The 142,573-nt window shown below is 44.2% G+C and overlaps 7 protein-coding genes and 1 long non-coding RNA gene across 16 annotated transcripts; 5 read left to right on the top strand and 3 right to left on the bottom strand.

The window, feature by feature from the left end:
• Nucleotides 1-37,900: 37,900 nt before the first annotated feature.
• Nucleotides 37,901-54,022, bottom strand: lrrc71 (leucine rich repeat containing 71). Of its 4 annotated transcripts, none has more exons than XM_018747736.2 (19): nt 53,896-54,022; nt 53,642-53,752; nt 52,981-53,019; nt 52,770-52,868; nt 52,030-52,155; nt 51,112-51,187; nt 50,614-50,688; nt 49,760-49,828; nt 49,508-49,667; nt 49,329-49,412; nt 48,254-48,328; nt 47,436-47,588; nt 45,140-45,227; nt 44,018-44,097; nt 42,932-42,958; nt 41,932-41,958; nt 39,625-39,739; nt 39,391-39,482; nt 37,901-38,274 (listed from the first exon to the last, which is right to left on the bottom strand). In XM_018747736.2, exons 2-19 carry the CDS (start codon nt 53,721-53,723, stop codon nt 38,143-38,145), a joined length of 1,599 nt encoding a protein of 532 aa, XP_018603252.2. In that variant the 5' UTR covers nt 53,724-53,752; nt 53,896-54,022; the 3' UTR covers nt 37,901-38,142. The 4 variants fall into 4 exon arrangements, with proteins under 4 accessions (XP_018603252.2, XP_018603253.2, XP_018603254.2 ...); XM_018747737.2 differs by having other exon boundaries at nt 39,625-39,736; XM_018747738.2 differs by lacking the exon at nt 48,254-48,328.
• Nucleotides 54,023-54,778: 756 nt separating this feature from the next.
• On the bottom strand, nt 54,779-61,175 carry scamp3 (secretory carrier membrane protein 3). Its single transcript, XM_018747729.2, has 9 exons — nt 60,636-61,175; nt 60,050-60,130; nt 59,820-59,933; nt 58,486-58,606; nt 58,160-58,288; nt 56,985-57,144; nt 55,904-56,005; nt 55,684-55,801; nt 54,779-55,582 (listed from the first exon to the last, which is right to left on the bottom strand). The coding sequence occupies exons 1-9, from the start codon at nt 60,687-60,689 to the stop codon at nt 55,433-55,435; spliced, it is 1,029 nt and encodes a 342-aa protein (XP_018603245.1). The 5' UTR covers nt 60,690-61,175; the 3' UTR covers nt 54,779-55,432.
• Nucleotides 61,176-61,228: 53 nt separating this feature from the next.
• Nucleotides 61,229-62,998, top strand: LOC114909379 (uncharacterized). The gene is made up of 3 exons (XR_003797264.1): nt 61,229-61,264; nt 62,486-62,615; nt 62,968-62,998. It is a non-coding gene; the product is annotated as an uncharacterized LOC114909379 (long non-coding RNA).
• A 1,535-nt stretch (nt 62,999-64,533) lies between these two features.
• LOC108931753 (regulation of nuclear pre-mRNA domain-containing protein 2-like) lies at nt 64,534-81,691 on the top strand. 4 transcript variants are annotated; one of them, XR_003797281.1, is made up of 13 exons: nt 64,534-64,929; nt 68,441-68,570; nt 69,962-70,083; nt 71,391-71,443; nt 71,593-71,719; nt 71,865-72,040; nt 72,754-73,072; nt 73,336-73,542; nt 73,746-73,898; nt 74,101-74,865; nt 75,991-76,060; nt 80,275-80,335; nt 80,668-81,691. XR_003797281.1 is itself a non-coding variant. In XM_029248356.1 (12 exons), the coding sequence occupies exons 1-11, from the start codon at nt 64,734-64,736 to the stop codon at nt 76,056-76,058; spliced, it is 2,316 nt and encodes a 771-aa protein (XP_029104189.1). In that variant the 5' UTR covers nt 64,534-64,733; the 3' UTR covers nt 76,059-76,060; nt 80,275-81,691. The 4 variants fall into 4 exon arrangements, 3 of the variants coding, with proteins under 3 accessions (XP_029104189.1, XP_029104190.1, XP_029104188.1); XM_029248356.1 differs by having other exon boundaries at nt 80,275-81,691; XM_029248357.1 differs by lacking the exons at nt 80,275-80,335; nt 80,668-81,691 and having other exon boundaries at nt 75,991-78,089.
• A 3,255-nt stretch (nt 81,692-84,946) lies between these two features.
• LOC108931761 (ceramide synthase 2-like) lies at nt 84,947-99,631 on the top strand. Of its 3 annotated transcripts, XM_018747763.2 has the most exons (11): nt 84,947-85,307; nt 87,997-88,170; nt 89,710-89,827; nt 90,092-90,210; nt 90,973-91,030; nt 92,608-92,658; nt 93,840-93,932; nt 95,132-95,299; nt 97,475-97,581; nt 98,618-98,771; nt 99,095-99,631. In XM_018747763.2, exons 2-11 carry the CDS (start codon nt 87,998-88,000, stop codon nt 99,230-99,232), a joined length of 1,179 nt encoding a protein of 392 aa, XP_018603279.1. In that variant the 5' UTR covers nt 84,947-85,307; nt 87,997; the 3' UTR covers nt 99,233-99,631. The 3 variants fall into 3 exon arrangements, with proteins under 3 accessions (XP_018603279.1, XP_018603278.1, XP_018603280.1); XM_018747762.2 differs by lacking the exon at nt 84,947-85,307 and having other exon boundaries at nt 87,933-88,170; XM_018747764.2 differs by lacking the exon at nt 84,947-85,307 and having other exon boundaries at nt 87,934-88,170; nt 95,171-95,299.
• Nucleotides 99,632-104,737: 5,106 nt separating this feature from the next.
• hcn3 (hyperpolarization activated cyclic nucleotide-gated potassium channel 3) lies at nt 104,738-111,460 on the top strand. Its single transcript, XM_029248514.1, has 7 exons — nt 104,738-105,174; nt 107,578-108,028; nt 108,782-108,943; nt 109,152-109,370; nt 109,554-109,700; nt 110,811-111,051; nt 111,207-111,460. Exons 1-7 carry the CDS (start codon nt 104,738-104,740, stop codon nt 111,458-111,460), a joined length of 1,911 nt encoding a protein of 636 aa, XP_029104347.1.
• A 2,089-nt stretch (nt 111,461-113,549) lies between these two features.
• Nucleotides 113,550-120,606, top strand: ndufv1 (NADH:ubiquinone oxidoreductase core subunit V1). The gene is made up of 11 exons (XM_018747732.2): nt 113,550-113,626; nt 114,749-114,867; nt 115,419-115,501; nt 115,688-115,858; nt 116,501-116,684; nt 116,806-116,995; nt 117,792-118,004; nt 118,379-118,545; nt 118,761-118,842; nt 119,036-119,181; nt 119,514-120,606. Exons 2-11 carry the CDS (start codon nt 114,757-114,759, stop codon nt 119,589-119,591), a joined length of 1,425 nt encoding a protein of 474 aa, XP_018603248.1. The 5' UTR covers nt 113,550-113,626; nt 114,749-114,756; the 3' UTR covers nt 119,592-120,606.
• Nucleotides 120,607-127,945: 7,339 nt separating this feature from the next.
• On the bottom strand, nt 127,946-136,298 carry LOC108931751 (neuronal pentraxin-1-like). The gene is made up of 5 exons (XM_018747744.1): nt 135,849-136,298; nt 132,795-133,206; nt 132,387-132,637; nt 129,413-129,592; nt 127,946-128,553 (listed from the first exon to the last, which is right to left on the bottom strand). Exons 1-5 carry the CDS (start codon nt 136,296-136,298, stop codon nt 128,344-128,346), a joined length of 1,503 nt encoding a protein of 500 aa, XP_018603260.1. The 3' UTR covers nt 127,946-128,343.
• Between the last annotated feature and the right edge of the window lie 6,275 nt (nt 136,299-142,573).

Raw genomic sequence — 142,573 nt, 5'->3', positions numbered from 1 at the left:
CTCAGCTTTCGGGGTAGGATCTGATTCACTGCAACCTTGCAGAGGACAAGCACTTACTGGAAGTGGATGGATGGACTGACATTGTAAACAATTTATGTGCACTTTTATTAACTGTTGTTACCCCATGCGGTAAGTTTTCCTGTTAAGCGCATTGAGAAGTTTCTAGTCTCGTCTTTTCATTTCAACTGCAGACCACTGCACAGCAAAATCATATTCTTAATACTACACCTGTAAAAAGCAGAGGTGAAACCCTGGTGTCCCCAGCACGGACACTCCGAACCCCTACTGTACCTAGACCTTATTCGTGGGGACACTAAACTGATCGCGACAGGGTATTTCTGAGGGAGTTTTCCTGTCTTCATATGAATACCTGATGTACCAAACCAGAAGATGGTTTAAGTTCTTTGCCTCTTGTAACGACTCCTGTCTTTGAGGACGATGAGCGTTGCTGATTGTTGGCTCTTATGAATGACCTGCAGTGTATAGAATGTCTATTTCGGTTCTTGCTTCATTTGACTTTCTTTCTTCTTAGGTTGGTCAAGACCACTTCCAACGGAGTGTTTTTGTCCAGAAAAATGCTTAGAGGACATGACTCTGCCACCCCCTGCCCCAGTGGTTAATTAGCACCTGGGACTTGTTTGTTGCTAACAATGACTCAAATGGCAAACTTGACTCCAAGTGGAAGCTGCATGAGGACGTCCTTCTGCTCGAGGACGACTCTACCGCCGTCCACGGGGCTGCTGAGCAGGGCGACTCACTCGCCCCACTGTAAGAGCTGGAACAGTTCCACCATTGTCTAGCAGTTGATATCCTTAATGAGCGGTACAGTTAACCTTCCTAAAACAGCGGTGGCCATTGCAGATGTAACCATACCCAGGATTTCAATAAACTCTACTGGGAATGGACACCTTTGTCTCATTCCTTCCACCCTATAAGCTAACATCTCCTCGACGCTGGTTCCCAACACGGCATTTCCTCAGAGCTGCTTGTGCCATGGGAAGCTTAACACTATCCTGACATTCGCAACAAATGATGAAAATCTCTCAGGCAGCCTGGTTGCTGAGAGCAGATCACTTCTCCACCTTCAGTGGTACTTACCGGGGTGGGGAAGTATACCTGAAGTTGAGAGGGTTTTCAGAGTTGCTCATGCTCTGATGGGGCATGAGCTTCCTTCTTCCTGCGAAGGAACCCCCATCTCTACTGTTCTATTCCTGTGGTCTTTCCTTTTGGTCAGTTTCATTGTTCCATGTGCTGCGACTTGGGAAAAGGACCATGAGTAATACAAGCTTCTGTGCTTTTTGCATCTCCACCAAAGTAGTGTTGCGCTCCATGCCCTGGGACCAGTTAGAAGCCCTCTGACAGCTGCAAATTCTGGTTATTTTAGCTTTAATGTTCCTGGACTCCAATTCCTTCAGCCTCGCGACCAACTTTGGAATTGCAAGTATTAAATGCGATCGGGCCCATCTTACCACCACTTCCACCATGTTTCTCTTTCACCTTTTGTTAGGGATGTGTAGTCTGATGTTCCTCGGCACTCTGTACTGGGCCCTCTGCTGTTTGATCTATACATGTCCCTACTTACATATGAGCAATCGTTGGGGGGCATGGGGCACAGTGAGTAGCGGTGCTGTCTCACAGCACCCGGGTGGTGCAAGAGGATATGGGTTCAGTCCCTGCTTTGTATGGAGTACAGAGGTAGTTAACGCATTCCTCTTCTGTAGAATCGACTGCTTTAATGCTCCCCTCACTGTGGTGTTGAATCAATCCGCCTTAAACGAGCTCCACTAAGTCAAAAATTCAGATGCTGGAATCTGGAATTCCAATCTAAGTGATCAAATCTCACCTGTGATTGAATCCTGGTTTCCCGTAAGGATCCGAGTTGACTTGAACACCCCCATTCTTACCGATACATTTTCACGTGACTTGACACCTCTGTACTTGTCTTACATACACTCTACCAGTCTATTATACATCCCACTCTGGCCTGTTACTGGTCCCACAGGGTTCACCTGCGCACTATGGCAAGTAGAGCTTTCGACCGCTCTGCCCCCCAAACTGCTGAATTCCCTTTGCAAAAATATCGGGCTCTTCATCTCTAAACACCTTTAAATCCAGACTTAAGACTAGTGTACCGAGTCCGTGTGGAGTTTGCATGTTCTCCCCGTGATTTTCCACCCCACAGTCCAAAGACATGCAGATCAGGTAGACTGGTGAAGCTAAATTGCCCTTTGTGTGTGTGTGTGTGTGTGTGTGTGTGTGTGTGTGTGTGTGTGTGTGTGTGTGTGTGTGTGTGTGTGTGTGGATAGCTCTCATCCTGACCAGGGTTTACCCCCTCCCCCCCCCCAGCCTTGTGCTCAATTCTTCCGGGATCCTGGTTCACCGTGATCCTGCTCCTGACAAGTGGTTACTGAAATTGGATGGAGGAACTAATTTGTCGACGTCTCATTCTTCCGTTCTGTATGTTGTTTTACTATTAAGTGCTTTGAAAAGCTGTTTTTGGTCTCCAATGTCAAATGAAATCTATTATTATGATTGTTGTTCATTTCAACTGAATCACTCAGCTGCAGACCACTGCACAATAAAATCATATTCCTAATATGGAGATAGCTGGTAGTGTAGCTGTTAGAGCTGCTGCCTTGGGACCCACGGGTTTGAATACCACCTCCAGCTGTAGTACCCTGGAACAATCTTCTCGCATTAAATTGCTCCAGTAAAATCACCCACCCGTATGAATGGTTAAATAACTTTGGACAAAAATCATTTGGTGAAAAGAACCTCACACACACACATCGTCTGAAACCGCTTGTCCCATATGGGGTCGCGGGGGGAGACGGAGCCTAACCCAGCAACTCAGGGCGTAAGGCCGGAGGGGGAGGGGACACACCCAGGACGGGACGCCAGTCCGTCGCAAGGCACCCCAAGCGGGACTCGAACCCCAGACCCACCGAAGAGCAGGACCGTGGTCCAACCCGCTGCGCCACTGCACTCCCCAGAAAAGAATCAGTTAAATTAATTAATGGAAACATCCTATCACCGTGTCATCTACAAACAGAAGTGATGAAACCCTGGTGTCCCCAGTCCGGACACCCTCCAAGCCCTCACTGCACTATAGTTTTGGAGAGGCTCTAAAATTATAGTCATGGAACATTAAATAAATATTGATACGTTCATAAAAGTACGAAAGGAAATCCTCAAATTGTTAAATGTTCTGGAAACAACAGAAATCACCCCGAGCTCAGTGTGCGGACAATGTGATTATCATCACCAAAGCTATGAATACCGAGAAAATACTGAGAACAGAACAGAACATTCGCCACCAATCCCGCACCTCGGAAGGATCTTTAGTCAACCAAGCTCATGAGTCAATTCACTAATCAATTCAAGGGTCTTTGCGTCCGTTAAGGTGAGTTTGACGACGCAGATTCCGATTGACGTCACCTGCTGCATCGTGGCCCTTCACGCTGACGCCACATCTCGGGAGTATATATTGGCCTGGAGTTTCCTTCTCTCTAGCGTGTGAGGTTCTGTTTTTGTGGTGGTTCTTGGCGGAACGGGAGCGATGGCAGCCATGCATGTGGTTTTTGGCTTATGTATCTACCTGCTTGTTGTCGGAGGTAAAGGTGACTTGAGTTTGTGCCCTGTTGTACTAATTACTGCTCTTGGGCACTTAGTTTCTGGCTTTAAACTACTGACTTATAAATGACTTTCAGTGTAAGGTGTTAGTTTTAATCATTACTTCATTTGACTCCTTAACCTCTTCTTCTCTCCAAGGTTGGTCAAAACCACTTCCGCTAAAGTGCTTCTGTCCAAGAAAATGTTTGGTGGATGTGGTGCCGCCACCACCACCACCACCACCCCCGGTGCCAGTGGCTAACGATACCTGGGATTTGCTTGCTCTCCGCAACAACTCAAATGGTAAACTCGACTCCAAACTGAAGGTGCTTGAGGAAGTCCTACTGAAGGATGGCCTTCTTCTACTTGATGATGCTACATCCACTGAGAGTCTGAGTGGCCCTGTAGCCCTTCCTGTGCTCCATGATGCTGTTGACGGTAAAGGGGTTCCATGTTCTTGGGCACTGTGGGGTTTTACTGATGGATTGAAACTACTGACAGTGTACAGAATGTCCATGTCAATCTTTGGTTCATCTTAATCATCTTCTTCCTCCTCAGGGTGGCCAAAACCACTTCCGCAGAGATGTTTGTGTCCAAAAATATGTTGGGTGGATGGCCCACTGCCAAATACCTGGGATTTGCTTGCCCTCCGCAACAACTCAAATGGTGACCTTGACCCCAGACTGAAGCTGCTTGAGGATGATGTTGTCCTCAAGGACAACCTTCTACTTGATGATGCTACATCCACTGAGAGTCTGAGTGGCCCTATGGCCCTTGCTGTGCTCAATGACCAGCATGACTCTTCCACCAGTCCTTAGTCTGTAATTGTTGAGACTGGTTCCATCAGTCCCTTGTAGCTGATGTCCTTAATAGCTGGCTTAGCTGAAGCATGAAAGAACTTACTGGAAGGGTCTTCAACTTGAATAAATGGATTTAAATATGAATTGGTTGCGTTTCCCTTCTTGCAGCTTCACAAGTTCCTACTGCCAGTACCACATCGTTATCAGCAGTGATATAGGTCTATACTTGGCAATAGGAAACTCTGGTACATTTTAGCTGCTGGAAGCAATTGATATAAACGGTATGACTCTCCACACCCTCCTTACTGCTGCTTGCACTCCTACAGCCCACCGATTACATCCTGGTCCAATTTTAAGGTTAGGGCCCTGACCTTGGCCCAGGCTCTAAACCTTAATGTAGGTCCTATGCATAAGACAGGTAGTTAGGGACAAACTAGTGTCCCATGATTTAGTACAAAAAAAAAATAAAATGCAGTTAAGATCGTTGCATTGCCCTAATCTCTACAGTCATCGACTTCACTTGAACGGTGATCTTCAGATCCCCCAATCTGCCTTTAAATCCACACAAGTCAAAATTGATTTAATTTTGACACTTGTGAGTGCCTTGCTTTACCCATTCACTGAACTACTCTTTGGGGAGCTATATGCTCGTGCTGCAAGTAGTCACCTGATCTCTTGACTCCTAGATGCGGCAGAAGAGCAGGGGCCTGATCTGTGCTCTGTCCACATGGGTTTCCTCCCACGGTACAAAGATGTGCGGTTCAGGTGGACGGGTGAGGAATTGCCCTTTGTGTGTAGATGCCCTGCAATAGACTGGTATACCGCCCAAGGTGTACCCTCCTCAGCTTTCGGGGTAGGATCTGATTCACTGCAACCTTGCAGAGGACAAGCACTTACTGGAAGTGGATGGATGGACTGACATTGTAAACAATTTATGTGCACTTTTATTAACTGTTGTTACCCCATGCGGTAAGTTTTCCTGTTAAGCGCATTGAGAAGTTTCTAGTCTCGTCTTTTCATTTCAACTGCAGACCACTGCACAGCAAAATCATATTCTTAATACTACACCTGTAAAAAGCAGAGGTGAAACCCTGGTGTCCCCAGCACGGACACTCCGAACCCCTACTGTACCTAGACCTTATTCGTGGGGACACTAAACTGATCGCGACAGGGTATTTCTGAGGGAGTTTTCCTGTCTTCATATGAATACCTGATGTACCAAACCAGAAGATGGTTTAAGTTCTTTGCCTCTTGTAACGACTCCTGTCTTTGAGGACGATGAGCGTTGCTGATTGTTGGCTCTTATGAATGACCTGCAGTGTATAGAATGTCTATTTCGGTTCTTGCTTCATTTGACTTTCTTTCTTCTTAGGTTGGTCAAGACCACTTCCAACGGAGTGTTTTTGTCCAGAAAAATGCTTAGAGGACATGACTCTGCCACCCCCTGCCCCAGTGGTTAATTAGCACCTGGGACTTGTTTGTTGCTAACAATGACTCAAATGGCAAACTTGACTCCAAGTGGAAGCTGCATGAGGACGTCCTTCTGCTCGAGGACGACTCTACCGCCGTCCACGGGGCTGCTGAGCAGGGCGACTCACTCGCCCCACTGTAAGAGCTGGAACAGTTCCACCATTGTCTAGCAGTTGATATCCTTAATGAGCGGTACAGTTAACCTTCCTAAAACAGCGGTGGCCATTGCAGATGTAACCATACCCAGGATTTCAATAAACTCTACTGGGAATGGACACCTTTGTCTCATTCCTTCCACCCTATAAGCTAACATCTCCTCGACGCTGGTTCCCAACACGGCATTTCCTCAGAGCTGCTTGTGCCATGGGAAGCTTAACACTATCCTGACATTCGCAACAAATGATGAAAATCTCTCAGGCAGCCTGGTTGCTGAGAGCAGATCACTTCTCCACCTTCAGTGGTACTTACCGGGGTGGGGAAGTATACCTGAAGTTGAGAGGGTTTTCAGAGTTGCTCATGCTCTGATGGGGCATGAGCTTCCTTCTTCCTGCGAAGGAACCCCCATCTCTACTGTTCTATTCCTGTGGTCTTTCCTTTTGGTCAGTTTCATTGTTCCATGTGCTGCGACTTGGGAAAAGGACCATGAGTAATACAAGCTTCTGTGCTTTTTGCATCTCCACCAAAGTAGTGTTGCGCTCCATGCCCTGGGACCAGTTAGAAGCCCTCTGACAGCTGCAAATTCTGGTTATTTTAGCTTTAATGTTCCTGGACTCCAATTCCTTCAGCCTCGCGACCAACTTTGGAATTGCAAGTATTAAATGCGATCGGGCCCATCTTACCACCACTTCCACCATGTTTCTCTTTCACCTTTTGTTAGGGATGTGTAGTCTGATGTTCCTCGGCACTCTGTACTGGGCCCTCTGCTGTTTGATCTATACATGTCCCTACTTACATATGAGCAATCGTTGGGGGGCATGGGGCACAGTGAGTAGCGGTGCTGTCTCACAGCACCCGGGTGGTGCAAGAGGATATGGGTTCAGTCCCTGCTTTGTATGGAGTACAGAGGTAGTTAACGCATTCCTCTTCTGTAGAATCGACTGCTTTAATGCTCCCCTCACTGTGGTGTTGAATCAATCCGCCTTAAACGAGCTCCACTAAGTCAAAAATTCAGATGCTGGAATCTGGAATTCCAATCTAAGTGATCAAATCTCACCTGTGATTGAATCCTGGTTTCCCGTAAGGATCCGAGTTGACTTGAACACCCCCATTCTTACCGATACATTTTCACGTGACTTGACACCTCTGTACTTGTCTTACATACACTCTACCAGTCTATTATACATCCCACTCTGGCCTGTTACTGGTCCCACAGGGTTCACCTGCGCACTATGGCAAGTAGAGCTTTCGACCGCTCTGCCCCCCAAACTGCTGAATTCCCTTTGCAAAAATATCGGGCTCTTCATCTCTAAACACCTTTAAATCCAGACTTAAGACTAGTGTACCGAGTCCGTGTGGAGTTTGCATGTTCTCCCCGTGATTTTCCACCCCACAGTCCAAAGACATGCAGATCAGGTAGACTGGTGAAGCTAAATTGCCCTTTGTGTGTGTGTGTGGATAGCTCTCATCCTGACCAGGGTTTACCCCCTCCCCCCCCCCCAGCCTTGTGCTCAATTCTTCCGGGATCCTGGTTCACCGTGATCCTGCTCCTGACAAGTGGTTACTGAAATTGGATGGAGGAACTAATTTGTCGACGTCTCATTCTTCCGTTCTGTATGTTGTTTTACTATTAAGTGCTTTGAAAAGCTGTTTTTGGTCTCCAATGTCAAATGAAATCTATTATTATGATTGTTGTTCATTTCAACTGAATCACTCAGCTGCAGACCACTGCACAATAAAATCATATTCCTAATATGGAGATAGCTGGTAGTGTAGCTGTTAGAGCTGCTGCCTTGGGACCCACGGGTTTGAATACCACCTCCAGCTGTAGTACCCTGGAACAATCTTCTCGCATTAAATTGCTCCAGTAAAATCACCCACCCGTATGAATGGTTAAATAACTTTGGACAAAAATCATTTGGTGAAAAGAACCTCACACACACACATCGTCTGAAACCGCTTGTCCCATATGGGGTCGCGGGGGGAGACGGAGCCTAACCCAGCAACTCAGGGCGTAAGGCCGGAGGGGGAGGGGACACACCCAGGACGGGACGCCAGTCCGTCGCAAGGCACCCCAAGCGGGACTCGAACCCCAGACCCACCGAAGAGCAGGACCGTGGTCCAACCCGCTGCGCCACTGCACTCCCCAGAAAAGAATCAGTTAAATTAATTAATGGAAACATCCTATCACCGTGTCATCTACAAACAGAAGTGATGAAACCCTGGTGTCCCCAGTCCGGACACCCTCCAAGCCCTCACTGCACTATAGTTTTGGAGAGGCTCTAAAATTATAGTCATGGAACATTAAATAAATATTGATACGTTCATAAAAGTACGAAAGGAAATCCTCAAATTGTTAAATGTTCTGGAAACAACAGAAATCACCCCGAGCTCAGTGTGCGGACAATGTGATTATCATCACCAAAGCTATGAATACCGAGAAAATACTGAGAACAGAACAGAACATTCGCCACCAATCCCGCACCTCGGAAGGATCTTTAGTCAACCAAGCTCATGAGTCAATTCACTAATCAATTCAAGGGTCTTTGCGTCCGTTAAGGTGAGTTTGACGACGCAGATTCCGATTGACGTCACCTGCTGCATCGTGGCCCTTCACGCTGACGCCACATCTCGGGAGTATATATTGGCCTGGAGTTTCCTTCTCTCTAGCGTGTGAGGTTCTGTTTTTGTGGTGGTTCTTGGCGGAACGGGAGCGATGGCAGCCATGCATGTGGTTTTTGGCTTATGTATCTACCTGCTTGTTGTCGGAGGTAAAGGTGACTTGAGTTTGTGCCCTGTTGTACTAATTACTGCTCTTGGGCACTTAGTTTCTGGCTTTAAACTACTGACTTATAAATGACTTTCAGTGTAAGGTGTTAGTTTTAATCATTACTTCATTTGACTCCTTAACCTCTTCTTCTCTCCAAGGTTGGTCAAAACCACTTCCGCTAAAGTGCTTCTGTCCAAGAAAATGTTTGGTGGATGTGGTGCCGCCGCCACCACCACCACCACCCCCGGTGCCAGTGGCTAACGATACCTGGGATTTGCTTGCTCTCCGCAACAACTCAAATGGTAAACTCGACTCCAAACTGAAGGTGCTTGAGGAAGTCCTACTGAAGGATGGCCTTCTTCTACTTGATGATGCTACATCCACTGAGAGTCTGAGTGGCCCTGTAGCCCTTCCTGTGCTCCATGATGCTGTTGACGGTAAAGGGGTTCCATGTTCTTGGGCACTGTGGGGTTTTACTGATGGATTGAAACTACTGACAGTGTACAGAATGTCCATGTCAATCTTTGGTTCATCTTAATCATCTTCTTCCTCCTCAGGGTGGCCAAAACCACTTCCGCAGAGATGTTTGTGTCCAAAAATATGTTGGGTGGATGGCCCACTGCCAAATACCTGGGATTTGCTTGCCCTCCGCAACAACTCAAATGGTGACCTTGACCCCAGACTGAAGCTGCTTGAGGATGATGTTGTCCTCAAGGACAACCTTCTACTTGATGATGCTACATCCACTGAGAGTCTGAGTGGCCCTATGGCCCTTGCTGTGCTCAATGACCAGCATGACTCTTCCACCAGTCCTTAGTCTGTAATTGTTGAGACTGGTTCCATCAGTCCCTTGTAGCTGATGTCCTTAATAGCTGGCTTAGCTGAAGCATGAAAGAACTTACTGGAAGGGTCTTCAACTTGAATAAATGGATTTAAATATGAATTGGTTGCGTTTCCCTTCTTGCAGCTTCACAAGTTCCTACTGCCAGTACCACATCGTTATCAGCAGTGATATAGGTCTATACTTGGCAATAGGAAACTCTGGTACATTTTAGCTGCTGGAAGCAATTGATATAAACGGTATGACTCTCCACACCCTCCTTACTGCTGCTTGCACTCCTACAGCCCACCGATTACATCCTGGTCCAATTTTAAGGTTAGGGCCCTGACCTTGGCCCAGGCTCTAAACCTTAATGTAGGTCCTATGCATAAGACAGGTAGTTAGGGACAAACTAGTGTCCCATGATTTAGTACAAAAAAAAAATAAAATGCAGTTAAGATCGTTGCATTGCCCTAATCTCTACAGTCATCGACTTCACTTGAACGGTGATCTTCAGATCCCCCAATCTGCCTTTAAATCCACACAAGTCAAAATTGATTTAATTTTGACACTTGTGAGTGCCTTGCTTTACCCATTCACTGAACTACTCTTTGGGGAGCTATATGCTCGTGCTGCAAGTAGTCACCTGATCTCTTGACTCCTAGATGCGGCAGAAGAGCAGGGGCCTGATCTGTGCTCTGTCCACATGGGTTTCCTCCCACGGTACAAAGATGTGCGGTTCAGGTGGACGGGTGAGGAATTGCCCTTTGTGTGTAGATGCCCTGCAATAGACTGGTATACTGCCCAAGGTGTACCCTCCTCAGCTTTCGGGGTAGGATCTGATTCACTGCAACCTTGCAGAGGACAAGCACTTACTGGAAGTGGATGGATGGACTGACATTGTAAACAATTTATGTGCACTTTTATTAACTGTTGTTACCCCATGCGGTAAGTTTTCCTGTTAAGCGCATTGAGAAGTTTCTAGTCTCGTCTTTTCATTTCAACTGCAGACCACTGCACAGCAAAATCATATTCTTAATACTACACCTGTAAAAAGCAGAGGTGAAACCCTGGTGTCCCCAGCACGGACACTCCGAACCCCTACTGTACCTAGACCTTATTCGTGGGGACACTAAACTGATCGCGACAGGGTATTTCTGAGGGAGTTTTCCTGTCTTCATATGAATACCTGATGTACCAAACCAGAAGATGGTTTAAGTTCTTTGCCTCTTGTAACGACTCCTGTCTTTGAGGACGATGAGCGTTGCTGATTGTTGGCTCTTATGAATGACCTGCAGTGTATAGAATGTCTATTTCGGTTCTTGCTTCATTTGACTTTCTTTCTTCTTAGGTTGGTCAAGACCACTTCCAACGGAGTGTTTTTGTCCAGAAAAATGCTTAGAGGACATGACTCTGCCACCCCCTGCCCCAGTGGTTAATTAGCACCTGGGACTTGTTTGTTGCTAACAATGACTCAAATGGCAAACTTGACTCCAAGTGGAAGCTGCATGAGGACGTCCTTCTGCTCGAGGACGACTCTACCGCCGTCCACGGGGCTGCTGAGCAGGGCGACTCACTCGCCCCACTGTAAGAGCTGGAACAGTTCCACCATTGTCTAGCAGTTGATATCCTTAATGAGCGGTACAGTTAACCTTCCTAAAACAGCGGTGGCCATTGCAGATGTAACCATACCCAGGATTTCAATAAACTCTACTGGGAATGGACACCTTTGTCTCATTCCTTCCACCCTATAAGCTAACATCTCCTCGACGCTGGTTCCCAACACGGCATTTCCTCAGAGCTGCTTGTGCCATGGGAAGCTTAACACTATCCTGACATTCGCAACAAATGATGAAAATCTCTCAGGCAGCCTGGTTGCTGAGAGCAGATCACTTCTCCACCTTCAGTGGTACTTACCGGGGTGGGGAAGTATACCTGAAGTTGAGAGGGTTTTCAGAGTTGCTCATGCTCTGATGGGGCATGAGCTTCCTTCTTCCTGCGAAGGAACCCCCATCTCTACTGTTCTATTCCTGTGGTCTTTCCTTTTGGTCAGTTTCATTGTTCCATGTGCTGCGACTTGGGAAAAGGACCATGAGTAATACAAGCTTCTGTGCTTTTTGCATCTCCACCAAAGTAGTGTTGCGCTCCATGCCCTGGGACCAGTTAGAAGCCCTCTGACAGCTGCAAATTCTGGTTATTTTAGCTTTAATGTTCCTGGACTCCAATTCCTTCAGCCTCGCGACCAACTTTGGAATTGCAAGTATTAAATGCGATCGGGCCCATCTTACCACCACTTCCACCATGTTTCTCTTTCACCTTTTGTTAGGGATGTGTAGTCTGATGTTCCTCGGCACTCTGTACTGGGCCCTCTGCTGTTTGATCTATACATGTCCCTACTTACATATGAGCAATCGTTGGGGGGCATGGGGCACAGTGAGTAGCGGTGCTGTCTCACAGCACCCGGGTGGTGCAAGAGGATATGGGTTCAGTCCCTGCTTTGTATGGAGTACAGAGGTAGTTAACGCATTCCTCTTCTGTAGAATCGACTGCTTTAATGCTCCCCTCACTGTGGTGTTGAATCAATCCGCCTTAAACGAGCTCCACTAAGTCAAAAATTCAGATGCTGGAATCTGGAATTCCAATCTAAGTGATCAAATCTCACCTGTGATTGAATCCTGGTTTCCCGTAAGGATCCGAGTTGACTTGAACACCCCCATTCTTACCGATACATTTTCACGTGACTTGACACCTCTGTACTTGTCTTACATACACTCTACCAGTCTATTATACATCCCACTCTGGCCTGTTACTGGTCCCACAGGGTTCACCTGCGCACTATGGCAAGTAGAGCTTTCGACCGCTCTGCCCCCCAAACTGCTGAATTCCCTTTGCAAAAATATCGGGCTCTTCATCTCTAAACACCTTTAAATCCAGACTTAAGACTAGTGTACCGAGTCCGTGTGGAGTTTGCATGTTCTCCCCGTGATTTTCCACCCCACAGTCCAAAGACATGCAGATCAGGTAGACTGGTGAAGCTAAATTGCCCTTTGTGTGTGTGTGTGGATAGCTCTCATCCTGACCAGGGTTTACCCCCTCCCCCCCCCCCAGCCTTGTGCTCAATTCTTCCGGGATCCTGGTTCACCGTGATCCTGCTCCTGACAAGTGGTTACTGAAATTGGATGGAGGAACTAATTTGTCGACGTCTCATTCTTCCGTTCTGTATGTTGTTTTACTATTAAGTGCTTTGAAAAGCTGTTTTTGGTCTCCAATGTCAAATGAAATCTATTATTATGATTGTTGTTCATTTCAACTGAATCACTCAGCTGCAGACCACTGCACAATAAAATCATATTCCTAATATGGAGATAGCTGGTAGTGTAGCTGTTAGAGCTGCTGCCTTGGGACCCACGGGTTTGAATACCACCTCCAGCTGTAGTACCCTGGAACAATCTTCTCGCATTAAATTGCTCCAGTAAAATCACCCACCCGTATGAATGGTTAAATAACTTTGGACAAAAATCATTTGGTGAAAAGAACCTCACACACACACATCGTCTGAAACCGCTTGTCCCATATGGGGTCGCGGGGGGAGACGGAGCCTAACCCAGCAACTCAGGGCGTAAGGCCGGAGGGGGAGGGGACACACCCAGGACGGGACGCCAGTCCGTCGCAAGGCACCCCAAGCGGGACTCGAACCCCAGACCCACCGAAGAGCAGGACCGTGGTCCAACCCGCTGCGCCACTGCACTCCCCAGAAAAGAATCAGTTAAATTAATTAATGGAAACATCCTATCACCGTGTCATCTACAAACAGAAGTGATGAAACCCTGGTGTCCCCAGTCCGGACACCCTCCAAGCCCTCACTGCACTATAGTTTTGGAGAGGCTCTAAAATTATAGTCATGGAACATTAAATAAATATTGATACGTTCATAAAAGTACGAAAGGAAATCCTCAAATTGTTAAATGTTCTGGAAACAACAGAAATCACCCCGAGCTCAGTGTGCGGACAATGTGATTATCATCACCAAAGCTATGAATACCGAGAAAATACTGAGAACAGAACAGAACATTCGCCACCAATCCCGCACCTCGGAAGGATCTTTAGTCAACCAAGCTCATGAGTCAATTCACTAATCAATTCAAGGGTCTTTGCGTCCGTTAAGGTGAGTTTGACGACGCAGATTCCGATTGACGTCACCTGCTGCATCGTGGCCCTTCACGCTGACGCCACATCTCGGGAGTATATATTGGCCTGGAGTTTCCTTCTCTCTAGCGTGTGAGGTTCTGTTTTTGTGGTGGTTCTTGGCGGAACGGGAGCGATGGCAGCCATGCATGTGGTTTTTGGCTTATGTATCTACCTGCTTGTTGTCGGAGGTAAAGGTGACTTGAGTTTGTGCCCTGTTGTACTAATTACTGCTCTTGGGCACTTAGTTTCTGGCTTTAAACTACTGACTTATAAATGACTTTCAGTGTAAGGTGTTAGTTTTAATCATTACTTCATTTGACTCCTTAACCTCTTCTTCTCTCCAAGGTTGGTCAAAACCACTTCCGCTAAAGTGCTTCTGTCCAAGAAAATGTTTGGTGGATGTGGTGCCGCCGCCACCACCACCACCCCCGGTGCCAGTGGCTAACGATACCTGGGATTTGCTTGCTCTCCGCAACAACTCAAATGGTAAACTCGACTCCAAACTGAAGGTGCTTGAGGAAGTCCTACTGAAGGATGGCCTTCTTCTACTTGATGATGCTACATCCACTGAGAGTCTGAGTGGCCCTGTAGCCCTTCCTGTGCTCCATGATGCTGTTGACGGTAAAGGGGTTCCATGTTCTTGGGCACTGTGGGGTTTTACTGATGGATTGAAACTACTGACAGTGTACAGAATGTCCATGTCAATCTTTGGTTCATCTTAATCATCTTCTTCCTCCTCAGGGTGGCCAAAACCACTTCCGCAGAGATGTTTGTGTCCAAAAATATGTTGGGTGGATGGCCCACTGCCAAATACCTGGGATTTGCTTGCCCTCCGCAACAACTCAAATGGTGACCTTGACCCCAGACTGAAGCTGCTTGAGGATGATGTTGTCCTCAAGGACAACCTTCTACTTGATGATGCTACATCCACTGAGAGTCTGAGTGGCCCTATGGCCCTTGCTGTGCTCAATGACCAGCATGACTCTTCCACCAGTCCTTAGTCTGTAATTGTTGAGACTGGTTCCATCAGTCCCTTGTAGCTGATGTCCTTAATAGCTGGCTTAGCTGAAGCATGAAAGAACTTACTGGAAGGGTCTTCAACTTGAATAAATGGATTTAAATATGAATTGGTTGCGTTTCCCTTCTTGCAGCTTCACAAGTTCCTACTGCCAGTACCACATCGTTATCAGCAGTGATATAGGTCTATACTTGGCAATAGGAAACTCTGGTACATTTTAGCTGCTGGAAGCAATTGATATAAACGGTATGACTCTCCACACCCTCCTTACTGCTGCTTGCACTCCTACAGCCCACCGATTACATCCTGGTCCAATTTTAAGGTTAGGGCCCTGACCTTGGCCCAGGCTCTAAACCTTAATGTAGGTCCTATGCATAAGACAGGTAGTTAGGGACAAACTAGTGTCCCATGATTTAGTACAAAAAAAAAATAAAATGCAGTTAAGATCGTTGCATTGCCCTAATCTCTACAGTCATCGACTTCACTTGAACGGTGATCTTCAGATCCCCCAATCTGCCTTTAAATCCACACAAGTCAAAATTGATTTAATTTTGACACTTGTGAGTGCCTTGCTTTACCCATTCACTGAACTACTCTTTGGGGAGCTATATGCTCGTGCTGCAAGTAGTCACCTGATCTCTTGACTCCTAGATGCGGCAGAAGACCAGGGGCCTGATCTGTGCTCTGTCCACATGGGTTTCCTCCCACGGTACAAAGATGTGCGGTTCAGGTGGACGGGTGAGGAATTGCCCTTTGTGTGTAGATGCCCTGCAATAGACTGGTATACTGCCCAAGGTGTACCCTCCTCAGCTTTCGGGGTAGGATCTGATTCACTGCAACCTTGCAGAGGACAAGCACTTACTGGAAGTGGATGGATGGACTGACATTGTAAACAATTTATGTGCACTTTTATTAACTGTTGTTACCCCATGCGGTAAGTTTTCCTGTTAAGCGCATTGAGAAGTTTCTAGTCTCGTCTTTTCATTTCAACTGCAGACCACTGCACAGCAAAATCATATTCTTAATACTACACCTGTAAAAAGCAGAGGTGAAACCCTGGTGTCCCCAGCACGGACACTCCGAACCCCTACTGTACCTAGACCTTATTCGTGGGGACACTAAACTGATCGCGACAGGGTATTTCTGAGGGAGTTTTCCTGTCTTCATATGAATACCTGATGTACCAAACCAGAAGATGGTTTAAGTTCTTTGCCTCTTGTAACGACTCCTGTCTTTGAGGACGATGAGCGTTGCTGATTGTTGGCTCTTATTAATGACCTGCAGTGTATAGAATGTCTATTTCGGTTCTTGCTTCATTTGACTTTCTTTCTTCTTAGGTTGGTCAAGACCACTTCCAACGGAGTGTTTTTGTCCAGAAAAATGCTTAGAGGACATGACTCTGCCACCCCCTGCCCCAGTGGTTAATTAGCACCTGGGACTTGTTTGTTGCTAACAATGACTCAAATGGCAAACTTGACTCCAAGTGGAAGCTGCATGAGGACGTCCTTCTGCTCGAGGACGACTCTACCGCCGTCCACGGGGCTGCTGAGCAGGGCGACTCACTCGCCCCACTGTAAGAGCTGGAACAGTTCCACCATTGTCTAGCAGTTGATATCCTTAATGAGCGGTACAGTTAACCTTCCTAAAACAGCGGTGGCCATTGCAGATGTAACCATACCCAGGATTTCAATAAACTCTACTGGGAATGGACACCTTTGTCTCATTCCTTCCACCCTATAAGCTAACATCTCCTCGACGCTGGTTCCCAACACGGCATTTCCTCAGAGCTGCTTGTGCCATGGGAAGCTTAACACTATCCTGACATTCGCAACAAATGATGAAAATCTCTCAGGCAGCCTGGTTGCTGAGAGCAGATCACTTCTCCACCTTCAGTGGTACTTACCGGGGTGGGGAAGTATACCTGAAGTTGAGAGGGTTTTCAGAGTTGCTCATGCTCTGATGGGGCATGAGCTTCCTTCTTCCTGCGAAGGAACCCCCATCTCTACTGTTCTATTCCTGTGGTCTTTCCTTTTGGTCAGTTTCATTGTTCCATGTGCTGCGACTTGGGAAAAGGACCATGAGTAATACAAGCTTCTGTGCTTTTTGCATCTCCACCAAAGTAGTGTTGCGCTCCATGCCCTGGGACCAGTTAGAAGCCCTCTGACAGCTGCAAATTCTGGTTATTTTAGCTTTAATGTTCCTGGACTCCAATTCCTTCAGCCTCGCGACCAACTTTGGAATTGCAAGTATTAAATGCGATCGGGCCCATCTTACCACCACTTCCACCATGTTTCTCTTTCACCTTTTGTTAGGGATGTGTAGTCTGATGTTCCTCGGCACTCTGTACTGGGCCCTCTGCTGTTTGATCTATACATGTCCCTACTTACATATGAGCAATCGTTGGGGGGCATGGGGCACAGTGAGTAGCGGTGCTGTCTCACAGCACCCGGGTGGTGCAAGAGGATATGGGTTCAGTCCCTGCTTTGTATGGAGTACAGAGGTAGTTAACGCATTCCTCTTCTGTGGAATCGACTGCTTTAATGCTCCCCTCACTGTGGTGTTGAATCAATCCGCCTTAAACGAGCTCCACTAAGTCAAAAATTCAGATGCTGGAATCTGGAATTCCAATCTAAGTGATCAAATCTCACCTGTGATTGAATCCTGGTTTCCCGTAAGGATCCGAGTTGACTTGAACACCCCCATTCTTACCGATACATTTTCACGTGACTTGACACCTCTGTACTTGTCTTACATACACTCTACCAGTCTATTATACATCCCACTCTGGCCTGTTACTGGTCCCACAGGGTTCACCTGCGCACTATGGCAAGTAGAGCTTTCGACCGCTCTGCCCCCCAAACTGCTGAATTCCCTTTGCAAAAATATCGGGCTCTTCATCTCTAAACACCTTTAAATCCAGACTTAAGACTAGTGTACCGAGTCCGTGTGGAGTTTGCATGTTCTCCCCGTGATTTTCCACCCCACAGTCCAAAGACATGCAGATCAGGTAGACTGGTGAAGCTAAATTGCCCTTTGTGTGTGTGTGTGGATAGCTCTCATCCTGACCAGGGTTTACCCCCTCCCCCCCCCCCAGCCTTGTGCTCAATTCTTCCGGGATCCTGGTTCACCGTGATCCTGCTCCTGACAAGTGGTTACTGAAATTGGATGGAGGAACTAATTTGTCGACGTCTCATTCTTCCGTTCTGTATGTTGTTTTACTATTAAGTGCTTTGAAAAGCTGTTTTTGGTCTCCAATGTCAAATGAAATCTATTATTATGATTGTTGTTCATTTCAACTGAATCACTCAGCTGCAGACCACTGCACAATAAAATCATATTCCTAATATGGAGATAGCTGGTAGTGTAGCTGTTAGAGCTGCTGCCTTGGGACCCACGGGTTTGAATACCACCTCCAGCTGTAGTACCCTGGAACAATCTTCTCGCATTAAATTGCTCCAGTAAAATCACCCACCCGTATGAATGGTTAAATAACTTTGGACAAAAATCATTTGGTGAAAAGAACCTCACACACACACATCGTCTGAAACCGCTTGTCCCATATGGGGTCGCGGGGGGAGACGGAGCCTAACCCAGCAACTCAGGGCGTAAGGCCGGAGGGGGAGGGGACACACCCAGGACGGGACGCCAGTCCGTCGCAAGGCACCCCAAGCGGGACTCGAACCCCAGACCCACCGAAGAGCAGGACCGTGGTCCAACCCGCTGCGCCACTGCACTCCCCAGAAAAGAATCAGTTAAATTAATTAATGGAAACATCCTATCACCGTGTCATCTACAAACAGAAGTGATGAAACCCTGGTGTCCCCAGTCCGGACACCCTCCAAGCCCTCACTGCACTATAGTTTTGGAGAGGCTCTAAAATTATAGTCATGGAACATTAAATAAATATTGATACGTTCATAAAAGTACGAAAGGAAATCCTCAAATTGTTAAATGTTCTGGAAACAACAGAAATCACCCCGAGCTCAGTGTGCGGACAATGTGATTATCATCACCAAAGCTATGAATACCGAGAAAATACTGAGAACAGAACAGAACATTCGCCACCAATCCCGCACCTCGGAAGGATCTTTAGTCAACCAAGCTCATGAGTCAATTCACTAATCAATTCAAGGGTCTTTGCGTCCGTTAAGGTGAGTTTGACGACGCAGATTCCGATTGACGTCACCTGCTGCATCGTGGCCCTTCACGCTGACGCCACATCTCGGGAGTATATATTGGCCTGGAGTTTCCTTCTCTCTAGCGTGTGAGGTTCTGTTTTTGTGGTGGTTCTTGGCGGAACGGGAGCGATGGCAGCCATGCATGTGGTTTTTGGCTTATGTATCTACCTGCTTGTTGTCGGAGGTAAAGGTGACTTGAGTTTGTGCCCTGTTGTACTAATTACTGCTCTTGGGCACTTAGTTTCTGGCTTTAAACTACTGACTTATAAATGACTTTCAGTGTAAGGTGTTAGTTTTAATCATTACTTCATTTGACTCCTTAACCTCTTCTTCTCTCCAAGGTTGGTCAAAACCACTTCCGCTAAAGTGCTTCTGTCCAAGAAAATGTTTGGTGGATGTGGTGCCGCCACCACCACCACCACCCCCGGTGCCAGTGGCTAACGATACCTGGGATTTGCTTGCTCTCCGCAACAACTCAAATGGTAAACTCGACTCCAAACTGAAGGTGCTTGAGGAAGTCCTACTGAAGGATGGCCTTCTTCTACTTGATGATGCTACATCCACTGAGAGTCTGAGTGGCCCTGTAGCCCTTCCTGTGCTCCATGATGCTGTTGACGGTAAAGGGGTTCCATGTTCTTGGGCACTGTGGGGTTTTACTGATGGATTGAAACTACTGACAGTGTACAGAATGTCCATGTCAATCTTTGGTTCATCTTAATCATCTTCTTCCTCCTCAGGGTGGCCAAAACCACTTCCGCAGAGATGTTTGTGTCCAAAAATATGTTGGGTGGATGGCCCACTGCCAAATACCTGGGATTTGCTTGCCCTCCGCAACAACTCAAATGGTGACCTTGACCCCAGACTGAAGCTGCTTGAGGATGATGTTGTCCTCAAGGACAACCTTCTACTTGATGATGCTACATCCACTGAGAGTCTGAGTGGCCCTATGGCCCTTGCTGTGCTCAATGACCAGCATGACTCTTCCACCAGTCCTTAGTCTGTAATTGTTGAGACTGGTTCCATCAGTCCCTTGTAGCTGATGTCCTTAATAGCTGGCTTAGCTGAAGCATGAAAGAACTTACTGGAAGGGTCTTCAACTTGAATAAATGGATTTAAATATGAATTGGTTGCGTTTCCCTTCTTGCAGCTTCACAAGTTCCTACTGCCAGTACCACATCGTTATCAGCAGTGATATAGGTCTATACTTGGCAATAGGAAACTCTGGTACATTTTAGCTGCTGGAAGCAATTGATATAAACGGTATGACTCTCCACACCCTCCTTACTGCTGCTTGCACTCCTACAGCCCACCGATTACATCCTGGTCCAATTTTAAGGTTAGGGCCCTGACCTTGGCCCAGGCTCTAAACCTTAATGTAGGTCCTATGCATAAGACAGGTAGTTAGGGACAAACTAGTGTCCCATGATTTAGTACAAAAAAAAATAAAATGCAGTTAAGATCGTTGCATTGCCCTAATCTCTACAGTCATCGACTTCACTTGAACGGTGATCTTCAGATCCCCCAATCTGCCTTTAAATCCACACAAGTCAAAATTGATTTAATTTTGACACTTGTGAGTGCCTTGCTTTACCCATTCACTGAACTACTCTTTGGGGAGCTATATGCTCGTGCTGCAAGTAGTCACCTGATCTCTTGACTCCTAGATGCGGCAGAAGAGCAGGGGCCTGATCTGTGCTCTGTCCACATGGGTTTCCTCCCACGGTACAAAGATGTGCGGTTCAGGTGGACGGGTGAGGAATTGCCCTTTGTGTGTAGATGCCCTGCAATAGACTGGTATACCTGCCCAAGGTGTACCCTCCTCAGCTTTCGGGGTAGGATCTGATTCACTGCAACCTTGCAGAGGACAAGCACTTACTGGAAGTGGATGGATGGACTGACATTGTAAACAATTTATGTGCACTTTTATTAACTGTTGTTACCCCATGCGGTAAGTTTTCCTGTTAAGCGCATTGAGAAGTTTCTAGTCTCGTCTTTTCATTTCAACTGCAGACCACTGCACAGCAAAATCATATTCTTAATACTACACCTGTAAAAAGCAGAGGTGAAACCCTGGTGTCCCCAGCACGGACACTCCGAACCCCTACTGTACCTAGACCTTATTCGTGGGGACACTAAACTGATCGCGACAGGGTATTTCTGAGGGAGTTTTCCTGTCTTCATATGAATACCTGATGTACCAAACCAGAAGATGGTTTAAGTTCTTTGCCTCTTGTAACGACTCCTGTCTTTGAGGACGATGAGCGTTGCTGATTGTTGGCTCTTATGAATGACCTGCAGTGTATAGAATGTCTATTTCGGTTCTTGCTTCATTTGACTTTCTTTCTTCTTAGGTTGGTCAAGACCACTTCCAACGGAGTGTTTTTGTCCAGAAAAATGCTTAGAGGACATGACTCTGCCACCCCCTGCCCCAGTGGTTAATTAGCACCTGGGACTTGTTTGTTGCTAACAATGACTCAAATGGCAAACTTGACTCCAAGTGGAAGCTGCATGAGGACGTCCTTCTGCTCGAGGACGACTCTACCGCCGTCCACGGGGCTGCTGAGCAGGGCGACTCACTCGCCCCACTGTAAGAGCTGGAACAGTTCCACCATTGTCTAGCAGTTGATATCCTTAATGAGCGGTACAGTTAACCTTCCTAAAACAGCGGTGGCCATTGCAGATGTAACCATACCCAGGATTTCAATAAACTCTACTGGGAATGGACACCTTTGTCTCATTCCTTCCACCCTATAAGCTAACATCTCCTCGACGCTGGTTCCCAACACGGCATTTCCTCAGAGCTGCTTGTGCCATGGGAAGCTTAACACTATCCTGACATTCGCAACAAATGATGAAAATCTCTCAGGCAGCCTGGTTGCTGAGAGCAGATCACTTCTCCACCTTCAGTGGTACTTACCGGGGTGGGGAAGTATACCTGAAGTTGAGAGGGTTTTCAGAGTTGCTCATGCTCTGATGGGGCATGAGCTTCCTTCTTCCTGCGAAGGAACCCCCATCTCTACTGTTCTATTCCTGTGGTCTTTCCTTTTGGTCAGTTTCATTGTTCCATGTGCTGCGACTTGGGAAAAGGACCATGAGTAATACAAGCTTCTGTGCTTTTTGCATCTCCACCAAAGTAGTGTTGCGCTCCATGCCCTGGGACCAGTTAGAAGCCCTCTGACAGCTGCAAATTCTGGTTATTTTAGCTTTAATGTTCCTGGACTCCAATTCCTTCAGCCTCGCGACCAACTTTGGAATTGCAAGTATTAAATGCGATCGGGCCCATCTTACCACCACTTCCACCATGTTTCTCTTTCACCTTTTGTTAGGGATGTGTAGTCTGATGTTCCTCGGCACTCTGTACTGGGCCCTCTGCTGTTTGATCTATACATGTCCCTACTTACATATGAGCAATCGTTGGGGGGCATGGGGCACAGTGAGTAGCGGTGCTGTCTCACAGCACCCGGGTGGTGCAAGAGGATATGGGTTCAGTCCCTGCTTTGTATGGAGTACAGAGGTAGTTAACGCATTCCTCTTCTGTGGAATCGACTGCTTTAATGCTCCCCTCACTGTGGTGTTGAATCAATCCGCCTTAAACGAGCTCCACTAAGTCAAAAATTCAGATGCTGGAATCTGGAATTCCAATCTAAGTGATCAAATCTCACCTGTGATTGAATCCTGGTTTCCCGTAAGGATCCGAGTTGACTTGAACACCCCCATTCTTACCGATACATTTTCACGTGACTTGACACCTCTGTACTTGTCTTACATACACTCTACCAGTCTATTATACATCCCACTCTGGCCTGTTACTGGTCCCACAGGGTTCACCTGCGCACTATGGCAAGTAGAGCTTTCGACCGCTCTGCCCCCCAAACTGCTGAATTCCCTTTGCAAAAATATCGGGCTCTTCATCTCTAAACACCTTTAAATCCAGACTTAAGACTAGTGTACCGAGTCCGTGTGGAGTTTGCATGTTCTCCCCGTGATTTTCCACCCCACAGTCCAAAGACATGCAGATCAGGTAGACTGGTGAAGCTAAATTGCCCTTTGTGTGTGTGTGTGGATAGCTCTCATCCTGACCAGGGTTTACCCCCTCCCCCCCCCCCAGCCTTGTGCTCAATTCTTCCGGGATCCTGGTTCACCGTGATCCTGCTCCTGACAAGTGGTTACTGAAATTGGATGGAGGAACTAATTTGTCGACGTCTCATTCTTCCGTTCTGTATGTTGTTTTACTATTAAGTGCTTTGAAAAGCTGTTTTTGGTCTCCAATGTCAAATGAAATCTATTATTATGATTGTTGTTCATTTCAACTGAATCACTCAGCTGCAGACCACTGCACAATAAAATCATATTCCTAATATGGAGATAGCTGGTAGTGTAGCTGTTAGAGCTGCTGCCTTGGGACCCACGGGTTTGAATACCACCTCCAGCTGTAGTACCCTGGAACAATCTTCTCGCATTAAATTGCTCCAGTAAAATCACCCACCCGTATGAATGGTTAAATAACTTTGGACAAAAATCATTTGGTGAAAAGAACCTCACACACACACATCGTCTGAAACCGCTTGTCCCATATGGGGTCGCGGGGGGAGACGGAGCCTAACCCAGCAACTCAGGGCGTAAGGCCGGAGGGGGAGGGGACACACCCAGGACGGGACGCCAGTCCGTCGCAAGGCACCCCAAGCGGGACTCGAACCCCAGACCCACCGAAGAGCAGGACCGTGGTCCAACCCGCTGCGCCACTGCACTCCCCAGAAAAGAATCAGTTAAATTAATTAATGGAAACATCCTATCACCGTGTCATCTACAAACAGAAGTGATGAAACCCTGGTGTCCCCAGTCCGGACACCCTCCAAGCCCTCACTGCACTATAGTTTTGGAGAGGCTCTAAAATTATAGTCATGGAACATTAAATAAATATTGATACGTTCATAAAAGTACGAAAGGAAATCCTCAAATTGTTAAATGTTCTGGAAACAACAGAAATCACCCCGAGCTCAGTGTGCGGACAATGTGATTATCATCACCAAAGCTATGAATACCGAGAAAATACTGAGAACAGAACAGAACATTCGCCACCAATCCCGCACCTCGGAAGGATCTTTAGTCAACCAAGCTCATGAGTCAATTCACTAATCAATTCAAGGGTCTTTGCGTCCGTTAAGGTGAGTTTGACGACGCAGATTCCGATTGACGTCACCTGCTGCATCGTGGCCCTTCACGCTGACGCCACATCTCGGGAGTATATATTGGCCTGGAGTTTCCTTCTCTCTAGCGTGTGAGGTTCTGTTTTTGTGGTGGTTCTTGGCGGAACGGGAGCGATGGCAGCCATGCATGTGGTTTTTGGCTTATGTATCTACCTGCTTGTTGTCGGAGGTAAAGGTGACTTGAGTTTGTGCCCTGTTGTACTAATTACTGCTCTTGGGCACTTAGTTTCTGGCTTTAAACTACTGACTTATAAATGACTTTCAGTGTAAGGTGTTAGTTTTAATCATTACTTCATTTGACTCCTTAACCTCTTCTTCTCTCCAAGGTTGGTCAAAACCACTTCCGCTAAAGTGCTTCTGTCCAAGAAAATGTTTGGTGGATGTGGTGCCGCCACCACCACCACCACCCCGGTGCCAGTGGCTAACGATACCTGGGATTTGCTTGCTCTCCGCAACAACTCAAATGGTAAACTCGACTCCAAACTGAAGGTGCTTGAGGAAGTCCTACTGAAGGATGGCCTTCTTCTACTTGATGATGCTACATCCACTGAGAGTCTGAGTGGCCCTGTAGCCCTTCCTGTGCTCCATGATGCTGTTGACGGTAAAGGGGTTCCATGTTCTTGGGCACTGTGGGGTTTTACTGATGGATTGAAACTACTGACAGTGTACAGAATGTCCATGTCAATCTTTGGTTCATCTTAATCATCTTCTTCCTCCTCAGGGTGGCCAAAACCACTTCCGCAGAGATGTTTGTGTCCAAAAATATGTTGGGTGGATGGCCCACTGCCAAATACCTGGGATTTGCTTGCCCTCCGCAACAACTCAAATGGTGACCTTGACCCCAGACTGAAGCTGCTTGAGGATGATGTTGTCCTCAAGGACAACCTTCTACTTGATGATGCTACATCCACTGAGAGTCTGAGTGGCCCTATGGCCCTTGCTGTGCTCAATGACCAGCATGACTCTTCCACCAGTCCTTAGTCTGTAATTGTTGAGACTGGTTCCATCAGTCCCTTGTAGCTGATGTCCTTAATAGCTGGCTTAGCTGAAGCATGAAAGAACTTACTGGAAGGGTCTTCAACTTGAATAAATGGATTTAAATATGAATTGGTTGCGTTTCCCTTCTTGCAGCTTCACAAGTTCCTACTGCCAGTACCACATCGTTATCAGCAGTGATATAGGTCTATACTTGGCAATAGGAAACTCTGGTACATTTTAGCTGCTGGAAGCAATTGATATAAACGGTATGACTCTCCACACCCTCCTTACTGCTGCTTGCACTCCTACAGCCCACCGATTACATCCTGGTCCAATTTTAAGGTTAGGGCCCTGACCTTGGCCCAGGCTCTAAACCTTAATGTAGGTCCTATGCATAAGACAGGTAGTTAGGGACAAACTAGTGTCCCATGATTTAGTACAAAAAAAAATAAAATGCAGTTAAGATCGTTGCATTGCCCTAATCTCTACAGTCATCGACTTCACTTGAACGGTGATCTTCAGATCCCCCAATCTGCCTTTAAATCCACACAAGTCAAAATTGATTTAATTTTGACACTTGTGAGTGCCTTGCTTTACCCATTCACTGAACTACTCTTTGGGGAGCTATATGCTCGTGCTGCAAGTAGTCACCTGATCTCTTGACTCCTAGATGCGGCAGAAGAGCAGGGGCCTGATCTGTGCTCTGTCCACATGGGTTTCCTCCCACGGTACAAAGATGTGCGGTTCAGGTGGACGGGTGAGGAATTGCCCTTTGTGTGTAGATGCCCTGCAATAGACTGGTATACTGCCCAAGGTGTACCCTCCTCAGCTTTCGGGGTAGGATCTGATTCACTGCAACCTTGCAGAGGACAAGCACTTACTGGAAGTGGATGGATGGACTGACATTGTAAACAATTTATGTGCACTTTTATTAACTGTTGTTACCCCATGCGGTAAGTTTTCCTGTTAAGCGCATTGAGAAGTTTCTAGTCTCGTCTTTTCATTTCAACTGCAGACCACTGCACAGCAAAATCATATTCTTAATACTACACCTGTAAAAAGCAGAGGTGAAACCCTGGTGTCCCCAGCACGGACACTCCGAACCCCTACTGTACCTAGACCTTATTCGTGGGGACACTAAACTGATCGCGACAGGGTATTTCTGAGGGAGTTTTCCTGTCTTCATATGAATACCTGATGTACCAAACCAGAAGATGGTTTAAGTTCTTTGCCTCTTGTAACGACTCCTGTCTTTGAGGACGATGAGCGTTGCTGATTGTTGGCTCTTATGAATGACCTGCAGTGTATAGAATGTCTATTTCGGTTCTTGCTTCATTTGACTTTCTTTCTTCTTAGGTTGGTCAAGACCACTTCCAACGGAGTGTTTTTGTCCAGAAAAATGCTTAGAGGACATGACTCTGCCACCCCCTGCCCCAGTGGTTAATTAGCACCTGGGACTTGTTTGTTGCTAACAATGACTCAAATGGCAAACTTGACTCCAAGTGGAAGCTGCATGAGGACGTCCTTCTGCTCGAGGACGACTCTACCGCCGTCCACGGGGCTGCTGAGCAGGGCGACTCACTCGCCCCACTGTAAGAGCTGGAACAGTTCCACCATTGTCTAGCAGTTGATATCCTTAATGAGCGGTACAGTTAACCTTCCTAAAACAGCGGTGGCCATTGCAGATGTAACCATACCCAGGATTTCAATAAACTCTACTGGGAATGGACACCTTTGTCTCATTCCTTCCACCCTATAAGCTAACATCTCCTCGACGCTGGTTCCCAACACGGCATTTCCTCAGAGCTGCTTGTGCCATGGGAAGCTTAACACTATCCTGACATTCGCAACAAATGATGAAAATCTCTCAGGCAGCCTGGTTGCTGAGAGCAGATCACTTCTCCACCTTCAGTGGTACTTACCGGGGTGGGGAAGTATACCTGAAGTTGAGAGGGTTTTCAGAGTTGCTCATGCTCTGATGGGGCATGAGCTTCCTTCTTCCTGCGAAGGAACCCCCATCTCTACTGTTCTATTCCTGTGGTCTTTCCTTTTGGTCAGTTTCATTGTTCCATGTGCTGCGACTTGGGAAAAGGACCATGAGTAATACAAGCTTCTGTGCTTTTTGCATCTCCACCAAAGTAGTGTTGCGCTCCATGCCCTGGGACCAGTTAGAAGCCCTCTGACAGCTGCAAATTCTGGTTATTTTAGCTTTAATGTTCCTGGACTCCAATTCCTTCAGCCTCGCGACCAACTTTGGAATTGCAAGTATTAAATGCGATCGGGCCCATCTTACCACCACTTCCACCATGTTTCTCTTTCACCTTTTGTTAGGGATGTGTAGTCTGATGTTCCTCGGCACTCTGTACTGGGCCCTCTGCTGTTTGATCTATACATGTCCCTACTTACATATGAGCAATCGTTGGGGGGCATGGGGCACAGTGAGTAGCGGTGCTGTCTCACAGCACCCGGGTGGTGCAAGAGGATATGGGTTCAGTCCCTGCTTTGTATGGAGTACAGAGGTAGTTAACGCATTCCTCTTCTGTAGAATCGACTGCTTTAATGCTCCCCTCACTGTGGTGTTGAATCAATCCGCCTTAAACGAGCTCCACTAAGTCAAAAATTCAGATGCTGGAATCTGGAATTCCAATCTAAGTGATCAAATCTCACCTGTGATTGAATCCTGGTTTCCCGTAAGGATCCGAGTTGACTTGAACACCCCCATTCTTACCGATACATTTTCACGTGACTTGACACCTCTGTACTTGTCTTACATACACTCTACCAGTCTATTATACATCCCACTCTGGCCTGTTACTGGTCCCACAGGGTTCACCTGCGCACTATGGCAAGTAGAGCTTTCGACCGCTCTGCCCCCCAAACTGCTGAATTCCCTTTGCAAAAATATCGGGCTCTTCATCTCTAAACACCTTTAAATCCAGACTTAAGACTAGTGTACCGAGTCCGTGTGGAGTTTGCATGTTCTCCCCGTGATTTTCCACCCCACAGTCCAAAGACATGCAGATCAGGTAGACTGGTGAAGCTAAATTGCCCTTTGTGTGTGTGTGTGTGTGTGTGTGTGTGTGTGTGTGTGTGTGTGTGTGTGTGTGTGTGTGTGTGTGTGTGTGTGGATAGCTCTCATCCTGACCAGGGTTTACCCCCTCCCCCCCCCCCAGCCTTGTGCTCAATTCTTCCGGGATCCTGGTTCACCGTGATCCTGCTCCTGACAAGTGGTTACTGAAATTGGATGGAGGAACTAATTTGTCGACGTCTCATTCTTCCGTTCTGTATGTTGTTTTACTATTAAGTGCTTTGAAAAGCTGTTTTTGGTCTCCAATGTCAAATGAAATCTATTATTATGATTGTTGTTCATTTCAACTGAATCACTCAGCTGCAGACCACTGCACAATAAAATCATATTCCTAATATGGAGATAGCTGGTAGTGTAGCTGTTAGAGCTGCTGCCTTGGGACCCACGGGTTTGAATACCACCTCCAGCTGTAGTACCCTGGAACAATCTTCTCGCATTAAATTGCTCCAGTAAAATCACCCACCCGTATGAATGGTTAAATAACTTTGGACAAAAATCATTTGGTGAAAAGAACCTCACACACACACATCGTCTGAAACCGCTTGTCCCTTATGGGGTCGCGGGAGCCTAACCCAGCAACTCAGGGCGTAAGGCCGGAGGGGACACACCCAGGACGGGACGCCAGTCCGTCGCAAGGCACCCCAAGCGGGACTCGAACCCCAGACCCACCGAAGAGCAGGACCGTGGTCCAACCCACTGCGCCACTGCACTCCCCAGAAAAGAATCAGTTAAATTAATTAATGGAAACATACTATCACCGTGTCATCTACAAACAGAAGTGATGAAACCCTGGTGTCCCCAGTCCGGACACCCTCCAAGCCCTCACTGCACTATAGTTTTGGAGAGGCTCTAAAATTATAGTCATGGAACATTAAATAAATATTGATACGTTCATAAAAGTACGAAAGGAAATCCTCAAATTGTTAAATGTTCTGGAAACAACAGAAATCACCCCGAGCTCAGTGTGCGGACAATGTGATTATCATCACCAAAGCTATGAATACCGAGAAAATACTGAGAACAGAACAGAACATTCGCCACCAATCCCGCACCTCGGAAGGATCTTTAGTCAACCAAGCTCATGAGTCAATTCACTAATCAATTCAAGGGTCTTTGCGTCCGTTAAGGTGAGTTTGACGACGCAGATTCCGATTGACGTCACCTGCTGCATCGTGGCCCTTCACGCTGACGCCACATCTCGGGAGTATATATTGGCCTGGAGTTTCCTTCTCTCTAGCGTGTGAGGTTCTGTTTTTGTGGTGGTTCTTGGCGGAACGGGAGCGATGGCAGCCATGCATGTGGTTTTTGGCTTATGTATCTACCTGCTTGTTGTCGGAGGTAAAGGTGACTTGAGTTTGTGCCCTGTTGTACTAATTACTGCTCTTGGGCACTTAGTTTCTGGCTTTAAACTACTGACTTATAAATGACTTTCAGTGTAAGGTGTTAGTTTTAATCATTACTTCATTTGACTCCTTAACCTCTTCTTCTCTCCAAGGTTGGTCAAAACCACTTCCGCTAAAGTGCTTCTGTCCAAGAAAATGTTTGGTGGATGTGGTGCCGCCGCCACCACCACCACCCCCGGTGCCAGTGGCTAACGATACCTGGGATTTGCTTGCTCTCCGCAACAACTCAAATGGTAAACTCGACTCCAAACTGAAGGTGCTTGAGGAAGTCCTACTGAAGGATGGCCTTCTTCTACTTGATGATGCTACATCCACTGAGAGTCTGAGTGGCCCTGTAGCCCTTCCTGTGCTCCATGATGCTGTTGACGGTAAAGGGGTTCCATGTTCTTGGGCACTGTGGGGTTTTACTGATGGATTGAAACTACTGACAGTGTACAGAATGTCCATGTCAATCTTTGGTTCATCTTAATCATCTTCTTCCTCCTCAGGGTGGCCAAAACCACTTCCGCAGAGATGTTTGTGTCCAAAAATATGTTGGGTGGATGGCCCACTGCCAAATACCTGGGATTTGCTTGCCCTCCGCAACAACTCAAATGGTGACCTTGACCCCAGACTGAAGCTGCTTGAGGATGATGTTGTCCTCAAGGACAACCTTCTACTTGATGATGCTACATCCACTGAGAGTCTGAGTGGCCCTATGGCCCTTGCTGTGCTCAATGACCAGCATGACTCTTCCACCAGTCCTTAGTCTGTAATTGTTGAGACTGGTTCCATCAGTCCCTTGTAGCTGATGTCCTTAATAGCTGGCTTAGCTGAAGCATGAAAGAACTTACTGGAAGGGTCTTCAACTTGAATAAATGGATTTAAATATGAATTGGTTGCGTTTCCCTTCTTGCAGCTTCACAAGTTCCTACTGCCAGTACCACATCGTTATCAGCAGTGATATAGGTCTATACTTGGCAATAGGAAACTCTGGTACATTTTAGCTGCTGGAAGCAATTGATATAAACGGTATGACTCTCCACACCCTCCTTACTGCTGCTTGCACTCCTACAGCCCACCGATTACATCCTGGTCCAATTTTAAGGTTAGGGCCCTGACCTTGGCCCAGGCTCTAAACCTTAATGTAGGTCCTATGCATAAGACAGGTAGTTAGGGACAAACTAGTGTCCCATGATTTAGTACAAAAAAAAATAAAATGCAGTTAAGATCGTTGCATTGCCCTAATCTCTACAGTCATCGACTTCACTTGAACGGTGATCTTCAGATCCCCCAATCTGCCTTTAAATCCACACAAGTCAAAATTGATTTAATTTTGACACTTGTGAGTGCCTTGCTTTACCCATTCACTGAACTACTCTTTGGGGAGCTATATGCTCGTGCTGCAAGTAGTCACCTGATCTCTTGACTCCTAGATGCGGCAGAAGAGCAGGGGCCTGATCTGTGCTCTGTCCACATGGGTTTCCTCCCACGGTACAAAGATGTGCGGTTCAGGTGGACGGGTGAGGAATTGCCCTTTGTGTGTAGATGCCCTGCAATAGACTGGTATACCTGCCCAAGGTGTACCCTCCTCAGCTTTCGGGGTAGGATCTGATTCACTGCAACCTTGCAGAGGACAAGCACTTACTGGAAGTGGATGGATGGACTGACATTGTAAACAATTTATGTGCACTTTTATTAACTGTTGTTACCCCATGCGGTAAGTTTTCCTGTTAAGCGCATTGAGAAGTTTCTAGTCTCGTCTTTTCATTTCAACTGCAGACCACTGCACAGCAAAATCATATTCTTAATACTACACCTGTAAAAAGCAGAGGTGAAACCCTGGTGTCCCCAGCACGGACACTCCGAACCCCTACTGTACCTAGACCTTATTCGTGGGGACACTAAACTGATCGCGACAGGGTATTTCTGAGGGAGTTTTCCTGTCTTCATATGAATACCTGATGTACCAAACCAGAAGATGGTTTAAGTTCTTTGCCTCTTGTAACGACTCCTGTCTTTGAGGACGATGAGCGTTGCTGATTGTTGGCTCTTATGAATGACCTGCAGTGTATAGAATGTCTATTTCGGTTCTTGCTTCATTTGACTTTCTTTCTTCTTAGGTTGGTCAAGACCACTTCCAACGGAGTGTTTTTGTCCAGAAAAATGCTTAGAGGACATGACTCTGCCACCCCCTGCCCCAGTGGTTAATTAGCACCTGGGACTTGTTTGTTGCTAACAATGACTCAAATGGCAAACTTGACTCCAAGTGGAAGCTGCATGAGGACGTCCTTCTGCTCGAGGACGACTCTACCGCCGTCCACGGGGCTGCTGAGCAGGGCGACTCACTCGCCCCACTGTAAGAGCTGGAACAGTTCCACCATTGTCTAGCAGTTGATATCCTTAATGAGCGGTACAGTTAACCTTCCTAAAACAGCGGTGGCCATTGCAGATGTAACCATACCCAGGATTTCAATAAACTCTACTGGGAATGGACACCTTTGTCTCATTCCTTCCACCCTATAAGCTAACATCTCCTCGACGCTGGTTCCCAACACGGCATTTCCTCAGAGCTGCTTGTGCCATGGGAAGCTTAACACTATCCTGACATTCGCAACAAATGATGAAAATCTCTCAGGCAGCCTGGTTGCTGAGAGCAGATCACTTCTCCACCTTCAGTGGTACTTACCGGGGTGGGGAAGTATACCTGAAGTTGAGAGGGTTTTCAGCGTTGCTCATGCTCTGATGGGGCATGAGCTTCCTTCTTCCTGCGAAGGAACCCCCATCTCTACTGTTCTATTCCTGTGGTCTTTCCTTTTGGTCAGTTTCATTGTTCCATGTGCTGCGACTTGGGAAAAGGACCATGAGTAATACAAGCTTCTGTGCTTTTTGCATCTCCACCAAAGTAGTGTTGCGCTCCATGCCCTGGGACCAGTTAGAAGCCCTCTGACAGCTGCAAATTCTGGTTATTTTAGCTTTAATGTTCCTGGACTCCAATTCCTTCAGCCTCGCGACCAACTTTGGAATTGCAAGTATTAAATGCGATCGGGCCCATCTTACCACCACTTCCACCATGTTTCTCTTTCACCTTTTGTTAGGGATGTGTAGTCTGATGTTCCTCGGCACTCTGTACTGGGCCCTCTGCTGTTTGATCTATACATGTCCCTACTTACATATGAGCAATCGTTGGGGGGCATGGGGCACAGTGAGTAGCGGTGCTGTCTCACAGCACCCGGGTGGTGCAAGAGGATATGGGTTCAGTCCCTGCTTTGTATGGAGTACAGAGGTAGTTAACGCATTCCTCTTCTGTGGAATCGACTGCTTTAATGCTCCCCTCACTGTGGTGTTGAATCAATCCGCCTTAAACGAGCTCCACTAAGTCAAAAATTCAGATGCTGGAATCTGGAATTCCAATCTAAGTGATCAAATCTCACCTGTGATTGAATCCTGGTTTCCCGTAAGGATCCGAGTTGACTTGAACACCCCCATTCTTACCGATACATTTTCACGTGACTTGACACCTCTGTACTTGTCTTACATACACTCTACCAGTCTATTATACATCCCACTCTGGCCTGTTACTGGTCCCACAGGGTTCACCTGCGCACTATGGCAAGTAGAGCTTTCGACCGCTCTGCCCCCCAAACTGCTGAATTCCCTTTGCAAAAATATCGGGCTCTTCATCTCTAAACACCTTTAAATCCAGACTTAAGACTAGTGTACCGAGTCCGTGTGGAGTTTGCATGTTCTCCCCGTGATTTTCCACCCCACAGTCCAAAGACATGCAGATCAGGTAGACTGGTGAAGCTAAATTGCCCTTTGTGTGTGTGTGTGTGTGTGTGTGTGTGTGTGTGTGTGTGTGTGTGTGTGTGTGTGTGTGTGTGGATAGCTCTCATCCTGACCAGGGTTTACCCCCTCCCCCCCCCCCAGCCTTGTGCTCAATTCTTCCGGGATCCTGGTTCACCGTGATCCTGCTCCTGACAAGTGGTTACTGAAATTGGATGGAGGAACTAATTTGTCGACGTCTCATTCTTCCGTTCTGTATGTTGTTTTACTATTAAGTGCTTTGAAAAGCTGTTTTTGGTCTCCAATGTCAAATGAAATCTATTATTATGATTGTTGTTCATTTCAACTGAATCACTCAGCTGCAGACCACTGCACAATAAAATCATATTCCTAATATGGAGATAGCTGGTAGTGTAGCTGTTAGAGCTGCTGCCTTGGGACCCACGGGTTTGAATACCACCTCCAGCTGTAGTACCCTGGAACAATCTTCTCGCATTAAATTGCTCCAGTAAAATCACCCACCCGTATGAATGGTTAAATAACTTTGGACAAAAATCATTTGGTGAAAAGAACCTCACACACACATCGTCTGAAACCGCTTGTCCCATATGGGGTCGCGGGGGGAGACGGAGCCTAACCCAGCAACTCAGGGCGTAAGGCCGGAGGGGACACACCCAGGACGGGACGCCAGTCCGTCGCAAGGCACCCCAAGCGGGACTCGAACCCCAGACCCACCGAAGAGCAGGACCGTGGTCCAACCCGCTGCGCCACTGCACTCCCCAGAAAAGAATCAGTTAAATTAATTAATGGAAACATCCTATCACCGTGTCATCTACAAACAGAAGTGATGAAACCCTGGTGTCCCCAGTCCGGACACCCTCCAAGCCCTCACTGCACTATAGTTTTGGAGAGGCTCTAAAATTATAGTCATGGAACATTAAATAAATATTGATACGTTCATAAAAGTACGAAAGGAAATCCTCAAATTGTTAAATGTTCTGGAAACAACAGAAATCACCCCGAGCTCAGTGTGCGGACAATGTGATTATCATCACCAAAGCTATGAATACCGAGAAAATACTGAGAACAGAACAGAACATTCGCCACCAATCCCGCACCTCGGAAGGATCTTTAGTCAACCAAGCTCATGAGTCAATTCACTAATCAATTCAAGGGTCTTTGCGTCCGTTAAGGTGAGTTTGACGACGCAGATTCCGATTGACGTCACCTGCTGCATCGTGGCCCTTCACGCTGACGCCACATCTCGGGAGTATATATTGGCCTGGAGTTTCCTTCTCTCTAGCGTGTGAGGTTCTGTTTTTGTGGTGGTTCTTGGCGGAACGGGAGCGATGGCAGCCATGCATGTGGTTTTTGGCTTATGTATCTACCTGCTTGTTGTCGGAGGTAAAGGTGACTTGAGTTTGTGCCCTGTTGTACTAATTACTGCTCTTGGGCACTTAGTTTCTGGCTTTAAACTACTGACTTATAAATGACTTTCAGTGTAAGGTGTTAGTTTTAATCATTACTTCATTTGACTCCTTAACCTCTTCTTCTCTCCAAGGTTGGTCAAAACCACTTCCGCTAAAGTGCTTCTGTCCAAGAAAATGTTTGGTGGATGTGGTGCCGCCACCACCACCACCCCCGGTGCCAGTGGCTAACGATACCTGGGATTTGCTTGCTCTCCGCAACAACTCAAATGGTAAACTCGACTCCAAACTGAAGGTGCTTGAGGAAGTCCTACTGAAGGATGGCCTTCTTCTACTTGATGATGCTACATCCACTGAGAGTCTGAGTGGCCCTGTAGCCCTTCCTGTGCTCCATGATGCTGTTGATGGTAAAGGGGTTCCATGTTCTTGGGCACTGTGGGGTTTTACTGATGGATTGAAACTACTGACAGTGTACAGAATGTCCATGTCAATCTTTGGTTCATCTTAATCATCTTCTTCCTCCTCAGGGTGGCCAAAACCACTTCCGCAGAGATGTTTGTGTCCAAAAATATGTTGGGTGGATGGCCCACTGCCAAATACCTGGGATTTGCTTGCCCTCCGCAACAACTCAAATGGTGACCTTGACCCCAGACTGAAGCTGCTTGAGGATGATGTTGTCCTCAAGGACAACCTTCTACTTGATGATGCTACATCCACTGAGAGTCTGAGTGGCCCTATGGCCCTTGCTGTGCTCAATGACCAGCATGACTCTTCCACCAGTCCTTAGTCTGTAATTGTTGAGACTGGTTCCATCAGTCCCTTGTAGCTGATGTCCTTAATAGCTGGCTTAGCTGAAGCATGAAAGAACTTACTGGAAGGGTCTTCAACTTGAATAAATGGATTTAAATATGAATTGGTTGCGTTTCCCTTCTTGCAGCTTCACAAGTTCCTACTGCCAGTACCACATCGTTATCAGCAGTGATATAGGTCTATACTTGGCAATAGGAAACTCTGGTACATTTTAGCTGCTGGAAGCAATTGATATAAACGGTATGACTCTCCACACCCTCCTTACTGCTGCTTGCACTCCTACAGCCCACCGATTACATCCTGGTCCAATTTTAAGGTTAGGGCCCTGACCTTGGCCCAGGCTCTAAACCTTAATGTAGGTCCTATGCATAAGACAGGTAGTTAGGGACAAACTAGTGTCCCATGATTTAGTACAAAAAAAAAAAATAAAATGCAGTTAAATTTGGCTCCACAGACATGTGTTTCAGGTTGACTGGTGACTCAGAATTGCCCATAGTGAGTGTGTGGCTATCTTGAAATGGACTTGCCTCCCCTCCAGGGTATGGCCTGCTTGACCTTGCACCTGGTGTTTCCTGGAAGGACTCTGGATCACACTGCTAGATGTATGCATTCCATTACATTTCTTACATTAATTGCCTCACAGTTTTACTGAATGTCTTTACAAAATTTTTATTGTACTTGAAACTGAGTTGTTTTCCTGTTGTATGGGGGAGCATTCTCTACCAAGTTTATTGCAACCTCTTGTGGGCTCATGGAGGAGGGAACAGGTAGGACAACAAGCTCCTGTAACTGCTAATAAGTCAAAAATATTCCTTTTCATCTCAGTGCAACATGAATTTTTCTGCTTTTACCCTGTCCAAGAACTCGTTCACCCACTCATTACCCACAATGCAAATTACACAATTTTAACCGTTTTGAAAATTCGTTATATCAGTATTTGACATTCTGGAACAGAATTAAAGGATGGAAAGCATTGTGGGTGGGTGGAAGTGTACAGATGCAGACCCATTATAATTAGAAGGAAATAGATGTTTTTCCAGAGGTGAGGTGGTGCAGTGGGTTTGGCAGGGTCCTCCTCTCTTGTGGGTCTAGGGTTCAAGTCCTGCCTGGGGTGCCCTACCACGGACCGGTGACCTGTCCAGGGTGTTTTCCCTCCCCCCCAGCCTTGCACCCTGTGTTACCAGGCCGCGCTCCAGCTTGCCGTGACCCCAGTTGGGACAAGTGGCTTCAGACTGCATGTGCATAGATGTTTTTCTTTTCTGTTGTGGCCACAGTAACTTCCATGCAAAAAGTTGTGATTCGCTTTGGAAAAAGGTCTTGGCTAAATTTCGACAGAGTTATATACCTGTCCAGGTTTAAAAGACTCGAGTTGAGGTTTTGGATTTTCACCCTGAACTGAGCAGCTTCCCAGCTCCTCCGTGGCCCTCAATGTGGGTTCAAGCCACGACCAACAGCAATCAACGTCCAATGTCCATTGAAACCCAGCTGACTGCAAGGAGCTGTTCAGAATGGTTCACGGCAAAAGTGACTTCAACGGTTTCAACCAACCAACCAACCAACATCAACAACCACTTCTTGCAAGCAGGAGTTTACCCTCAATACAGGGCGCAAGGGGGAGGTGGAAAAACACAGGACAGGACGTCAGTTTACCGCAAGGCACCCCAACCAGGGCTCAAACCCCAGACCCACCACACAGCAAGCACCGGTCAAACCTGCTGCACCTCACTGGATTCAGAAAATACTAAAACATTAAACGTGAGATACTGAAAAATGACAAGAGGGTGACAAAAAGGTAATACTTACAGGTATAAAGAAGGTGCTGTAACATTACAAAGGATCTTTGGCAAAAACTGCCCTCAGAAGTGTAGTGTCTCCAGAAATCTACACAATAAACATTTAAATGCCAAAGTAACCTGTTATTACATACATCTAACATCAAAAACTCATGGACACTAGATATGAGCTGTAAACACTACGGAAGAGAGTTAAATGAAGGCACTCCCACATGTACACTTTGACATCGGATAGCTGGGCCTGGAAACACTGGTCAAGTTTGTTCCACAACAGAGCATTTCGACAATACATAAAGAAAACGCAGTTTAAACATTAACTGAAAAATATGTAGGGGTGTAGGGTGGGAGAGGGGGAGGGGCGGGTTTGGCCAGGTCCTCCTCTCTGGTGGGTCTGGGGTTCGAGTCCTGCTTGGGGTGCCTTGCGATGGACTGGTGTCCCGTCCTGGGTGTGTCCCCTCCCCCTCCAGCCTTGCGCCCTGGGTTGTCGGGTCAGGCTTTGATTCGCCATGACCCTGCTCAGGACAAGCGGCTTCAGTGTGTGTGTCTATGGAAAATGTGTAATTGGACAAATCATAACACTGCAGTAACTGCAGTTTTCTTTCTGTAACCGCTTTAGCAAGACTGTGTGTGGGAGCACACGCATGTTTTTGGGTGTAAATCTATGGGGACGATGCTATCTGCCCAGGCTCCTCTTCCGCTGGTCCAGGTACGCTTCTGTTGAGTGGATCTCTGAGAGCCATTAATTCCTGCAGCTTCAGAAATGCCTCACAGTGGAGAGGAAAACAATTTCTCTGGAAGGGGGGAAAAAAAAAAGTTTTGCAGTGAGAATGAACAATAAGAAACACACAACAGTAGTTATTAGTTGAGTATACTGTAGTGCTCCCAGTAATGATAATGCATAGGGTAATTACATATACTGCATTATTGATAATCACACACACATTGTCTGAAACCACTTGTCCCGAGCAGAGTTGCGGAGAACCAGAGCCTAACCCGGCAACACAGGGCGCAAGGCTGGAGGGGGATGGGACACACCCAGGACGGGACGCCACTCCATCACAAGGCACCCCAAGCAGGACTCGGACCCCAGACCCACCAGAGAGCAGGACCCAGTCAAGCCCGCTACACCACCATGTCCCCTCTTTATTGATAATCTACACCACTAAATCAGACACTTATGGAGAACCTTGGTTTACATGCAGCGTACACTTGATGTGTCTAGATTTCATTGTATTCAGACATCTGTGTTTGATCTTTATGAACATGGCAATCTGTTGAGTGGAAAAAAAAATTACATATAAGTGCCCCACATGAAGCCCAAACTCTTTTTAACAGAAATGAAATTGCAGTCTGGTCATATACAGCACTAGTGCTCAATCCTGGACTCTGCATAACCCTGGGTATACTGCTCTTGTACGCAGACACTGTCTTATGATTTATAGAATTATTCTCAGAATGCACACTATACAGTTAAAAAACACAAACCAAGCAAGCAAACATGTCAGTTGAGCACTTTCTATTGCGTTAAATTCGCATTACTTAATCTCAATTTTCTCCCTTACAATGTGATTATTTAAAACTGAAAACAGTTCATACCCACCCAACGATTAAAGGATGTTTGGATCAGTAAACATTTGATTGACCCAGTTTTAACCATTTTCTTAGGCCAAACCTAATTTTCTCTCATCCACATGTAAAAATATACACAGATCCAAGCCTGCGTGTGACACTGCCAGATATAACAAAAAAACAGCATTCGACTGGGTGCAAAAGAACTGTGGTTAAGACCCACTGCCATACCCTGGTACAGTAAAATCCAGACGCAGCAGCAGGTCTAGTAGGACAGAAACTGGGTTAAAACAGGAGGTGGAGCAGAGAAAACAGGAGATATGAAAAGAGAGACTCACAGAGAGGTTGAGTCGCAGCAGGCCTCTCCCCTCTGCTTGCCGTTCCAGCGCCGCGAGGAACGGGCACAGTGAGCGCTCCGTCAGCGCGTTACCTGCAGTGTGAACAGTGTCATTCTGGGGTATATGAAAGACAGGCGAATGGTGGCTTCTCTACGTGAGAGCTGCTTATGAGCACTCTGAGGACTCGAGTTTCAAACCGAAGGTTCTGCTGGACTCTTCCAGTAGCGCAATGACCTGATAGGTTAAGGGAAGCGAGGACGTTGTTCCCGGGGAGTAAGACTTTGCCTCCGACATGCTGCACCCCTGGCTCCAGCAGAGGGCTCGCTGCCTCTGGGGTCTCAGCCGACTGCTAATGACACATGCAGTTTTTACTGGGTCACGGCAATATCAAATCTCAAGTGGCAACAATGAATACACACACATACATACAGAACACAACCTGCACCATCCAAACAGGGGTCCAGCATATATATGGGTGTGTGTATGTATATATACACACATACATTTTCTGAACCGCTTGTCCCATACGGGGTCGCGGGGAACCGGAGCCTAACCCAGCAACACAGGGCCTAAGGCTAGAGAGAGACACACCCCGGACTGGACGCCAGTCCATCACATGGCACCCCAAGTAGGATTCAAACTCCAGACCCACCAGAGAGCAGGACCCGGTCCAACCCAGTGCGTCGCATGCACGCACGCACGCACGCTGGATAGCATAGTGGTAAGAGTGCCACCTTTTGTGTGTGTGCGCTTGTAGTGTAGTGGTTAAAGCTGCTGCCTTTGGATCCAACAGGTTTGATCCCCATCTCTGGCTATCATACCCTTGAGCAAGGTACTTACCCTGAATTGCTCCAGTAAAAATGACCCAGCTGTACAAATGGGTAAATAACTGTAACCTTAACACTGTAAGTCGCTTTGGAGAAAATTGTCCAATAAATGTTTTTTTTTTTTTTTAAAAACATCAAAAAATATAACAAAAAACAACAGAAACAAGACTACCTTTAGTGTTCCACAAGCATATCAAAAAGTAAAATAACAAAACCAGGGGTACATATTACACAAATACACATTATAAAGAAATGGAACGGTGTAAACAACGATAAAGTACGTTTCACTTTCATATTTCTACAGCTCGGAAATGACTTGGAAACAGGGCTTTACATGTAATTTAAACCATATTTCCAAGTAAGGTGGGACTCTTCCATGACCATTTAACTTTCTGTATATAGTAACATACCAATATGATAAGACAATTACAAAAAATATTATTTCCACTGGGTTTAAAGTTCATCATGGCATCAGTTATTTTAAAATAATATTAATGTTTTTCTCTTTTCAATATAAGATAGCATGTCAAGACAAAAAACTGCATGGTTTCAGAGCTATGTTCACAAAAAGCAAGTTATCTATATTAACCTTAAATTGTCGCACAAGGGCATTTCAATATATATTTCTATTATTTCAGTATGGGGCAGCTGATACCGTAGTTGTTGGAACTGCTGCTGTTAAAACTGAGGGTCACCGGTTTGAACCTCACCTGCAGAATCCCTGAGCAAGGTATTTACCCTAAATTGCTCCAGTAAAAAATTGTCCGGCTGTAGAAATGGGTAAATAACGGTAGGCACCCTAACATACTACAGTGCCTTCGGAAAGTATCCAGACCCCCCCACATTTTTCAACACTTTGTAGTGCTGTGCACTTATTTCAAAACGTATCGAACTGATTTTTCACCATCAGGTGGCATGCAGGACCCCTCAATGCCAAAAAAACTAATTTTTAGAATCCCTTGCAAACTTACTAAAAATAAAAAACTAAAATCCCTGCAGTAAGGATGAGTTTCAGATACGTTGAGGACTCTTCTTCACTTTAAGAGCATTTCAGCATGTTGAAATCCTCATACTTATAATTAGCTTAACAGTCTACCTAATTGGCAAGGGGCGCGGTGGGTTGGCCTGGGTCTTGCTCTCCGGTGGGTCTGGGGTTCGAGTCCCCCTTGGGGTGCCTTGCGACGGACTGGCGTCCCGTCCTGGGTGTGTCCCCCTCCCCCTCCAGCCTTACGCCCTGAGTTGCCGGGTTAGGCTTCGGTTCCCCGCGACCCCGTATGGGACAAGCGGTTCAGAAAGTGAGTGAGTCTACCTAATCTTAAAAGGAAATGCAAATAATTTTACTACAAAATGGTAAAACAAGCATGTAACCCCAGTGAGGTAATCTTGTCATATTATCAAAAAAAAAGAGAGAACATGTGACCAGTGAAGCAGAAAGCAAAGACAGAAGGAAGACAGATACGGTTCCTTAATACAGGGGTAATAGAGCATATGATTCTCATACAAACATATAATGGAATAACTGGTGTAGTAGATTATGCTTCAAAAACGTGCTTTACTTTCTAGATAGACGAATGAGCGAAGAACGAGAGATGCTTCGTGAGGTGAAGGTTCAAGGAACATGGGAAAGAGAGACAAACAGAGCAGCCTTTCACACATATAGCATCCCGGAAGCATAAATGTGGCAGTATGAAGATGAAGCGAAGCAGTACTGTACCTTACTCACTGTAATACCGGCCTTCTCCTGCAAAAGAGACAGTCTTACAGTGTGTGTGAACAGCGTTTGTTTCGCTGCAATAAATTCAAACACTGAGATGATTTCAATATAAAACTCAAATACAGACACCCCTCGACTTGCGCAAATAGACCGTTCTTTAACCCGTTACGTAAGTCGAAAGTTACGTATATCAGATTCCCCCTTCTCCCCCACCATTTATCATAATAACATTAAGAATTTTTCCACCTCACTTATTGCACCCTGACGTTTCTTCGTTATTATTGCTGTTTCCATGCTAGCTGTTCCTTTCACGTGCTCCTTTATACTTGCAGCATCTTTCACTATCGTATTTATAGTCGATACGGCTAAACTTGGTTCCCGTGCTATAGACCATAATCTTTGTCCACCTTCATACTTCCTCATTATTTTCGATTTCATCTCCAAATCGATTGCCGTACACTTGCGAGACGCTTCTCGTTTTCCTTCAAGAGCACATTTACCACCAGTCATTGTGAACAATGAGAAGGGGGGAAAATATGGGGGGAAAAAAAGCTCTACACAAACGAGAGTAGATGTGTTAAGGGCTCAAAACTCATGGGAACTGGGAAGATGCAGCTTCCTGCCTCGTCTGGCTACGCCGACTTTCGCTTAACGTATTTCAGATGTTTTGCATGAAATGAAAGCGCGATCCGTAAATAATGCGCGTGCCGGGAATTTTTTACGGAAATCCGGATTTACGCAAGTCGAATTTACGTAAGTAGAGGTTTGTCTGTACACCATTTCGTCTTGCAGGTGATTCCAAACGAATGTTCAGGTTTACAGTAAATACTATGGACATACTGTCTCCCCCCAACTTACAAAGGTCATTTGTTTCTGAAAATCTTAAACCCTTAGAAATAGCTTTGCTGTTATATTTACGATGGTGATTAAACTTCGACATTCGTGTTCCAGTAGAATCACAGCCTTTCTGTGGCAGTATGTAGACAAAGCAGTACCGTACCTTACTCACTGTGATACCGGCCTTCTCCTGCAAAAGAGACACAGCCATGCAGTGTGTGCACAGCACAGGGTTCGTTTCACTGCCATAAGCCAGTCAAGTGTTTTCTACAATAAGTTTGTTCAAACACTGAGATGATTTCAATGTAAACCTTACAAACATCATGTAGCAGATTCAGAATTATGTTCAAGATTACAACAAAATTGCTCTCCAATGTACGTATGCAGTCGTCCCCCCGCCTTACAAAGGTTATTTGCTCCTGAAAGATCCTTCCTAAGTTCAAGTCTTGTAAATCAAGCACATCATTGCCATGCTGATTATTAGGATTTTGATGCGTTCCTGAGTGCAAAATTTACACCCATTTATGCTGAAATAGCAACATATCCCATTAAAATGGACAGAGGTGATTGAATAGTTAAGTTAATAGAGGGGGTGCAGTGGGTTGGACCGGGCCCTGCTCTCCTGTGGGTCTGGGGTTCGAGTCCCGCTTGGGGTGCCTTGTGATGGACTGGCGTCCCATCCTGGGTGTGTCCCCTCCAGCCTTACGCCCTGTGTTGCCGGGTTAGACTCTGGTTCCCCGCGACCCCGTATGGGACAAGCGGTTTAGACAGTGTGTGTGAATTACTTTGCAATGCTGTACACTTAAAGCTCACGTACATATGGTACTGCGCTTGTGCTTTATTTCAAGCTTTTAATACAAAGAACAAAACAAAAAGAACAGAACCTGAAGACAAGTGAAATCACTGAAAACAAAGTGCATGAATTCACATTCCGTGAACTAATCGGCATGATTTGGACAGTCCAAACCGGGGCCATGAGTACTGGTTGAGGACCATAATTAATGCGATTATAACAGGTGATGGTAACAAATAAGGGTTAACGGAGGTTGAGTATGAGTCAAGCTATAAACGTAAAGAAGGCTGGGAGCCTCACAAATAAAAATGTCTGGCAGATTGAAGTAGGGGAATTAAATGAAGCCATTTGTAACCCCAAGTTCTCGCAAACAGAATGTATCTCAGGGGACGACTGTATTCCAATATCACACATACTGTTTTTTTTTTAATTTTTAAATATCATGAGTAATCTTACCTCTTGTTCCGATACAAGGGGTAGCCTCTCCTTGCTTTCTGGTTTCATCCCTTTGCCCCTGGCTGCTTTGGTGTCAGGAACTGAGAAAGAGTAGTGTGAAGACAGTGCAGAAATCATTTTCCGAAGTGAGAACTTCACATTGACATTTAAATTTAAATTTATTCATTTAGCAGACACTTTTGTCCAAAGTGGCATACATCTCAGCAAAGTTTAATGGTAGCGATAGTGAACTTCTTTGTTCAGAGTTTCCCTAAAATTAATGTTCAGCAAATCCTGAAAATTAATCCTGGGGTACATTCCCACGCCTTCGCCATGTCAAGGCCTTCATCGTTATCACTCAACCAAAACAGCACGAATAAAAGCAGAATCTCTGCACGTCCCTTGACTCTGTCCACACTTCTGCTCCTCGGAAGAACCCGATGTGTTACAATGATTCACCTTACTGAGTTCATGCTTCATAAGTTATTTTTGTGAGGACTCAAAGGATGCAGGTTTGCGTCCCACATCATACTTTGGTACCACTAATCAAGGTATTTGCCCTGAATTGATGCAGTAAAAAAATCACCCAGCTGTATAAATGAGTAAATAATTGCAAGTAGTATAACACTATAAGTCTTTTTTGGAGTGTTGGCTGAATGAATTAATAAGACGCACATGCACATGCAGTTGGAAACCGCTTGTCCCAAGCGGGGTCGTGGCGAACCGGAGCCTATCCAGTAACACAGGATGCAGGGCCAGAGGGGGAGGGGACACACCCAGGATGGGACGCCAATCCATTGCAAGGCACCCCAAGCAGGACTCAAACACCAGACCTGCCAGAGGGCAGGACCCGGCCAAACCCGCTACGCCACGGCACCCCCCCATAATACATATGGTGCTGTGAAAAAGTGCTCGCCCCCCTTTCTAACTGTATTCTGTTTTTGCTGCTTTTTATATTCAATTTGATCTTTTTGTCTAGCAGAAAATGAATGGAGTCTGAGAGAAAAAAAAATAATAATCCACTGTTTTTATGTCAAGTAAGATATTAAATTGAACAAACACAGGCACACGTACAGTGTTGACAGCATACTAATGCTGTTACTGGTTATTCTGTTACTTAGATCCATTTAAAAGGTGAATTACCTTTTTTAGTAAGTTTAGTCTCTTCTTTCTTTCCCACAGCCGCTACTCCTTGACTGGCTGCCTGTTTTTCATCTTTTTTCGGTATATCCTGCAAAGAGACAGTACTATCAAGTGTACCGGGATGAGTGAGCCCCTGAGATTTTTACCTTCAGGTATACGCCATCCTCTGGACTGCACTACTGAAAACAGCACACACTGGGTTTTCAACATAAAAAGAAATTGGGACCAGAAGTCTGACTGTAACTCAATTTGTTTCTACAGCCACCCACTGCATCAATTTATTCACTCCATTTGTTCAGGTTTGGTCCTATAAAAAATTTCAAAGCTAAAATTAATTTTTTTTTTTTAAAAAAACATTTTTCTCAATTCCATTTTCATCAACCACTCATGCAAACCAGGGTTGCTGTGTTTCTGGGCCTTTGCTGGAAACACAGGGTGGGAGACAGGGATACATAAGTCCATCACATGAATTATTTTGTTACCTTTTAGTAAATTCAAGCAGAATTCAAGTAAACTGTAAAATGACATAAGATAAGATAAGATAAGATAAGATACTTTGTCACTGTGTATAATACATTGAAATTCTGTGTGGCAACCCTCACAAGAGCAGCAGCATAAAGAACACTTGATACAAACAACCAAGTAAATAAATAAAAAAATATGAATTAGAATGGAATAAATAAGAATTGAACTGAAAAAAAGCTTTAGAGTCTTCAGTCCTTAGCAGCCTTGGCAAATAAAAATGTTATTGCCGAAAATTCCTTTTCATTGCGCTGTGTTCCTCCTGCATATGAAGTGGAAAATGAGAATGAAAAGATGGAGTAGAAAAGGGAAGTAAGGTGGGGTGTAAGAGGATAGAGGAGAACATATTAAAAAGTGTCCGACCTTAAATACTGACTATGTGTCTCTTTTGCTGTAACATTTTTCTTAACTTTAAGCTACCTTAAAATAAAAACCAAATTAAAATTTCTGAAGAAAAATATTATGCCTCTACAAACTCCTGTTCAGTGCCAATTATTGCTTGTAAACTGAAAACTGCATCATTTGCTACTGACAACCAGGGTGTGGTGATCTGCAGTGAAAGCCAGTGGAACTGAACCCCTCCAAAATTCGCACAGTTAGGAAGGGGTTTGCTGGGTGGTATGGTAGCACAGCAAGTGGTGCTGCTGATGTGGGTTCGATCCCTGCTCAGTCTGTGTGGAGTTTGCATGTTCTCCCCATGTCTGTGTGGGTTTCCTTGGGGTGCTCTGGTTTCCTCCCACAGTCCCAAGACATGTTGTTCAGGTTCACCTGTAGTGTGTGAGTGAGAGAGTGTGTGTGTGTGTGTGTGTTCCACTGATGTATGGATGAGTGACCCAGTGTAAGTAGTGTATCTAGCAGTGGAAGTCTTTGGGTGCTCTGGTTTCCTTCCACAGTCCAAAGACATGCTGTCCAAGTTCACCCATAGTGTGTGAGACACACAGAGAGTGTGTGTGTGTTCCACTGATGTATGGATGAGTGGCCCATTGTAAGTAGTGTATCTAGCAGTGTAAGTCACCTTGGTGAATAAGGTGTGTGGGCTGATAACACTACACAGAGTTCATTGGAAGTCATTTTGGAGAAAAGCATCTGCTAAATAAATAAATGCACGGTGTTTTGCTGCCCACTAATGCCTATATCTGCAACAAACAAATTTTTAAAATAGATAGGAACAACCATCCATTTTCAATAACTGCTGGTCCCACGCAGGGCCGTGGTAATCGGGAACCAATAGGCTGAGGGGGATTCACCCTTATGAGACACCAGTCACGCACAATCACTCGCCCATCCACACACTGAGGGCAATTAGGGTCACCAGTTCACCTGAACTCTATTTCTTCGGACAGTGGGAGGAAACCCGAGTATCCAGAGGAAGCCCGCAAAGACAAGCACGAGAACATGCAAACTCCACACAGGCTGAGTGGGGATTGAACCCACGCCCTCTTGCACTGCCCAGGTGCTGTAAGGCAGCAGCGCCATTCGATGCACCACTGCGTTACCCTAGATAAGAAAAGAAAATCACATACAAACGAATGAACAATGTTTGCATCCTAAAAAATTTGTAACTTGAACATGCGCAACATGACGACCCAGTGTAACTGATTTGCACGTTCTTACTACTTCACAGCTCATGTGAGCTGATCAGCATTTCATCATGCATATTTTCAACCTGTCAGTGAGACATAAACTCGCTATTAGAAAGAGGATTTCTGTGAGGTGACCAGATTAATTTTACAGTACCATTGGTGGAGAGAGGCCAGGTGCGTTAGTGACTTACCTTCTTCTTCGCGGTGCTCTTTGAGGCCTTGTTCAAACTGTGATCCAGGGAGGAGCTGCTCGGGACAGACAGCGGGTGATGGTTCTTGGAGTCTGCGGTCTGCGCCTGTGTGGGCTGCTGTCGGGGATGGGGTTCGCAGGACAGAACTCGGCCCTTGAGGAAAAACTCAGGTAATGAGAACTGCCGCCTCTCTTACCATGCTCACCTTACCTCATTCTGTCATTGTAGCGTCTCTTCATGCTCTCTATGCACTCATCCAACTGAGGCTCTTCATACTACGGTGCTCCTTAAAAGCCCTTGTGTCCCTTAGTTTTACCACGAAATGGTGATTTAATAAGCAGCAGTCTCTCATTTGATATAATAGGTGTGTAATGACCAATTTCACGTTACTGTAGAGGAAATCGTGTGTAGTAGGAACACGGAAGTGCAGCAGGTCCAAAAATAAGTGAAGCCCAGGTTGTATTGGTTAAACCAAGTAGGTAAGTAGAATTCAGGGGTATAAATCGCAGTCATTTGTTCATTTTATACGTTTATTTTTAGATTTGACATTTAGGTTTTATGGGCTTATTTTAATATTTTACACAAGAATAGTGAGCATCCTCACAAGGTTCATATACTATCAAGCAGCACTGTACGTCTGTGTTAAAAATTTAGTCTATCTATATGGAATGAGGTATATCTGATTTAAAAAAAATAATAATAATAATTTGTGTATGTACTCTGATGTCTAAGTTTCCAAAAGTCACAAAAAGATAATGTGCTTCCCAAGTTACGCTGGCAACAGTTTGTCCGTAAGTAGCAGCATATTGGCTTCTCACCAACAACTCTCTCTTGCTCAGCTGCTTCCTCCTCTCTACAACTTCCTCATGAGTCAGTGCGAAGGGCCCAAGCACCTTTGGAGGACACATAGAGAGCATAAAGTGGAATACACAGCAATAGTTGTTGTTGTTATTATTATTATAATTATCATCATTATTATCATTATCATTGTTATCATCATTATTAGTATTATTATAACAGTAGTAGTCATGGTGCATTGTGTAATGTTACACTGCAAATGTAAATAATGAACACTGTACTGGTTCCCTCCCAAAGTTCAAAGACATGCGTTTAAAGTTAATTTTGTGACTAATTTGCCCGTAGTGTGAGAGAGAGTGTGTGTGTGTGTGTGTTCCAGTCGTGTTTAGATGAGTGATGTACTGTAGTATCTCTACTACTGCAAGTCATAAATAAATAAATAAATAAATAAATAAATAAATATGAATATAGATACAGATAATAAAAAAGGGAAAATTAAATTTGAATTTAAAAATAATTTTTAATGCAATTAAAACTTTATAGTTTTATAACTGAAAACTAAACTCATTTTTAAGACTGAAGTTGTTTCATGGAAAATATCACCTACAAAGTTCAAAGACACGGGGTGGCGAAGCCTCGTATCACCTGTACATAATATATAAGGCAATAGATCTTTAATAAAACCACTTCTTCATTATTAAGGAAGGTTTATTGACTTAGTTCCAAGATTGCAGTTCTTCATTTAGTTGATGCTTTTCGCCATGGCAACTTACAATGTTCAGGTACTTACAGTTATTTACCCATTTGTACAGCTGGGTAATTTTAACTAGACCAGCTTAGGGCGAGTACCTTACTCAAGGGTATCACACCTCGAGGGGGGATCGACCCCACAACCTTCGGATCACGAGACAGCAGCTCTAACCACTACGGTACCAGGACTAGGAGGAGGCGGAGGGAACTTTCAGCAGATCCAGACCGTACAGGAACGACTGGTGACGTCCAAAACGGGGACGGACAACGAAATTTCCGTCGATTTTGGAGCAAAGGGCGTACAGGGAAAACGCATCCAGACAGACCAGGAGTGCGAATGCGTACCTGTGCCAGATCCGCTGCCCCGGCATCTCCGATTCCGTTGTACGCCAGGGAAAGGCACAACAAGGTGCGATTCAATCGGAGTCCCTGTGAAAGGAAGGAACACGTGGGATGAAGAGCACCCTGCTGAGTTCCATTGCTGTGTACAGCCTGTCTCAGGTAAACGTACCGTATGTGTGTACCTGCGCAATGTGTTTGGCCCCCGCATCCCCGATGTGGTTGAAGGACAGGTTGAGGGAGAGCAGGCTCCTGTTGGCTGTGCGTGGTGTGGACAGGGCAGCGCCGATGAGGCGAGCCCCCAACTCCCCAATGTGGTTGTTCCGCAGGGACAGCTCAGTGAGCCTGTCGGGTGAGGAGGCACAGCGTTCACCGACATGAAGTTCGGTGTCGCTTCCATCACGTGTTCGGTGTGTGTGGGTGTGAAAGAGACGCACGCGCTGTTCTCGCCGATGAGGATGTGGAAGTCCTGATCTGGAAGGGGAGTTCCTTCTAAGACCACCGTCCTGTCACAGAGATGTAGGGAAGGGGGCACAGTGATGAGTACATATAATTAATATGACTAAACACACACACACACACACACACACACACACAGTCTGAACCACTTGTCCCATATGGCGTCGTGGAGAGTCGGAGCCCAACCCGGCAACACAGGGCATAAGGTTGGAGGGGGAGGGGACACACCCAGGATGGGATGCCAGTCCATTGCAAGGCACCCCAAGTGGGACTCGAACCCCAGACCCACCGGAGAGCAGGACCCACTTCAACCCACTGCACCGTCACACCCCCTGACTAACTACTGAAAGATATATTTAATTTGCACATAGATATCACCTCCGTAAGAAAAAGGGACTTCACTTAAAGGTGATTTACTGTTTTATTTCCTGATTAGCGAGAATTAGCTATAATTACACTTTGCTGAAACTCTGTTCGCATCTAATTTCATTCATTCAGCAAATCCTTCTCTCCAAAGCAACGTACAACTCAGCTCACCTGACTTTAAAGTCTGAAATTACATTTTAACTTTGACTCCTATTTGATCACTCAGTTTGCTTTACAGTGAGTTCTACTTACGGCTCAAAACGTTACCATGGTGATGATGATGGGGAAAAAAAATAACAACACTAGGGGATCAAGGTAATTTATCGTTGAAAAAGTCACTGCAATAAAGGGCAGGGGTGTTTGTGGTTTTGAGACAGTCAGACATCAATCTGTACACCAGTGTTCAGAGTAACTTCAGAAACGTGAGCAGGATTGATGGGACCTTCTGCTTCCCTCTGCCATCTACCTGAGGTTGAGGCACAGAGAGGCGGTGATCTTCAGAGACCTCAGCATTTGCTCCGTTAAACCAGCTCTCCACAGACTGCACAAACAAGACAAACATTGAAAAGATTATTCAAAGTGACTTCTGTAATAGGAGCCTTAGACAGACTCAACATCTGCTACCACACTGTCAGTCCATCTCATTATCTCTTTATTGCCCATTCCCTCATCTCCTTTATTACCCCCTATATTCCCTCTAGTCACACACACACTGAAACCACTTGTCCCAAGCAGGATCAGGGCAAACCAGAGCCTAACCCAGCAGCACAGGGCGCAAGGCTGGAGTGGAAGGAGACACACCCAGGATGGGACGCCAGTCCATCACAAGGCACCCCAGGTGGGACTCAAACCCCAGACCTGCCAGAGAGCAGGACCTGGCCAAGCCCTCTGCGCCAGTACGGCACTGCACCCCCTTTCCCTCTAGTCATTCACCTCATATTCCACCCCCCACCTCAGTACTCACTGCAACTTCTGTAGGCTGCCCAACGATGGCAGGGTCTTCCGTAGAGCTTGCATGATTAACTTGTTCAGTTTCCACCCTGTCAATGTACATTTTGTTCAATTTAACAGTGAACAGGCCTTTTTGTTCTTGAACACACATTGTTTCTGAATGACAATGTAAATAGAAAATATGGACAATTTTAGTACAAAACTTTATTATTATTATTATTATTATTATTATTATTATATAAATCATATTATATATACAGTACAATAGTACTGTGTAAAAGCAAATAGCAAAGTTTAAAAGCGTCAGGCTGAATTTTAATGCAAGTTTAGGTTTGTTGTAAGGTTGTTCCAGATATAGGCTGGGTACTTGCACTACGAACAGGGGAATTATGAATTTAAAGATATAACCATTTTTTGCCTTTGTTTCTTTTTTATTGTATTTGCTTAAATTGTGCATTTGATGCCGAGCGAGCATAACTTGCGTTTCTGTGTTCAGCTGTCAGATGGCTGGAAAACGTAGCCAAGCAGCAGAGGAGTGTTGGATCACATTAAGTCAACTCATTCCCACAGTGTTTACAGCTCTTTCAGTGTTTATAGGTATTGGTGACTAATAAAATGACAAATCAGAGGGGGGTGCGGTGGCACAGCAGGCTTGGCTGGGTCCTGCTCACTGGTAGGTCTGGGGTTCGAGTCCCGCTTGGGGTGCCTTGTGATGGACTGGCGTCCCGTCCTGGGTGTGTCCCCTCCCCCTCAAGCCTTACGCCCTGTGTTGCTGGGCTAGGCTCCCGCTCACCACGACCCTGCTTGGGATAAGCGGCTTCGGCCAGTCTGTGTGTCAAACGACAAATCTTGCACCCAATGTTCCTTTGAGGAATCATGCCGGAACAGGGTGCTGTACTCGATTTAAATCGACTGAACGTTTTGTTCTCACCAAACACCCGGACCTCCCTCACACTGCGGGGATCTTCCGTCTCCAAGTCCACCTCAAGACAAGGCTCCGGACAGCAGCTTGTCCTGACTGCACCACGTACAGTCTTCGACTGGCGCCCCTCTGAGGCTGAAAGGTCAAGGTTCAAGTCACAGTTTTATACAGGGTATTAAAAGGTGAAGCACCGCAAGCCGCGCTGCCTAACAACAGAGGCGAATCTATGTAACGTGCGAAATTTTGATTTTACGGTAAAGGCACACTGCTTTTATCCGAGATACAAGAAACCAGGTGTTGCACAAGTTGGTGGTAACATTGTGTGGAACAAAATAGGAATTCAGGTAATGCGAGGATATTGGCAGTTTAAGAGAGAGCACAAAAAGGGGCTCTTATACACTGAAAAACTTACAGAATGCAAACTTGTTTCTCAAATCAGTATATTTATATTTATTCGACACTTTTCTTCAAAGTAACTCACATTGTTGAGTTACGATTATTTTCCACTTTATACAGCTGGATAGTTTTACTGGAGCAATTTAGGATAAGTACCTTGCTTTAGGGTACTACAGCTGGCAGCAGGATTCAAACCTGCAACCTTGAGGTTTAAAGGCAGCAGCTCTAACCACTACAACAACTGCTGAAATCTGTAGTTTTCATCAACAAATAAAAAAATATATTCTGAAATGCAAATTATTATGATGAAAGTTGTGTATCTTTTCATGCTCTGATGGCGCATCGCATTTTACCTCGGTGTCGGGGGGTCACTGCTGGAATCCTTAACATTCCCAGCAGAGCACAGGCCTCTGGGAAGTCCACCTCCAGGCTGCCACAGCACTGGTACTCATCTGGATGCAACGGGTTCGAGCTCTTTGCAATCACACCATGAACGCGATTTCCAGAGGAATCCAGAGCGACGCCTGTGATTTTGCGTCTTTCGGACTGATGAAGGTGTCTTACCGATAGTTAGCACAGCAGCTATGTCTTCAGGAATTAGTCCTCATGGCCCCGCCAGCGAGAGAGAGAAGACACGCTGAGTTCCGAGTGAGCAAACAGGACTCTGGAATAATAATGAAGACTCCCCCCCCCCCTCCAAAGATTACACACACACACACACACTGGCCAAAGCCGCTTATCCCAAGCAGGGTCGTGGCAAACCAGAGCCTAACCCAGCAACATGGGCACAAGGCTGGAGGGGACACACCCAGGACAGGATGCCAGTCCATCACAAGGCACCCCAAAGCGGGACTCGAACCCCAGACCCACCAGAGAGCAGGACCCGGCCAAACCCGCTGCGCCATCGTGCTCCCCTATCCCCAAAGATTAATCAAACTTTAATAAAAGTTAAAAAAAGAAAGTATTACGACTCATCCTGTCACTTGTGGGAGAGAGAGAGTCGCAAGGAAGCAGAGATTACCCTGCAGGCCCGTCGATACAGTACAGTCCCTTCAAGGGCTGCATTACACTCACAGTTCAGTACCGGCCCCGACCCCCAGGGGCGCCCTCGAGCACACAACGAGAATACATGATCAGGCGAGATTATTGCGGTCTGGAACCACCCCCCGCCCCACCACCACACACACACACACAATTTTAAAGCAGTTATAAAAGAGACTGATACCCGTCGCCACAAGCTCCTCTTCCACCCCAAACGCTCCTCTATCTGCCTTCTCTTTCGGGCTCCTTTCTGCTCTCTTCTTCATTCTCACCTCGGTTCGAAGCGAAGGGTCTCCTGTGGTAACATTTATTTACACGTTCGCAGCCAACGCACAACCGAGCGGCGATGTTCGGAATCATTTTTATTCTAGGGCGCGTGCCCAGCGATGGAAAGACCGAGAACGCGTCGAGCACCGACTTTCCACCGAGACACCTCACCTGCGGCTTCCTCCTTTTCGCTGTACCAGAACAACTCCTACTCTTTCACACCAAAAGCATTTTCAAAAACCACGTTCTTAACCTCCACTGTTAAACTCACTCGTCGGCGTCGTTACGCTGCCATGACAACGCGGGTGCTGGTCACGTGAGCCCGAAGCGGCTCCCCGGGCCGAAGAGCGCTCGAGCCGCTTTCTTCTCTATTTAATTTGTACAATTTATTATTGCTGTCGTTATGTATCATTACCATAATTTGATCCTATATTATTATAATAAAATTAAATATTACTGGATTCACTTTTTTGTTTGACCATTTATTAGTTTACTAACTGATTGTTCAATGCAGGGTCACTGGGTCTAGAACCCAGCCTGGAAGTAACTTAGGTTATGGGGGAGGGGACACCTTGGATGGGATGCCAAAGCAACACATGGCAATCTCACACCCACCCACAGAGTTTCTCTCTCATTGTCACATTCACTACACTAGAAAGCTTTTCTACAGGTGACCCTACTAACCAAGCAAATTTTCAGTGAATTTTAAGATTAATATTGAAACAGCCTTCATTTTTCTCCATACTACTCTCACATCTCACACACACACCGTCTGAACCGCTTGTCCCATACAGGGTCGCAGGGAGCCGGAGCCTAGAACTCAGCAACACAGGGCATAAGGCCAGAGGGGGAGGGGATACACCCAGGAAGGGACATCAGTCCATCACAAGGCATCCCCAGCGGGACTCGAACCCCAGACCCACCGGAGAGCAGGACCTGGTCCAACCCACTGCGCCCCCCTAAGTTCTGTTCATAAAGCTGAAAATAAGTATAACTTAAAAAAAAAAAAAAGTTTAAAGAAAGAAAAACAGACTAGAGGTAAGTGGTAGTGCAAGGCATATGAATTTATTAAGATAAAAATGACACTGACCATGCTTCAAATGAAAATATCAAAAACACAAGTGCTTAATATTGGTCTAGTAATAATTTTGGCACCAGAAAGTCTTGTAAATAAGCATTTCATTTACAGTTACAAAATGTGTTAGTTCACTAGCAACATGACAGCATAGGCCACAGATAAATGAACCACTCAGACTTAAGTTAATCGTTACATTCCGTCAACTCCTCATGGATAATCTCAGCAATTTCTGAAATCTGCCTAAAATGTGCAATTAAGGTCTTCCTTATAAAAATTTCCTACATTCCCAGCAACAAAACCGCTACCTCCAGGTTAAATAAACCACTCTTTTCCACAGTGATACTGTTGGTCGTCATCCGGGTACGTTGTGCTGCCTCAATCTGTGCCTACTTTTAACTTTTCAACATACAAAACCAACAGTCATGCAAAAGTATAAATAAAAGCTTTGACAGCTTTCTCCAGGACATTTATTCCAAAATTCAAATATTACCAACCTATATAATTAAACCCATCCCTTCTAACTGGACCATCCAGTCCTTAGAACCGACTTTGGATGCAACTCTTTTAGAATCGTCACCTCTACCAGCAGTCCTCTCTCCTGCTGCCCCTGTCTGGCCCTGTCAGGACCTCCTATTGCCTCCCTGCGAAAGCCCCCTGGGCAGCAGAAGCAGTGGCATTGGCTGCGGCTTGACGCACTGCCGAGTTGGACATCACCCCCGTGGCGAACTCTGCCTGAGCCTTCTGGAAACTGGCACCCGTCTGCCTGTACAGGGAGTGAACCTGTAGGGTGGGGGATAAGGAGAATTCAACACGGTGGACACTTCCAGGTAGAAGCCACTTGAATAGTGATGTGAAATAAGCCCCGTGATCTTAAAAGTTACCTTCTTCAACATGATGACGCCCATGACAGCTTGGGCGGTGAAAAGGATGGCGCACAGCAGCATCATCACCCCCACTGCCTTATTACTTTTCAGGGCAGTCAGGCCACATATCCATCCACTAGGGTGAAGGACATGTGATGAGAGGCAGGGAGAGAGCGTGTGAGACCAAACGGGGAGGGTGAAAGCTGCTGCGACCACTGCATCTGCTCCGATACCGTACCTGAAACCCCAGCCCGGAATACCAACGGTCATCAGGACATACAGCACCACTTGTGCGAAGAAGATGAAGAAGAACGCAAAGAAGTTGAAAGAACTGTCACTCCTAGAAGAGATAAATCAAGGGAGAACAAAGTGACTTTCTACATTTATAACTAAAGAAAGGGCAATTTTAATGAGTGTGTATCTCTTCAGTCAATATATGCGCAAATACAGTTGATCCCTGACTTTGAAGAAGAAGAAAGAAAAAAAAAAAAAAAAAAAAAAATCACTGGGCGAAAGAGCTGATTTATTACTTGAAATTTTCATAAGTGGACTGTGATACAGCTACTTGTTTGACATGCTCTGGAGACCAACTGAACTTTGTGACCTGCATGTTGGCATCGGTATCTCTCAGTTGTCGATACACTTTTGTTTACTCCGAGTTGTACTGCACTTCGGAGAAAAGGGTTTGCTAAATTAATAAATGTAAAAGCAACAGTCAGAAAGCAACTCGGAAAGCTCTGTTGGGTGGGGGCAGCAGCAGTTTTTTCTAAATGCTTCTCTTCCATCGTGAACATCACGGATGACGAGAGGGAAGACAATCCCTCCCTCTGCTGAGCCGGAATACCTCCTGCATACACCTGCATGTTATGAGTGCCCTGGCAGGAGTATTTACAACATGGTGTAAACACGGAAGCTCAGTAAACAGCTAGACCAAGGTGTTGGTGCTCACCTGCAGCTTCTCGATCCTTCCTTTTATCCCACACATCTCACAAAAGTCAGTAATATTCCATGCAAGCTTAATAATAATAAATCACGATAACAATTACAAAAAAAAACCCATCTAAATTATATCCTATTTGCCTTCAAGCACAAACAGAAGCCGTATGAAAAAAAAAAAAAAATATTAAATCATTGGCAGTTTGGGTTCATTATTCAAAAGTTTGTAAGCTGGACCCCAACTGGACCACAAAAATGACAGCAATTATAGTCTTTGCCTCCGTTTCTCCAGCCCTCTGGTGTATTTTTTAGTGTGAGATATATGTAGCTTTGGAGAAAAGCGTCTGTGAAATGAATAAATGTAAACGTTTGACAACGCACACCTGAAAGCCTTGTACACGGGCCTGAACCAACAGACGAAGGAGCAGGGTGTGAAGAGGATCACCCAGAGGATGGCCAAGCCCAGCCCCACTCCGGTCGTCGTGTCCACGCAGAAGTGAGCCAGGCAACAAATCAAGTTGTAGAACAGGGCAGCAGCCGAGGCTGGGGTGGAAATCACGAGGGAGAAGGATGTGTAACGGGAACAGAGAAACGAGGGAGAAAGACAGAAAGAGATGCATTGGGAAGTGTTTAAAAACTGTAACCTAGACAGGCAGTCATGTGCCGCTTAATAATTGACCGCATGTACGACAGTGGTCCCATAAGATAATGGAACTGAAAAATTCTTATCGACTAGCGACATCGTAGCCTTCGTAACGTCGTAGCACAACGTTACGCACGTGTTCGTGGTGATGCTGCTGTAAACAAACCGCTGCCAGCCGTATACAAGTATAGCACATACGGTTATGTACAGTACCGAATATTTGATAATGATACCTCTGTTATCGCTTTATGCATTTACTATACTGTACTTTTGTTATTTTACAGTGTACTCTTTCTACTTATAAAAAGCTTACTGTAAAACAGTATGCTGTGTTACACCAGCAGCAGTGTCAAATCTCATGTTTACCGCTTCTCGACTGCATCGAGGCTACACCAGCTAGGTGTGTATAAGTACACTCTATGATCGAGGCTACACCATCTACATTTACATTTATTCATTTAGCTGACGCTTTTCTCCACAGCGACTTACAATGTTAAGGTTATAATTATTTACCTATTTACACAGCTGGGTAATTTTACTGGAGTAAATAAGTAAGTACCTTGCTCAAGGGTACTACAGCCAGAGGTGAGGCTGGAACCTGCAACCTTTGGGTCCAAAGGCAGCAGCTCTAACCACTACACTACGAGCTGTATAAGTACATGCTACGATCGAGGCTACACCATCTAGGTGCGTATAAGTACACTCTACGATGTTCGCACAGTGATGAAATCGCCTAACGACGCCTTTCTCAGAACGTATCCCCATCGTTGAGCAACATGTCTGTGGTACGACATATTGAAGCTACACACTGCCTATTGTTTTAAAGACAGACAGTACCTCTGACATTGAACTAACTGTCACTCTGGGTTTTGTTAGTATGGACATGTTGTCCCATGTGCCTTGACAGACACTCACCGATCCAGAAGTAATACATGATGGTGACTGTGTGTTGGAACTGCTGACTGATCTCCACTGCAATGTCCTGGTAGAAGCAGGGCCCCACGGGGCAGAAAGACGGCAGTGGGGGCCAGTTCTTCTGCCGTGCTGCGGGTAAAAAGGACAAAATAATTGAAATACATGGAGCAGATTGCCGAACTTTGGCACTGAATCCAGGAAAGACAACCGCGTTCATCTGACATATCAGCGAGCTTCACGAGGCCACTTTTACACATGCCGTACTCCGCGTTTCCCTTCCGCTGGACATACCACACCAGCAGCATGTTCAAATGTGTTCCACTCACATGCTCCAGGGCCAAGGGCATGGGAATTCAGCTCCCTCTCTCTCTTCTCCAGCTCCTGCGCTTTCCTTTCCAGCTCCTCCTGCTTCTTCAGCAGGTCTGCTGTAGCGGCGTTCACCGAGGACTGGAAACCAGAGACAAACGGGAGGTGGAAATAAAAGGAAGTCTCCTTGTACCTGACGTTATAAAGAGCCGAAAAACTAATTTTTGGAGATACAAACATTTCCAAAGTTTCTTTTCGCTTAATTACATGTGTTACCATTCAGTCTTGTAAAAGACAGACCCTCACCCTGGTTATGGCCACAAATGCATAAATAGAACAGCTCCTAGATATCTACAAGACTTGATCATTTGCAACGTGCCAACCAGACTGCTATGCCCTTCCACATCTGCCTGCTTCGGTGGTCCCACGCACGAAAGGTAAAGCACGGAGGTTCTTGGTTCTGCCTCCGTTGTGGTGGAACGACCTCCCCCCTCTCACTCAGAACTGCTGAATCTCTGGCCACATTTATAAAGGGTCTTAAAACTCACCTCTTCGAGACTCACTTCACCCATGATCTAAGTTCACGTAACATGTAAATGTTCATGCACTACAACTTTAAGATGATGCCCGGATAAACCTTTACACAGCTACTCCTGTACATCTCAAAATTACTGCTAGAAGGTGATTAGAAATCGTCGATATTCAGATAAACGGTCCATCATATGAACCGATGATGGAAAGAAACAAACTAACTGCACTTACAAATCACATGTCTGCATCTAAGTCTCTCTTTCTCCTAATTTAATGAACAAAACGTATTTTCTATGAGATGTATGTCGCTTTGGAGAAAAGCATCTGCTAAATGAATAAATGTACATGTAAATGCATGTAAAATTTCTCCGTCGCACAGCAAAAATGGCACACATTTCTACTTTCAGTGAACCAGTTACCCAAAAAACACCCTCGGAGGGAACAAGAAGGGAAGGGTTAGTCAGGTATTTCATAGCTATATCCTGGATTTTCTTTCTGCATCTAAAACATCTACAGAAACCTTTTATAATATACTTTCCTACATTCCCCTTGGCGCCTGAAGCACAGAGATTACATGCAAAGTAACACAGCACCTCCTGGTACGTATAAAGCAGGACAACAAAGTGAAAGGAGACGGTGAAAAGGGCACATTTTTATATGCATTATTTTAAAACAGACTTTATTACTGCTTGACGTCAATAAAAAAAAACTTCCATCCACTCCAGTTTTCCACACTTAATTCTTAATTACAAATCTAACAGGATCTATAATCACAATAATGCTTACAGAAACCGATGAAGAATCAAAGCAATGCTCGACTCACCTGCGTGTTGTAGGAGCCATAGTTGCGGGGCTCGGTGGGTGTGGTTCGAGTAGGCGGAGCCTGAGTCAGAACGGGAGGAGCAGAAGTGGTGGTGGCAGAGTATGGGGGTGGGGGCTGCCGACACAAGCAACAGCAGTGGGTTAGTAAGGAGTGCGTAGACCTCCGTGTGCCATATTACCGCAGATTTGGGGGTGGAGAACTTTGGTACAAGTTTCCCAGAATAATCTTACCCCAGGCTTATCATCAAATGGGTTGTACAGGTCCAGTGTTGCATACTCAGTGTTGCTTCTGTGCTGGGTCACCGCTGGGTCCTGAAACAACAGCATGCGCGCACACACATCACCGTCACCAGTGCAGCAAAACAAAGATCACAACACCACCACGATCCACAGGGCAGACCTCAGAATTAAACACAAACCAGCCAACTGAGGGAATTTCATCAAATGCGGAAGCACCAATGGAAGCCTAGGAGACGGAAGGGCACATCTGCACTGTGTTCAACACCAGGTAGTACAATATTTAATATCCACATATGGCAACAGGAACCCCCACTGAGTCCAACACAAAGGATTGTGCCCAAATGGATGGTGTGTGTCTTTACGCACAATAATCATAAGCATATGGCATGATGATATGCAGCTTCCCACAATGAATGACAATCAATGTTAACAATACCGCACATTTATGTATTGAGTACATTAATTTTCATCTCCCTCTGCACAACTGTCCATCATCATCATGTGACCTGTTACACCACAATTCCACACACGCAGCTTTCAAGCACACACCAAAAAAAAATAAAATAAAAATAATCACCTTGAACGGGTTGTTGTCGTCGGTCGGCTCCGGAAAACTGGTGTAGGCCGACATCGCAATAATAAAAAATATTACTGACTATGTAATAACACAGTAACTTGTGTACGACGAGGCTCGTACAGCTGTTTCCACAGTAACCTGTTCGGCTCGACGACGCGTGTGACGCAGAGAGAGAGAGAGAGAGCAGAGTCGGTGCGACAAAAAAGGCAACCAAGTGACAAGAGGAGCGGATGGATGTGAGGGATGAAGAGGGAGGTAATAAGGCCTGGCAGCGGTGACTAACTACTACTGTCCGACAAGATCGAAAGCGGAACTGATCCCTCACGTCGTCCGTCCGTCCGTCCGTCCGTAAGTCCGTCCGTCCGTTCGTTCGCACTGTTACTGTACCGAAAGCGCCAATTACTGCGAAGGGCTGCGTCCCTTTCGCTCGTCTCCTCTTCCCTTTCCGAGCAAATCTATGAACACTTTATTACAAATTCCCCATGTCGTTCCCTCGGCGAACGCCCAGCTGTTTTGGTCCAGACGCGGAATCCCGGAAAGAAGATCATGTGACTCCACCGGCACGTGGACTCCGCTGGAGAGAGGGGCGTGTCTGCGTGTCACGAGGCGGGTCGCTGCGCAGCGCCGAGGTGCGGAGGACGGGGGGGAGGGGGTACGTGAAACGGAGGGGGAAGAGAGGGAAAGAGGGGGGTGAGGGGGATGAAGGGGGATGAGAGGGGAAGGGGGGGTGAGGGGAGAAGGGGGGGGAAGAGAGGGAAGGGGGGGATGAGGGGGGAAGAGAAGGGAAGGGGGGGATGAGGGGGGATGAGGGGGGAAGAGGAGAAGGGGGGGGAAGAGGGGGGTAAAAGGGGGAAGGGGGGGAGGGGGTACGTGAAACGGAGGGGGAAGAGAGGGAAAGAGGGGGGTGAGGGAGATGAAGGGGGATGAGAGGGGAAGGGGGATGAGAGGGGAAGGGGGGGTGAGGGGAGAAGGGGGGGGGAAGAGGGGGGTAAAAGGGGGAAGGGGGGGTGAGGGGGGAAGAGAAGGGTGAGGGGTGAAGAGGGGGAAGAGAGGGGGGAAAGAGGGGGAAGAGGGGGGTTGAGGGAGGGGGTGAGGGGGGTAAAGGGGGAAAGGGGGGAAGGGGAAAGGAGGGGAGGAGGGGGTTACCGAGGGCCCATTTTGCGATCGGGGGAACATAAGCAATCGCCCAGAGGCACGAAATTTTGTTAATAACACCGAAAATAAATATTACAAAAAATCACAAACCATTGCTTGGTAATAAAGAAACAGTTTTACTATAAAACTGAAAAAGATGAGCCGCCCTACTATGATCTAAACGTGAAATATTTATTATATCTTTGAAAATGATGATTTTGTGACATTTGTTCGAAACAGAAAATATTAATAGCGTATTATAACTTTTCCCTTAACCAGCATCAGTTTTGAAAATGTTTCATTTTCAATCATTAATGTGCTTTCTGTGCAAATGTTCACATATTGTATGTGTTATCATAAAAAATTTTATGAAAATAATTATAGACTACATTTTTGTTTTCACTTCATATTGAGCTGTATGCATAAATTAAATAATATGTAAGTTTTTTATCATGTGTATATTTACTCATCTGACTGATGCTTTTCTCCAAAGCACCTTATAATGTTAAGGTCATGATTATTATCTGCTTACAATTATTTACCCCTTTATACAGCTGGGTAATTTTACTAAAGCAATTGAGGGTAAGTACCTTGCTCAAGTGAACTACAGCCAGAGGTGGGGATCAAACCTGCAACCTTTGGGTCTAAAGGCAGTAGCTCTAACCCCTACACTACCAACTGTCCTCATAGATGCATTTATTTTTTTGTTTATTTAGAGACAGAAGTGTAAAGATGCAGTACTGATTCTTGCCCAGGGACACCAAAACCCCCAGCACCAGCTCTGAGAAAAGTGCTCAACTGAATTTCATGATAGACATTGAACTAAAGCACTGGATAGGAGACCAGGTGACCGCGACTGCACACCATTCACTTCACATCAAATGTGCTCTATGATGCATTAGGGCCAAAAGGACTGTCTGCTCACTGCTGGAACAGCTTCACAGCTATGTGTAGAGCCTTCTCTTTCCACGCATATATAAATTTATTCACTTAGCAGACACTTTTCTCCAAAGCAACTTACAATCATGAATACTATGTAATGTTACTAGCCCACAAACCTTATACACCAAGGTGATTTACACTGCTAGATACACTACTTACAATGGGTCACTCATCCATACATCAGTGGAACACACTCTCTCTGTGTCACTCACACACACTAGGGGGGGAACCTGAACAGCCTGTCTTTGGACTGCAGGAGGAAACCAGAGCACCAAGAGGAAACCCACACAGACAGACAGACAGACAGACAGACAGACAGACAGACAGAACATGCAAACTCCACATAGACTGAGTGGGAATAGAACCCATGTCTTCTCTCACCAGGCAGGTGCTGTGAGACAGCAGAGCTACTTGCTGTGCCACCATGTCACCCTAGACTAGTACAGTGCATACCATAGTAACTCGGGCCGATTTATACTCTTTTATCTGGACTGAGACAGGGGGCACAGTGGTGCAGTGGGTTGGACCAGGTCCTGCTCCCTGGTGGGTCTGGGGGTCAACTCCTGCTTGGGGTGCCTTGTGGTGGACTGGCATCCCATCCTGGGTGTGTCCCCTCCGCTTCCAGCCTTATACCCTGTGTCACTGGGTTAGGCTCTGGCTCTCCACAACCCTGTATGGGACAAGTGGTTCAGACTGTGTGTGTGTGTGTATTTTAGGAGTATGATCTTATTTCAAATACACACACACACACACACACACACACACACACACACACACACACACACACACACACACACATTTTCGGAACCGCTGTCCCATACAGGGTCGCGGGGAACGGGAGCCTACCCGGTAACACAGGGCGTAAGGCCGGAGGGGGAGGGGACACACCCAGGACGGGACGCCAGTCCATCACAAGGCACCCCAAGCGGGACTCGAACCCCAGACCCACCGGAGAGCAGGACCTGGTCCAACCCACTGCGCCCCCCTTCAAATATATATATAAAATGCTAAAGTCAGTTATCTTATTTCAAATATATATATATGGTCAAGTACCTTGAAAATCAGTATTTACTACTTAGCAACTTAAACTAGATACATAATCACCCCTAGAGAGTAAACCAGTGCAATACACAATGCTATTTATGTTTATATTTATAACTATTTATCACATCATATTTCTTACTCACACTCCCTTGCATTTGTATATAACATACCTGTACATACATATAATGTCTAGTGACTATTTTTTGTATATTGTGTACTTTATATTTTTTTAATCCTTTATTCACATATTCTATCTTCTCATCTGTGTCTTGTCACTGTCATTCTGTCTGTGCTGTGGAAGTTTCTGTCACCAAGACAAATTCCTTGTATGTGTGAACATATTTGGCAATAAAGCTCGTTCTGATTCTGATTCTAATGTAGTTTGTTTTTTTTTCCACTGCAGCAGTTAATGTATAGGCCCTGTATATGTATAAATATAGTTTATAAAGTTTAAATAAATCTATACCGTTTTACTGTGCCCATTATCCGGCAGCACTGTGTAAATAATGAACGCCTAGTGATGAGAGCTATAACTCAACAGAAGTGTATTAGAACGAATAAGGGAAGACATTTTCATGTTAGTATCTTCACCTCGTCTGTCTTTAACTTCCAAACACCAAAACACAGCGTACGTGCCATTTTTATTCCCTGAGTGAGACACACTTAGACCATACATGTGGCATAGTCGGAATTACAGGTAAAACTATTGTTGTCCACTATTTAGCAAACCAAGGGTGCTTATAGTGCTTTTCTGTACATTAATTACGGAGTTTTACTCATGTACAAACTCTAGGGTACTCGGGAAAGTTAAGGGATTTGCTCGGGAGACGAACGACAAGCGAGTTTAACGTCCCGCCATCCTGTGGCGGCGCGTTCACGCTTTCCGCACGTAGAGCGACGCGGCCGTTGCCGTGTCACGAGCCGTCGGCCACGCGCACGGCGCGCCAGACGACGCGAGGCGGCCGGAGAAGCGCGAACATGGCGGCGGGACCCGGAGCAGCGAGCGGCCAGAGCGGCCCCGGTTCGTCCGTCGCCCTCAAAAGTTCCTTGGAGTGCCGTTTCCAGGGGGTGTCGAACACGATGGAGTCCGTGCAGGGGTTGTCGGCCTGGTGCATCGAGAACAAGAAGCACCACGGCCTCATCGTGCGCTACTGGATGAAGTGCCTCAGGAAGTGTGAGTAGCTAACCGGCTAACTTGGCTGGCTGGCAGCGCCGCTGAGACTCACTCAGGCCGCGAGAGACTCGCTCGTCAGTAAACTTCACTTGTGCTCCTCCGAAGTTGGACCGCTCCGCTCCCGCTAGGCTAGCCGCGCTGGTCGTTTCGTTATTTCCACGTGATGATCCCAGTTCGGGGAGTTGTGCGTGATGATGGACCGGGTTCCGCTCGGTTGCGTGCGTGTTGTTGGCACCGGCCGAACTGCGAGCGAGACGCGGAGGTGTCCATGGCATGCCATGCGGGGCTCCGTCCGTGTGTGTATTTCCAGTCAGTGTTAGTAAACTTTAGTAAGTATCTTCTAAATGACGCAAATACACTTCCAAAACACGTAGTTAATTGCAATGAAAATGGACAGACCGCATCCACCCATACTAAAATTTACTTAAGTTGAACAATCAATGAATGGAACGCACGACGCGGAACAACTAGCGCCGCATAACAGTTCTTTCTGCGTTAGGCTAAGGGCTGATGATGATGATGATGATCACACACTAAATTAGTAGAATTAATAGAAAGAACTCGCGTGAATACAGTAAACCTGCATGGGGTGTAGGTTCGTTCGCAGAGAACCGAACCGATCGGTGTGGGACACGGAGCCCCGAGGCTCTTCAACAACGAACCAGGTCGGTTCGGTTTCTGTCAAATCCGTCATCGCGATCATCAGTAAAAAGTAAAAACACGAAATTAATATCGATGCACTGAAACATGCTGAAGAAGTGAAAGGTGGCGGAAACGCGACAGGAAAAGTCGAGCGCAATCCGGGGGGTCGGGGTTCGGTTCGGATCTTTGGTTCCTTCAGCGCTCAGCACGAGCCCCCCACCCCCCAGAAGGTGTGTTTGGTCGCAGCTCCACACGCGAGTGCAGCTGCTCACTGTGGTTAAGGGCTTTTCGAAAATATGACGCCAATATGGACCGAAAAATGAGAGTTAGTGAAAGGACGTTTTCGGAACTCTACACTTTTTCCCTCCTCCTCCTACATAAGAATGGACATTTCTCTTGATTGTTATTGCAGCACCCGGTGTTGGCGGGATTACATTTAATTTATCTGATTTAGGATGTGAAAATAAGCACAGTGATTTCTCATTTATACAGCAGGCTCATGTATTTGACTCCCATATGCCAGACTCAAGTTCTAAACCCTGGAAGGGATTGAATTCATGTGATTCCTCATTCCTTCTACTGGTGGCTGCTCCTTGCTGCCAGCTTGACATTGGCATGAAGGAACTAACATTAAAGGTCAAGAAACGAACAAAGAAATGTTTTGATGTTCAGAAATGTTACTCAAATGTTAACAGGAGCGCTTAGACTATATTAATGTGCCCGTCCTCTCTCTGCCTATGGTTTACCCCCATGTGTTGAGCCTTGCACAAAATATTATTTATAGCTTGAAGGGTACGCTGGTAGTGTGTCATACTTTACCTTTAGCAAGCTTTGCAATGAGTTTGTGAATAATTTATCTTAAGAATGGTAAGCAGAATTTGGAGGTCCAGTTAAAGTTCTTGGTTTTAGGGATAATTTTTTGTCATTTTGTGGTGCAATTAATGTACCAAAGAGTTCAGTAATACAACTACCTAGTCTTAACCCGATGTTAAACCGCTACATTTCAGAGGTTTGCTTCTTAAAGGTGTTTGAAGTGCCTTTAAATTCCTTTAAAGAAATGATTTCTTCCTAGAAATTGTTGTGGGGCTAATCAGGTACTCCTTTAACCTTTGTTCTTCATAGGGCAGAGAGCAATATATCAATAAAATTTTGTGTAAGGGGACAGGGAAACCTTATATAAAAATAAACAGATTTTCTTTTTTTTTTTAAAAAAAAGTCAGTTTTTACTTCTTAGACTTTGCTTGGGTTGGGTCTCATTCAAGCCGTTTCTCTAAAGCAAGTCACAGTAAGCTACTTGGCAGTGATTTACCCAATTATACAGGTATGAATGTTCCTATCACATCAAATCTATTTAGCTGTGTTTTTGAAGTTAAATCTGTGGCACAGGACTGCGGAGACAGTTTGGAAAGGCTGCAAATTTACAGTGTTTAATAAGGTGCAGTGGTTTCAAATATCGTGGCTCCAAAATGTGATTGACAACAACACAAGGCAGAGTTTAGCAGACTAGAACATATTATATTATGTTATAACATAATATGGGGAAAAGGTGTTCATTCACGTATTGGGTGGCTGAATGAAATTGATTTGTTGACCTTTATGGCACTTGTGAAATTATTTTCCTGCAGAACAACAATTTAATTCAGTTCATAACTCTTTGCTGATGTTCACCTTTAAGGCTGAAATGTTTTTAGATATGTGACAGTATTTTTATAGAGATGTGACAATCCATTCACATTTAATATAAAATCTGAGCACTCGTGAACGACACCAGATTTCGCAGCATTCAGTTTATGGACTTTACATGGTAACAGCGATTTGCAAGCAGTTCTGCCTTTCTTAAAAGACTTGGTTATGAAACTTACCCTATGTAATTATCATGTTATAGTGTACTTAACTGGTTGTACCATGTTTAGCTGCAGTGACTGCAACCAGACACACCATACAATCAATGCTGGTGCTTTACAGTTTGTGATGTAACGTGACAATGAATTCTGTCATTCACATGTTCATCTTATATCCTGATTACTGAATTTACCTGTTTGTTTAGGCAAAAAAAGTCCTGCTAGAAGAGAAACTTCTTCCCCACTTAGTTTTGTTGGGAGAGGTTAGAACCCGATTACCTGGATTTCTCCATAATGGACACCATTCATTTTTTGGACGAGACTGCTGGTCCCTGCTGCTAAAAAGCATCCCCATAATGGGATGATCCTAATTCCTCACTTCATGGATGGCACTGTGTTAGCTGTTCGTGGGCAGTGTTTGACTTGCTGAACACATGCTGATTTACATTTGGGTTCGAATGTTGGAGTTGGAACGGTCCCAGCAGAGCACAACCCGTATTACCGTGTCTCAGTATGCAGTGTCTTCTGGGTGGTGTTCTGCAAAGCATTAACTTTCAACGGTATTGGCTGATACATTTGTGTGTGTGTGTGTGTGTGTGTTTTTAATTATCAACAGCATCAACACGGTATAAGAAACACACCTTTCTGCCCCATTAGTATTGAAAACAGCTGACTTAGCTTTATGGTTTCCTGAGACTTACCAGTAGAGTTGAGGAGCTCAGAGTAGTACTGTTTATTAAGATACAAATGCATTTTAATTAACGCATCATTTCAACTCATTTTCCTTTGTGTTTTAGTCATCCCTTACTTTTAAGATTTTGTTCCACGTATACTAGCAGGAGAAGAAAAATCCTTTGTCACCCTTACTGTGTTTTCACCGTATTAACCAGCAAATGTATTGAACTGTTTCATGATGAATGCATCTGGTGTAACTTTTACACATAACCAGTTTGACACATGTGCAGCTGAAGGACTTGCGGATGAGTGCGTGCTGTTGCTATAACGGTATCCATGGTCTCTCCATGCAGCTGAAGCCGCCCACAGGCTGAACCTGTTTTACCTCGCCAATGATGTTATCCAGAACTGTCGGAGGAAGAACGCTATTGTGTACCGGACGTCCTTCGCAGAGGTGTTGCCGGCGGCTGTGCTGCTGGTCCGGTGAGTGAGCAGCAAGTCAAGGGTTCCAGCTTTAACATATGAGCTTTATCATTTGTTATGTATTATCTTAGACAGGAGTGTGCATTTCATGCTGGTTTTCGTTAGCCTCTGGATCTTCAGTTTTGTTTTGCCAAAAAGAATTATTTTTTATTAATAGTAGTAGTTCTAGTAGAAGCCCTGATACTCACCCCCCCCACACACACACACACACACACACACACACACACTGTTTGAAACAGTTTGTCCCAAGCGGGGTCGCGGGGAGCCGGAGCCTAACCCGGCAACACAGGGTATAAGGCTTGAAGGGAAGGGGACACACCCAGGATGGGATGCCAGTCCGTCGTAAGGCACCCCAAGCAGGACTCGAACCCCAGATCTGCCAAGAGCAGGACCCAATCAAACCAATTGCGCCAACCCCCCCCCCCCCCCCCCAGTAGCCCTGATACCAATTAACATTATTTTTTATATACTAATCATATTGACTCACATATACATTAATATTTTATTTATTTATGAATCAATTTTTACTTGACAAAATATTTTGAGCAAATAATGTTTCCCTTAATATCATCAGATATCACTTTGCATTGCTGCTTCAAATTGTATGCACTAAGTTATGAATTAATGTTACTCAAATTAATTAGTAATACTCAAATGGTGTTTAATATTCATTGTTCCAGTTTAAGATGCTGAGAAAATATTTACAGGTTGAAGCACCTTATAAAGTCCCCAGTTTCACATTTAAATTTGTAAAGATGCACAAATTTGTAACTGGTAGTGTAGTGGTTAGAGCTGCTGCCTTTGGATCCAAGGTTGCAGGTTCGATCCATACCTGCTGCTGTAGTGCCCTTGAGCAAGGTTCCTACCCTAAATTGTTCCAGTAAAAAAAATGACCCAGCTGTATAAATGGGTAAATAATTGTATGCTTGTCCCTGTAATAATTGTAACCTTAACATTGTAAGTTGCTTTGGAGAAAAGTGGCAGCTAAATGAGTAAATGTATCCTTATTAATCCTTTAATCTGTGAATCTTTTAACATGTATATTCATACTTCATTGTCAAATTTCAGTCAATCTAGGGGGGAAAACGGGAGTAAAACAGATTTGCCATGGCCAAATAAGATGAATGCAAAGTGCCACTGTCTTCAGTCTTGACAAGCCCTGTCTTGTGTTTCCATTTCAAATATAAATGCACACACATTGGGAGAAAGCAGACACAGAGACAAAAGGGTGATGGTGCACTGGGGTCATATTGAAAAAAGGTTATCTTTTGATCTTTATTGGCTGGTCTTATTTTGACTCAGTTGCATTAACAATAACTGTTAATGGAGAGAATTTTTTTCTGCTTTGCTGTCGCACTGAGTCAGACTTCTATTGTTGATGTACTTTGCAGAGACCCCAAGGTGCGCAAGTCTGTGGAGAGAATCCTGGCCATCTGGATAGAGAGGAACATCTACCCTGAGGAGTTCATCTCAGAGCTGGAGGCTGGCCTGGCCAGTAAGGCAGCCCCTGCGGGTCAGTCTCTGGAGAGTCCCTTTGTGTGACAGCCTCGCTTTATTTGCTCGTGCCATGGTACTTCTGTGTGTCATGGTGTTTGCTTTTTTGACTATGTGCATGTTTTTGTTTCTTTATTCCTGCGGTGGTAAGCTGCAAGGATTGAGTGTTCATAAAAAGTCATTATTTCGTATGCTTTTTTTGACACATTACTCTTGTCACACCAATTTTCTTTGTCCAGCTATCTGCGAGGAGGTGGTTTTGGCTTCTTGTGTGATGAATGTGGCTCATGTCCATATGGCTCACTATGGTCATCGTGGTGTCAGTGTTGAATACGGAAGTTTTGAGGTTCTGTATTAGGGCTGAAGAAATTCCTCTAGTTACTCGCCTGAAATCCTTGGTTAAAATTTTCTGAATCAAGGACCTTTTTCCATACACGTGCATGTATTTTTGGTAATTTATTGAGAAGGAAAATTAAAAGACTTTTTTTGAGAGCTCAGGACAAATATTAAACGGCTGACATCAAAATAATTGGATAATATACTTCACATGTAGTCAAGCATCTGCTTTTGCTAACATCTATAATAATAGTAGTAGTAGTAGTATCCAGGTAAAGGAATCATAGTATACAGGTAAAGGAAACGTGCTCCCTTTAAAACTCACAGTAATTAATATGGCCCTTAATGTCTGAACAGGTTTAGTTTGCACTTTAGACAGAATTTTCGTTTCTTTTAAATATGCCACTTAAAATTGTTCATGTTTATAAAATGAAACAAAGTAAATTAATTTTAAGAGATGCTATACCTTTTCCTCTCCTGTATATTTTCTGTTGCTGTTTAATAAAAAAAGATCACTTGATTAATCAACAGGATAGATTAAAAACAAAAAATATACAAATAATCATAGCCGCAGCCCCAACATATGTAATGTTGCTGCTTGCGTAGCAAGAACCTTGAAAGTGAAGTAAGATGCAGGTGTAAAAATCCTGGTGTGACATCCTTGGTGTGTTTAAAATGATAATGTAATGGTTGGTGTGTTCCTTTAAATATAAAGACAGGACCACAGTAGTAGCAGGTTGAGCTGGGAGATGCGGTACGTAAGAGGATAGACGCCAGGGTAATTTCTTTTTTGCAGAAACAAATACCCTGCATTAGTTAGCACCTTGTTTTAGTGCAGAGTTGTAAATCTTGGTTTTTGTTCATTTGGTGTTTATTACAGTTACATGTTAAGCTGCTATGTGTGAATTTCTTCACTGGGATTAGTAAACTACTGTCCTGTCTTATCCTGTAGCACTTGAGGAAAGAATCATCTGTTCCTTGTCTTTTCAGCATCAGTCAACTCCAAAGCCTCCCTGAAGGCCAAGATTGTGGCTGAATTTGTTGTGAGTGTTCGTCTTTACTTTTTACTTCCAAAGAAATATGCTCTGTAACTACTTGGTTGCCCCCTCAGATCAATAATTATGTGTCATACAGCCCTCCGTTGTATCGTATTTGCTGTCAAAATATGTGACAACTCTATCCTGTGTCATAGCCCCACGCCTTCCGACAACAGCTGTCTGCGTACAAGCGCTCACTGGAGGAGGTAGAGCTGAAGGAGAAGCAGCTTGCTGCGCTGGGGGTGGACATCTGCAGCACAGAGGCCTTCAAGAAGCTGAAGGGTGAGCCCTGCCTTTCCTTTATGATCAAAATGAAATATGGATTATTTTGGCCAGCAGCTAGCAAGTTATTTTGGTTTAAAAAAAAATTCTTTTAGATATAAATATTTTATCTCACTTTTGTTATCTCTTTTTTACGATCGATCAGACAAGGCAGGTGGTAAGAAGTTCTCGAAAGATTTTGAGGACAACAGTAAGAAATTCCAGGATTTTGTGGGCTTCCTGGAAGAGCAGGTGAAAGGAGGGCGTCCTCTGCTGGAGGCCCTGAGCAACGCAGACATTTTCTACGAGATGCAGTACAAGGAAGTCAAGATAATTGCCAAAGTAAGTGAAAGTGTTTGTGTTTTTACCATGAGTTTTATTTATGTACAATAAGTATAAGCCAGAATACATCCATTCCTCATATAGCAGTGTCCCTTACACCAAAAAATCATTGCTTGATCAAAACATATACCCTTTTTCATACAACAGGCTTTTGTGTGACATTTCGGTAATTCACAGCAGGTATTTCATTCTCTACAGTTTCCTCACATGTTTTGGAGATTCCCATTTGGTCTCTCAAACCCAAAGGGATTTTATCAGTCACTGGTGTCCTTCTGAACATTTTCTGGCCATATATACTGCGTTGACCTAAATTTCCCTGAATACAATAACTGCGACTGAATGTTTAATTTTGTGATGAAATCATCTAGCATAAAACAGTTTGAAATGTGACACAGCACCTCTAGCAGTAGCGTCTGTGTCCTTCGCAGAATGAAAGACTCATTTTGTGAACTTAATATCATAAACATCGGCGAGCCAAATGACCTACGTGCTTCCTAAAAAGGTTTAGAAGAAAGTGAGTGGAGAAAAGGCTGCAAAGGCCAAGAAAGGTTTTTCCTCCATAAGAAATCATTTTAATTCAACCTCCTCATGCCAGGAATTCATCTTGCACCATTTTCATGGAACAAATTAACGTTGTTATGTAAGGAATACATGTAAATAGTTTCTCATGCCAAAATGCTGGTGGCCCACCTGGTTTTCTTGTTGCACCCCAGGCGTACATGTCCTTCGCCAGCCGTGTTTCAAACCTCAAGCAGAAGCTGGACAACTTGAAATCTACCCTCCCAAGTCTGGACGATTCACCGGTGCCGTCACCTTGTGAGGACGCGCCCTCTCCAGCGGGCTCAGAGTCACCATTTTACAGTATTCATTCTGAGGGGCTGGAAAGCGTGGACAGGGGCGCTGGACTCGGACCGACTCTACTGGCAGCTGCCGGTCATGGAGACACACCAAGACATGGAGAATGGGACAATCGAGATGTAGAGGACATGGAAGTGTCTGAGGGCGAGGAGGCCGAGAGCACTAGCATAATAGGTGAGGGGGGAAGTTGTTTCGGGAGAAAGAACCCTAACTGCAGGTGGTTCTTGAGTTGGGATGTATGTGACTTAAGACAACTGTCCCATTAACCTTATCATATTATTGGCGATTTCATTTGGTCGTAACTCTGCTGTATGGTGCCATCAGCTGGGCGTATTGCCTGGGTCTCCAGCTGCACTTGCATTTTGTGATTGTATTAGGTATCCACACAGGTGTACCCATCTGCATCTAAGTACATCTGCTTTAATGTGCTCCTGCAGTGGAGGAGCGAGCGGAGCACACTGTTCCCGTGGCCATGGCTGAACCGGACCGTGTGCGTAGCCACATCCAGGGGGCGCCAGAGACGGCTGACGACCAGCAACCTGCCAAGAACCCTGAGCTCTCGCTCCCTCTGAACCTGGCCAACGTGGACCTGGTCAAGATCAACTCAATACTTAGTAATCTCACTTCTGTCATGAAGGGCACAGGTAAGTCCTTCCACTTCTTTAGGCACAGTGACATCACAATCATATTCCTTCTTGTGATTTCACAGTTACATTATTACTACGGTTGCACAGTTGTAGAAGTGTATGTTGTGGTGGTCAACTTTTCCCCTTTCCTATATGTGTTTATCATTCACTGACACCTGAAATTTTTCTTCATGGTTGGTCTCTGTGTCTGGCCACTACAGGAGCATCCACCCCTCCTGACAGCAGGCCTGTTCTCAAGCCTCAAAATCCTGGAGGGCCCTCTTTGGCCAGCCTGATGCCCCAGGTGGACACCAATCCCCAGGCTCTGCTGAGTGCCGTCTCCAAAGTCCAGGGTCAGGGTGGTGAGCTCCACGGTGAGATATAGCATGGTTAGGAGGGTTTGCTGTATACACCTTTTATATATTTTAGACTTCTGGGCTGAAATTGCTTTCATAGCATAGGTGGCATCCGATTGTACAAACGTCTTGCCACTCAGTTTGATCTCCTCAGTGATGGCTGTCATGGTTTTGTTAGCTGTGAATGAAGTCAGAGCCTCTTGCTTTCTCGCTCTCTTAGGAACATTGTCCCACCAGCAAGGAGTGACTGAAGGCACATGCTCTGTGGCTAGTGGCTGCACTTCAGATTCTGCATCCATCCTGAGCCCTGTTGGCAGAGACCACCCTCGGGCATTTGGCACAAGGGGAGGAAGCTCCCCCAGGCACACACAATCAGAAATCATAATGGGAAACAACCCTGGGCAAAACCTGGATGGGCTGGGAAGGCAGGAAGCCACTTCCTCTGAGCTGTCATCCTCTGCAAGCTTGGAAGATAAAATACACAAGTTCCTGCAGGGGAACCCCTTGTTTGGAGGGCTCAATGGCTCTGCTCTGAATGCCAATCTATTTTTGGGCAGCAGCAGCCCCCACGTAACCACAGAAAACGTGGACGGGACACCACTGCGAGACGAGGCAGGAGGAACACCCACTCAGGATGAGGCAGTAGTCGAGTCTGTTGTGGGACAGGGGGCTGGTTCTGTGAGTGCCAGACCTCCAGGCACCGTGAGCAGCTGGCATCTGCCAGGCAGAAGAGCGGGAGGGGAGACCCCTGCAGCCCTGCCTCCTCAGCCAGCGCCATACCAAAGTATTGAACCGTGGGTGTCCTCAGCGTCGTGCAGGAAAGCACCTCCCGCAGGTAGCTTGGGAGGCAGCCGTCAGACAGCAGGCGGACGTGTGCAGGGTGCAGGGAGCTCCGCCACAGTCATGTGGGTCCCAACAGAGGGGTCTGGCAGCAAGGCACACCTGGGTAAAGAAGAAGTGTGGAACGGCGATTGGCCCTCTGAAGGTCTGTCCTCACGCCCTGATAGCTGCCTCCTTTCTCCTCCTGGAAGCTCCAGCTCCGTGAATTTAGGGGCCTCTTCTTCAGTGCAGGGCCATCTGCCCTCTGGGGGGAGGCCCGCGCTGTACCCAGGTGAAGCAGCGCCGCACCATCCGCCTCCATCCAACTTCCTAAGCACCCCTCTGCCCCCAATCCCACAACTCCCTCCACCCCCCAAAAATTTCCTGACCACTTCCCCGCAGGTTGGTGGCACAGCGGTGTCAGATCGTGCCACTCCTGGACCTCCCTCTGGAGCTGAGGAGAGGAAACCAGCGGGGAGCAGTGATAGTGGCCTTTCCCAGTCACTTCCTCCCTGGATAGGCAGAGGAGTGGGCCCAAATTCCAAACCTCCTCCCACTGTAGTCCCAGCCTGGTCTGGTGGACCACCTACCTGTCCACCTGAGCACATACAACCCCACCACCCCCGGGCACCCCAGCACTCCCCTGCTGGCTATCGAACCCAGCTCTGCCCCCCACACCAGCAACCCCGCCCCATCCTACATCACCCACTGCCATTCAATGACTGTGAGGTGCCCCGCCCCATACCCCCTCATTTTAGTGGGGGCCCAAGAAGGGGACCACCTGGCCCCCCTTTCTGTCCCCCTAAACGACATTTCCTACCCCCATACCACTGACATACTCAATAGGAGTGTAAACACATTATAGATATGTGAATTGTATACATAGAATGTGCAAAGGATCTGCTTTCCTTATAAATCTCACATTTTACTGTGTCTGCAGACTCTGCACTGGAGATCAGTCAATTTCTTTTATTAATAATGAATACTACATTACATGTCAATCTAGGTCTAATCTACCATGTGAAGGGTGTGTGGCAGAATACTGTGTGGTGTACATTATTCAAAGGTAAAGAACAACTATTATGAAGCAGTAAAGCTGGCTTATAACGGTATTAAATTTCTTTGGAGTCACACCCCAGACTGCGATTTTAACATTGTCAGAATACGTTTTAAGGCGAAAGCATCTGTCGGGAACACACACCGGGGTCAGTGTGAAAGGACTGGCTTGTGCGTATTTGTCAAGATTTTTGCACACTTGTCAGCATAAATTCACCCATTGATATGCTGTCAGACTTTCCTTTAGGTGCTTTAGGAAGAGTGAGAAGATTGATGATCCATAAGGAAACTACATCCATATAAAGGTACTATGTGACATTTAATACTATTAGCCATGTGCAGCACATATGTTGTGGTAAATGCAGTGTATCCACCGTGACATTTGCTAGGACGATCAGTCTGTGGGCACAACATACACAACGTGGTATAGTGCTGTATGGCCTGAACCCGAAAACCCGAAACGGTCCAACACTGACGGCAGTAACGCTTTACTTGTGCGTACCTGGCCAGGTGTGCCTGCTCTCAGCTAACGTTATCAGAAATGTCTTTCAAGAAGAAGGGAAACCGTGGCAACTGTGCTGACACAGAATGCATGTCTGTTTGCGTGTGCCTTGCAGTTTTTCAGTATTTTACAACCTTATTTCATTTTCTCCATATGTTCATTTTGACAGAAAGAATTGACTTTTAATTTGTGTATTGACAGTTTAGAGTCCAAACTAACATTATTATTCCTCATTTTCAACCATACTTTTTATCCTGACCATATAAAATGTTTTCATTTGTTTTAGTTTATTTTTAACACCAGACCTGATATTCAAAATGCAGGAGTAATGCTCTTATGAAGAATCAATTTAAAAATGAGTACGGATTTTTTTTGTTGTTGTTTTGCTTTTTTAAATACACACTATTATGCAGAATGACCTTTTAAAGAACTATAATTTCACATGATTCTAGAAATGAATGTTTAGCAAGAAGTAGGTTAGGTTAACATACTCTGTTCAGTGGTAAAACGGTACCCCCCCCCTTCTAGAGCATGAACCTTAAACCACAGTTATATGGACAGCTTATTGTTGTCATTCTGTGTATTTTCAATATACTCCTGAAGTGGGATAATATCCGTGAGAAATGAAAGGAACCAGACAAAAGTTCAGATGTCTTTTGGCACACAACCCATGTCCCCTGGTTCTGAAGACTTTTACATGTACTTTAATAAAACGCTTGAAAACAGCCATGGGTACTTTCTTTTACAGCCATGGTTAATGGAAAAAATAGCATGAATTCCTTTTCTAAAAGGTCAATATGATTTGGTTTAACCCTGTCACGTGTGATTGCCTGTGTTTAAATTCTTACGTTCTATTTTTATAAACTCTGACAGCTGTGTGTGTGAGAGGCAAGTATCAACTGTGAGAAGGTGTGATGTGTGAGATGAAAATATCACCTGGGAGTGTGTGCTGTGAGGATCAGGTGCTACCTGTGAGTGTTTGAGGACTGACTGCTCCTTGAGTTTTTCACATTTCCTGACTTTTTTTTTTATTATTATTCAAATGGTAGGGAACCAACTTTTTTCCTTGCGATAATTTGAAAAGAAATATATATCAAATATATACAGAACCCCTGTACTTAATTTTTATTTCTGTTTATAAATGCTTCATTACATCTACATAATACCTAAATTACAAAGGCATGCTCTACATATTCACATTTTTTTGCATTAGATGTACAATTTCATGCATCATGTAATATTGTGGCATAGATGACATACCCAGTAAATGAAAACGAGAAGTGCTGAACAATATTTTTGTAATGCAGTGCATAACCACTGATAAACATTGCTACAAAGACACTCATGTAGTAATTGAAACATTTTTGAGAAATATAATTCAAGTCAGCGAAACTGAGTTGGCCCTCTCCTGCGTTGCTTTTTTTTTCCCCATCTTGCTTGGTTCTGTCTTATGCAAAACATTTTCATTGTGTTCATCTCACACAAAGGGGCCCCTCACTCCTTGTACATGGATGCACTTGGCAGACGCTGTTCACCTTGGTGTAAACTTAAAGTACATTTCATTTGCAGACTTGAGGCCTTGGGTACATGGACTCACTGAAGTACAGCTTCTTTGAAACCTTTTAAATATTGTTTCACAGGCAAACAGTTTGTGCTTGATGATGCAGTAAAACAAGGAACATATTGAAAGACGTTTAAACCAAAGGACTTGTTAATTTTTATATGAGTACATCATGTAGGGTTGAGAGCTGCCACTGGGGAACTGAAGTCTGAACTTTTGAAAAAATGCAATGTTTATAACACCAAGCTCAGTTAAAAAAAAAAAAAAAAAAGGCACATAATTCATATACATAACACTGCACCATTTGCAAGTCCTGTCATGTTTACTTGTTAATCACATTCTTTCTAAAGAACTTTTGTCATTTAAAGTTCCAATAAGTGCCATCATTACAGCCAGTCAGAATACAACTGTTGCATATTTATTGCATGAAGGTGATTAAATTGCCCTTTGAAAGTTCTGTCTTTGAATATTTAATTGAATTCACATTAGACTGACTGACCTGAGCACAACTGTGTTCCTTGTTTGCTGAGCTTATGAATGTGAATTTGAATTTATTATCCGGTGCTTTTCGGACTTCCCTCACTAGCACACTTCTAAAGGGCTTTTCTGTTCTCTACTTAGTGTATTATAAAGGAAAAGGTTTTACAAGAGTACATTAAAAGCCCAGCTTTTCATACCGAGAATGAATCTGCAACCTTTTTGTAAAGGGTGGACTGGCAGGTTTTATTAATGATCACTTCTATTAGTTTTCTGGTGTTATAAAATCACTGTGGCTACAAAGTTTGCTCTCCGTTTTCCAGCTTCTTACTACCGTTATCGTTATTATATTTTAATATTTTAAGTGAAACTTTGTGGATAGTCCTGGTTATGAGGTTTATATGCGTTTAGAGGCGTCTAAACGACCCACGGTCACGGAAGGCACTTCACACTGCATTTAAAAGATGAACAATACACAAGATTTTCACTTTCGATATACGGTTTGCGCATTTCAATTAAAATACATTTGACTGTCCCATTTATTAAGGCTATTTAGTATTAATTCGTTGTACAGGGCTCAATCTGAATATCCACAGCTGATCTGTGGTTTTTATACACGGCGTATATATAAATAGAAGAGCAAATCCAGAAGGGGTCAGTTGTACCACTCAGTCTCTGTCCGTAACCGCAGGGTCCCGGTGGTCTGGAGCCTGTCCCCGTGTGCCCAGGACGCGGGCAGGGCACACTCCAGACGGGACGCCACTCCATCGCAAGATTGGGTCATTGAGTCCTTACCTGTTGGGCGCTTCTTCTCTTTTACGCTACTTTCATACGAACCTAAAAACGATTCAGTTCTGCCGGTCGTTTTCCTGGATTTCCCGAATGACAAATTTTAGCGGAATAAGTGGTTTCACCATTATTTCTAACATTTCCTTTTATTTAGTTTCATTTATTTTCCTGTTCGTTCCGTGTGCTACCTCTCTCTCTCTATGTACAGGACCATAGTTAACATATTGGCACATTTAATACGTGTTTAATGTCAGTGGTGTAATGAAAATCCATCGGGAGTTTGTGGACACCGTGACGGTGCTCGTATCGCAGTGGCGCGCGAGACCCCCCCCCCCACCACAAAGGAATGTGCAACATTGTAACAACATCAAAGGAAAAACGTCACTCACCGGTTCTACACTTTATAAGACCTTGCGCAATCATCCCATACCATTTTCTCCCGTTCCACGACATCTATCGATATTTATCTACTTATATCAATATTCGGTAATTCGATATTCATTTATTGTGATGATGTTGGACATTTAAATTCCTTCTTGAATCATTCAAAATGTCTTCTGCCCATTTTTCTGGAATATTTACAGCTTCCACTCTCACTTTGTCCTCCTAATCTGTTGTGTCATTTTCCTTTCTCCTCACTGTGGACAGATTGTGGCTCTTAACCTTGCATAATTATGCAAATACTGTTTCTGATATTTCAGTGAGCTATATAGGCAGGAATCCAAACTAATTATTAAAGGAAGGCTACAATTTAACACTGACATGCTTGAAATTTCATAGGAATGGCAGCTAATTAGGGAAATGAGTTGGGATCAAAGACCACCAGTTTAAATTTGAGATCCCTGCTTGTCTTATTTCCATTAAAGGCAATATTCACATTTTAATCAGCACAACAGAAAGTTTCAGAGCACAAGGTTCCATGTTATAATCTATGATAATGACAAAGTTTTATTTAATTCTCTTAACATACAGATAGACACTGTGGTCACTACAAGGTAGTACGTGTTCGTAGAGATTGCGGTCGTATATATATCTCAGTGATGATAACTGATCACTTTGAACTGAATATCAGGACAGGAATGAAATATGTGAAGAACTGTGTACAACTGATAGCAAGTGTTACACTCTTTCCATGCAGATCAGTTGCTTAATAACTTTGGTCTCACTTCGTGTTTGTGTGTTGTGCCCAGGTAACATTGGAAGCTGGAGCGCACCCTAGGTTTGAATTTTCCACTGCATCTCCTGTGACAGGTTTGAATGAACTACTGTATATGACATATTAATTGTTATTGTGTGACTGGAGGGACTGTCTAGTGTCCCTTCTGTTCAGTGGAACTGGCTCGTAGCAGTTTAATGTTTTCTCTGGAGGCACTTATGTATCTCTGTAGCTTATCCTCTATTGTATATTGTATGAATTGCGTATTTAATAACAACTAATGCTAAAAGACATGCTCTGGGGTTAAACGGCAGTTTGCCTATAATATGAAAATGCAAAAATTGGTGAAAACCTGTCAATTCTTAGTTAACCAGTACAGTGAGATACACCAGATGTCCATTTTCTGTGTCCCTTTTTCATCTGGAAGACGTGTGGGAAACAATGTGTTACTGGGAACAGCTTTGAGGGTGAATCCCACTGTGGCCAACAAGAGAACAGGTTGGTGTATGCAATCTAAAATCCATCTAATGTCCCAGCTAGTAAAATCCAGTGTACACCCTTAATACCCGTTAGATTTGACGAATGGTTGCTTTAAGATAATTTCATTTTGGTTTCGCTATCACACACAAGACAATCCTATTTACTATGCATTACTTTGAACTGAAATGCAGCACGAAATCAGGCAGTTTTGTTAAGTACCATGATATAAAAGTGCATTAATCATTCTAAAATCAAAATGTTTCCAATGCCTTTCCTTTACCTTGCTTATGCAATTCAGTGCTTCAGATTGCAAAAGTTTATTTAAGAAGAGGACTGAGACACAGCTGAAGCTTGAGGCTGCCAGTTTGAGGATGTATATCGAGAATTTTATTTCCAAATATGGTAGCGTAGTGGTTACAGCTGCTGCCTTTGTACCCAGCCTTGAGCAAGGTACTTACCTTAATTGCTCCAGTAAAAATTACTCCGCTCTTTAAATAGGTAAATATTTGTAGGCAGCTTAACATTATAAGTCACTTTGGAGAAAAGCATCAGCTAAATGAATAAACGTAACAATGTGATTAACACCCAACCAGGCAATTTGTACTTACTGTAATACATTCATAATGCTTTTGACACCTCTGTGCTGAGCTACTTGTGATAAAGTCTAACAGTAAATCATATCATTCAAAGAAATGTGTACTGATCCTGCCTTTCGAAAGAATTCTGTGCATTTTTTAACTTATGTAAGGCTTTCCCTTGCCTTTTCAACTTTTGCACGTTCTTTTAGAACATTTTTGGTTTACGGTTCATTAATATAGATGTTGAAGAGTCATGAGACTTTTGGGAGATGCTCAACAGCAGCCAAACTGCTGACATGCACAGAAGCTGCTCACCTTGTGTGATGCACTTTAATTGTATTAAAGTTGTTGCAGTTTGCAGTAAAATGCATTATTAAATAAAATTCCACTCACTAGTCGGTAATGTATTTATTTTTGCAATAAAGAATTGAATTTTGAAAAGGATGTGTTGTGTTCTTTTAGACATCAACTTTGCTTGGTTATGCCAGTTCATACCACATACTTCCCAGCAAGCCCAGCATAAGTGTGTGTCCTTTTTTCTTAGCTGTAAAAAACCAGTAGACGGTACACCTTACACTACTCATGGTCAAAGCAGAACACACACGATTATGATACATTAAATTATTCTACTTTTGCTCTTACCTGGAATATGTAAGACAGCAGGAAGGTTACGAAATCTTTCTAGGCAACTAATGCAAAGTCCACTTTTGGATGAGGTGCTGAAGGTGGCCTCTCCGTAGGATGTTTCCTATGCAACTATAGTATTACTCTTCTAAACACTGAAGAAACATGCTGTTTCCTTTAGTAATGTCAAACACAAGAACACCACATGTTCACAACCATGTGAATTGCTCAAAAGAGATTTCACTTCTTGCAATGGTACTTATCTCACTTGTGAAGATGGAGCTCAGTCTCTAATCCCATGTAATTGCCTAGATCTTGCAATTTAATTCATGCTTTCCCACCAGTGAAATACACAACTGCTTTACCCGTCTACATAGTCCAGGTAAGTGTGGCATGTCAGAAGACAATTGTTGAGCATTATGTTCAGTGTATGTTGTTGCACAATGTGTTAAAGAAATTGTGCTTCAACCACAACCTTAGAGGACATTAGCACTGACACTTCTGATGGCTTAAAGATTACAGCTGAAATGGTTTTGATGTGTAATACAGTCTTACAAAATTATATGGCATTTGATTTTCTTATCATTTGAGCAGAGAAGATTTATAGAATGCTGTACCTAAACACCCGATGGATCTGAAAACATTTAAATCAACGTGATTTCTAATTTATGGAACCACACTGTCAAATTAGTGAAAATAACATCATTTAGATGGATGGAATTTCCTTCACTGCATTAAATTACCTTTATTGGGATTGAGCTGCTCAGTCCTCCTGTTAGGGGGTGTAGTGGTGCAGTGGGTTGGCTTGGGTCCTGCCCTCTAGTAGGTCTGGGGTTCAAGTCCCGCTTGGGGTACCTTGCAACAGACTGGCATCCTGTCCTGGGTGTGTCCCCTTTGCCCTGTGTTGCCAGGTTAGGCTCTGATTCACTATGACCTCATATAGGACAAGTGGTTTCAGATGGTGTGTGTGAGTCCTACTGTTATGCTTGTTCTTACATAATTCACATTTCATTGTCTTTATTATTTAAGAAACATCCACACATGTTAGGACCATCTCCTTGAATGCAAGTATATTTAATCATGCAATTTTTGTTTCATTTTCATGATTTCATTTTTTTATTCCCATTTAGTGGCTTTTGTTATTAATGGTTATTTTATTGTGGGGTGTGGTGGCGCAGTGGGTTGGTCTGGGTCCTGCTCTCCGGCGGGTCTGGGGTTCGAATCCCGCTTGGGGTGCCTTGCGATGGACTGGTGTCCTGTCCTGGGTGTGTCCCCTCCCCCTCTGGCTTTATGCCCTGTGTTGCCAGGTTAGGCTCTGGCTCCCTGCAACCCTGAATGGGACATGTGGTTCTGTGTGTGTGTGTGGGTGTGGTTATTTTATTTCTTTCTGAGCTTGCTGTACCTGCAAGCGGGTCATGCTTGTGAATGAGGTAGGTCATTCATAAGTGTAATTTTACTTTATGTTGTATAGGGTGTAACCATGCTTATCATTCTCACTCCCTTATATTATAAGGATTCCAAGTTATGGTTTATTTAGAATCAAAGGGGGAAACTGACTGATTGTATTAACTTTATTATTTATCCAATAATGTACTTCTTTCCCTAATTACCATTCATTGTTGTGGTTATAAGGTGTGTTCTTGTTGTGTGACTGAGTGCTGCAGTGTAGAAGGCCCTAGAAAGTACCAATATATCTTTGTTGTATGTAATTTTCCACCAGCGACTTTGTGATACAGGATAACCTTGACTAAGCTCGACTGAGATTTTTTGGGAATGTGACTGATAAGAACGGAGGCTCTGTGTCTGCCTGTGCTAGGAGCTCATTTGGTGCAGAACTGAAGGAGAACTGGACTGAAACTGGAAACGGAGACAAGTGTGCAGCTGCTCGAAGGGTAACGTCCAAAGGGAAACTTTGCCCAAATAAAATGTCTTAAAGCTTTATTGTGCCTCAACATATGAAGTTAAAAGCCACAAGAAAGTCACTTATGAAGATGTACGTACATGTAACGCACTAGTGTGTGCCTGGTCTCACACTATATGAAAGAAATGTTCTTATTTAAATGGCTCAATAATTGTAAGTTGCGTCGGAGAAAAGGGTAGATAGATGTATAGATACGAACTACGTGTTGGAAAGTTAAGCACTAGAATCGGGATGTCAAAGTTCGATGGGCTCCAATTTCCGCTCTTGCTGTAGCACTTCAATCCATCTTCTCCTTGGAGATCTTTGAGTCTCTGGACACTTTTTAAAAAGTGAATGTGATATGCACAGGGTTACTTAATTGTGTTTGTGTGTGGGGGTGGGCACGGTGGTGCAGCGGGTTCGGCCGGGTCCTGCTCTCTGGTGGGTCTGGGGTTCAAGTCCTGCTTGGGGTGCCTTGCTATGGACTGGCGTCCCGGCCTGAGTGTGTCCCATACTAGGTTAGGCCCCGGCTCACCGCGACCCTGCTCGGGACAAGCGGCTTCGGTAAACGTGTGTGTCTTTGTGCGTATTAAACGTTTCCTCAACTACACCAGAAATACTGAAACCACTCATACATTATTATTCTAGTCATTTCAGTTGGTAGGGTAATGGTTGGAGCTGAAGGTTGGAGGTTTGAGCCTCACCTCTGGCTGTAGTACCCTTGAGCAAGCAAGGTACTTACCCTAAATTGCTCTGGTAAAATTACCCAGCTGTATAAATGGGTAAATATTTACCTCAACACTGTGTAAGTCGCTTTGCGTCAGCTAAATGAATAAATGTAAATTTCAGCCACTCACTGACAGCCCTATCTATCGAACAATTCCTTCTGTGGGTCTATCAGTGAGAGCAGTTTCAAGAAATATTTTAGCCACTGGTGCACAAAATTGCTGCACCACAAATCTTACGCTTGCAAAGTTAAAAACACCCACTATTCAACTCGGAAGACGAACCGCGCTCGAGCAAAGTGCATTACAATGCAACGCGCGCGAACGCAAGACCCCGCCCCTTTTCCACTGGCTCGCGGAGCTCAGTGACGTCATTGCGAGCTGTCCGAGTTCCGCCCTCGTGCGCGCGACTCTGTCGCCTCGCCTCACGGCAGCAGGACGCGGCTGAGTGTTGTGCGGAGCTACGCTTGGGGAACTGCGTCGGGAAAGGAAGAAACTCACTGAGCAGTAGAAAACATTTAAAAAAAAAAAAATCTAATTTATGTAACTCGGTATTGCATTGCTACTGTTTTTTTTCAGCATTTTGTAATCGATGGATATGGATTAGCGGAGCGGTTAGTAAAGCGGGAACGACTCGGAGCGAGTCCATCGGTGACGCCCCCACCCGCAGCGGCTCCCGGTGACAACACACACACACTACCTGTTTATTCTTCTTCACTTGCTCGTGTCACAGGCAGAGGATCGCTGCCGGCCGACTGAAGTAAGTAGCAAGTTTAACACTCCAGTGTATTTTGGTGGAACGATGTAGTATGTACTTTATTATATAATATATAAATTGGTTGTATAGGTGTTCAGATCACGTGTGGTGACTGCGTGCGTGTGTTCAGCTTGTTGAATGCGAGCGTCCCTGCAGGTCCACACAAGTCGGAGAGAAAAGCGCGAACAAAGAAGCGGCGCAGACTGACAAACACCTCGAATTAACCCTCCGCTTGGGTTCCGATCATCGTGTTTTGCGGTTTTAATACGTCAGAAATGTCGTTTCTTCCATCTGAGTACAGTAAAGTTCCACGAGCTCCTCCGCACACCTGGTGTCTGAACACATAACATTAATGATCAGCACTTTCACTGAATTTTAACCCTTTTTTTCCCATATGTTGTACATCTGTGGTGTGTGTGTGTTCACATGGGTGTAGGAAATGAATAAGTGGGACTATAATAGAGGAAAGTGTCCACACACTCACACACACACACAGGTGGTACCATTTCAGGTAAATGAGGTCTGTGGACCATAAACCCCAAGAAGAGTAGAACTTGAGACAATGAATGACTAGTACTTAACTCGGGTAAAAGGTGTAACTCAACATTCAGTGATCATGTATGTTTTATAATTACTCTGTAAACAATCATGATGAGCTGCCCAATTTTGGACAGGGACGCCAACATCAGAAAGCTGTCTCTACACAAATCGGGGGTTAAGTTTGTTTGCGGTGCTTTGAACTGCTCAAGGATAGTGTGCCGCTGCCGTTGATGGTTCGGTTCACGTGGCCGGTGTGGTCGGTTTGTTCTGTAAGTCCACAGCGTTATCAGTCTGTGCGCTTTGGGTAACCATGTGGAAATAAACACCTTCCTACGACGGACCGCACGCTAACCGAACACTTACCCCTTGTGTTGGCATGTGGGCTCTGCACGAAACTCACGTTGAGCGTTCTACGTAAGACTGAGTGTATTGTGAGGAAAGGACTACCATACAGCAGTGCTGAGCTGCTCTTCCTGGAATATAGTTGCTCCTAGATTTAATTCAGGCTGATGGTTAGTTTCTCAAAGTTTGTTAGTTGAATGTGATGTGGAGTGGTAGGACCGGTAAAATGCACCTTTGTTTACCGAGTTATACACTGCTTTGCAGAAAAACAGCTGCTGAATATGAACGTCAAGAATCTGGACATCTCTGCACGGTGGAAGTCGACCGTGGGGCTCGGACCCGGGGGCAGATAGCGCATCCTTTTGGGGAGCTGGGATCCCTTGTGCACCTGGGCATTCTAAGTCCGTTGGCGGAAGTATTTACGAAACGTAAATAAGAAAGCTTGATAAAGAAGCCCGGTTCGTACCAAGAGCTCATGTTGCTGCTCACTTTCCTGTCCTGGATCTCTTCTTTCACCCCACACATCACATAAAATTCACTAATAGCCAGCGTAAGCCTAATAAAAACAATTATTGTAAGATATTTAAAAAAAAAAATTGCCTTAAAACACATCCAACCACGTACCAGCGTGGAGCAGGAGGTATTAGGTGGACGTTTAGGATGACGGAGAGGCAGCACTTAACTGATTACTCAAAACAGGTAAATTTGGAAGGCAGGTGATCATCCCTCTGTTTATTCTTGAGACGCCTGCATCGAGCTGAGCGCTTCACACACCGCGGGGGAAATGTCATTTACACAAGAGGGCAACCGAAGAAGGTCGAGTGCTTGTTAAACATGACCTTTGTGGTCCGTAAAGTCTTAAACTGGCTGAGTGCCACGTCCACCTGATAGCAAACAGCTGACTGAGAATTGAGGCTTGAATCTGGAGGAGATTTTTATTTTTTTCTTTTTTTAATCATGAGTTATTGGACGTTTCTTTCACTTTTCAAATGACACCTTGTCAGCCTAAAGAAAAACCTCTTTCCTAAACATGTATTAAAACATTTGACTTCATACAGTACCGTGCAAAAGTCTTAGGCACGATGATGTTTCACAGAAATATTTTAGACGGTTATTTAATGTCTTTTGTATTCTTGTCAATGGGAAAGAGCATATTTTAGATTTCCAAGCATTCCTTTAGCAAAAAGTTACAGTATTACAGTAAGGGTTTTGTATGTTGTTAAAGTACACGCACGTCTGAGACTTTTTGTCCTGAGTGAGGTTGTGGCGAACTGGAGCCTAGTTTATTGCACACATTCCTGTTCTGTCCTATCTTTATAGAAATAGTATTCTCATCAAAAATTTGTTTATACTGTATGCAGTTTTTTTTTCTTATTTTAGTGCTGAATATTACAGAACACAGCAGGTTGGTTGACTGAGCTACAGTACTTCACATTAAGCTGTTTTACTAGTGTGAGAAAAATGCCATATGTGTATTGCCTTTTACGTTTCAGTTTGTGTCAAAATATTTATTCAGGTAATATGTGCAGACAGGCAACACACACACAGAGTCTGAAACCGCCTCTCCCGAGCAGGATCTCGGCAAACGGAGCTTAACCCGGACAACACAGGACACACCCAGGACGGGACGCCAGTCCATCACAAGGCAGTCTAAGCAGGACTCGAACCCCGGACCCACCAGAGAGTGGGACCCAGCCAAGCCCACCGCGCCACTGCGCCCCCCTGACACTGAAAAGCTTTATTTATTAAAAAAAAAAAAGGATGAAGACATTCATTGGCTGTCAGTGATGATTCCCTCTGTCCTCTGCAGTATGTTGGCATGGCTCAGCGACTGCTTCTGGCAGGAACGCCTCTGGTTCCCTGAGGGTCTGGGCTGGGCCGACCTGCAGGACCGCGATGGCCGAGTCTACGCCAAAGCCGCAGACCTCTGGGTTACCATTCCTCTGGCGCTCTGCTTCCTGGTCGTGCGGCAGGTTTTCGAGAGGTCGGCCGCACTCGTCTTCCTCAGCACGGCGGCTCCGCCTCCCTGTTCTTTGACACCTTAACTTCTGCTGAATCCTCTCTTTCAGCTTTGTTTCTCACTTCTTTGGAAGTCTTCAGACTAATCACAAATGTTCTTGTCTTCCCCTTCTACATAATGAGTTTTGAAGTATTTGGGTTGTGTTTTAGCTGCGAGCGTTAATGCAGAAACTCATTCCTCTTACATTGGGGTTTAATTTGTTCCATGAAATCACCCCATTAGGCAAATTCCTTTTGTGATGAGACGAATTACAATTTCTTAATAAGGGTAATGCTTCTCAGACAAAAACATCTAAAATTAAAATGCCAAAATAGTTTTTATGTATGACAATAACATATTTTCTAATACACACACACACACACTTTCAGAACCGCTTGTCCCATACGGGGTCACAGAGCCTACCCGGTAACACAGGGCGTAAGGCCGGAGGGGGAGGCGACACACCCAGGACGGGATGCCAGTCCGCCACAAGGCACCCCAAGCGGGACTCGAACCCCAGACCCACTGAAGAGCAGGACCCGGGTCCAACCCACTGCGCCACTGCACCCCTATTTGCTAATATTTATAGCAAAAATATTTCCAGCTTGCCTTTTGCTTTTTCATTCATTAATTAATTCAAAAACTCCTTAGGAGGTGCAGGTTTACGATGGTCCAGAGTCTTGTTTTAAAGAATGTCCTAAAAGTTGAAATTGGGGGGGGAGGGACCTTGCAAAACAAGTAATACGAAAAGAATTCTTTTGAAGGGCGGTATCATTACTAATTACTTTTTTAAGTAAAAAAGCACTAATGACTACAAGCAAGTAATACGAGTGATTACACACACACACACACACACACACTTTCAGAACCACTTGTCCGATACAGGGTCGCGGGGAACCGGAGCCTAACCCGGCAACACAGGGCGTAAGGCCGGAGGGGGAGGGGACACACCCAGGACGGGACGCCAGTCCGTCGCAAGGCACCCCAAGCGGGACTCGAACCCCAGACCCACTGGAGAGCAGGACCTGGTCCGACCCACTGCGCCACCGCACCCCCCACGAGTGCTTATACTTAGTACAAAAATTGTCTGGATAGGTGTTAATAACTGAGTCGAGAAATTATTATGCAGGCAATTTTACTTTTCTGCTCATAGTATGTCTATCTTTTTTATTTTTATTTCACTTCTCCAGTCTGTCTTTTCCTCATTTTTTCCACTGTCTTCATCTGGTTCTAAAATCTGCTATGTTCATACAGTCAACTTGTTCACTTCTTAACATTTAGTTTACCCTCTATATCTGGCTGTTTATAAATAAATGCTGACTTATGAGCACATGGGGGGGGGGAAATGGATCGAAACATGCACATCGACAATATCAAGTAATTTATGTTTGTTAATTAAAAGAGAAATTCTCAGTGCTTGTTTTTGTCTTTGCCATTCTTTTAACTGGTTGGTCCTAAGGCTGCAAGCCTCTGCTGAGCCCTCTTTCCATTCTCTCCTTTCTCTCCCTGCCTTTGTGCCTTTAGGACAGTGGCCGTTCCACTTGCCTCGCTGCTCGGAGTGCGGGAGAAGGTGCGCGTGACAGCGACGCACAACCCCACGCTGGAGTCTTACTTCTGTGAAGTAACCAAGCACCCCACGCAGGTAACTGTCAGTATCAGAACTTGTCAAGATTTTACCTGGATGTTCTGCAGCCAAGTGGTATAGGGCATGTGGGATCTTAGTGATTATACAGTTATATGAACATTTAAATTGGTTTATTTATGGGATGCTTTCTCCGAAGCGACTTAGGCGGTAATTTTATTGGAGCAATTAAGTATCTTGATCCAGGTGCTGCAGTAGGATGCGAGATTCAGGCCCGCAAGCGTTAATGTCCAGTCTTCGTACTTTTTCTGGATTCTCACCCAGAGCGCAGTGGAGAGCTTAAGCAAAAAGGCAGGCGTTTCAGTGAACCAGGCCCGACGGTGGTTCCGGCGCCGAAGGAACCAGGACAGACCGAGCCTGCTGAAGAAATTCCGAGAGGCCAGGTATCCCTCAATGTTGTGTCAGTGCACGCATTCACCTTTATTTATTTAGCAGACACTTTTCTCCATAGCGACTTCCCATGAACTCTACGTAGTGTCATCAGCCCACACATCTTATTCACCGGGGTGACTTACACTGCTAGATACACTACTTACACTGGGTCACTCATCCATACATCAGTGGAACACACTCTCTGTGTCACACACACACTATGGGGAAACCGGAACAGCATGTGTTTGGAGTGTGGGAGGAAACCAGAGCTCCCAGAGGAAACCCACGTAGCTACGGGGGGAACATGCAAACTCCACACAGACTGAGCGAGGATCGAACCCACATACTCTCGCACCACCCGGGCACTGTGAGACAGCAGCGCTTCTTGCTGTGCCCCCATACCACCCACAGCTCCTCATGTCCTTAGAGATACGTGAAGAGAAATGAACGTGTCGGAATGACGAAAGCCTGTTTATTTGGTGCCTTTTTTAAGTTCCTCTCCTTTGTGTGGCATCATTACGTAATACTGGTGTGTCACACCAAAAAAGGCCCTAAGGCAGTTTCCCAGGGAACAGTGTTAACCCTTGTTTTTGTCGTGTACTGTGTAGACCGTGTCTTTAGTGGCTGACTGCGTAGGGCGTGCCCAGCATGCGGCTCATTCTGTCTGTTGTGGGTGGACTTGACGCCTCTTTCAACAAGAGCTGTGTTTTGCGTAACGTTGTCTGCGTTACGTAGATGTTAACATTTGCTGAGACTCTTATCTTCCCTTGCAGTTGGAGATTCACCTTTTACCTTCTTGCTTTCATTGCTGGCCTGGCTGCACTCGTTGACGTGAGTTCCCTATCGTCTTTGCTCCTGCCATCGTCACGCTCGCTGCTTTCCGCACTTTTGTTCCAAATACCAGGGCTGCTAGTAACCGCGCGGATGAAGTACAGTCTCCCCTCGCTTTACAAAGGGAACGTGTTCCGGAGAAGCCCTTTGTAAGGTGAATTCTCATAAGTCCAAGATGTAATTACCAGTAGTTTCAGTGGGAAACATTTGTATGGGTTTGTGAGCCCCAAAAATAACAGGCCATTTATATCACAAAATCTAGTTAGATAAATACTTCAGTAGTTAACATTAGTTATCAATACACAGCATGATGGTACAGTTTCCCTTCATTAGTTACTCTATAATACTGTTTACCTGATCTTCTTCAGCTCTTTATATTTTACACTGTACTCTTAGACAACTAGTAGTGTAGTGGTTAGAGCTTCTGCCTTTATGCCTCAAAGTCGCAGGTTTGATTGCCTGCTCTGGCTGTTGTACCCTTGAGTAAGGTACTTACCCTAAATTGCTCCAGTAAATTACCCTGCTATACAAATAGGTAAAGGATTGTAAATACCGTACCTTAACATTGTAAGGCGCTTTGGAGAAAAGCATCAGCTAAATGAATAAATGTAATAAAGTGTGGGTTTCTTCCAGGCACCCTGATTTCCCCCAATGTCCAAAGATGTGTTTCATGACCCTGTCACCACATAAACCTTGTGGTGTATGCTATAATAAACTGGAGATTACGCAAATGTTGTTAAAACACATAATATTATACATTTTGTAAACATGTTTGATATTGTAAAAAGGAAACCAAGAACACAGATATACAGAAAATCGATAGGATAATTCTTTCTGAATATAAAGGCCACCCCGCATTTTCATGTTTTCCTCCCGTAGTCCAGAGATGTGTGTTTCAGGCAAATTGGTGACTCTAAATAGTCTTTTGTGTGAATCTCTGTGCTTGCGAGACATTATTCTACTATGTAAATGGGCGGATGATCGCATGGGGTTCAGTGCAGTGCATTGAAGAGACTATAAATCTCCGTGGATAAAGGTGTCATCTGCATATGACGCAGTATATTTACATGTATTAATTTAGTAGACGCTTTTCTCCAAAGCGATGTGCATCTCATAGAAAATACAAGGTGTTCATTACATTAGCAGAAAGAGACACTTAGATGCAGGCGTGTGATTAAGTACATTTTGTTTCTCTTTCCACCATACAAACCAAGGTTCATCGCACGAATAGCTGCATAAAACTTTATCCGAATATCGATGACTTCTGATCACATTCCTAATAATATCTATAATAAACATTTGAATTACATCACACAAGTAGCTGCGTGAAGGTTTATCCATTGTTCAACAGTTATGATGTCAAAGTAGCTTGTTTCGGTATACGTGGGGGATGACTATATTCCATTTCCTTCCAATAATTTGTATGCAAGTCTTTCTGGAGTTTCATAGGCAAAAAAGTAATGTTGCCTTTTCCTTTATATTTGCATATGTGACTCCAACACATATTGCTCATCCTCTAATAGAGACATTGTCTTCCTTATGAAACCAAAATCCACAGCAGCATCATCTTTTTCCAGAAACCCTGGTTTTATGACTTGACGGAAGTGTGGAAAGGATTTCCAACGCTGGTATGTATGCAGGCACTTTCATCGGCCGCTGCTGTCGCGTCGCCTGTTTTTCTGCTCATAATTAAAAGCCCGGTGTGTGTCCCTCTCTGTCCTTGTGTGACCTGTGAATGGACCTGTCGATACTTGCGTTAAGATTGGTGTTTTGATGTTTTGTGTCGTGAGGCTCCCAGAATGCCTGATGCCAGTGAAAGGTGGTTTATTGTAAGCTTTTCCTGAACGCAAGAAATCCTATATGGTCTGGAATCCGTATTGCATCTCTTACGTTATCCGGGTATGGCTGGTAGCTTAGTGGATAGAGTTGCTACCTTTGGGTCCGAGGGTTGTGGGTTTGAGCCTCCCCTCTGGCTGTAGTGTCCCTGAGCAAGATACTTACCCTCTATTGATCCAGTGAAATAGCCTAGTTGTCTAAATGGGTAAATAATTGTAACCTTAGCACTGTAAGTTGCTTTGGAGAAAAGCATTAGATACATGAGTAAATGTGTTATATAGTATACTGTCTAATTATTTGTATTTTTCTCGGCGATGTACGTCGCTTTGGACATAAGCGTCTGCTAAATGAATAAATGTAAATATTGGAAGTCAGTTTTGAAATTTTCTACAAATGTAAGATGTCTAGGAGGCCCCACCCAAATGTCATTCATGATGAAAAGTACACACACTCACGAGTTCCAAGCGGGGTCGCGGCAAACCGGAGCCTAACCCGCCAACACTGGACACAAGGTTGGAGGGGGGAGGGGACACACCCAGTATAGGGCACCAGTCCATCACAAGGCACCCCAAGTGGGACTTGAACCCCAGACCTACCAGAGAGAGCAGGACCTGGTCAAACCCACTGCGCCACTGTGCCACCACACCCCCCTGATGAAAAGTATTTATTTCAAAACTGGCAGTTTCTGTTGATTTCAGTATTTTATTCTGCTAGTTTTCCCCAAATTATGAACTACAGGTGGTCCTCGACGGTCGACCGTGGATGATGGACCCTTAGGAGTCACTTATGGGTCATATAATTCAGTATAAGAGGATTTTCAACTGACAGCAAACTGGACTTACCGCGAAATTGGAATGGACCCTTGTCAAGTCGAAGGCCACCTGTGGACTGTAGGCCAAATTTATTGCCTGTTTCGGTAATTTCCTACCATCAGTCCCTTCTCAGTCTCTGTGTCTTTCCGCATTCCCCCCAGACGCTGCTGCCCTCCCAGTACTGGTACTACATGCTAGAGCTGAGCTTCTACGTCTCCCTGCTGTTCAGCGTGGCCACTGACGTCAAGCGCAAAGTGAGTATCCTGGCAGGACTGCGTCTGTGGCACACGCTTTTGTTTCAGTAGAAATTAATATGTTGTACGGGCCCACTGATGAGCTCACTGTGGTCCGACGGAGAGTCATCACTGGCTGGCCCTGTCCTTGTAGTACCGGCGCTAGACTGGATCCACTATGGATTGCATAATCTGCCTGTCTCATTGATCTGAACAAAACTTTATGCTGTCTGAAAACTGTATGGACTTGTAGTATAACACTGACTTTTACCATGGTACCGTAGCCAAAGTGCTACACTCTTCCTCTGGTCACTTGGTGGTCACATGCACAAGAGATCCAAAATTAAAGCACAAAGGTTCTTGGTTTTGGTGCCAATGTGATTGAATGACCTCCCTCTGTGCTTCAGAACTGTTGAATCCCTCTCAACAGAATAGTCTCAAAACATCTTTCAAACTCACTTCTCTCCTGATCCCGTCTGCTCCATAAACCTTCACTAGATATCTCTTAAAATTAAAAGTGATCAATTCCGCATGCAGCGACTCGTGGAATGTACTTTGGTTAAATGGCGATATTGGACTGACTGACTGCACTTAGAGAATTGCGTATCTGTATCTGTGTACATAAGATTTGTCATATTGAGTGGTGGGATCTTAAAACAAAAATGCATTTTGATCCATCCACATACCTGTAAAATGTTTTTATAAAGGTGTTTGGTAAAAAGCATTTGAACCATCAGGCTTATTGATGATTAATTTGTCATTTTATTTCACAGTTAAGTTGTGGGGAGTAGAACACACACACACACACACACACACACACACACACACACACACACACACACACCATCTGAAACCCCTTGTCCCATACGGGGAGTCAGAGCCCAACCCAGCAACACAGGGCGTAAGGCTGGAGGGGGAGGGGACACACCCAGGACAGAACACTAGTCCCTCACAAGGCACCCCAACTAGGACTTGAACCCCAGACCCACCAGAGAGCAGGACCCGGTCAAACCCACTGCGCCACAGCACCCTCCCCAGAGTAGAACACCACAATCATATTACTAAAGCCTGTCTATGCAGTCTGCTTGGCAGATAGACTGCGACATAGTTCTTGAGTGGAAACATTTAAACTGGGATGAAATTCTCCATTACTGTGGTTATAAGATTCTTGGATGTTCATAACACAGATGCTTGTTCTGCAAAATTAGTTTCTGTGATAGTTTTCTCTCTTTTGTTTCACCTTTCCCTGTTGGATTCAGGATTTCAAGGAACAGATTGTGCACCATGTCGCCACAATTGTGCTGATCAGCTTTTCCTGGTGCGTTAACTACATCCGAGCTGGGACCCTGATCATGCTGGTGCACGATGCCTCGGACTACCTGCTGGAGGTATGGGTGCAAGCGACTTCTGCCCACAGCACAGCTTCCACATTGGTGCTCTTTCATTCTTTAAACACTGTAATGAATAGCAGACTTTTTTTTACATATATGAATCTAGAAATCATTTTGAAGATACACTGTATATACTTTGTATTATATAGACTAAATTATATATAATATACAGTATACATAATCTATATAATTATGTTAATTTACTATAGTTACTCCAGTACAGGTGGTCTGTGATGTACAAGGGGTTCCATTCCGACAACCTCGTTGTAAGTCGACTTTGTCATAAATGCCCTTATACTGCATTATAAGGCATAAGGATTCGTTTATAAATAGTCAACATGCACAAATGCTACGCTGCTAATAAAATTCAGTGGCTGATAAGCACACTGCCTCGGTCAGTAACACATCCAGCTGATGTTATTGTACCACAAAAGACTGTATAAAAATTTTAATGGGACTACCGTTGTAAGTTGGGATGTTTGTAAGTCGGGGTGTTTAAGTCAAGGATAACCTGTACCGGCTCATTTACTGCATTATATTTACTTATTTAGCTGATGCGTTTCCCTGCACTGTTCAGCTATTTACAGTTATTTACCCATTTATTCAGTTGGGTAAGTTTACTGGAGCAATTTAGGGTAAGTACCTTGCTCGAGGGTAGTGCAGCTGGAGGTGGGATTTGTACCTGTGATCTTTTGGGTCCAACTACAACTACCAGGTGCACACTTACTTATATGCAGTGAGTTAGTGTTCCTGCCTCCATAAGGATATTTGTAGGCTGCAGGAATTTATTTGGTGAGTTCAGTGTAACAGTGGTCTTGCAGAATGCACGAAAAAATTAGTCAACATGAATCTAGAGGGAAAAATGGAACAAATTGTTAAATTATAGAGGGAAAGCACGAGTTGCCATTCACAACAAAAAGAAACTTGAACTAGAAATGCAAAAAAAAAAAAAGAAAAACAAACTACAAATACTGAATGTAACAGTGCTGATAGAAAGGGAGCCTGTAGCTGGAGGGGTTCGAGACCTTGTCATTATATGGGCTACTGGTCTGAAACTCTTTCAAACTCTTTCTGGGTTACTGGGAAACTGGTGTCCAACAATGGCGATCCCTGCAGCTCACTGTACCACATCCATGGACCCCAGGTTTAAAAACCACAAGACCTTCTGCTTTGACTGCAGATTTTTCCACTATAAAAATATGTATTTGTCCTCCTGGTATCAGGGCTTTAACTGTAATGTCTCTTGAAAGTTAGTACCTTTCTTAACTGTCCTCCTGAACACTCCCGCTATAACGTCTTTTTGTCAGAGTGTCTCTCAAAAAAGAAAAAATTATCCCCTAAGAGCACATTTTCTTATTTTCTTACTGAAAATGGCAAAAAAATGCTACAAAATATGGGAGCGGTAGCTCTCCCATAATGCAGCGCTGCCGCTATGGATGTAAATAGTTGTTGGGCAACCGTTATGAGGAATTACGGGGGATTAATGACTCCCTTGTCGTTCTGTTGTTCAAGAGCTTTTGTCCTGGTGTGTGTGGGGCTCAATAAAGCTCCTGTTTGCCAAGATGTCCTTCTGTAACGACTCTGACAGCACAGTCCAGCCAGGCTGATATATTATTTCTAGGCAACTTATATATCGTATAGTGTACTGTTGTATTATTATGATTAAATTTATTATCATTTCAAGTGCTTTATGTAATTTTTAGAGACATTTGTGAAAGTTAGTTGGGGTTTTTGGATGGACTTGGAAATGACTATGATTTCCCCCTAAGGAATAAGGGCACATGGGCTCCTGGCCTCCACAGACCTCTTTGACAAACAGAAAAACAAGCGCATTAACGCCTTTTCGTTATCCACCCCATATTGGGAACCCTTTTTTTGGGTGGATAGCGACGTACACCCTCATACTTTATAATACTGGACATACGGCAGCAGGTAGCCTATTATGCTACTGAGCTGCTGCCCTGCACATGAACCCAGGTTTGAATCCCACCTTCTGCTGTAGTACCCTTGAACAAGGTACTTACCTTGTGATCCAGTAAAAATAAATGAATAAATGGGTAAATCAGTTTAAACGGCACCGTCAGTTGCGTTGGTGACCCGGTGCTGTGATGGTCCTGAGCTCCACTGGAATGTTGTAGCAGTGTCACTGTAAATGCCCTTTTCCCTCCTTAGTCGGCCAAAATGTTCAACTATGCAGGATGGAGGACAACTTGCAACTGTATGTTCATCCTTTTCGCCGCCGTCTTCTTCGTCACTCGGCTCATCATCTTCCCCCTCCGGTACGTCTTTACCCTGTTGGCCCACATGTCGGTGCCATGTACTGAGACAGGTCGAAATTCACTGGATTTCCTTTCTGTATTCCACCCCAAACCATTGTGTGTGAACGTGCTGTCAACTTCCACAGCTATACAGATGAGACACAGTTGTATAGTTCCTTTGCTCCTGGTGAGGCCAACACACTAGATACCTTAACCAGTTGTGCAGTGGATGACAAGTACATCTTTGAAGCTAATTTACATTTATTCACTTAGCAGACACTTTTCTCCAAAGCAACTTCCAAGGAGCTCTATGTAGTGTTATCAGCCCACACACCTTATTCACCAAGGTGACTTACCCTAGTAGATACCCTACTTACGCTGGGTCACTCACCCGTACACCAGTGGAACACACTCTCTCTGTCACTTACGCATTATGGGGAAACCTGAAGCCTGTCTTTGGAGTGTGGGAGGAAACCAGAGCACCCAAAGACTTACATTGCTAGATAGACTACTTACACTGGGTCACTCATCCATACATCAGTGGAACACATACACACACACACACACACACACACACACACACACACACAATGGGTGAACCTGAACAGCATGTCTCTGGACTGTGAGAGGAAACCAGAGCACCTGGAGAAAACCCATGCAGACACGGGGAGAACATGCAAACTCCACACCCACTGAACAGGGATCAAACCCCCATCCTCTCGCACCACCCAGGCACCGTGAGACAGCAGCACTACTCACTGTGCCACTGTGCCGCCCCTAATTGAGGATAAAGCTCAAATTCTAGCTCAAATACTCATAATAGGAATAACAGCTCATGTTAGAGAGGCAAGTTCGGTGGATCTCTTTAAAAATCTGCTCAAAACATATGTTTTTAAGACCGGATTTAAAATTTTAATCTTATTTTAATGATCACAGTTAATTTTCTCTCCTTATAAAGCACTCAGCTGCAAAATTAGTATGGAAGGTGCTATATAAATAATTGTTATTATGAGTATACAGTGTAACACCACACCCCTGTCCTGTCCTGCACCCCCAGGATCCTGTACTGCACGTGGGTTTACCCTGTGACCATGTACCCCCCCTTCTTTGGTTACTACTTCTTCAACGGGCTCCTGCTCCTCCTGCAGTGTCTCCATATCTTCTGGGCTCTTCTCATCCTGCGCATGGTCATCAAGTTCCTTCCAGGCAATGTGCGCAGCTCCACCTGGGTCTCATTGTACTGCATTGTGCTGCAGAGATACCTTTTTGTTTGTTTATTTATTTTTTTAAATTAAATTTTTTAAAATATTTACATATATTCATTTAGCTGACACATCGACTTGCAGTGTTAAACTACCTACAATTATTTACTCATTTATACAGTTGGGTAATTTCACGTAAATTGAATTGATGACACATTTTTACGAAATGTCCATTTATGGGTGCTGGACGCTGGGGTCGGCGCAAGTATGCCTGCACAACCGATGAGGTGCAAATAGCAGCTGAGCTGTCAGGTTCTGCTTTTCTTCTCCAGGATGTTGTGGCGGATGAGAGAAGCGATAAGGAGGAGACGGATGAGTCCGAGGAGGAGGAGGAAGGAGCGAAACTGGAAAACGGGTCGGTGCAGAATGGCCACCCCGCTCTCTACAGCGGTCACTGCAAAACAGAGTGATGCCCAGGTTGGAGGAGAGAACCCAGCTGGGGTTGGGGCGATGTGCGCTCACACGCACACATATAGAAGACAGATATGGGGCGGTGAGAACAGACACGTTACACTAAATGACACTGATATGTCAGGTATGAGGATGTGTGGGTGGAGGAGACCAGCACACTGGTCCTCTTTGAATGTTCGGTTCCCTGAGAACCGGTGTGTTTGTACCATGGTGTCGCCTCTCTATAGAACAGGCACTTGTGTCGTGTCAGCCTTGAAAAAATCAGCTCCAGTTACAGCAGGAAGTGGCAGTTTCCACAGAGATCTTTGTGACTAATACAGGCTTACAGGTATGACAAATATATATTTACACACACACTGTCCGAAACCACTCGTCCCGAGGGGGGTTATGGCAAACCGGAGCCTAACCCAGCAACACAGGGCGTAAGGCTGGAGGCGGAGGGGATGCACTCAGGATGGGACGCCAGTCCGTCGCAAGGCACCCCAAGCGGGACTCGAACCCCAGACCCACCAGAGAGCGGGACCCGGTCAAACCCGCTGCACCAACGCGCCCCCAAATATGTTTATTTAGGGATTAAAAAAAAAAAATGTCATAGTTTTCTGATCCAGTACTCCTATCTTACTGAAGACATAGATTTTTTTGAAGCGAAGCAGACAAAGAATAGACGATCTTCATGACTGTTCAAAGCTTGCTTATATAAATATATAAAATTGTTTAAATGTCACAACCCTTGGCTCATGTAGTTCTGTTTAACTGAACACAAACATTTCTCCATTTCTAAGTGAAACAGACAAAAAAAACTTTGTTATATTTCTTATATATATTTATTCATAGTGTAATTATATAAAAATGTCATAAGTCTCGAGTCCAGTAGTCCTGATCTGCCAGGGACAGACAAAATGTAGACAGATGATGTTCGGCATCAGTCCAGGCTTAGGAATATTGCGACTCGGACCAGACGGTCCAGTTTCACCGAGTCGGTGGGCCGAGCGCGGGCCTTTTTCCAGGTGCGCTGAACCGCTGAATCACATCGCTGCCCGGAAGCGCACAGGAAGGGATGTTGAATGGTTCGTCCAGATGAAGGGGAACAGAGCAGCAGATGTGGGATTTGGTTCAGCACTATGGAAACTTCAGCCTGGACTGCTCTACTTCTGCAGACAAACAGCGCTTCCACATCCACGTGATCGTTTTTCCATTATGGTTTGTTTTTGGTATTCTAGTGCGGACAAGCTGAAATCATATTTTTGGATTGTCGTGATCTTGGATGAATGCCATGTTTGTGTTGGTGCAGAATCATCACTGTTTCAAGCTTTGATTCAACAATGGACCAGAGAGTGCAGTTTCAACTGTCAAATAGTGACAGCAACTGTTTTTTGTTCCCCCTCCCCCATCCACATGAAAAATTATCCAGTGATATTTTAAGTATGCGTATGGAAAGTGAAATGAAGTTACGATTCTGTTTTGATTCTATGAGGACTGTTTTAATTTATTTCATCAGGGTGCCAGAACTGAACCCAGATACATTTGATTGTTTTTTTTTTTTTTTTTTGTAGTTCATGTCATTAAAAACTATTATGTGTATAAATGTTTTGTGTATGAGTCGTGTCGTTTTTCCCTCCTTTGCCCACTTTTTTTCTTTTCATTCGTCTCCTCATGTTGCTCATTTCAGCATTTCGGGGATCCAGCTGAGACGCATTGGTCACTGTTTGGAGCTCCGTGCGCTCTCCCATCTTTGCTTTAGTTGGCACTTCAAAGGAACATTTACACGTATGCATTTATGACGGTGTGATTATTGTGTTGTGCACCTTGCAAAGTGCAGGTCAATAGTGGAGCGTGTTTAAATATGAAATGGGAGACTGCTGAATGTCTGTCCACATTTAAAAAGGGTCTTAAAACTCACCTCTTCCGGACTCACTTCGCCCTCTTAAGTTCATGCAAGATGTATGTTCATGCTCTGCAACTTTGATATCATGCTTATTGAACAACGGATAAACCTTCACGCAGCTACTCGTGTAATGTAATGTAAATGTTTATATACAGGTGGTCCCCGATTTACAGTGGTTCGACTTAGGATTTTTTCGACTTTACGATGGTGGATATTCTCGCAATGCTGGGCAGCAGCGGCGATCCACATCCCTCAGTCTGTCATGCAGAGGTGTGTATTAAATGCATTTTTGATTTACGACATTTTCGACTTACGATGGAACGTAACCCCATTGCAAATCCTAGACCACCTGTACTATATATTGTAATGACCCGCATTACCGAGGGTTTGGGCGGGAAACGGATCTATTGTAAATAGTTGGATTCTGGGTGAATTGTAAATAAAGTGTTCAACCATTGGGTGAATTCCGGGGAGTGTAAAGGGGTGACTGTGTTTGTGACTGTGGAGAAAAAGCCTGGAGGCGCTAAGCAGGCCGGGAAGGCTGGTTTGAAGCGTAAGTGCTTCAGGAAAAGGGGTCCTGTGACCGAGAGCGTTATTTCCCTGTGTGCCGGTGTTCTAATAAACATTCGTAATGAATGCTGTCTGTGCGTCCTTCTTCGCCCCATCCAAACCCCTACACGGTATGTACCACCGGCAGATTGAAGAAGTGGCTGATATCGAAAAATCATACCAGTGGCTGGACAAAGCTGGACTGAAAGACAGCACAGAGGCACTAATCATAGCAGCACAGGAACAGGCTCTAAGTACAAGATCAATAGAGGCTGGGGTGGGTCTACCGCACCAGGCAGGACCCCAGGTGCGGGCTGTGCAAAGATGCCCCTGAGACAATCCAGCACATAACAGCAGGGTGTAAGATGCTAGCGGGCAAGGCATACATGGAACGCCATAACCAAGTGGCTGGCATAGTGTACAGGAGCATCTGAGCCGAGTATGGGCTGGAAGTCCCAGGATCAAAGTGGGATACACCCCCAAGGGTGGTCGAGAATGACCACGCTAAGATCCTGTGGTACTTCCAGATCCAGACTGACAAACTGGTAATGGCTAACCAACCGGACATGGTAGTGGTGGACAAACGGAGGAAGAAAGCCGTAGTGATAGATGTCGCCATCCCAAGCGATGGCAACATCAGAAAGAAAGAACATGAGAAGCTTGAGAAATACCAAGGACTGAGAGAGGAGCTAGAAAAGATGTGGAAGGTGAAGGCGACAGTGGTCCCTGTGGTAATCGGAACACTTGGGGCCGTGACCCCTAAGCTGGGAGAGTGGCTCTGGCAGATCCCGGGAGCAACATCCGAGATCTCTTTCCAGAAGAGCGCGGTCCTAGGAACAGTTAAGATACTGCGCAGAACCCTCAAGCTCCCAGGCCTCTGGTAGAGGACCCGAGCTTGAAGGAGTAAGACCGCCCGCAAAAAGGGGGGCGAGTGGAGAAATTTTTTTTATGTATATACAGTATATACAAAAAAAATTCTTAGGAAGGCGTTGTCGATATTTGGATAGTTTTATGCAGCTACTTGTGTGATGAACATTGGTTCATATGGTGGTATTGTGGTATTGGTTCATATATTAGCATCCTAAGTCGCTTTGGAGAAAAGGGTCAGCTAAATGAATAAAAATGTAATGTAAAATAAATGTAAAAAAATGGAAAAAAACGAACTGCACTTAAGAATTACATGTCTGCATCTAAGTGTCTCTTTCCGCTAATGTAATGAACATGTATTTTCTATGAGACGTATGTCACCTTGGAGAAAAGCATCTGCTAAATAAATACATGTAAATGGGAGCATAAAATTCAAAAATTTTAACGTGACCATAACCGTGCTCATATATTACAATTTTTCACAGATGTTAAAATGACAGGTGGTGTAAACTTGTCATACATCGGGGTGGTAAGGACCGTATTGTCGTGTGGAATTAGGCTTGTGGCGACTACTCGGATGGGGGTTTTACGGTAAGTGAGGATGTGAAAGTAGTTCAGCGCCATCGCCCTCATCTGTAGATTTTTAGATTGCGGAACGTGGGAACTTCACAGCCCAGATTCGAAGCTACTCCTGAACGCGCAGCTCAGGCAGGCCCTCCGAGAGCTCCGATGTGGCCTTTCATTGTTTGAGAAGAGAGATAAAAATATATTAATGTAAAGAATGAGGTGTAATTTTCATAGAATGCACAACAGTATAATTTTATTTTAAGCACCCTGGCTCCGCTCATTTGTGTATTGTACCATCACGCACGTGTGGCCCCCGCATCACTAAGAGGTGCTCTGGACTACCCAACATGGAAGGAGTACAAACTTACAATTACAACATGTATTCCTTTAGCAGATACTTTTCTCCAAAGTGACTTATTACATTAGCAGAAAGAATTATTTTATTATTTCTTATTTATTTATAAGAAATAGTAGAAATAAGAAATAATGAGAAATAATGCTTTGCACATTTTTTTTTCAGTTAAATTTTATTGATTCTCATATTATCAGTCACCTCTATGGCCTGTTCACGCAGCCCATCTGCGTAGATGTCCGAGACACGCGGGACCCGTGACCCCCCTTTATAGGTGTACAGCTGACTGAAGGAACGAGGCTCAGTGAATGCACGCAACTGCCACGGCAACAAGCCGATTAGGCGTATGACTTCATCTATTTATTAGATTTACACATCTGCATGTCTCAGCACACACGCTCGGCTCTTTGGAATACTGGCTGCTTACCTGCAATTACAAGATAATTATTACTTTGGTGCTTAAATATAAATGCTGAAATTGTTTTGTTGCACTTATGATTAACTTAAAGACTGTGCATTCCATTTAAAAGAAAAATGTTACTCTTGGCAGAACCTGAGGAGGTGAAACATGGACTCTGCAGCTCCTGTGGTCAGCAGGTGCGATGGAAATGACCACAAAATTCATTCAGATGAAGAGCGTGGACCTTCACTGAAAACGACGACCTGACCAGGTATTGCGTGGGGGAGGTATTCTGAACAGAAGTGTGTAATCCAGCTTTTTATTCAGCGTTAAACAGTTGCGTATCGTCTGCACTCTCCTCTTTGGCTAAATGAGGTGGTTCTTCTCCGAGTTCTCTGTGCTATGAAACACAGTATTTTACAGTGGAGCTGGGTGATTTTGCAAATGGATCGGCATTTGTTTGGACAGTTTGCAGGAGTTGCTTCAGTCTCTGAATCATAGCATGTGTGAAGTAGTTAGTTTCTGCTCTGCAGTTACGTAGAAGTGATACATACATCCATCAGTTACATGCATACGTGTTGTATATGTGTCTTCATATGCATGGATTAGACATTGCTGATTTCTGGATAAAACAAAACAAGATGCACAGATGGAGTTTCCATTAGGAAAAAAAAAAACTGGCCAAAGAGTTGGAATATAATATTAAATGCTTCTTTAATGAAATTGACAAGATGATTCAGATTTCTCTGAATATTTTATTTGTTCTTTGGCAGCTCCATGAAGCTTATAACACAGTATTCATGAAAAATTGATGAGAAATCATTTGCTTCCTGTGTCACTTCTCCAGGACTAAAACCAGGCTTCGAAGCTGGTCTTGGGATGACATGGATGGTGTGGATAGTGGTGTGAGACCATCTGACAATATGACTAAGTCCTCTCAAAAGGAGGTCTGCCAGAACACCGGTGACCACCCTTTCAATGCACATGTGGACCATTTGTTTCATATGACCCCGAAGGAGTATCCGCTGCCATTTCTGGGCACCCAAGGTACTTCTGCTCCTGTGGCCCTTGGACAGGACCTTGCTGCCACTGGTGCTGCTGCTGAGCCCATAGTAAGTAACATGGAGGTCCCCAGGGAAGAAGAGGACTGTGGCTACTTTGACCGTTCCACCTACCTTCAGAAGCAATTTGGAGCTATGCTGCAGCCAGGGGTCAACAAGTTCTCCCTACGCATGTTCGGCAGCCACAAGGGAGTTGCGATGGAGCAAGAAAGGGTCAAGTCCATTGGCGTCTGGATCATTCATCCCTACAGTGACTTCAGGTACCTGGAAAGAGAAACGGGTTGAGGTGGAAAACTCATGACCAGCACTTCCCCAAGTTCTCGATAGTTCACCAAAGTGCTTTGAAACAAATTACCCTCAGGAGTGTATAATTTAGCTACATTTCCCATGCTTGCATACAAACTGTTTACACTGATAGCTGGTGAACACAAACTGTGTGAAGGAGACTACCAGTTCTTCTGTTACCTCTTGTCATTAATGAAAAAGAGTAAACACAGTGAAAGGCTCCCTCTCCACTGTTTGTTCTACATCCCCAGTCTAATCTTGCCTGGGATTACAGTCAACCATCATGCTGATTATGGCTTTCTAACTACAGCAGATGACAGGGAGATTATATTCTCCTTCTTAAGGTCCCATGCTGGTACTCTCAAGGTGAGATCAAGCACAAATACTTCCACAACACCTCTCACTTTCAGTTGCTGTTTGCATATGTTTTGGAAATCATTTTTTTGAGTAGCATGATGCTGGAAATGAGTCCTGTTTTTGGACCTGTCATTTTATTGGAGGGATAAATACTTCAATGTCTGAGGCAAAGTAGGCATGGCCCTTTACCAGACTACATGTGAAGAACCATGTGCTTGTACGTCGAATATTTGTAACCAAAGAACTTGAACTGGGGTGTGGTGGTGCAGTAGGTTTGGCTGGTGCCCACTGTGTGGTGCTTCTGGGGTTCGCTTGCTTGGGGTGCATTGCAATGGACAGGGATCCCATCCAGGGTGTATCAACTCCGCTTGAGACAAACAGTTGTTGACGTTCGTTGGCTGGAACTTGAACTAAGACTTTGCGCCAAAGCTCTTAAAACTCATCTCTTCTGGACTCACTTTGTCCATGATCTTTTAAGTTTATGTAAGGTATACATGTTCATGATCATGCTCCGATCAATGCTTTACAGAGCCTCTCCTGCAAAGTAACGTAAATGTTTATATGTATCTCAAAAAAAAAAAACTACTAGGAAGGTGATTAGGAATCGGCGATATTCTGGTAAAGTTTTATGCAGCTACTTGTGTTTTGAACGTCGGTGCATATGACAAAGGAAACAAACTACTTAAGAATCACACATCTGCAGCTATGTCTATTTCTCCTAAGGTAATGCACAAACTGTGTTTTCTATGAGATGTACGTCACTTTGGAGAAAAGCATCTGCTAAATGAATAAATGTAAATGTAAATGTAGATGTTTTAGTTGCTGCATGCAGGGCATAGTAAAGTCAAGAGCTTAGTTAATGATGTGTAGGATGAATGAGGTCTGTTTCCTCTGCATGTGGTATGATTTATACCATTGGTATAAATAATGGCACAATACGCCCATAATACTTTGATCAACCAACGGTGTCAAATGCTGAAGAGAGAGATAATGAGGACCAAGGAAAGGGAGACAGTTGTAGCTCTAGTCTTGGCTAATGGCTCATCTTGAGCCCAAAGAGATTGCATTGAGGAGATCATTTCGGTCAAGGAATACAGATAACTCACCATAGGCTAAATTTTCTTAGAGTTTTTGAGAGAAAAGGGAGGAGAGTGGCCTGTAATTCTGGACTGAGTTTTCATCCAGAGAGGGTTTCTTTTACAGCAGTGACATTTGGGCAGTTTTAAAAGCAGGTGGGGAAGGAACCAAAGCTGAGGGAGGAGTTAAATATAGAGAGAATAAAACAGATAAGTTGTAGGCAAATGTCCTGTAAGAGAGGAGAAGCGCTGGGATCGATGGAACGTTCATAACGGAATGGATGGGTTAGGCCAGGATGCTTTCATCGGTGTGCTGTAGGAGTGAATGAATGTTCCATTACAAAAATGTGACTATTTCAGTAAGCTGTGGCTTTAATTACAGTTTAGAGTCTTTAATTCACCTGCATGTTTTTGGGCTATGGGAAACCTATAGTAACACAGGGAGACTCTACAGGGCAACACTACGTAGACTGAGTTAGAAGAGCACTGGAGAGGCACAGTAAGGCACCAGTGCCATCCACTGCACTGCTGTGCTGCCCAATCAAAACAGTCCTTAATTTTAATATTTGCTGTTACAGGTGGTCTCTGATTTACGAGGGGTAACGTTCCGTGGAACCCATCATAAGTCGAAAATATCGTACGTCGAAAATGCATTTAATACACCCAATAAACACCTCTGAGTGACAGAATGGGAGATGTGGATCGCTGCCGCTGCCCAACATAGCAAGAGAGTATCTCACCGCATATCGCTTCCCTGGGAAAAAAAAAGAGGCAAAATTCGAAGTACGGTTTCTACTCAATGTCTGTCGCCAGCTCACTATTGTAAAGTCAAAAAAATCGGAACTCGAACCACTGTAAATCGGGGACCACCTGTATGGGTAATATGTTACTGTACATTGCTGCACATCTGCATGCGTTCATCCTACCTCCTCCCTTCTTTGATAGGTTTTACTGGGACCTAGTGATGCTCCTCCTAATGATGATTAATCTGGTCATCCTACCAGTGGGAATCACATTCTTCGAGAACCAGAACACACCTCCATGGATCACTTTCAACGTAATTACAGACACACTTTTCCTGCTAGACCTGGCCTTCAACTTCCGCACCGGTTTCCTAAAAGAAGACAGCGCCGAGATTGTGTTGGATCTGCGGGCCATTCGCCGGAAGTACTTACGGAGCTGGTTCTTGGTGGACTTTATTTCTTCCATCCCTGTGGACTATATTTTCCTGGTGGCGGATCTGGAGGCCCGTCTAGACCCTGAGGTGTTTCGCACGGCACGTGCACTGCGCATCATTCGCTTCGCTAAAATCCTCAGCCTCTTACGGCTGCTCCGGCTCTCCAGGCTCATTCGCTACCTCCACCAGTGGGAGGAGGTGAGGAGTCGGACAGGACCAGTTCAGGCTGATTTATAAGCCGAAAATGCAACCTTAACACCTCTAGCACTTCTTAACTCAGATAATCTCCCAGCCAAAGAATTAATACTTTCAATAAAATACAGGCATCCCTCAAATGATTAAATTAATCTGTTCCTGAAAACCGTGCGGAAATCAAAATTTTGGATACCAAAAGCCTATTTCCGAAATACCTGTAAAACACTGTAAAACACCTACGTAATGATTTCAGCACAATATAAAAAGGATTTACACTCTTACTACTGTGGGGAATTTCACACTTGTCTTTTTAATTGATCGGTTGTCAGTTCTCAACACACCAAGAGACAGAGACGAAGACACTCCAGCTACAGTACATTATAGTATTTGGATAAATTTGGTTACACTGATTTTTGGTTTGGTAAATCAAAAATTGGGCATTAAAAGGCAAGAGCTGTTCTACCGAAATTTCAAAGAGTTTATAAATCGAGGGATGCTTGTATTCAGAAATTATCTCAGGATTTTTAATACCCAGAACTCTCAGAGAACACTGTAATGGTTAAAATTAAGATTAATTAGAAATGGTAGAGAAGACTGATGGTGTTCGTATCTCGGGTTCTCGATCCAGATGCCCAGGTGTTCGCCGAGCTTGGCATTTGAACACCTGGACACCTGGACTAAGATTAATTTGTACATATTATTTATTTAATACTAAAATTGTACTTATCACACACCCATACACACAAGGCTGATATGAATTCTCTTACTGGGTGTCAGATCTTCCATATGACCTATGACCTGGCAAGTGCAGTGCTGCGCATTATGAACCTGATCGGCATGATGTTGCTTCTGTGCCACTGGGATGGCTGCCTGCAGTTCCTGGTTCCCAGCCTGCAGGACTTTCCTCCATACTGCTGGGTGGCCAAGAGTCACTTAGTGGTGAGGTTGTTATTTGTGTAGAGCCTTAATTACGCATATGCATTTGATATTTGCATTACAGCTCTCCACGGTTGTTCTTTAACTAAACCCCATCAGTGAAGACTTTCAGTACCATCAGTGTTTATGTATTGCAATAACTCAGATATGACACTCAGATTGATATGCCTTCACCCTCACTTCTGGCACTCTATGATGCTCTCCTACTCAGAACAAGACCTGGGGCGTGCAGTACTCCCATGCTCTGTTTAAGGCCATGAGCCACATGCTGTGCATTGGCTATGGTGCTCAGGCCCCAGAGGGCCCCACTGAGGTTTGGCTCACTACTCTCAGCATGATGGTGGGTGCCACCTGCTACGCCATGTTCCTGGGTCACGCCACCACCCTTGTACAGTCCCTGGACTCCTCACGTCGGCAGTACCAGGAGAAGGTACCAGCTAATATGACAATTGTTACTACTGTAAAATCAGGCATGAGCTATAATTCTCCATTGGCTGATAGCACAAAATTGGATTGTTATCCACCAAGCATTTACCTCGTACTGAAGGTAGGTACAGACCTGTTCAAAGAGGTTATGTCACATGCTGACAGTGTAACAATGTGTATATTCTAGTACAAGCAGGTGGAGCAATACATGTCCTTCCACAAGCTGCCAGCGGACTTGCGGCAGAAGATCCATGAGTACTACGAGCATCGGTTCCAGGGCAAGATGTTTGATGAAGACGATATCCTCGGGGAGCTTAGTGATCCGCTGAAAGAGGTCTTTTTACTCATTTCATTCAGATTACTTCAAAAAACATTAATGTGCTGCATTTTTTATGGATTAGATGTGACATGACAGATCACTATTTGGCAGTGTTGGGTAGTAACACGTTGAATTTACTCCGTTACATGTACTTCAGTGAATTTCTGGAAAACTTGTTTATTTCTGAGTAAATATCAATACTTTTTCTTTTACTTAAGTACATTTGAAAAAATATACGTATATACTTTTAAATTTTTATTGCGATCTTTTTCATTACTTTTGAATTTTTTACACTTAATGCTTTAACTTTATCGCATTAAAACCAATTGTGTCCTGTTATGCAAATCTAATATTAACATCTCTGTTTTACCTGCAGTCTTCTAGTGATTTCATTGGTCGTTGTTTATTGTTGACCAATCAGACTTTGTTTTCCCTTTACTGACAACCTAGTTCATTCAAGCTAAGACAGGGTGGTACAGCGGTAGAACTGAGATAAAACATGTTTAGATACAGCGCTCTTTGAAAGTATGTGAACCCCTTGTGTCTCTTAGTCTTGTCCTCCGGGAGATAATTAACTTCAACTGCCGTGGCCTGTTTCTCATGTGACATAATAGGTGTGTAAGGACCAATTCCATATGTTGCTTTAGAGGAAATCATGTGTGTAGTAGAAACATGGAAGTAGTGCAGGTGCAAAAATAAATGAACCGAAAGTTTAATTGGTTAAAAAGATAAGAATATTGTACTATACTGAAAACTTTTCATTATATCTATTAACTTTTCTTGTATGTAAGAACATGAAAGAGCATCTTTCTCAAAGAAACACTTTTTTTTTTTTTCAAACCTGATGCGTTTTTCTTCTATTGAAGCAATTTTTGGAGGGATCTTTTTCCACAAGTGTTGCCGGATTAGGTTACAGTGCGCCATGACCCTGCTCGGGACAAGCAGTTTCAGACTCTGTGTGTGTGTGTGTGTGTGTGTGTGTGTGTGTGTGTGTGTGTGTGTGTGTGTGTGAGTACAGTGTTTGGATACTCTACCCACCTCTGGTAATTGGTTAGTTAGCAAAATGCTCTCTAACCAGGAAGCCATTTGCAAAAATCCATGCCAGCTCTCTCTTCTGTCCTCCAGGAGATAATTAACTTCAACTGCCGCGGCCTGGTGGCCAACATGCCACTCTTTTCCACCACAGACAGCAGTTTTGTGTCTGCAGTGCTGACCAAGCTGCGATTTGAGGTCTTCCTCCCCGGGGACATCATCATCCGTGAGGGCAGTGTGGGTCGGAAGATGTACTTCATTCAACACGGCTGCGTGAGCGTTATTACCAGTGACAATAAGGAGATCCGGCTCAGCGACGGCTCTTACTTTGGTGGTAGGAGCTCTCCGTGTGTTAGAGATGTCCATGCAGAAGTGCTACAGTTGGGCATTTAGCCTTCCTCGGTTTCAGTTTTTCCATCCTACAGTATATTAAGTCTGCCTGCTCTCCAGTGCATTATGATTCTTCACCTCTCTTTCTTACTTCTCCAGAAATCTGTCTGCTAACACGGGGCCGCCGTACGGCAAGCGTCCGTGCTGACACCTACTGCCGCTTGTACTCCCTTTCAGTGGAAGGCTTCAATGAAGTGCTGGAGGAGCACCCCATGATGAGGCAGGCCTTTGAGACTGTGGCTGTAGATCGCCTGCATAGTGTTCGTGACACACACAACGCACAACTAAAAGTCACAAAACAAGCCGGTGCTACAGCAGTAGGTGAAGCCTCCAGTGAAGCAGGGAAACTCTAGAGCAGTAGACCTGGGCTCCTATCCTTATTCCCCAACCACCCTTGGTCCTACGTGCCACTGGTCTCCAGCTCCCAGGCACAAACCCTGCTATACTCAAGACCTTCTGTCATAAGAAATTCTCCCAAAATACTTACAACTCCCTCAAACACTCATACAACTCAGGCTCCATTCTACTGCAGTTCCACCACCAGTTTTCTTCATATCTGACAGTTTTTAGACTCAGCTTCAACATAACCTGTGCTAACTGCCAGAATTTTGAATAATTACCTTGCAATTCATTATACTGCCGCTGAGATTTTCATATGGAACAGTGATGCTAAACTCTCTGACAAAAGTTTTAAATTAAGTGAGAAATAAATGGTACATTTCATATGTATCTTGTAAGAAAACGTGTATTTATTGTGTGATTAGTAACAGCACAAGCTAACAAAGCGGTAACTTCTGTTATAAAAATGAAATGTTTATTCATTAACTTTTTTGTAATTTTAATTATTGTGACTACTGCTGTTCTCTGTGATATTGCACTACACTGCACAAGATGTTAGAAAATACAAACAATCGTGCTCTTGTTACTTGTAATGTTCCTTCAGTGAATGTATGACAGTTGAAGACATTTACATTTATTCATTTAGATGATGCTTTTCTGCAGAGAAACTCATAGTGTTAATCTATTTACCCATGTATACAGTTGGGTAATTTTTATTTGAGCCATTCTGGGGAAGTAGGGGCTCAAGGATACTACAGCCAGAGGTTGGAGAGATTCAAACCCATGGGTCCAACGGCAGCCATTCTGGTGATACTCCAGCAAGATACCAGCTGTTCTGAAGAAAAACCAGCAATGTTACCCATAAGGATCTGTGCCAGTTGTTTTTGAAGCAAGTTTTAGTAAAGAGGAGCCCTGAACAGCCGAGGGGTAACACCTAAAGAGAAACTTTGTGCAAATAAAATATCTTAAAGCTTTAGTGGGCCTCACACTGACACTCCAGAGATCTATTCCAACAAGTCAAATTACAGAATAATGAATCATAAAGGGGATTACTAAACATTGAACTTCTGAAATAATTGATTAGAAAACAAAGAGAGAGAATTTCATGATAAGACCTATTTGAGACATAGGAAGCACTGAGGTTTGTAGTTCAGATGGACATGGTGTTCGGAGAAAAAAAAACCTTTTATAAGTTTTTTTTCTTTTTTTAACATAACAGTACAGACAATGTATTTATGTATACCTTGAAAATTACTTTCAGGCACCAAAGTTATTATTAAGCACTAGACAATATACAAATTTTATAGAAACAAAACAACATTTTAGATGATGGTTACTGATGTGGATGAAGTGATACTTGCAGCAGTCCTTTATTTCTGAACATTTATAGTTAAATAATATAACCAGTAATGTAACATCGTTGATAAAACACTTTCAACTCATTCAGTTTAATAATTAATTGATTTAACTCACTCAGTTTAGTAATTTTTTAATTCCTCAGACAAATAATCAAATATACACACTGGCCTTCCATATTACAAACATGAAAGTTGTCTTTTTTTAAAAAAAAATATTTTAACATTTTTTTTTCGATTTGATTATAATTACATTGTAACATTTCCGCATGTTGTGGAACTGAAGTGACCTGTATTGATGTTCATCATGAGTGGCATAAGAGCCACAGAAACGAGTGTGTTCATTACTCGTTTCCATGGTGTTTTCATTGCCTCATATGTCGGGAGTGTCGGGACCGTGAATGAGACCCCTGTGTTTGTAAGAGAGGAGACCCGTGTTTTTTTAAATTGTGTCCATTTGAAACCACATTAATATTTTGTTTTCGTCGAGATGTTTTTGTTCTGTTCCAGAGACTCCTTTCTTAAAGCGTCTTCCGCACTGATTGGATTAGAGGAAGGACGGTGTATTAAATTACTTTCGTGCTAATTTATCCTCACGGACATAATATGTGTCTCCTTAATTTTAAAAACATCACACACACGTTTCTACATTGAAATTCCGCATTCTTAACAACCTCTAGAGGAACGACAGTCCGGAGCGCAGACATCTACTTCCAGTTTCTTTCCTTTGCACTTCCGGTTCATGCGTGCGAAAACACCGGAAGTAATACATTGGCCTCCATTAAAATACATTTCATAAGCGCCCTGTAGCCGGATAGTAAGAAGGTGAGTAAAATATACGGTTTTCTTTGTTCTGTTATGAAATGTTAGGTTGTCTGGGTGATATATTGGATGTGAAATTTAATACAAAACGCAGGGAGGAAAAAGGTAACAACATATAATTATATTACGGAGAGTTTCTTCACGCGGAGAGTAGAGGTCACAGAGACAGAGAGAGAGAGAGAGACTCACTCAGTCTGCTGGCCAGTGGGATTCTAACGTTCATTGTTTTAAATAAATTTGTATGTTTTGTTGGATGCGTTGCAGTTCTGTTAATACCAGTGCCCATGGTTGCCTTTACTTTGTTTTCTAACTGTCATGCCATGGTGTGTGTGATGGAGATTGTGGTGACTGAGTGGGTGCACTGGCTGTCAGTTCAATACTGAATACATTGATTGATTTATGCTTAGCTGCTACTTTTCTCAAAGTGACTTACTGTGTTAAGCTGCTGACACTGATTTACCCATTTATACACCAGGGTAACTTTTACTGTATCAGTTCAAGGTATGTATGTTGATCATCAGGGATGCTATGAGGTGGGATTCGAACCCGCAACCTTCTACCTGCTGTACTGAGGTGCTAATATTATAAGATACAGTACTACTTCTTAATTTAGACATTTGGAAGCCCAGCTGCTTTGGTTATTTTATCATCCTTAGTTTTCTTTGAACATAAAAATGTCCGGTTTCATAACTCGTAATGTTGGAGGGAACTTTGTTTTTGGCCAGAACTTTTTTTTTTTTTTTTTTAGGTATCCTTCATTCACCGAGGCTCTGCATCACATACCAAATTATATCAAAGAATGTGCAGAATTGAGACATTAACCTTATTAACATTTATTTATTTTGCAGATGCTTTTCTCCAAAGTGACTTCCAATGAGCTCTATGTAGTGTTATCAGGCCACACACCTTATTCACCAAGGTGATTTACACTGCTAGATACACTACTTACAATGGGTCACTCATCTGTACATCAGTGGAACACACTCTCTCTGTCACTCACACACACACACACTTTATGGAAGAAAACCTTAAGTACATTTGCAGTTGTGGATAGTAATGTGCATAAAATGGTATGAATGATAAGTGTTCATAATTTGCACATTGTGATGTGGCCTTGACCCGCAGGCAGCAGGATGATTTCCCTGTCGCGGATATTGGTCGGTGCACCAGTGCGCGGCTGCACAGCGCTGACCACTCAGGGAACCTTTAAGGTTCTGACGCGGTTTAACAGCAGCGGTCAGCAGGTATGTGTCCTAGACTGGAGCTTTTCTACCTGTCACATCATGTAACATCATAATGCTGATCAGTCAGAGCACATTTTATGCAGGTTTAGTTCAGGAACACACTGTTGTTTTCCTTCTCTTTAAGGATTTAAGTGACCTGGTTTTCCCCTACATAAATATTATTTCCTTTTTTGTTCATTTAAAAGCATTTATTTACTTCCCCCCTGCATACCTAACTTTCTTACTTGTGTATCATAACTTACCAGCTGTTCATGTTCTTTAGCCATTGTTCATCCTTCAGTTGGGAATGAAAACAGTGTTTAAGATGGTTTATTTTAATTTTTACTATTAATACTTTTTGTGCTCTAATACAATGCTGAATTTAGCTGCTCTGTGAAAATTTCAAATTTCCAGCAGGATCAGAATTAACAATTGCATTAATACCTTATTACTGCATGGACTAACATTTAAATTTAATGTTAATGGGTGAGTGGGTAACATTAAAAGTCAGTCATTTTCTGTGTGAAAGTGTATTTCCTTTTTCAGCTATAAAAAAAATGTTTTTTTTGTAGGAAAAGCCAAAAAAGACAAAATTTGGGCCATTGAGTGATCAAGATCGCATATTCACCAATCTGTATGGTCGCCACGACTGGAGGTACTGGCTTTCCCAGCTTGCCACGTAGTCACTGTGCCGTCCATCCAAAGACCACACGTCATTTCCAGATTTCAGTCAAATGTTCCTACATTTGCAAATTCATGCATTACTGCATTTTATCGTCCAGTGAAATGTTACTCGGTATTGTAGGTTTTAAACAGTGCTTTTCTCCTTTGTCCTGGGCAGGCTGAAGGGAGCTCTGAAGCGTGGTGACTGGTACAAGACCAAAGAGATCCTGCTCAAAGGGGTGGACTGGATCCTGAATGAAATCAAGGTCTCTGGCCTGCGAGGGAGGGGTGGAGCTGGTTTCCCCACTGGAATGAAGTGGGGCTTCATGAACAAGCCCAGCGATGGAAGGTAGCCCCTCCTGTACTACTGTATTTTAGCCATGAAGTGGCCAGTGCTGTTCTGTTCTGCCGATTGTTTGCTTTTCATGATCCTTTTTCAGTTTTACTTTTATTGTTCATGGTGAATGTCTTGTAAAATTCTCACAGACAGTTGTATTTTTATTTTGAAATCAACTGAAACTTTTTTTTTTTTTTTTTTTTTGTACAGAGGTAGACAACTGATTGCAGCAGCATGTTTAAAGTAGTAGGGACAAATAATTCCATTATCACTTATTGTCACTTTGTAATTGAGAAAATACCAGTTTTTTTAATTTTCTTTAAATCCCCATTTCACCTCATTTTTTCTGATTAGTGGTATGAATTCCAAAAACAATTTTGATATGATAATGAAAGAAAAAATGGAAAGGGTGTGAATATTTTATCATTATATGGTTATTGTAATAGACATGAAGAGGTCACAGAGAAGTGTCTATTGACAATATTAAGTATATTGAGTTAATACTTTACACTTTGTAGTTAGGAAGTTTATACCTTCTGATAAGTTGCACTTTTATTTATTAATTTTGTGAATATTTGTCAATTTAAGTGTATAATTTTTTTTCCATAAACAGATCCTTAGTTTTGTAGTAGAACGTTCTTTGTCCTCACACAGACCCAAGTACCTGGTGGTCAACGCTGACGAGGGAGAGCCTGGCACATGCAAGGACCGAGAGATCATGCGCAACGATCCCCACAAATTGATCGAGGGCTGCCTAGTCGCAGGACGGGCCATGGGTGCTCGTGCAGCTTACATCTACATCCGTGGCGAGTTCTACAATGAGTCCTCCAACTTACAGGTGGGAGGATATACAGCCGTAGTGGAGGAGTGTACATTTTTCTATCATGTCTCTGTATGTGGTTGCACTGCACTTCCCACAATGTCAGTATCGACCATAGAAAGCCTTTCTCCCTTTTCAGGTAGCTATTAACGAAGCCTATGGAGCAGGCCTGATTGGGAAGAATGCCTGTGGCTCAGGGTACGACTTTGACGTCTTTGTGATGCGCGGAGCTGGTGCCTACATCTGCGGCGAGGAGACGGCGCTCATTGAGTCCATTGAGGGCAAGCAGGGCAAGCCCCGTCTGAAGCCACCTTTCCCTGCAGATGTGGGTGAGAGAAGGGCTCCAAAGATTGGGACCGGTCTTCTTCTCATTTGAGTCAGGATTCCTATCTATACATTTTGTAGTTTCAGTGCAGAAATCAAGTCCAGAAATGTTTTGAATAACAAGGTTTGGTTCCAGTAGTGTGGGCCAGGTGGGCACTTCAAGGGATGCAGTATTAAACCACCGAAAGTGTTATTGGATAGTATTTTGGAGTTTAACATATTGTGCCTATAGGTCTCCCTTTTAGGTGAGCTATACATAAGTGTGATTTTGACGCTAGGTTGCTGTAGGCATGTGTCTTAAATGGTGACTGCTCACCATTAATTTTGATTGAATGAGGCACTGTGAAATAGTAAACTGAAAGGTTATGATTTTGAAATTGAATGAGTATAATATAAATCTTTAAGGGTAAGAATCGAGATTTTTCCCCCCTCCCCACATTCTGTGTTTGTGCTTATGATGTTACAATGAATGTACATTTACCTGGGTTGGAGACATTGTTATTCCAAGAGGGGAACAAAATGAGGTGTTACCTGTGCAAAAATAAAGCCCTATAGCAGTATTTCATTGGTTGGTTTTAAATATATTGCACTGATATTTTTGCCCAAATTTATACTAATTTATTGTTAGGCACATTGGTTATAAGACACCTGCACTGCAATAAAACACTGCATTAGCCAAGGTCTGGACTGACATCAGTTAGTGAAAAAGTGTCACCCCCCCCCCCCCCCCCCTGTTTTTTTGACAGTGACTGACTGCACTGAATTGTTGTGATTCTGAAAATGTCCCCCCTGTGTTTCTAGGGGTGTTTGGCTGCCCCACGACAGTGGCCAATGTGGAGACTGTTGCCGTGGCACCCACCATCTGCCGTCGCGGAGGCCTTTGGTTTGTAGGGTTTGGGAGGGAGAGGAACTCGGGGACGAAGCTCTTCAACATCTCCGGTCATGTGAACCACCCTTGTACTGTGGAGGAGGAAATGTCCATTCCTCTGAAGGAGCTGATTGAGAGACACGCAGGTGCTTGTCCTGTCCTGTCCTGTCTTGTCTGTCCTCCTCTCTGTCTCTTTCTCACAATAAACAATTCACCAAATTGTGTAAAGAGTGAGAACACAGGTGTTCCTAGTTCTTTGTTTCCTAACGTTTATAATGCTGTCTGATTTTATTTATTTAGCCAACACTTTTCTGCAGAGTGTCTTGCTGTATTAAGGTTCTTGCACTGATTTACTCATTACAGCTGGGTATTTATTTTCACTGGAAAAATTTTGGCTAAGTACCTCACTCAAGGGTACTACAGCGGTAGGCAGGATTCAAACCTTCAGATCCAAAGGAAGCAGCTGCTCCAAGTTTTAATGCCAATGACCTGACGAGAGTTAATGTCTCCACTGCGGCAGGGGGTGTGCGTGGTGGCTGGGACAACTTGCTGGCCGTCATTCCTGGTGGCTCCTCCACACCTCTCATTCCCCGCTCTGTGTGTGATGAAGTGCTCATGGACTTTGATGCTCTCATCCAGGCACAGACTGGTCTGGGGACTGCAGCCCTCATTGTCATGGACAAGTCGGTAAGTAGTTTTTTTATCTGTGCGCTTAAATAAACCAGTGTTGTCAAGTGTAAACAGTGTAGATCATGAAAACAGCTACTTGAGCTAAATTAAAAACTGGCAAAGTGATTTATGAACTAAAGGGGCACATTTGAAAATGTAATCCAAAAAGAAAAAAGTGGCTTTTTGGTGGGAGAACTTGGAATTGTTACCAACTTAATGACTGTGGTTTGCAGACAGATGTTATCAAGGCCATAGCTCGTCTCATTGAGTTTTACAAGCATGAAAGCTGCGGCCAGTGCACCCCCTGCAGGGAAGGTGAGGAACTGCATACACATTACACGTTAACATGGTAATTGCTTTTGAGCTGCTTTGTGGATGCTGTTATTTATACAGGATATTGTTGCTCAAGGGTAGATTTATGTTAAGCACCTCAGTCAGAATGACCTGTTGTCATAGTAAATGCTGAGACAGCCTGTGTTCCTACCACCCTCATTTGTCTTCTCTGTAGGAGTGGACTGGATGAACAAGATGATGTGGCGATTTGTACATGGAGAGGCACGGGTGTCAGAGATCGACATGATCTGGGAGATCAGCAAGCAGATTGAGGGCCATACCATCTGCGCGCTGGGTGACGGGGCAGCCTGGCCAGTTCAGGTCTGAAAATTGTACTGTTTTGCCACTCACTGTACTGTTTATAGGGATTCGCTTAGCAGTGCCAGTATGAGCTAGTTAGTGTATTAGTAAAGCAAAACGCCATTAGCTTATTCAGTTAATTAGTAAGGACCCTAATTGTAGCTAATTAGCTGACAGGGTAATGAGCATACTTTGACATAGTGAGGGCTGCCTGTGAACCTATGAGAGGAATTTATGAATCTGGACAATGAGAGAAGAAAGAAAATGTATACAGGACTGCAGCAGCTTTCTGGTTAGACCGTGTTGAAACATTAACTGCTAAGGATGTTTACACCCATTTACCTGTCTCCCAGGGGTTGATCCGGCACTTCCGTCCTGTCATGGAGAGTCGCATTGCTGAATTCCAGCAGAAGCAGCAGGCGAGGGCTTGAACCACAACTTTCCACACCTGTCCTTTGAGCAACTTCAGCCCTGCCTACTTCTACCGTTATTTAAAAACCTATTCTCTTTAACTTGTGAATAGAACCATATCTATATTTGCCTGTTTATAATCTGAAGTAAAGTTCTATGAACCCTCCATTTTAATTTGTGTTTTTTACCTGGAAACTGGTTAAAAATTGGTTAGTTGTAGATTGATTTTTTGTAAACCAAGTGTTCAGTGGGACTGTGACAACTTACTACTCTAGCTCATATGGAATTGTCATAACTGATGAGCTGTATACCCAGTGGTATTTTTTTTTATGTTTATGTTGGTTTGTGATGTTGAATTTGTATTTTAAAGGTGACCACCAATATTATCTGTCTGCTTAATATAAACAGACTGCACTGTCACTTACTGTATAAAGAGGTATTGGAGCAGACTGGTTGAGTAGGTAAGCTGCTCGTGAAGGGGGTGCTCGAAAATCCATTTTATGTGAAGCCGCTCCTAAGGTCCACAGTGGGTACAGATAATGCATGGGTCAATGTAAAGGCACTGGTTTATCCAGCTGTCATTATAATGCAAGACAGAATGACCTGGGAGAACAGGACTTTCAGTATCTAGTAAACAACTGAAACCATCAACTCTTGGCTATACATTGTACAGTGAAAAATTATTTGCTCATCTTTTCTACATTTAACTAAATTTAGTTGGATTTTTAATCAAAACCAAATACAGTTTGTTTTTGACTCTATATAGTAACAAAGTTATCTAACATGATCTTTTCTGAAGTTATTTTTCAGAGAAAGGTTGCTAACATGCCCATTCAAAGCAGGAGCTTAAGCAGTTCCAGATGCATAGATTATGACTGCAACCAGTAAATGCAAAGTTTTTCAAAAGAGTGGAGATGCTGTAGATGATTGTCTGGTCATCTCTCAGTGAAGTTATGCCTCTCTGTCATCTTCCACATAATACATTTATCTGATGCTTTTCTCCAAAGTGACTTACACTGTTAATAACCCATTTATAGCAGGGTAGTTTTACTGGATCACTTTAGGGTAAGTACCTTCCTCAAGGGTACTACAGCCAGAGGTGGGGATTAACCCTGCAACCTTTGTGTCCAAGGGCAGTAGCTCGAACCGCTACGCTACCAGCTGTCGCTGATACTGTCAGCTATTGACGGACAGTTGTCTGCCCTTCAAGGTAAATGTCATACAACTTACATTGTTTTTTAAAATGTTTTAGGCTATTATTCGTTACACTTACAACGGGTATTAATGAATGTCATGCAATGCATTTGGTGAAAGAAGGGCTCAAGGAACAGGTGAGCACCAACACCCTGGTCAGACTCAGACCAGGGTTTTTTAGAAGGCTCGCTTATTTACACTGTGATAAATACTGCTACCAGGGCATTCAGAGGTACGAGGCATCCCGGCTCACCAGAGGGAGGGGCTGTCTGCGATCTGCTCAGTGGCAGAGAGAGTCTGTTGCTCTGTCCATCTCCCAGCCGAAAAACCGTGCTGCTGCCCCTCTCCCTATGGAGCTGTCAGGGTTGCTAACATTTACATTTATATTTATTCATTTGGCAGTCGCTTTATTCCAAAGCACAACTCGGTAAACAAAAGTGCTTTTCACACACGATGAAGAGATAGAGGCACATGTGATTTTTGAAGCAGAGGTCAGTTTCACAAATAAGTTTATTTTTCCTTATATCCATTGTCTAAATAGACAGCTGGTAGCACAGTAGTTGGAGTCACTGCCTTTAGACCCAAATGTTGCAGGTTTAATTCCTACCTCTGGCTGTAGTGTCCTTGAGAAAGGGTCCTTACCCTAAATTGAACAAGTAAAAATTAAAGCTGTATAAATGGCTAAATAATTGTAAGTTGCTTTGGAGAGAAGTGTCAGCAAAATGAATAAATCTAAGTAGAAATTTATTATGAGTCCTCAGCTACTCTGTGTCACATTGAAAAAAATGCACTTCACACAGGTTGATTGTGAGATTACCCTGTATATTTCCATTACAATGAAAGATAAATATGTAAATTCTATATATTTGCATATTTTATATACTCTCCTGCTTGCAATACATTTTCTTTGTTTAGTGCAGGGATATTCAGAAATGCATTATCTCTGCATTAAGTATGTATCAACTTTTTCATCTATAATAAAGACCATGTTCTTCGTCAAAGAAAAAACAGGCAAAAATAAATAACATTTCATCAGATAATCCTTAATTTTCTTTTGCAAGTTTACCTTGTTTAACAGTTAATGCTGGACACAGTTAATGTGAAGTGATATAATTAATGTTACACAAAATCATATTCAGACAATGACTCGTCATGAAACAAACAGAAATAAGTGCTCGTGAAAATTTTTTAATACATTTAACATTTAATATTGCACAAATACTAATGTGACAAATGTCTGTAATGATTTTTCCAGTTTCTCGGGTTTCTCTTGACGAACACACGTTGACGGTTTCCTCAGTTTAATGTGTTTGGTGTTGCATTAATTGAATCATGTCTTGCACAAAGCTCTACTAAGTCTAATTAATTAAGAGCTCAGGAAGAACGAAAACCAGCATATACAGGTCTGCCAGGGTAAGGGATTAAACCGGTGACGTCTTCTGAAGCTCATTCTAGGAATATTGAAGAGGAACAAGAAATTTTCCGTTCACGAGCTTAACGAAACCTGCAAACCACGCGGTCGAGGTTAAGTTATCCAGTGTATACGTTGCATGACATCGTCTCTACTTGCGGTTATTCACTTATCTGGTGAACAGGCTTGTCCCAGGATTTCCTGTTTTCAGTACTTGCTTCACGTTCGTGAAGAGGGTCATAATAGTTCATAACAAAAGCTGATTACACACTGTAAGCCCCCTCATCTGGGGGTGTGGTGGTGTAGCAGGTTTGGCTGGATTCTGCTCTCAGGTGGGTCTGGGGTTCGAGTCCTGCTTGGGGTTCCTTGTGATGGACTGGCGTCCCGTCCTGGGTGTGTCCCCTCCCCCTCCGGCCTTATGCCCTGTGTTGCCAGGTTAGGCTCCATCTTGCCACCACCCTGCTTGGGACAAGCAGTTTTAGCAAATGTGTGTGTGTGTGTGTGTGTGAGAGCCCTCTTGTCTTGGTGTGGGTGGATGAGCTTCCTCTGAGTTTTTTTTCTTTATCCACTGCTAAGTCGCAGTGGATCTTTGAGGACCAAAGGTGTTCAGTGCCAAAATAAGTGAGGGCAAAGGAACTGAAGGCAATATTTATGAAAGTACGCCACACTTTACATGTACCCTTAATCACGGTATGTAATCAGAATGCAGCTACACCAGCCTTCAACAGAATCGCAACTAGACCATTTAAAAGGCCTCCGTATCGGAAGGACTGAACCATTTTCCACAAACGGGGTATCACCATAATACAGATCTGAACACAGTGAATGTTGACCTAAATATATGACCCAAATTTGTGTTACACATCAAGACATTTCCATAGGTTTGCGCATGCGTGTCATTTACCTTTATTTCGTAATCCACCATTACTGTAAAATTTGATTAATCAAAACCAAGTCGTCACAAACTTTCTGAGCAATGAGTTTTCCCATGGACCTCCAAGCGAGCATGTGCATCATAGACACAGGCAATATCTAAGGGCACTTTTAAAACTTACCTTTTTTTTCTGGCCTAAGAATAATCAGTGCTGATGGGTAAGTTACACACAAGTGGTGTGCAAACATTGCATATTGAAACACACATCATCTGAAACCACTTCTCCCATGCGGGGTCGCGAGGAGCCCGGAGCCTGGCCCGGCAACAGGGGGTGCAAGGCTGGAGGGGGAGGGGACACACCCAGGACGGGATGCCAGTCCATCACAAGGCACCCCAAGCAGGATTCAAACCCCAGACCCACTGGAAGCAGGACCCGGTCAAACCCATTGCCCTACCGTGTCCCCCTTTGCATATTATTGATAACACATATATGTGATAACACGAAGGAGGGGGAATCGAGTGCCTGTTTATGACACTGTTTATATGCTACCATTTAACGGTGGCAGATCTGCTGCATCACACACCTCGATAAAATTTATACACCAGAACAAGCAAAATTCTGCTTTACCGTTTACACACTGAGAAACTGAATCTCTACATTTAAGACGTGTCTCAAAACTCATCTCTTTCGGACTCACTTCTCCCCTGATCTCGTAAGTACTCAAACATTTATGTGTTCATCTAATAATTCTTAATAATAATTTATTTACCAGTGGAAAAGCCTATATGCAGCTACTCCTGTAATGTATACTAGTTCATATAATGGTATGTGACAAATTGACTGTACTCAAGAATCACATGTCTGCATCCAAATCCCTTCTTCAGTTGACATACTGCAGTTTTCGTATTGTTCTCGGAGATGTACGTCACTTTGGAGAAAAGCATCTGCTAAATGAATAAATGTGATGTAAAAGGAGAATTTAATTTAGGACACAGTCTGGAATATCAGAACTGTTCCGGACACCTTTAAATCGAGGTTTTTGACCCAGCTGGTCTTCATTGTGCTGAATTTGCATGAGGCAGACAGAAGACGGGCATCCGCCCATCACGGTCATGTCTCACCTTCAGATCTTTCCAGTTGAGAATTCTGTAAAACAGTGCTGGTAACTGGGGGGAGTCAGGACTTTTCCTGGTGGGCCCCTTTGGTTTGGCTTCACTGGACTGAGTCCAACTAACAAACCCACACAGTGGACTTGCTGGGTTCAATGAGAAATGTCCCTCCTATATTGACATAGCGAAAATGGTATGTGATTAATCTTCACTTGGTAGTGATATTCCATCCATCCGTCCGTCCATCCATCCATCCATCCATCCATCCATCCATCCATCCATCCATCCATCCATCCAGTTCCAATAACAGCTTGTCCTGGACAAAATTATGGGGAACTGGAAGCATTTACTGCAATGTTGAGGCTTAATGTTTTAAGGACATGTTCACCGTCCAGAAGCAAAATTCAAAATAGCGAACAACAATGACTTGAGGAGAAAAAATAAAGGTAATGCTGAATATTCTTGGAACAGTAGGACAGGGGACAGCTGGTAACATAGTGGTTAGAGCTGCTGTCTTTGGACCCAAAGGTTGCAGGTTGCATCTCTAGCTGTGGTAGCCCTGAGCAAGGTGTTTACCCTAAAGTTGCGCCAGTAAAACTACCCAGCTGTATAAATGGGTAAATAGTTGTAAGTACCTTAACATTCCAAATCGCTTTGGACAAGAGCATCAGCTAAATGAATAAATGTAAATGTAGCAGGAAAAACTTCCTTAAGAGATGAAGATGTATTGAAGTGCACTAAGATAACAGATACACTGTGAGACACGGCACAGGTTGTGTTGTTCGAGGACACCTGTAGAAAATAATTTATGATTATCGCTGTATGCTGGAGGACGTCTATGTAACAGAAATATCCCTCACCCATTTTCATTTTAATTAAACACTAGTATGGTACCGCTGCAGGTTCTGCTGGCTCCGCGATAAGATCAAATCCAACGCAAGATGTCTGGAGTTTGCATGTTCTCCTTGTGTTTGCAACCCAAAAACATGCTTGGAAGAAAGGTCCCTTACCAGAAAGAATTCCACTGGTATACAAATATATATATAAATATACACTTACTTGCAAGGGGGCACAGTGGCGCAGTGGGCTTGGCCTGTGCCTGCTCTCTGGTGGGTCTGGGGTTCGAGTCGTGCTTGGGGTGCCTTGTGATGGACTGGCGTCCCGTCCTGGGTGTGTCCCCTCCAGCCTTGTGCCCTGCGTGGCCGGGTTAGGCTCCGGCTCACCGTGACCCACTCGGGACAAGCAGTGTGTGTGTGTGTGTGTGTGTGTGTGTGTGTGTGTGTGTGTGTGTGTGTGTACACTTGCTTAACACCCTTTGTTGCAAACATCTCTTGCAAAACCCGAGTGATGTCTAAACAAGTTTATTGAAAATTTTTCTTCATACCCACAATGTGTTTCCATTTTAACATTATTACTGTACTCTTGTACATGTTCTTTTACACTGAAAGGAAATATTGATGATACGTTATAAATGCTATATTATCAGTGAACATACCGAACAGTACTATTACATCTTATTTACATTACAAAGGCAAAATTCACTGACATGATAAACACTACAGCCACATGTATCACTTTCATCATTCTTTATACATTAGAAAAAAGAAAAACGGGAAATATTTACAAATATGGCCCTCTGTGAAAACAGGAGAATACTTAACATTATATCTAGTTTTTACTGTCATTCTAATTTATTACAAAGTTTTCTTATAAATATATACACAATGAGGTAATACCAAGAATAGAGTCCAAGCTGTGCAGCCACTACCAAGAATATAAAAGGAAATATATTTAAAAATATATTACTATGGCACCTGACCCGAATAGGACTGGTGGTCGCATGCTCCGTGCTAGAAAAGCTGACATGAGTGTAAAGAGAATTTTAAGAGGAACATGAGACATGTTAGATGCAGTTGTTATGGTACAAGAACGGTAGAAGTAGTACGGTAGTGTAATGTTCTCCGAAGGAGCAGTGGCTCTGAGCCCTGGCTTTGCACAGTTTACAGGTGGGTGTTGGGTTTAGTCTCTCCTACAAAAATTCGGCTCCTGTCCTGTCACAGCCCGTGTGTAACGTTTCCGTACATAAAGATGTCTTCTTCTGCTTTCAAAGACTGAACATTTCTTTTTGTATTTCTGACATATTTTCGGTGAAAATAAAGCGTCCGATACGAAAAGCATTGTCATCCAGGCTTTGCGTTGCGCCGCTGCCCTGTACGAACATTTAAGAAAAATCTCGCCCGATGGGACCACCCGCTACGACCTTCGACCCCGTCCATAAATACGCCGACCCTTGTCGAACACTCCATTTCACATCCAGCCTTCGCAAGATGTGGAAGCTCCCTGAAGATGCTTCCGACAAGGGAAGCGAAACGTCGGAACCAGCTTCCTACACGACGCGCGCTTAAAACCCCAGTCGGCTGACGCCGGCCGCGGAAGCCTACGTGTTTTGATTTATGAAAAATGTCTCGCTCCTGTTTGTGCCCATGGGTGGTCACAGAGAGACAGGTTTCGTGCTTTTACATGCTTTTTACATGCTTTTCCTCGTTCGGTAAAAACCACATTGCGCTGTTTTTAATGGCGGCTGATTTCCATTTTCATGTCATATTTTAGAACTATTGCCAGCCGAAAGCATCGCTAAGAGGCCTAGGCCTCTCGGATTTAAGTTCAGGGAACTTGCCAGTGGCCCAGGTGATTAAGATAAGCTCCAGCGGTGACCTGAAGAACCACCCAGATCACTGCGTCTGTGTCGGAGGTGCGCGACACCAAACCGGCTTCCCACCCGTATCGTTTCCGGACGCAGCAGCCGAGGGCAAGCGAGCCGCTGCCCTTCACATCCGTGCCCTCGGTCTACTTGTCCGAGGAATGCGGCATGGGCACATCGTGGCACGCAAACCAACCTAAACTTGCTTTAAAGTCAGGCTTAGCTGAGAGTCTCCCTCGTCCGCGCCCCTAAATTGAGCTTTAACCGGCTGAGCCCCCTGGTATTACCCATCTCAGAACATAAATAGTAATCTGTACTTTGCAGTGAGCTCATGAATTATTAATACGAAAATATAGTCAACTATTTCTGCCACTGTTTACACATTACTATTTTGAAATAATTTTTAGTTTTTTTTCTTTTTTTCCCCCGCAAACCCATAATACAACTTAACCTGGACCACACTAAGTAACGCACTAAAACTGCATTTCGGATATGTTTCCATCATAACCTGGCAGCATAAACCACTAAGAAATAAGGAGTGATGCTCCTCATGTATAACGGATACATATTTTCATGAAACAGCCAACAGATAATAGCAGCATGGTGTTGCCTTCTATGACACCACAAATTTCTTTCAATAATCAAATATTGAATGTGCAGCTGCAAAAATAAAGCACGCATCCGTACGCTGTGAGTCTCATATGCTGCATGCTATGCGATATTAATCAAGACTCAAATGATTCTGATTTATACTATGTTAGATAATATTACTGATGTACTAACCATGTGTGTTTGATACACACAGACACTTTTAGGAACCGCTTGTCCCATGCGGGGTCACGGAGCCTACCCGGCAACACAGGGCGTAAGGCCGGAGGGGGAGGGGACACACCCAGGACGGGACGCCAGTCCGTCGCAAGGCACCCCAAAGCGGGACTCGAACCCCAGACCCACCGGAAAGCAGGACCGTGGTCCAACCCACTGCGCCACCGCACCCCCCTTGTTTGATACACTACTCGGACAAATTTATAATGTGTAAAAATCTTACTTATAAAGCAAACAAAGTCAGCAAGATCTTCTCGGCATCATACAAGTATCTCACTGGGAACCAGCAGGTACAGTAGAACATTATTTCAGCATCATTTTGCATATTGCTCTTTATTTAGCGGATGCCTCTGCCCAAGGTTGCGTTCATGGATATTCGTAACCGAAAAGTCCCCGTTAGGATATCCAGGCCTGTTTGTTGGTGGAAAGAGGAAGCATACCTGGTCTGTTCGTCTTTATTTACCGTGTATTGATGTGATCAGGTCTTGGTGTCATAGTTGGGGCACGGTTTCCAAGCTATTTCTAAGGAAGGCATTTTTAAGTGCAAGGGCTACCGTATTTTACTCCAAGAAAACGAGTCCTTATGTCAAAAACGTTGAGTCTCCACCAAGTCTGTCTGTCCAGCACCTTGTATGTCCCTCTCTGCTCTACTGCTCTTCAGTAGCAGGGGTCAAATGGGTACTTGGTGACCCCACCGTGGAGTTCAACAGCCGTCTCAGTCCAGCTGATGATGTCACCAGTCACATGATTTCTGCAGGTTGCCAGGTTGTAGATCTCGCGAGTTGTGAGCACGTGCGACCAAAGCTGGACGTCGGACATCTCCCCCACGAAGGCCTGCGTTGCGTCGAAGCGCCCCCCCATCGTGTCCTGCACGGGGTGAGAGAACCACGTCGCAGCACTTACATGACTGCACTTGCACACATTGTTCCCATACAACTGGACTTCCAGCAGATTCTTCTGCTCTATTCACTCAGGCAATTACACGTGACATTAAAATCGCAATGCATGCATGGAGTAAATGGATGGAAGGTGAGGAGGTCTCGCGGAGATAAGCAAAGGACTTTCTTATAGTGACTGCTGAGATTTTAGAGGAACTCACATTACCATTAATTGGCCATCGCACCCATTAAACTGGCCAAACTGTGCAGTACTTAGGAGCCTAATGCTTAGTCAAACCAAAACCTACATATATATGCACACACACACACACACACACACACACACACACACACACACACACACACTCACTGACTGAAACCACTTGTCCCAAGCAGGGTCATAGCAAACCGGGGCCTAACCCAGCAACACAGGGCACAAGACTGGAGGGGGAGGGGACACACCCAGGGCAGGACACCACTCCGTCACAAGGCACCCCAAGCGGGACTCGAACCCCAGCCCCACCAGAGAGCGGGACCCGGGCAAACCCGCTGCACCACCGCACCCCCCCAAAACATGCACACTTAGTGGATAAATCATAGAAAAAATTTGAAAAAATAAAACATCGCCACAATTTCCTATTGTCCTCACGCCTGCAGGATCTATTTCCTATGGAACCAGTGTTGGTTCCTCACTCAAAACCCTTGACTCAGATATAAATGACCAATGGCTTTCCATATTTGAAACCCCATAGTTTTTTCATCATCTCACAACCCATCCCCTCATCCCTCCCAACCCCACCACCCTGAACACCAGTACTTCTGAAACAGAATTAAAGCTTTCACAGTACCTGCTCCTGTCCCAGAATGAAAACCCCTCCGGGTTTGATGGTGTGCCAGGCAGACAGGTCCTCTCCAGACCCCTTTGGCATCCCGTCCAAGAAGGCCTCCCACAGCCCATCACGCGCTGACCACGTGACACACACATGGTGCCATGTCCCCCCAGTGAGTGAAATGGGTAGCGTTACAGCCTGGAGACAAAGGGTAGAGACAGTGCAGAGTAGCAAGACTTCCAACACACCTGGACAGGGATCTGTGCGTTCATGAAAAACATAACGCTGTTCTCATTATAAAAACATATGTACCGAAATTGGAGTGAATGGTTTTAAAAGGCATTTGCCCTGAGGTTTCTGAAGAAAAATATCAACGATGTGCGGAAGTAAACAGGCCAAATGTTGGTAACATCAGAGAGGGTGAGAAACCTGTTAAGGAGGTGACCATTACATGTTTAAAATCAAGTGTGCGGAGCTTCTTGGTTCTGGCTCCAGTGTGGCAGAATGACCTCCCTCTGACCCTCAGAGCTGCTGAATCCCTTTGAACAGTACAGAAAGGTCTCCAAGAACAGCTCTTTCAGACCCACTTCTCTCACAATCTCCTAATCACTCCATAAACTTTCACTGGACTGGACTCAGTGACTGTACTTTGAGAACTGCACGTCTCTATCTGTATCTCCGACTGTTGGTGAAATGCACTTCTGTTTACTCTGAGTTGTATGCCGCTACATGTTTACAGCATCACTGATGTCCCTACTAACTGCACGTATACAAACCATGCTTCACGGAAGCGTCCATGCCTTCATGCAGCAATTTTTCTCTGAAAAAGTATGCTGACATAAAAATATTCCTCAAAACTTTGCTTAGAAACTGAATTTCTCTCCACCGAACACGTAACGGTGGGTTATGTACACTGGCCTTTTCACAGCTATCTCATGTGGACAGTGTGTATGGACAAGAATGTATTTTCTCTGACAACCAACATTTATGAACGACTCCTGGCAAATGAACCAAATGAAGCTGGTAGCATAGTGGTTAGTGCTACTGCCTTTGGACCCAAAAGGTTGCAGGTTTGCTACCCACCTCTGGCTGTAGTACCTTTAAGCAAGGTACTTACCCTGAATTGCTCCCATATGCTTACCCAGCTGGGTAAATGATTGTAAGCATGTAATAACTGTGACCTTAATGTTGTAAGTTGCTTTGGAGGAAAAGTGACAGATAAATATAAATCCACTAAAATGAAAAAGTATTGCTTAATACATGCTATAGTTTTATTTACACTAATTTCACCTAAGTAAACATTATACTGTAAATGTTCTTAATATTGTAATATAATCACATTTAATGCTAAGATCGCTGACAGGTACAGCTGCTGTTTTTGGATGCGACGGTTACCTGTTCAACCGTCACCTCCAGCTGTAGTACCCTCGATGAAGGTACTTACCCTAAAATACTCCGGTAAAATGATCCAGCTGCATAAATGGGTCAATAATTGAAAGTAGCTTCACACAGTAAGTTTCTTTGGAGAAAAGTGTCAGATTAAGTGTATTATCTGGTTTTGTTGTGATTTATTTCATTGAGAAGCAGTAAGGGAACGGCTGCTGGAATGGAGATGAGTGGAATGTGATGTGCTGCGTGAGATCCCTCACCGGGTGAGCGGCCACGTCGTTCCCTTAATTGACTTCACATGTATCGGCCGCTACGCCTCTGTCCTAAGACATCCTCCACATGACTGAGAAGTAAGCAGCTTGTCTGATCGTTTCTGGCCACGTACCGCTAAGAGGGATGACGGCTGAGGAGGACCTTCGCAAAGGGGCTGAGGCTGGGTCAGCCTGAGGATATCAGTTACATCGGGCTGTTTTAAGACCCTGGAAGGTCCTGAGTGGATAAGAAGTCAGAACTGACTGCCTGGCTAAAGGACATGACAGCACCTGTCTTGTTTCCATGCTTTTGCAAGTGAGCAGTTTGATCGGTACAGCTGGCTGTTTGTGTTGGGAGTGATCCTCGAAGAAAAAAGGAAAAATTCAGATTTGATATGTGGAGAGACTGGTCACAAAGTTCAGTCTGAACGGTCGGGATGAGCACAGAATTAGAATGAAAGGTTTGATCGCACAATGGTCATTTTTGTACAGTATATACAGTGTAACGCAGAGATTTATAGCAGGTTTCCAGACATCTTTCAACCTTTTTGTTCTCTAATGAATCTGCATAATAATAATAATAATAATAATAATAATAATAATCTGCACGTATTCTGGAAAAATGTCAATCATTAGGAAACCACGAGAATCATTCTGCACACATGGAAGTACTGGGAATTAATTTATTTACTGGAGCTGCCTTCATTTATTTACCTTTCTTTTACCTTTATTCATTTATCTGACAGTTTTCTCCAAAACACCATACAACTATTTACCTATTTACACTGCTGGATTTTTTTTTTTTTGCTGGAGTAATTTAGGATAAGTACTTTGCTCAAGGGTACAACAACAGTAGATGGGATTCAAACCAGCACCCTTTATATCAACAGCAGCAGCACCACTATGCTATCTGCCACCCTAACATTTTTGTAATAAATATTATATTTAATGACAAAATCAATACTGCAGTTAAAGTGGCCATACATGATCTTATTTAGTTCTTTTCCAGTAAATAATCTGATTTCCTCTCATTGCAGTGATACAAAGTATTTCTTGGCAACAACGTTAGCACGCACACACACACACACACATTTTCAGAACCGCTTGTCCCATACGGGGTCACGGGGAACCGGAGCCTACCCGGTAACACAGAGCGTAAGGCCGGAAGGGGAGGGGACACACCCAGGACGGGACGCCAGTCCATCGCAAGGCAACCCAAGCAGGACTCGAACCCCAGACCCACCAGAAAGCAGGACTGTGGTCCAACCCACTGCGCCACTGCACCCCCCAACGTTAGCACCTTTAAGGGTTATGTGTGTGAACTGTGCTGTAAATCAGTGGGACTTTCTTACCTTGTCATTAACCAGTAGCTCCATCGGGTTGTTCCCCCATTCCATCAAAACCAGTTCATTAGCCTCGGTGGGAACAGAGTAAGAGAGCGGAGTACCCAGACCTGGCCCCGCTCCCCCTTTGAGCCACAAGCAGAGTGTGAAGGCAAACATCTCGCTGGGGATGGTGCGTTTGACCCGCGCGTGCATGTAGTTGGTTTGCATGGGGAAGCCTATCTGAAAAGCCTCTGGACTTCTTGGCTTCTGGTGGGAACCTGAAGATGGTAAAAACATGTTTAGCACCCTGTTCTGCACTTTGTACATGCTGGTGTTGTTATAGCACAATTAAAGAGTCTCCAGAAGAAGAAAAGCAGAAGAGTCCTTAGATCAACAGTTAGACATTTGGGTTCTCTGCACAGTGTGGTGCCTTACCAGTGTCTGGGTTTCTGGGATGCAGGTGGCTCAGCACGGTGTCCAGCTTGGCGTGCGATCCATGGGCAGCAGGCTGGTGCCCATGTTTTGGTGTCCGGCCTTTCTGACTCTTTACATGGTGCTCCTCACGGTGAAGGATGTGGTCATGATGGTTTTTGTGGTGCTTGAAGTGGCTGTTATAGTGTTCACTATGGTGGTTGTCATGATGGCCAAATTCCACATGTTTGTTTTGGTGATGGTCATCGTGATCACCGCGTTCGTGGTAGCTACTGTGATGACTGTTGTGGTCATGATGGCTCCTAGTGCCATGAGAAGAAGCATGATAAGCATTCATCTGGTGCTCCAGAGCAAGTATCCTGCGTTGCAGGAGGTCCCTGAGGGAGCTGGAGTAGGAACTCGTGGTGTTCCTGGCCTGCAGAGGAAGCAGAACTCTAAGTCAGCAATTGGCTCAACAGTGGCCTCAGAATCTGTTGCCTATTTCATCTTGTCCCAAAAAGGATCTTGTATGAATATAGAGGTCTACGTACGATTACTTTATAGTTCTATTTATTCCTTTTGCAGATGCTTTTGTCCCAAGAAACATACAGATGGCACTTCCACCCCTGTTCTGGTCTCGCACATTGCTCGATATCTACATCAATAATACTGTCGGCTTGTACTGTGTTGGTAACATTTAGGCATTTTACTATCCAGTGGAATTCAGGCTTTCTTTCACTTAAGTGAACTTTAAATCTCTTTGGACAAAGTCTTTTTTATTGGGTTTTCGGGAGAACGAAAGAGACGTTCATTGAGCGATACCAAAAAGGCCTTATGATGATGTTAAATATAGAACTAACAGGCTAGCAGTTTCTTGGTGAGTAACTTTGAAAATCCGTTAGTGTAGATGTTTAGTAGTAATTGTCTTTTAATATTGAGCTGTGCAGGCACAACAGGAGGGTGATGGGAGGGAGCAAGGAGATCCAACAGAGGAGGGACAAAGAGGCATACGATGACAGACACCAAGCACACACAAGTTTCCGAAAAAGTCGAAGTTTGCCCTTCCTCGAAAATATGTACACATTTAGCAACTATCAACTAACAAAAATTACCTTTACCCGTTTAAATACACCTGTTTTATATCAAGCACAGCAGGAGCTCGGAGTTCACCATAACTCAGCCACAGGCAAAAGGCCATTAATGGCATGAACCTCATAAATAATTTATAATGCACCGTCTGTCGATGAAAACGTCAAGTATAAGAGCGCATCGCGGCACCAGCAGTAACTTATGCCTGCTTAATATTTCGGTCACATAACACGTTAAGAGGGTGACATTCATCACACTGAACCCCAAGGGGTGAGGAAAACGAGGGGAGTCACAGGTGAGCGCAGCGGCCCAGGTGCCCTTGCACAGAGCCAGTGATCGAGCGGAAGAGAGTCGTGTCATTTATAGAGCCCTCCTGCACTCCGCTGCTAAGCCTGTTTCCTTTCTCCACAGTCACTTCCTTGGGTCTCTCCCAGCAATCCGCCTTTACTCACCCCTACCGCACACCCCGATTAATGGCTCGTCAGCAGAGATTATGCTAATTCGCAGCGATCTTCAATAGCGCCTTCCACTTTGCTGGCGTAGGCCCCAACTGTTGGGAGCTTTTCAAATGCAGAGGAGTATCGCTCGACCGAAAACTCTCTGTGAGACACACACTTCTAGATGTAAAAACAAAAAACAGACTGTGGCTCAGATATGCAGAAAGGTGTCAAATGCAAGAAAATAGGATAAATGCAAGAGTCACAAATGAGCTCAATAGTATGGGATACTTGCTGAACTGTACTCAGGTACAAAAGTCACAGCCAACGTGCTGTCAACCCTTTGTTTTTCAGGTTTTACTTCATGACTTACAACTTGAGCTGTAAAGTTTTGTAGGAGATTCACATGCACAAATCACACTTGAAATTTCAGATGATCGGCATATTTTATGGGAAATGGTTAAAGAGGTGGTCCTCGACAAAGTCTCAGTCTGTGTTAAATGAACCACAAGGATATATTAAAAAAATTTAACATGCATGAATGTTATGTTGTAAATTAGGACTTTGTCACATTTCTTCACTGATTTCCCGCGTTATTCATGTTAAATTAAGAATAGTATAAAAACATAAACATATAGTGTATAAAATAAAATAAAAACTGAATAATGTAGAATATTAGAATAATAGAATAATAACATAAATACATATCATATTTTTATGCTGCACTATTCTGTCACTTTCACTTTCATTTCTAAGTTGATTTTTATACTATACTTTTATACTTTTCAGCACCACCAAAACACTCATATTTTTGCTTGCTGGACTTTATACATAAATATTTTCCTGATGCTTCTCCCCAAACAAGTTCATAGAATTATTTCCAATTACTTATCGATTTACAGGGCTGAGCAATTTTTACTAGAGCAGCATAGGGTAACTACTTTGCTCAAGGGTATTAGAGCAGTAGGTACCATTTGAACCTGCAACTTTCGGATCCAAAGGCAGTAACCCTATTTGCTGCAACCGTGTTTTTTTCATAAATTAAAAGTTAACTCAAACCGAATCACAAACGATAAGTTTGAAACAAAAACAGAGTCACTGCTGGACACCCAAACACTGACTGAGACCTAAACAATAAGAGATTTGTTATTGTACAGCAGATGGAGCAGTCGTCCTTAGACACTATGACCAAACGTTGTGACTCAAAGATAATAAAACAAGGGTGATGGAACAGCTGTCGTAAGTCCACATGGCTGTAAGTCACATATGTCATAAGTGGAGGACCACCTGTAATAATCCAATTTATGTACTTATTTTATGCTCAGTTGGAGACCTGCTCATGTTGACAGTGTGCCAACATGGGGCATGGTCAGCTTTCTCTGTGAAAGATCTCATACGTCTTTCAAAAAGCTACCTTTTGCCTCTCAGAAGCAGTCTTACTTTTTTGTCCCGCACCCCACTGTTTCACCATGTTTCTATGCACTTTTTTTAAACCCTTCCATCTATGTTGGCTTTTCTCTGCCTTGATCCACTTTGGTCCATTTTTTCATACCTGCAAGCTCTCTAGGCGTTCCTTCAGCGCCCGCAGTGTCCTCTCTATGTGATCTGGGGGAGTTGCTCTGGGATGCTTGTCTCCTGTACTCGTACTCCCTCTGCTATGGGGGTCTGAATGGCGCCCTCCCACGGAGTGGTGGGTGTCCATGTAGTGGCCCTTCTTGGGGTAGGAGTGGTGCAAATGTGGGTGTCGGGCACTTTGGTGCTCTTCGTGGCCTCCCACACCCCTCCCGAAGCCCTCACAGAGGGCAAGCTTGGCGGTGAGCTCCCGTATGGTCTCCCGCTGGTCCAGGATGGTCTCCTTCTGCCGAACTAAACTTTCACGGAGGTGCAAAATAGTTGTCTTGGCCTCATCTGTCATGTCTGCCCAGGCATTGCCATGTAGACCCCCTCTGCTAGTCCTATGGCCAGCCCTCCCGGTGGGGGAGCACTCGTGTTCGGCATCCATTGGAAGGGGTGTACAGACCAGTCTGGAATTCTGGCCATAGCGATAAGAAACCCCTGGTAAATGTGGTAAATTGCTGGTGGCCGCCAGAGAAATGAGGGCTGATAAGAGGAAAGGAGGCAAGGAGAACCCTTGGAAAACTTCCCTGCTTTTCTCTGTCATGAATCCTTTTGGTACAAGTCCCGAAGAAAAAGGAGTTTTCGGGGTGGCGTGAGCCAAACTAGCCAGCACAATATTTTAGAGCGTCAAACATCCACTGTCTTTTTTCTCGTCTCGCTTGAGCGGAAGCCGGTTGTCCCGACCATCCGTTGGCACTGTGGCGTTTCGCGTCGTCGTCCTTCACCGGGACCTTTGCCCTGTTCCGCCGGAGAGAAGTGGGGCTCGCTGTAAACATACAGACATCAGCAAGGTTTCAGAGAAAACAGACACCTTTTTTTGTGATTTCATTTTTTGTTAAAAGTTGCAAAAGTTAGTACCGTCAGTAAAGTATGTGAACCCTGCAGGGATGGTCATAATTGCATAAAATATTGAAACAAACTTAGTAAACCTAGATGTTAAATGTTGCAATAAACTTATGAAATGAATAAATGACTATGATTTACACACCTGATTGTGCTTGCCTACCCGGGCGAATTGGGGTTCACATTTTTACACCTGCACTACTTCCATTTTTCTACTACGTATATGAGTCGCCCTTGAGAAACAGTCTGATTGACAATGGCGCACCATTGATGGACTTTAGACTGTGACAAATAATTACAAAATAAGCTAATTAGGCAATAAAAAGCAAGGGTCAATTATTTAGTACAGCTCAGTAAATCCCACTTACGAATTCTGCCTCACAAATGACGTTTACAAGTTCAGACGTGAGCCTCAGGTTGTTTTAATACGATTACAGGCATCTTAAGGGGTTCAGACCTGAATGAATCGGCTCTTACCCTTATCTCTCAACTTCTATGTTTTCTTTTCCTGAATGTATTCCACAGCAGATACTGAAGCTGTTCTCAGTTACTCAGTGGGGCAGCAATGTGGCACAGGGGGCAGCAAGGGTACCTCACAGCGCCTGGGCTGTTCAACTGGATGTAGGTTCGATAGCCTTTCTGTCTTTTAGTTTGCCTTTCCTTCTGTCTTCATGTGGGGTTCCACCAGGTGCTCTGGTTTTCTCCCACATTCCAATAACATACGTTGTCTATAGAGTGTGTGATTACTCCGAGATAGACTGGCGTTATCGGCCCAGTCTTGCACCCTATGCTTCTAGGATAGGGTCCGGACTGCCAAAACCCTGCAATAAGTCAAGCAGTAACAGGTAGCGCGTGGGTGAACTGTGGAAGGAAATTCACAGCACAAAATGTTTGAACACATAGGAACAGGAAAGTAGTAGCAGTTCTGGCTCTATCTTCAGTACTGGGCTCTATTATACGGTAGTATAATATTTAACTATTGTAAAATACATCTAAATCAAGGAGGAAGACCTCTCAGCTCCTAAATTAATTTGTACAATTGCAAACATCAGTGCAAGCTGCAAAAAATGTTTTTTTCCAGTTGCAGTGGTACTTTTATTATGCTATTGACTTTGAGAAGTGTATATTGGACAAAAAAAAACCTTCAAAAAATTGTTTAATGTTAAAGCTATATGCTGTTCTAACACAAACAATGCTTTACTAATTCATCAGGGCAGCAATATATTCAAAAGTATTTGGAATTACATGCCACATGGCTGTATTTTGTTATATTTTAAGTACCTCTCAGTAATCTGTTCTCAGGTGATGCTCTCTTCGGAATAATACAATAGGAAACTGGCTTAAATATCTCTCGGTACATTAATTTATATACTTATTTCTATATGTTGTCCTGCTCAAGGGTTTTAACTAAAAGTATAAATGGGAGGGGGTCCCTGGGTGTGTCCTTCGCACCCTGTGTTGCCGAGTTAGGCTATGGCTCGCCGTGACCCTGCTCGGGACAAGCGGCTTCAGCCACTGTGTTTGTGTGTGTGTGTGTGTGTGTGTGTAGATAAAGGTGTACTGAGGAAACAGAGGAAAAGCACAAAAGCACTGTAGACTACAGCGATCCACTTGATCTATCATCTTGTGTATTAATTGGTTTATGGGGATTAATTAGTGCATGGTTTGACCTGGCCATGAAACAGCATTGTGTGTTGGATTGTGTGTTCTGACTAAATGGTGGACTTTGTGTCTTAGTCCGGCTTTGCATTGTGTGCAATGGTGTGAAAACTTACAAATAACTTCTCCTCTCCCCTTTTCACTTTCTATGCACTGATGATGTTTCCTCAACATCACAGTGGTCAAGAAATAATAAATCTCACCCACCTGAGCTACCAGTCTTCTTATATCTCTCTTTGTGTGCAATGGTTTAGCATTGGATTGAGAATTGATGCTCCAATTTTTTTGTGGTGTGTGTGTGTGTGTGTGTGTGTGTGTGTGTGTGTGCGCGTTTGGTGCTTGTCTCTCTCCCCACAGCTCTGTAGTCCTTGGCAGAGCCCTTGGCCTGGAACCTGCTGTCTCCCCTGGTGATTGAACATGCGTCATCAGCATCCAGCAGAGTGTAAACTCAAATAACCTGTCCTGAACGATGGACATGTCACCATCTGGCACTTCTTTCATGCCAGATGGACTAGAGTAAACAAACCGTAGTAACATAACATCCTGTCCCACTCGAGTGCTAAAACAGAGGAGAGAACCTCAACAGCACTGATTAGATTCATGACTTATCAGCAGTTCAAAACTTTTCATCAGTTCACCTGTTAAACTCCATCACACCAGAACAACATTGAAAACTGACTTCCAAAGTGTACCAATTCTATAACGCATGCCAAATTTGATGTTGTATGAAAATGTAATTATGAATAAATATTTAATTTTCTCAGCTTGTTTGATGTCTTACTCCACATGCCTCGAACTGTTCTGTAAATATCGTTTTTATGAATTTCTGTGTTTATTCTTCTCACTGGTGCAATAACCCATTAGCATCAGAGCTCACCAGTGTCACTGAGCAACACAGACGGTGATGGTGTAGTATGTACGAATTTGGAGCGGCAGGCATAATTCGGTAGCAGAGTGCATACCATATGAGGCACTGTATTGTTTTGCTGGCCCTTATCTGACTGACAGTTGGGTTTGCTGTGGTACAGTGGGCACTATACAAGTACCTTGTCAAAGCCCAGGTTGCAGATATCAACTGCCATCACATTCTGTAAAAGACTATCAACATGTAGTCAGGCTGGGTGTCAATAGTCATCATTAGTGGTTATGACTCAAAAACCTTGTTTCACTCATCATGCAATAGTGAGTAAGAATAATGATGGATATGAGAATGAAGGGCTGGAGCCAGACCAGAAATCAGTGCTAGATCAACATTGCTGCAGCTGAGCTCTATCATCATGTCAAACTTAATTTAACGAAACAGCGAGGATGCAGTTTAACATTGTAAAACAGAGACGATGGGAAAACGGACTGTACTGTACGAGAGAAATGTTTTTGAATATATGACAAATACCCTACGTCTGATGATCTTTGCACTAGTGAGGTATTGCAGACGGGATAAGCTCATATGGCGACCTACCCTGGGAAAAATAATGCAGGTTTCCTGAAAATATGCTATACCCGTTGGAAGTAAAAGTTGCTCTCTTTGTTACACTGGAAGAAGTACTGTGGACATTGTCACATTTTGATCAGTTTCATGCGTTGTACCACACCCTAAAATAAATCATTACTTGTAGGTGCTCTGACAAATTGTCCTACTCATCAGGAAATCTTACACCCATGAAAATAGCATATAGCTGCTCTTGCTATAAAAAGGTCTGGTACCATTACAAAATGCATTCTTGTTTTATACAATATTTTTGGTGCTTGGTGGTGGCGTCCACTGATTTTGCCTGGATTCTGTTCACCTTAGTCTTTCCTAGTAGCACAATAGATTACAAACGGTCCCCGACCTACGATGGGGTTACGTTCCGATAAACCCATCGTAAGTCAAAAATATCGTAAGTCGAAAATTCATTGAACACACATAACCTACCGAACATTATCTCTTCTTATCCTTTAAGATGGTTGAGATCATCGATGGCAAAAGTCCAAGTTGACGTGCGATGGCCATTACCGGCTTGTCGCCTTCATGCTGGACAAATATCTTGAGTTCCTCCTCAAGAGTGATTTCCCTCTTCTTCTTCTTTTTGTAGACATGATGGATGCATAAAATACAATGTAGATATGGGGGGTATCCAAAAAAATGCTGGAAACACAGAACTCTCTCTGTAGAGTTTCGGTTGTATACACTAGCGGATCGCTGCCGCCGCCCGGCTGCCCAGCATCACAAGAGAATATCGAACCGCAGTTCACTTTCCCAAGAAAAAATCGAAATTCAAAATTTGAAGTGTGATTTCTACTGAATATGTATTGCTATTTTACCATTGTAAAGTCGAAAAATTGTCCGTTGGACCATCATAACTCGGAGACCATCTGTTTGGTGAAGGTGTAATGATCTCTAGCAGTCATATACATTTACATTTCTTCATTTAGCAGACGCTTTTGTCCAAAGCGACGTACATCTCAGCAAAAAGTACAATTTATGCATTCAATACACTCTCTTGCATTTAATACACTCTATTGTATGATCTCTGAGATCAATTAGAATTACAGTGAATATTAATTCACTTTTCTTTTACTCAGATGTTACTTGTATTTTACACCAAATTAAATTGGCAACATTAGTACTGATTATTGCCTGAAGTCAATGAACCAGTGTCCTGTCCAGGGTCCATACTTGCCAAGTACCATGTGCTTACGGGATAGATTCTAGACCACCATGACTCTGACTTGGGCACATGGTTACCGATACTGAGTATGCGAGGGTGTGTTCTCCAAAGCAGATTCATGCAACGCTATCAATTGCATCATAAACCTAAAAATTTGGAATTGGTACGTATCCATACATTCTATTGGATAATCACCTTGACTATATTGTGTAATAATTTTTCCTGTAGGACTGTAATAAATAGAAGTTTGCTTTACTCAAAGGGGCCAGGGATGAGACAATGGTGAGATTTGTGATAGCAACTCTGCCCTTTCAATGGGCAAATTTAGCTGTGACAGCCCACCAATAACTCTGGTATAGTAAATTAATGCCTGGAACACTACAGTTTGTTACTGTTGATAATTTATTCATTGCAGGTTGGCATGTTTTCACTTTCATTTATTGCTTGCCATAATTTTCCACCCTTTTTATGGGTTTACAAGGAATAAAAATGAAAAAAGCAGCAGTGTTATTTGTTCCTGTTAGTTCTTCATCATGGCTTCTCGTGCACATTTTCTCACTTGTCTTGTAGTCAAATACTTTGTTGTGTGCAATTTAGAAATCTTGTCACTTTTTCATCATCTGTTATAATTAAGCTCTGAAGCAGAAAAATTCTAACCCACCGTGGCCCCCCCAGTATAATAATAATAATAATAAGAAGAAGAAGAAGAAGAAGAAGAAGAAATGTCAGCATTATACAAGAATAAATGAATGACAAAATAAAACAAAAAAAAACAAAAAGAGCATTTAAAAAATTGCAACAATAAAAGACCAAAAGAATCCATCTATTATTAATAATTGCCTGTCTAGTGCAGAGTTGCAGTGGTCTGGAGTCTGTCCTGCATACCAGTCTATCAGAGGCCAATCACACACACAAACACACACTTATTCACTAAAATACACAAATGTCATTTCGATTTTACCATTTCCTCAAGCAAATACTGTATCTTGGGAGTGTGGGAGGAAACTGGAGCACCCACAGGCGACCAATTTAACAACATGTGTACATTGAAAATCCAGACTGAGTCAGGACTCCACCAAAGAATAACAGAATAAAACTGCAAACTTTGGGCCTTAAGCGTAAGTTCAGAGATGCCCAGGACTAGTTCTGAGACTGTGGACTTGCTTCTGAATTACCTTTTCTCTGTGTTTAAAAGATAAGGCCAGAATATAGTGTGTTTGGTGAAAAATGGGTAAACGTTTTGTGGTTTATTAATTTTCGAATTAATTGTAATTAAGATTTTCAGGAGAAAATTACACTTGTTATGAGAGGAAAAACTGGACAGGATAATTTAACCACTGACCCACTATCGATTAAACCGCTTATCTACTAATGTTCTACTGAATGGTTCTGCTGGTTTGCGGCCTATCCTGGAAGCACAGAATGCTATGCTAGGTAGGCTGCACCCCGGATGGAATGACAGTCCATTGCAGTACAGCCAGACATACTGACACACCACTGACCATTG

The sequence above is a fragment of the Scleropages formosus genome, chromosome 23 (assembly GCF_900964775.1).
Source record: "Scleropages formosus chromosome 23, fSclFor1.1, whole genome shotgun sequence".
Taxonomy (NCBI): domain Eukaryota; kingdom Metazoa; phylum Chordata; class Actinopteri; order Osteoglossiformes; family Osteoglossidae; genus Scleropages; species Scleropages formosus.
Note: the sequence above shows the minus strand (reverse complement) of the source record. Positions and strands in the feature narration are given on the sequence as shown.

Excerpts from the sequence above, each read along its gene's own strand:
- LOC108931761 (XM_018747762.2), top strand. The coding sequence starts at position 87,974 with ATGATTCCCTCTGTCCTCTGCAGTATGTTGGCATGGCTCAGCGACTGC. Across the intron at positions 90,211-90,972 it reads AAGAAATTCCGAGAGGCCAG|TTGGAGATTCACCTTTTACC; the intron begins GTATCCCTCAAT and ends CTTCCCTTGCAG. Across the intron at positions 97,582-98,617 it reads CTCATCATCTTCCCCCTCCG|GATCCTGTACTGCACGTGGG; the intron begins GTACGTCTTTAC and ends CTGCACCCCCAG.
- LOC108931753 (XM_029248355.1), top strand. The coding sequence starts at position 64,734 with ATGGCGGCGGGACCCGGAGCAGCGAGCGGCCAGAGCGGCCCCGGTTCG. Across the intron at positions 64,930-68,440 it reads GATGAAGTGCCTCAGGAAGT|CTGAAGCCGCCCACAGGCTG; the intron begins GTGAGTAGCTAA and ends CTCTCCATGCAG. Across the intron at positions 73,543-73,745 it reads TTCTGTCATGAAGGGCACAG|GAGCATCCACCCCTCCTGAC; the intron begins GTAAGTCCTTCC and ends TGGCCACTACAG.
- hcn3 (XM_029248514.1), top strand. The coding sequence starts at position 104,738 with ATGGATGGTGTGGATAGTGGTGTGAGACCATCTGACAATATGACTAAG. Across the intron at positions 108,944-109,151 it reads TGGCCAAGAGTCACTTAGTG|AACAAGACCTGGGGCGTGCA; the intron begins GTGAGGTTGTTA and ends TCTCCTACTCAG. Across the intron at positions 109,371-109,553 it reads GTCGGCAGTACCAGGAGAAG|TACAAGCAGGTGGAGCAATA; the intron begins GTACCAGCTAAT and ends TGTATATTCTAG.
- lrrc71 (XM_018747736.2), bottom strand. The coding sequence starts at position 53,723 with ATGAAGAAGAGAGCAGAAAGGAGCCCGAAAGAGAAGGCAGATAGAGGA. Across the intron at positions 47,589-48,253 it reads TGAGCAAGAGAGAGTTGTTG|GGCCGAGTTCTGTCCTGCGA; the intron begins GTGAGAAGCCAA and ends TTTTTCCTCAAG. Across the intron at positions 39,740-41,931 it reads CCGGTATTACAGTGAGTAAG|CAGTCGGCTGAGACCCCAGA; the intron begins GTACAGTACTGC and ends ATGTGTCATTAG.
- ndufv1 (XM_018747732.2), top strand. The coding sequence starts at position 114,757 with ATGATTTCCCTGTCGCGGATATTGGTCGGTGCACCAGTGCGCGGCTGC. Across the intron at positions 118,546-118,760 it reads TCATTGTCATGGACAAGTCG|ACAGATGTTATCAAGGCCAT; the intron begins GTAAGTAGTTTT and ends TGTGGTTTGCAG. Across the intron at positions 118,843-119,035 it reads GTGCACCCCCTGCAGGGAAG|GAGTGGACTGGATGAACAAG; the intron begins GTGAGGAACTGC and ends TCTTCTCTGTAG.
- LOC108931751 (XM_018747744.1), bottom strand. The coding sequence starts at position 136,298 with ATGGATGCCGAACACGAGTGCTCCCCCACCGGGAGGGCTGGCCATAGG. Across the intron at positions 133,207-135,848 it reads AACGCCTAGAGAGCTTGCAG|GCCAGGAACACCACGAGTTC; the intron begins GTATGAAAAAAT and ends CTTCCTCTGCAG. Across the intron at positions 132,638-132,794 it reads TCCCAGAAACCCAGACACTG|GTTCCCACCAGAAGCCAAGA; the intron begins GTAAGGCACCAC and ends TACCATCTTCAG.
- scamp3 (XM_018747729.2), bottom strand. The coding sequence starts at position 60,689 with ATGTCGGCCTACACCAGTTTTCCGGAGCCGACCGACGACAACAACCCG. Across the intron at positions 58,607-59,819 it reads ATGGCTCCTACAACACGCAG|TCCTCGGTGAACGCCGCTAC; the intron begins GTGAGTCGAGCA and ends TCTGGTTTCCAG. Across the intron at positions 56,006-56,984 it reads CCCGTGTACAAGGCTTTCAG|GAGTGACAGTTCTTTCAACT; the intron begins GTGTGCGTTGTC and ends TATCTCTTCTAG.